Below are 144,179 nucleotides of genomic sequence, written 5' to 3'. Positions count from 1 at the left end.
TTGGGCATTTTATAACGTAGACATTCCTATGCTGTCACAAAGGTGTCCATGTCCCTTATTTTGCCCCATTCATGCTTTGGACATTTTGGTTTGTAAAATGGATTTTCATGCCAGATGTCACCAGCATATGGACATCCATTTTGCATATATTTTAGAACAGGTTGTATGTTGGTAGATCCTGTTCTAAAATACTTGAGAATTAGACAATAATATGTGATTCACCAACTTAGACATCCATATTCTGACTTGGACATCCTTTCTAAAATACCCATCTACAGGTGATAGCTTTTTAGTTCATGACCATTTACGAATTTTCACCCTTAGCATTTTCACTGTATAGAATGAGTTAATGGAGGAGCATGCGTCAGTATTTATTGACGAATTTTGGGTTTTTTTTATGCTGTCTTGGCATTCACTGATTGCAATGAATGTTTTTATAGGTATATTTGTTTCACATTGAGAGATACTTGTGAAAATATTTTGCAATAAAAGGAAGGGCCCCAAAGTCTTGTTGCCTAGAGGCTTCAGAGAATCCGAATTCATCACTGTGCATTGTTGATTAAGCATACATACTGAAAATCTTTACCATGTACATGAAAACATATCTTAGGGGGTTGTTTACTAAAGTTTAGTTCCAGGTATCTGCAGCAGGGCCCATAGAAATAAAATGGGCCCTGCTGCAGATAACTTGAGCTAAGAGTAAACAGGGGGGTTAATGTATATCTTAGTGCACAGAGCCCATAATAGCAATATTAATGACTTCCTGCTCCCATGCTGGTGGGAATCATTTTCAACTAGAAGTTCCTCTTGTTTTGTTTGGGTTTTTTACTACTAGCATCCCATTGGCTGAAGTAGCAGCTTCTGAACTTCTAAAGTTTTGAAGACAGGTTTTTAGGCTTTATGCCCTTGGGCCCCTTTTACCAAGCAGCTCTGCTCGCTAAACAGGAAGTACTGCTGGGCTACCGCAGTAGCCCGGCAATACTTCCCACCCCTAGTGCGCCATCATATCCGGCACTACCAAAATATATTTATTTTTGTAGCGCCGCCGGGTTAGCGCAGGAGCCCCTACCGCCACCTCAATGGGTGGCAGTAACGGCTCACCTGAAATGGCCACATTGCAAGTGCTTTACTTGCCGAATGGGCCATTTCCTGCAGGAAAGAAAGAATTCCCTTTTACCCACTGCAGTAAAAGGAGGCCTCGGCGCACGTGAACAACACATGCCAATGCCAGCACAGGCCCCCTTGTGCCACAGCTTGGTAAAAGGGGCCCTATCTGTTCTCTTTGTGGACTCTTGGACTTTCCCACTCTCCACACTCTTACTCATGCTTTTTCTTTACCTCGAGAATAGATTACTGCAATTCAGTGTACACAAGGATTGATAAGTACCACCTTAAGTATTTGCAAACATTACAAAATATGGAGCGTGCAGGTGTGATTCTGCGACCCTGATTTTGAGAGATCTGCACTGGCTTCCCGTTCAATATTGTATTTGGTTTAAATTTCTTTACTTAGCTCATAAAGCATATTACCTTTCTGCTTTAACAATCCCTTACACCACTACCTGTTCCCTTAGGTCACTTGCAAATGATCTCATCCTGCCATCTCCAAAACAAGCACATTATGACTCTACTAGAAATTCTGTTTTCTTTTTTATTGCTCCTAAACTTTGGAATAGTCTACCACCTTTTCTTCATAATGAACCACCTTTTCTGAAATTCAAGTCCCTTCTGAAAACCCATTATTTTCAGTTGGCTGATGCTGTTGGGGACTGCACATTCTGGATCTGATCTTTTAAAAGTTATTTTTAAGTGTGACTGTTAGGAGTTTTCTTTTAGGATTCACTTTATTTGTAACTAAAATACGATAATGCTAGGTGTGCATAAGGCTATAGTTTTGTTTAGTTTTTTTAAATCAATTAATGGTGTACTTTTCCTGTCTTTTATTGTATTGGTTGCACACTACTCTGACCTGTGTGCCAGAAGGCATAGTATTTCAAATGATAATAAACATAAACATGTTTTTTTTTTATGATTGGTGAGGCTGGACGCCTTCTTTTGCTGAAGCCAAAGCATGGCAGAGAGATGTATCCAGAAAGTATATTATGCTTAGTGTCCTGCTTTCAACTCTAGTCTAAGTTTAGCTTTTCTGGTCAACAAATAAACATAAGAACATGTCGGATAATTAATGACATTGTTCTGAACAAACATGCTTCCAGGAGTGCAGGGGAATTGCAAGTTATACAAAACTTATCAAAAATGATGCATTAGCACTACCATTTTTAATTGATGTGACAAGATGAATATTGCTACTTGCTTTAAGGACAGTCAGCTTGAATTTAATGATCTTTAGCTGTGTGAGAAAAATGACTTATTTACTCATAATGAATTGTGATGCTGCTAGAGAATAAGCCCCAGGGGCAAAAATAAAACAAAAATCAACATACACACAAAAAAAAAAAAAAAAAGGGAACATGAATTTTTGATGCCCGCAATCTGTTCAGTATGCTTGGAAAACAGTATTCATAGGAAAACATTAGGTAGTCCTACAGTAATTCAACATCTAATATAAATCTAAATTGCAGCATTGATGAGACAGGAAGCTTAAAATGATTTTTACTCTCAAGGTGCTTTAGATTATTGATAGAAACACTGCTGTATGCATGCACTAAAATTCAAAGTGGTTCTGAGATGTTTCTAAAACAGACTATTCTCAGGAAGTCCTGTAAAAAACACAATGGTAAAGTCCTATTCCAGAAGAACTGCTCAGAGATAGGAAGGTGTTCTTTACAAATGGGAGCTGATACACTATGCTGGGAGAGGACAGTGACTCAGGAAAAGTATCATATTCCTGTTCTATTCCATGATAGTGGAGCTACGCAGCACAGCTAGCATGCAGTAGCACTGGCTACCCACCACCCTGCAGTAAATGCACAAATTAACTGCTACCACACAAGTGAGGCACATTTGTTTAACAGCATATGCAAATTCACACGTTAACAGTATGTTGTGTATGTTCCTTGAGAGTCTCACCTGTGTTTTATGGGATAAATCCTTCTTATCTGTTCCCTTCTCCACTACTGCCAACTCCAGACTTCACGCCTTATGTCTCGCTGCACCCTACGCCTGGAATAAACTTCCTGAGCCCCTACGTCTTGCCCCATCCTTGGCCGCCTTTAAATCTAGACTGAAAGCCCACCTCTTTAACATTGCTTTTGACTCGTAACCACTTGTAACCACTCGCCTCCACCTACCCTCCTCTCCTCCTTCCTGTACACATTAATTGATTTGATTTGCTTACTTTATTTTTTGTCTACTAGATTGTAAGCTCTTTGAGCAAGGACTGTCTTTCTTCTATGTTTGTGCAGCGCTGCGTACGCCTTGTAGCGCTATAGAAATGCTAAATAGTAGTAGTAGTAGGGGTGGTAACTAGGCAGGCCATAAGCAGAGAATGGGCATGGAGGGCAAACTAAAGATAGTTTGTATACATAAACCATGCATTGCCTATCTGAGGGCTATGAACCAAACTTTCACTAGGCCAGGAATCATTTTGGAGGACAATACTGTCAGGCATTTTATAAGACTTCCTGCACCACTGGACACTGACATTCTAAGGGACATCTGTGGGTTTTTTTCTCTGCTGTGAAGCTGCAGGGCTGTGATTTACACAACATTGATATGTGGTAATCATGTCTGACCATCTTTTGAGGCATCAGTAGTACCAGCTCTGATAAGGAGGACCATCAGCAAGGCCATTATATCTAGGGTTACCATATGGCTCCAGAAAAAGGACACATTGATCCAGTCCAAATTTTGCTTCTATTGAAAGCAATGGAAGTAAAGCCCAGACTGGCTCAATCTGTTCTCCTTTTTCTGGAGCCATATGGTAACCCTAATTATATCATCTACACAGGCATTCCTATGCCCATCTAATGACAAGCTCAGTGATGCCAGTGGGCAAAAGCTTTACCATCCACTATCCACATGCTTACTTCTTGCTAACAGTCATTGTCTGCCCAGCCTATCAGAGAACTGTTACACACTTTATACGATGTGTACTATATGAGGGACACTGACTGAGAGACGGGGGAAGCATACCCAAAGGGAGGCAGGAGCTACACAGGCAGTTAGCCTGTTAGATTGAGAGACAGACACCTTCCTCTGATAGGTGTTATTCACTAGCCAACATGTGGAGGGGCATAATTGAACGGGGTGCCCAAGTTTTCCTGAGGGAGTCTGCACAGGACGTCCTCGGGAAGGGGCAGGGAAACCCGTATTATCGAAACAAGATGGGCGTCCATCTTTCGTTTCGATAATACGGTCAAGGACGCCCAAATCTTAACATTTAGGTCGACCTTAAAGATGGTCGTCCTTAGAGATGGTCATCCCTGGTTTTCAGCGATAATGGAAACTGAGGACGCCCATCTCAGAAACGACCAAATCCAAGCCCTTTGGTCGTGGGAGGAGCCAGCATTCGTAGTGCACTGGTCCCCCTCACATGCCAGGACACAAACTGGGCACCCTAGGGGGCACTGCAGTGGACTTCACAAATTGCTCCCAGGTGCATTGCTCCCTTACCTTCAGAGCTGAGCCCCCCAACCCCCCCCCCAAAAAAAAAACCCACTCCTCACAACTGTACACCACTACCATAGCCCTAAGGGGTGAAGGGGGCACCTAGATGTGGGTACAGTGGGTTTGTGGTGGGTTTTGAAGGGCTCACATTTACCACCACAAGTGTAACAGGTAGGGGGGGATGGGCCTGGGTCCGCCTGCCTGAAGTGCCCTGCAGTACCCACTAAAACTGCTCCAGGTACCTGCATACTGCTGTGATGGACCTGAGTATGACATCTGAGGCTGGAATAGAGGCTGGCAAAAAATATTTTTAAAGATGCTTTTTGAGGGTGGGAGGGGGTTAGTGACCACTGGGGGAGTAAGGGGAGGTCATCCCCGATTCTCTCCGGTGGTCATCTGGTCATTTCGGCCACCTTTTTGTGCCTTGGTCGTAAGAAAAACACAACCAGGTAAAGTCGTCCAAGTGCTCGTCAGGGACGCCCTTCTTTTTTCCATTATCGGCTGAGGACGCACTTGTGTTAAGCACGCCCCAGTCCCGCCTTTGCTACAGTTCCGACACGTCCCTAGGAACTTTGGTCGTACCCGCGATGGAAAGCAGTTGGGGATGTCCAAAATCGGCTTTCGATTATACCGATTTGGGCGACCCTGGGAGGATGCCCATCTTCCGATTTGTGTCGAAAGATGGGCGTCCTTCTCTTTCGAAAATAAGCCTGATAGTCTCTTTGAGTATTACTGCTCATAAAGAGAACTGAACTAAGAACATGTGCCGTACTGAGTAAGAACCAGTACTGGATAGCATCTTAGCTTCAACTAAGATGGTTCCAGAGAACAACTGTGTGTACTCCAGCTTCCTTGCTGATAGTTTCCACGATGAATACAGACTCAGTGAAGCAGGCAGCCTATCTACATGGCCTAGTCCAGGAGCCAGCTAGGAATCTTCAGCTTGGAGTCCGAGAGGGAAAGGAGAGACCTGCCACACAGAAGGAGCCACAGGACTTTTCCAGGCAACCTACAAGATAAGATTAGTTGTCCTTCCTATAGTCAGGGTGAGATAGAAAGCATTGCCATGTTCCAAGTGAATCAGAACCTTTTTGGCATGTGGTCTTAGGTTAGCAGTGGTAGTTATATCTCAGGAATAATTAATTGAATTGATATTGTTACCTTATTATATTTATATTATCAATAAATTGTAATATATTTCCGAAGTGTGGCATTCTTTTCTCATATTGCCAGCAAAACCTTTGTGAGAACACTTTTCTTTGTTTTGTGACCACTTTAGAGCAAAATCATACTCTAAACTGATGAGACAAGTCACAAACTCTAACCAAAGTAATTATTAGCTAGTTAGCTTATTAGCTAATCACCTTATTAGCCCTACTGTAGAGTCCACTTAGTTCCACATACCTCGCATTAGGGTCCACTTAGCACCTCCTAAATAGCAGGCATTAAGTGCATCCATGCTAATTGTGAGCAGAGTACCACGTACTAATGGACATTTTAATGCAAGTGAAATACTGGGCACCCTTGCCCCCCCCCCCCCCAAAGTGACCACATTAGCTTTGCACTTAAAACATGTTAATTTCTTGCATTAAAACATGTTAAGTGTCTCATTAGGAACAGTTTCAATACCTGAAAAGAAATTGTAAACTGCTTAGGTCTAGGTAGTATATAAATACTGAAAATAATAAATTTTGTTAAACTACATTTTGCAAAAAATAAATAAATAAAACAAAGATTTTTATTTGTTTGTTTTGTGAAATCAGGCCCTTGTAGCAAAGTTCAAATGTACTTATACTATGAGTTAATAGCTAATGAGCTGCTTTGCATATTTTTGCCTTATCACATCTCATTCATTTGAATAACATTGGACATGCAGTAAACTATATCCAAAATGTTATTCTTTCTGCATATGGAAAGCATGTCAAATAGCATTTCACTCAATAAAACACAAAATAATGTGTGCTATTGCTAATAATGCAGACTTATTGGTTGTTTTTAGTGCGCAAAGTGCCATTTCTGCAGTTTTCCAGGTTTTAATACAGGCCTTAAATTGAAAATTTGGCCAATTTTGCATTCTTCTTGTTGTAGTGCATTGAAATTTAACTTGGCCACCCAACCAGTTGTATTGAACTGGCCATGATGAGATATAGTAGCTGTACCCTGCAGAATCCACCATCAGTACACCTTGTGGTGACACCAAGTAATAGTTGTATCAACTGATCCAAAATGAATTATGCCGTTGCCAAACAGGAATTATCACTTCACCAGGTGTGTACCCACTCTCAATTTTTTACATTTATGATAAAAAGGAGGCGAAGCTTCAGTTGTCACTGAAATTGCTTACTAATTGATTCTGGAAGTAACTTTGTTTTCCAGTCATGTAAGCCTCCACATCATTCTATCATCGGCCAACCACCTCCTTTATTTAATTCAATCACTTTCCAATTAACTTATGATTTTCTTTTTCTTCTTTTTTTATATATTATTCAAAAAAAATTTTAATATATACTGAGGTTCCATAACTCTTCTTAAATGTACCCCGTAACATACTTCACCAAACTATGCCTTGTTATTACTGCAGGAAGAAAAGAAGCACTTAACTTAGTTAAGACCATCTCCACTACATCCTGAAAGCACATATTTTTATTTTTAGTATTGACTTAGTATTTTTATATGCTTTTCCTGGAAACTGAAGTCCTCAGGAATTAGATGCCACTTCATTCCTCCCTACCCCCTATTGCAGAATTAAGGGATGATTACTATTATTATTATTTCCATAGCACATATCAGATGTATGCAGTGGTGTGTTGGGACACATAAAAGAAGGCTCCTACTCCTTTGTATTTACAATCTAGTCAAGACAATCACAGAAAATAAAAATACAAAGAAGACTTTAAGGGCCCTGTTTACTAAGGTGTGTTAGTATTTTTAGTTCATCTACACTTAGTGCACGTGCTAACCATGTAGGCGCCTATAGGGATACTGTAGGCACGTACATGGTTAAAACACCTATAATGCTCCCCTCCGAAGGGACACCACCTTGTAGAGGTGGAGGGGCTTGTGTGTTTCAATGACTTAGAGGGCTATGCTGAAGGGTTACCCATATCAGACAGGCCTCTGAGGAGAAACCAGACAAAGAGTGTCCCAAACTGGGAGAGTGGTGAGATGGTGACCTGAAGTTCTTATGCCCAATGGCCCAGCTGCCCTCTGAAGTTTCATCTTCTTTACGTAAATTTCCTCTCTGCAATTGCAGTTAACTGAGAGGAAGGGGACAACCGGTGGTCAGCCACCGATGGCCAGCATTTTATCCCCTGAGCAGCAAGTGCGGGACCGCTGCGCGATGAACTGCCCATAGATGACTGGGTTGATGAGTCCTTTGATTAGCACCGGCGAAGGAGCGTCGATGCTCTTGGACCTGGAAAAAACAACTCCATCGCTCCCGAATTATTCAACCACCACGTCCAAAGGAGTGGAGGAGTGAGTTAGAGGTATATGCTGAAACAGAGGACGTTTACAGCAGAACCTGAATCAGCGGAACCACTCCTAAACACCTATGAGAAATCAACTTGGAGTTTTTGGCTTCTGTGGAGGTTACATTGAATCAGTGGCATTCCTAGGGGGGCTGACACCCGGGGCGGATCGCCAATGCGCCCCACCCCCCGGGTGCAGCGCCCCCCGGAACAGCGTGACGCCCCCCCACCAGCAAAAAAACCCCGATCCCCCGGCAAAAGAACCCCCCCGGGTGCACGCCGCTGGGGGGGTGCCGCGTACCTGCCGGCTCTTCGTTTTCATGCTCCCTTTGCCCCTGAACAGGAAGTAACCTGTTCCGGGGCAAAGGGAGCATGAAATCGAAGAGCCGACAGGCCCGCGGCACCCCCCCAGCGGCGTGCACCTGGGGTGGACCGCCCCCACCGCCCCCCCCCCCCTTGGTACACCACTGCACTGAATACCATCTGGAAGGCGCTTCGGGACCTAACGGTGGCAGTAAATAATTTTGTTTCAGATATAATTTTATTAGAGAGCTACATGGACAATTCAACTGAACCCTTTGAGAGTAAAAAAAATTGATATAACAAATGATTCTACATGAGCAAGAAGTGGTTATGATAATAGACCAGAAATTTTGAATAATAAAATGAACATTATTACAGATGATTAATTTCGAGATTATTGTTTTTCCCAGAGTTCCGGGTATGACTCCTAAAGTTTTCCTCAGAAATATTTCCTCAATTATTACTTTAAAAGGAGTGAAGCCTGTGAAAACTGGGATTACTTTAATCAGTGGGATTTTAATTAGAGACTTAAGTATATGTATATTACTTCTGGTTTTTAAAAGAGAAAGAACGTAATCAGATGTATTTTTCTAACTAATATTGGACAATAAGTATGTTTTTCAATGAAATGATTTGACTATACATCATATTGGCCTTGAAGAAGTCAACCAGATGATCAATGAGGAATAATGAATTAGACGAGTAATATTTGGGGATAATCAGGTTAATATCACGGTTTTTTTCTGTTTACTGTTTAATTGATCTCCTTATCTTGTTTCACTCTCCCTATTTAGTGGTCTAAGGAAGAGAATAGAATTACCTGACTGAAATAATTCCTACATATTACTTTCTCTGTATTTCCAGCAAGTTGTTTTATCGCTTGTAAAAATTTAAATGGTTATAAATAAAAAATTTTTTTAAAAACACCTATAATGCTGCTTAGTAAACATGGCCCTAAGTTAACAATGAGGAAAAGCATGAGGTGGATTTTAGATGGAAATAACTTGGGAATTGGGGGATTTTGAGTAAATCTGTAAGGACTGAGGCATTTTTAAAAAGCAAGTGGTAAAACTGGCTATGATGGGAAATAGGAGCTTTACCGTCTTACACCTTTTCCCATTGATGAACCTCCCAATACTTTCCATTGTAGCCAAATCCCAGTGGCATCTGACTTTACCTCTCTTCCACGGGGCATGCTTTGCACTCTCTTTGAATAATTTTTTGGTTAAGATCATTATTGACGCCAATGGAGCTGGTGGGGGGGGGGGGGGGGGGATGAAGAATATAAGACATACCCTACATGGAAAGGCCAGCAATGTGCCAGCAGTTATTAGCCCATGTTGTGATCAGAAAGCTGTACAACTCTGACTTTCTTCTGCTTTACTCAACTCACTTTCAACAGAAAAGTTAAACATTTTAAAGCAATTTGTTAGAAAAAAAACCCTTTACTTTAACAGAAGGTTCTCTATTCCTTTGACATTTCTTCTTGGGTTTAAAGTTGTTGACTCTAATATTGCTTTATTAACATCTTCCATCTCAATCTTCTGGCCCCATGGCCAAACCAAGATACACTGCAGTCAATTAGAGGATGATCAGTCTTCATAGAGCCCATAGTAGGATCACAAGATAAACAATCCCAGCCAAAATTATTACGTGCAGCCACATATTTTATGTCCAATCCCTGTTCCAGAAAGCTGCCTTTCAACAACAACAAAAAGATCCTTTTACATTAGTCTCTCTCCTAGGCCCCTCATCCTTGGTTAAATGAATAGAAACAGAGAAACTTGACTGCAGACAAAGGCCAAAAGGCCCATCCAGTCTGCCCATACTCTGTAACCCCTATCTCTTCCTTTTCCTAAGGGATCCCACGCAGTCTTAAATTCTGGCAGAGTCCATGACCTCCACCAGGAGGCCATTCCACACTTCTACCATCCTTTCCGTGAAATAATACTTTCTTAGATTCCACTAAACTTCATCATCTGCCCCCTCATTCTAGAGTTTTCCTTCACCCTCTTCTGCTATGCAGTCCCAGTTTCATAGCAGCTGCAAGTGCCTACATAATTATGCAAGGAGATAACAGGCCGATGCTCAGAACTTCTGCGGTAAAGCCAACAGCGCAGAACTTACACTGCCAGAACAGCGCAGAAAACTAGCTTACCAGTGCTCAAAGAAAATGGTATTCAAATTATATGCACATTGTAAAACTGAAAGCAGGGGGGAAATGTGCATAACGCATGTGCAGAAGAGTTCACGGTAAGCTCAGCTCTTGTGTGCATGTGCCAGGCAAACCTGAAAGCAAAGCACATAGTAGCACCTGTTTTCTGTGCCTCTAAATATTAGCTTTTCATTTATTTATTTTTTTAATTTGGAAGGCTTATATTTAAGTGCAGGAAACAGGCGCCAATGTGTGCTTTCACTTTCAGACTTGCACAAATTTATTGCTTAGTACTGGTGCTTACAGGCTTGCACGTGCTTTCTTCCACTTCTAAAAGAAATCAAAACCGGCAGATGTTAAACAAAGAATCGTGAGACATCCTCTCTTCAAACACTCCCTAATGCCTGCTCCGAGCTGGCGTTAGGTTTTCAGACGTAAGGGCAATTGTTTTGTGTACTGTTCTCTGAGCATTGGGAGGGAATAGGAAATGACCTCATTAACATCCCTTTGACTACATTTGCATGCTATTTGACTAATCTTTGGTGCACACATTGTCTCCCGCACTAGAGCCCTCTGAGCATTCTGTGCTCACTAATGCCGGTGCTAATCCGGTGCTAATCACCTCAAGCGCCAGTGTTACATTTTGAGCATTGGCCCTTAAGTGTATATAGGTTTAAAGTAATCCTGTTTCTTTCTGGGTAGTGAGGCCAAGATGCACAAAAGTCCTCATTAGAGCCGTTCTATACCGGAATTCCATAACGAATCGGTACGGAATGGCTATACACGAAGGATAGGGAATGCAAATGAGTTGTTCATTGCAGCTCACTTGCATTCACTAACCCTTCATTAAAAACATTGGTAATCGGCCCGTAAAGCATGCACAGAGCAGCCAAGCGTTATGCTGGCTGCTCTGTGCATGCCACAAACGTAAAAAAAAAAAAAAAAAAAGAACCCAAAAGCAAACACGTCCTTTATGGACGGCCTTGCCCCCCCCCCCCCCCCCCCCGCCCGAGGTCGCCACTGCTCCCCGCTTCCCCCTGCATAAAATTCAAAACTTTAGCAGCCTCGGGCGGGGGGGGGGGGCAAGGCCGTCCATAAAGGACGCTCCTGACGAGCGCCTTTGCCCCCTCCCGATACTTTTTTCCCCTTTTTTTAATACAGGGGGAGCGGGGAGCAGCAGTGACCTCGGACATCAATAAAGGACGCTCCTGACGCACGTTTTTGCCCCCTTCATGATTTTTTGTTTGTTTTTACATTTAAGTTTTAGCCGAGCAGCCCCAACGAGAGATACAGACCTCTCGTTAGCTTCCGGTCGTTTTCCAGCATTAGGGCAGGCGGAAAACTTTACTGCATCTCATTTCAATAGGATTTCTACACAATTTGCTCATCTGCATTCCGTTTTCATTTGCTGCTACCGTCGTCAGAAATTGGGTTTTAATGCATGCCAGGGTAGGAAAACTGATCGTTAAAGGCTCGTTAAAGCCTCGTTTAGTTTAGTGCATCCTGCCCTGAGTGTAAGCAAAGTTCCAAATAATCTTGTTTGCTACTGACAGCTGAGTTTAGAGAGGCTTTAAATAATCTTGTTTGCTGCTGTGTGTTAAATGAGCATTGCTTTGTTTGAAAGTAGTGACTTTAAATATTTTGACAGTGAAAGGGTGTGATAAAATTAGCACAGTCATTGCTCTGAGTGGCTGCTTCCTATTGTTTTTCAAAACATATGCAATTAGTATAATTGCCTTGAAATACAGATAAATTGGAAGGCAGGGGCTAGAAGAACTTCAACTTTGAGGCCAAGATGCTCAAAACCTAATGTCGGTGCTAGGAGTGTTTACCGCTGGAACTGAATTCACAAACATTTCAGTGTGTGCTAATCTGTGCACCAAAGATTAGCACAAATTGTATTTAAATACATTGAAATGGATTCAAAGCTGAGTCAACGCCTGGGCCCCTGTAGATTTGGCCCTGGACCCCCCTGCCGACGACCCTCTCGATCCCCCCTCCCACCGCCAACTCTCCCCCACTGTCGCCGTGGGCTACCTTTGCTGGCAGGGGACCCCAATCCCCGCCAGCCGAGGAGGTCCTCTTCTTCCCACGAAGGCTTCATTCTGTTTCTGACGTATAAGGATTATCTGCACATGTTGGACAAATGTTTTACATTGAAAATGCACATTTAAAAAATTGAGGGTGATCTTATGACGATTTGCGCCACAACCATTTTTTTCTCAAAAGAAGAAGGAACGCTGAGTTCCTATGGTGTGAGCTGCAGTAATATCTGATGATCCCCATAAAAAAACAGATAATCCTTGCACTAAGTTTGAGAATAGCGACATAAGATTGAGTCAATGACACTGCTGTTTAGAATCTTTATAAAATTAGCTCTGGTCAACTATTATGAGGATATAAGATTTATTATTGAAGGATTATTGTTTGGGACACCATGTAGAATATACCCATTTGAATGGAGACAGGTTGCCTGTATATATGTATGTTAGACATTGTTTATATCAGATTGCATTGCCTGTAAGTTTACAGTGCTAATCCTTTAAGAAAGGTAGGAAGTGCCTTTCTTCCTGCAGTGCTCTGTGGTAGGCTTTTCCTGGGCACATGTCTCTGTTCCCTATGCCTTATGAGACTTTTCCTATTGGTTGGCCCTTGTCCCTGTGTATGCTGGGTTGTGGCTGGCCTGCTTCTCTCTCCAGTGGGGTGGAGGGAGTCTGTTTGCATGCATGCATGCTTCTCTATGAACTGTATTTAACATTGTACCTTGCTGCATGAGCTTTTCCTAACCTATGTAACATCCTCAATTTTTCACCAGTATAAAAGTGTTTCCAACATCCACTCTCTCAGCTTGGTGCTGAGATCTTCTGGCTTCTCTGGCATACAGAGGGAGCTGGTAAAGAGACAGACTTCAATCTGCTGGGCAGAAACTCTTGTTCAACACTTCAGAAAGTAATTTCTTTGTTTTGATTTTGCATTAAAGAAGATTTGGTTCTTGAATTCAGAGTCTTCTCAGTGATGTTCTATACTCTGGTTTAATTGACAGCCAAGCTTAGTGTTTTGTGACTGCACTTCTGCAATACCCATTATTATTGAACCTTCATTGACTTTCTGTGAAATTCTGCATTATTTTTAAATTGTATGCAATAACTTTTCCTTATTCTGTATGGGTCCTCCACAGAGTGACTGATTTGGTTAATCTTACTTATAGAAATAGTGCATTGTCAGATAAGCTTCCATTATTGCTTCAATACCCTAGCTCCAAACACATAACATATAGAACAGTATTTAATGGTTTGTTTTCCTCCAAAGTGTGCTCTGCACAGAGAACCTTTTACAGAATACTAGTTTAGGGTGGATCATGCATCTAATTTTGAGCATTTACACATACTGAAAATTGGGGTAAATGATGGGCACATAAATGACCCTATTCCATAATCTCACCTAATTTCTGGGAATGCCCCAGACCCATCCATGCCCCTCCCATGGCCATGCCCCTATTGCATTGCATGCTCTAGGCACTCAGGGCCAGATGCACAAAGCTTACCTTGCTAATAACGTTTGCTTTAGACTGGTTCTAGCTCCCCCCCCCCCCCCCCCCCGTGACCCCAGAACCTTCCCTGGTGGTCCAGTGGACAATGACCCCCCTCCCGTGACACCGGAACCTTTTTATTTAAATTTTCCCTGGTGGTCCAGGGGACCAAACCCCTTCCCCTGTACAGGCACAAACCCCTCCCTCCTGCACCCAACCCACACCCCGCCCCTCCCTGTACCTTTTCAACAAGGTGGAAGCAGGACCTTATATGGTGTTTAGCCCTGCCCAGTGCATCCCAGAATGCACTGGACAGGGCCTGGGTGCCGCCATTTTTTTCGAGGCAGGCCCAAGGCAGGAGGGAGGAGCTGTTGCCTGCGCAGGGGAAGGGGTTTGGGCCACCAGGGAAAGTTTTTTTTTAAGGTTCTGGGGTCATGGGGGGGGGGGCGGTCATGATCCACTGAACCACCAGGGAAAGTTTAAAAAAAGATTGGGGGGGGGGGGGGTCAGGGTCCATTGGATCACCAGGGTAAATTTTAAAAAAAGAGGAGGAGGTCCAGTGCATTAGAGCTGTCAAATGGATTTGACAGCAGTGTCAAATCCATTTGACAGCTCGAACTCACAAACAACAAGGATGCACAAAGGGGGGTCCGTGCAGCTCATTTGCATGCAATGCCCTTTGTGCATCGCTGGCTGTTAGCGATTTTTCTGCATCGAGGCCTCATTTTTAGAGGAGGAAGCAGAGCAGATCCATACATAAACCCATAGGAGTGCCAAATAACACCAACTATTAACAACTCATTAACTAATTACTTTGTGCACAGATCTGGGATCTGCACCCAAATTTGAGCAACCTATATAGAATCTAGGGGGGGTGGAGAGGGTGCAACAGGAGTGGGTTTAAACTGGAAAAAGATGCCCATAGGACTATAATAGATGTCTTATCATTTAGTATGTGCTAATTTTTAGTGTGAACTAAATCCATTAGCACACCTTAGTAAAAGGACCCCTTAGTCACTTAAGTTTGTTTAAAAATAGGAAGCAAGTTGAGAAGTTTGATGTTTTTAAAAGTATTTGGCCCTTTAATATCACAAAGTTGATATCTTCAATGCTAGAAAGAAATTTGATGATAGCATACATCTGACAGGTAAAAAAAAGACATACATATTTACAAACATCAACAAGTGCTTTTTCAGACATTCTTTGCGAAATTAAAATCAAAAGAATGTCTTATAAACAGATCATATCTCTCTGTGACCTAGTATTTTAAATATTAGCAAGCATTGATATCCACAATACCTTATACATACCAATATTTTGGTTTGCTCTCACTATTTCATTCTGTCCAATTTCAAAATACATGTATTGTAATTAATTGTGGCTATTGTGATTTATAAGGAACAGAAATATGCCTATAATTGCCATTAGTAACCTGCCTCTATAGTAACTCCCAGTTCCCTACCTGTTCCTCTCCCCCCCCCCCCCCCCACCACTCCAGTCTGAACCATCTCACCAAGATCCAGCTCTGATATCCACTAAGTCCAGTCATAAGTTGTCAGAGATGAAAATTCATCCCCTCTTTGTCTTGGTCTTTTCTATGTTCCTACTTGCAGTTATGTTTTACTAACATAGTAAATGATAGTAAATAAAGACCTGCATGGTCCATCCCATCTGCCCAACAGTCACATTATCAATTCATGACTGAACCTACAGTCCAAGAGTATTACTAAAAACATTTTACTTGCTAAATTCCACTTTAAGATGTCTTCCTCTCCCCAACTGATATTTTATACCACATTAATATTGTATGCACTCATAGCATACAATATTAATGTGATATAAAATATGTATACTTGATCCTCATCTATCCTTGCCATTTTCAGGGCTCACACCATAAATGTTTGTCTGGCCCTGGGCTTATTTCCTAACTACTGGAGTTGCTGTCAAAGCCCACTCCAGCCCACCCTAACATAGAAACATAGAACATGACGGCAGATAAGGGCCAAATGGCCCATCCAGTCTACCCATCCTCAGTCACCACTAACTCTTCCTTTCCTAAGGGATCCCACATGCCTGTTCCATTCTTTCTTAAATTCTGACACAGTCCTCGTCTCCACGGCCTCCATCGGGAAGCCATTCCATGCATCTACCACCCTTTTGGTGAAAAAGTATTTTCTTAGATTCATCCCAAGTCTATTTCCTCTTAACTTCATTGTATTCCCCCTCATTTCAGAGTTTTCCTTCATTTTGAAAAAGGCTTGCCTCCTGTATATTGACACCACTGAGGTATTTAAACATCTGTATCATCCCCTCTCTCTCGCCTCTCTTCCAGCGTTTACATGTTAAGGTTCCTAAGCCTGTCCCTATATGCTTTATGACAGAGACTGCTTACTAATTTTGTAGCCGCACTCTGGACCAACTCCATACTGTTTTAAATCTTTCCATAGGTGCGGTCTCCAGCATTGCAAGCAGTTCTCTAAATGGGGCCACACCAGAGACTTATTCAAGGGCACTATCACCTCTTTTTTTTATTTTATTTGCATTTAAAATTTAGATACATCTATTACATAAATGTAAGCTATGGAAACAAAATTAAATCACAATTCTAACATAGGAAAAATAACCCATTATTTAGACCACTATATATGAGCAAGATACAAGGTATAATATACTATAAAAAGGAAAAAAAGAACAAATATTAAGTAGGGACAAGCGGATATCAGCAGCCGGAGTACATCGGCGTATTTTCACTCTATTGGGAGTTCTGGGAAAGTCCTTGACTACTTTCTTTGGCAATTAAGAAATCTTTCATTTTTTTGGGTTCCGTAAACATATAATTCACAGTATTCAAGGACAAAATACAACGACAAGGAAAAATTAACTTGAAGACTCCCCCTATTGCAAGAACTCTTGGCTTTAAACTCAAGAATTCTCGCCGACGGGCCTGAGTGTCCTTGTTCAAATCAGGATAAATTCTAACGGTTCCCCCAAGAAAATTATCATTCAAATGCTTAAAATACAGTTTGAAAATATTCATCTTATCCATTTCAAGTGCAAAGGAAACTATAAGGGTAGTCCTTTCCGACACTAAGTCCATAGAATTTTCCAGAAATTCTGTTAAATTCATCTCAGGTTGTTGTTGAGGACTCAGAGGATTTAATTTTCTCCCAGTTATATACAGGGTTCGTACAATAGGGGGAAACCCCTCTATTGGAACGCCTAAAATTTCTTTGAAATATTTACGAAGCATATCCAAAGCTGGGATCAATGGTGATTTAGGAAAGTTAATAAATCGTAGATTATTCTTTCTCCCCTGATTATCGAGGAACTCTAGCCTTCTTGCCAGAATTTCTCTATCCTCAACGACAACCCCAGCAAAATTCTGAAGATTAGAAAGTTCAGTCCTTAAAGATTCCATTTGAACTTCTTGACTCTGAGTTTTCTCAGTCAGTTGTTTTTGAGATTGTTTCAATTTAAACAAATCTTCAGTAAAGGAATTGGTTACCTTTGAGAGTAGAGAATTCATTCCCTGAATAACATCCCATAGATTCTCTAAAGTTACCACAGTCGGTCTTCTCACATCCAACATCACCAGAATAGAGCCCATTGGAGTGGGGGTGGATGTACCCATACCCCTCTGTTGTTCCGTTTCACTCACCGCTGGGGAGAACGCTGTGGCGTGGCCTCCTTGGGGTTGGGGGATTCTTTCCACTTCGGGCGTTCCCTCAACACCCCTCGCCAACTGCATGCTATTTCCGGGTTGTGGAGGTGCTGTGGTCGCCGGCGGGCTCAAAGAGATCGCCTCTACGCTGTGTCCCGCTGATGAAATAGCGGAACAATCCAAAGCTGGTAACTGTGTGGCCAGTGGCTGAAGCCCGAACTGCTCCAGAACCGTCTGCCGAGTAGCAGGAACATTCCCAGGGGCCAAGGAGGCCGCACACTGGTTTTTCCTTTCCGTTTCCCCATAATCACTCAGGGGTCGGAATCTGCAACACCGCCGAACGATCTGGTAAGTGCGGAGCGCTTTCAGACACGTCTGCTCTCGTCGGCCATCTTGCTCTAATCGGGCGGGCTCACCTCTTTTTTTCAGCTGGTCATCCCTCTCCTTATGCACCCAAGCATCTTTCTGACTTTGACCGTTGCCTTTTCTAGCTGTTTGGCCACCTTAAAGTCATCAGACACAATCACCCCCAAGTCCCACTCTTCTTTCACATATAGAAGCACTTCACCTTCTATACTGTACCGTTCCCTTGGATTCTTGTACCCCAAGTACATGACCCTGCATTTCTTAGCATTAAATCTAAGTTGCCAATTATTGGACCATTCTCCAAGCTTCGCTAGATCCTTCTTCATACCATCCACACCCTCCTGGGTGTCCTGATTTGTCTTGCCATATAGGGGACACAGACCATAAAAATCTGCCCAGCATTGGCCCTACTTCCCAACTGCTGGAGCTGCCGTCAAAGCATCACTTCTGCCCACCATAAACAAGCTCATAACTGTTGATGTGTTACGTTTTGTTTTGAAACCTATCTATTTAGGGATCCTTTGTGTCTCTAGGACTCATTGGCTGCAAGGGAGTTGAGTTTCTTGTAGCTCTGCCCATAACTTCTACTCACCAACCACTTGCTGGCTGTGCCTTTTGGAGGGGCACTGTCCTACGATGGGCTCTCAGGGACATAGTTTCATATCCACTACCTGCTTTACTTTTTGGCTGGGAGTACTTTTTCAATTCATCATGGGAATGATGCTTTGGTCCCTCATCTGGTTTCTAGCAGATGGTTCCACTTTTTTTTTGCCTTCAGCTGCTAGCACTAGGTAATTTCCAGATTTATTTTTCAACCAGCTTATCTGGTTTCAATTTTAGCTCATCTGTTGGATTTATCTGATCTCTTGCTGCTTCCAAATTAATGGCTCTGAGCCTAGTCCTCCATTCTTTTCAAGTGAAATATTTTTCATATCTCTACCAAACACACCTGGCACATCATATCTTTGTATTTCTCCAGGGAATAAGAAATATATTTGTAAGAGTTTAAATAAAAAGATAGTGTCTCTTATAAAGCAAGCCACCTATATATTAATGTCTTCTAACAGGGTTCAAGGGTTATTCCACATTTTAGTGATGGCTCACCACAAATCTTCCCAGCTGTTAGTTTCTTCCTTAATATAGCCTGAGTGTCTTTTAATTTTAAAATGCAACACCAAGTATTTTCCATTCTATTTATCCCAACAAGCAGCTTAATTATGTGCTTAGTCTATTAAAGGTATATGTTCATGAAAAACGAAGATACCTGTAGCAGATATTCTCCAAGGACAGCAGGCCTTATATTCTCAAACCCGAGTAACGCAGCTCCGCATTGCCCAGTCCAGAGCTTATAACAAGCTTACCAGAGTTTTGTGGAGCATGAGTCATGCTGTACCACATATGCACAAGTGCCTTCCTACCCGCCATGAGAGCATGGTTACTGCAGTTGAATACTACAGCATAAAAAATAAAAAATAGGAGACAACTTCTAGGGGAGGTGGGAGGGTTTGTGAGAACATAAGGCCTAATGTCCTCAGAGAATACCTGCTACAGTAAATATCTTCACTTTCTCTGAGGGCAAGCAGGCCATTAATTCTCACAAGTGGGGTATCCCTAGCATCTAGGCTCACAGAAAACAACAAACGTTGGTCAACTGGACCTCACAATAGTGAGGACAAAAGTCAGATTAACCTGAAATGATATATAAATTGAGTGAGAGTACAGCCTGGAACAGAATAAAACTGGCCTAGGGGAGGTGGAGTTGGATTCTAGACTCCAAACAGATTCTGCAACACTGTGCACAAACTGACTGTCGTATCGAGTATCCTGCTCAAGGCAGTAATGAGATGTGAATGTGTGGACTGAAGACCAGATTGTAGCCTTGTAAATTTCTTCAATGGAGGCTAACTGCGAGTGGGCTACTGATGCAGGCATGGCCTCTGATATTATGAGCCTTGACATGGCCCTCCAGGATCAGTCCAGCATGGGCATAAGTGAAAGAAATGCAATCTGCCAGCCAATTAGTTATTGTGCATTTCGTGATGGCGACCCTCATCCTGTTGGGATCAAAAGAAACAAAAAGTTGGGCGGACTGTCTGTGGGGCCTTGTCAGTTCCACATAATAGGCCAATGCTCGCTTATAGTTCAAGGTGTGCAAGGTGCTCTTGCCAGGATGGACATGAGGTTGGGGAAAGAATGTTGGCAAGATAGTCAACTTTTTCAGATGAAACTCGGGCACAACCATTGGTGTGAACTTAGGGTGTGTGTGGAGGACTACTACTACTACTACTTAACATTTCTAGAGCACTACTAGGGTTACACAGCGCTGTACAAATTAATAACTAAGGACGGTCCCTGCTCAGAAGAGCTTACAATCTAAAGGACGAAATGTCAAGTTGGGGTAGTCTAGATTTCCTGAGTAGAGGTGTTGTGATTAGGTGCCGAAAGCGACATTGAAGAGGTGGGCTTTGAGCAATGATTTGAAGATGGGTAGGGAGGGGGCCTGGCGTATGGGCTCAGGGAGTTTGTTCCAAGCATGGGGTGAGGCGAGGCAGAAAGGGCGGAGCCTAGAGTTGGCAATGGTGGAGAAGGGTACTGAAAGGAGGGATTTGTCTTGAGAGCGGAGGTTACGGGTAGGGACGTAAGGGGAGATGAGGGTAGAGAGGTAAGGAGGGGCTGCAGATCGAGTGCATTTGTAGGTTAGTAGGAGAAGCTTGAACTGTATGCGGTATCTGATCAGAAGCCAGTGAAGTAACTTGAGGAGAGGGGTGATATGAGTATATCGGTCAAGGCAGAAGATAAGACGTGCGGCAGAGTTCTGGATGGACTGAAGGGGGGATAGGTGGCTAAGTGGGAGGCCGGTGAGGAGTAGGTTGCAGTAGTCAAGGCGAGCGGTAATGAGAGAGTGGATGAGAGTTCGGGTGGTGTGCTCAGAGAGGAAGGGGCGAATTTTGCTAATGTTGTAGAGGAAGAAGCGACAGGTCTTGGCTATCTGCTGGATATGCGCAGAGAAGGAGAGGGAGGAGTCGAAGATGACACCAAGGTTGCGGGCAGATGAGACGGGGATGATGAGGGTGTTATCAACTGAGATAGAGAGTGAAGGGAGAGGAGAAGTGGGTTTGGGTGGGAAAACAATAAGTTCAGTCTTGGCCATGTTCAGTTTCAGGTGGCAGTTGGACATCCAGGCAGCAATGTCGGATAAGCAGGCCGATACTTTGGCCTGGGTTTCCGCAGTGATGTCTGGTGTGGAAAGATACAGCTGGGTGTCGTCAGCATAAAGATGATAGTGGAAACCATGAGATGAGATCAGGGAGCCTAAGGAAGAGGTGTAGATTGAAAAAAGGAGGGGCCCAAGGACAGATCCCTGAAGAACTCCAACAGAGAGCGGGATGGGGAGAAGGACGAACCATGAGAGTGTACTCTGAAGGTACGATGGGAGAGATAAGAGGAGAACCAGGAGAGGACAGAGCCCTGGAACCCAAAGGAGGACAGTGTGGCAAGAAGTAGGTTGTGATTGACAGTGTCAAAAGCGGCGGATAGGTCGAGGAGGATGAGGATGGAGTAGTGACCTTTGGATTTGGCGAGGAACAGGTCATTGCAGACTTTAGATAGTGCCGTTTCTGTCGAGTGTAGGGGGCGAAAGCCGGATTGAAGCGGATCGAGGATGCCATGAGAGGAGAGAAAATCAATGCAGCGGCTGTGAACGGCGCGTTCAAGTATCTTGGAGAGGAAGGGTAGGAGGGAAATGGGGCGGTAGTTGGAGGGACAGGTAGGGTCAAGAGATGGCTTTTTGAGGAGTGGTATGACCACAGCATGCTTGAAGGTGTCCGGGACAGTTGCAGTGGAGAGAGAGAGGTTGAGGATATGACAGATGGTGGGGGTGATAGTAGGAGCGATGGTGCTAAGTAGGTTGGTGGGGATGGGGTCTGAGGAACAGGTGGTGGATTTTGAGGAGGAGAGGAGATGGGCGGTTTCCTCTTCGGTGATATCAGGAAAAGAGGAGAAGGAGGCCTGGGTTGGTTGGTTGAGAGAGTGGGTTATAGGATGAAGAGGAGGAGAAGGTTTGGTGGTGAATTCGAGGTTGATCTTCTGGACCTTGTCACGGAAGTAGTCGGCCAGAGATTGAGGAGAGAGTGAGGGGGGAGTGGGAGCAGAGGGCACTTTGAGGAGGGAGTTCAGGGTGGCGAAGAGACGACGAGGGTTAGAGCTGAGGGAATTAGTCAATTGGGTGTAATAGTCCTATTTGGCGAGGAATAGGGAGGATTGGAAGGAGGATAGCATGAATTTGAAGTGAATGAAGTCAGTATGGGTGCGAGATTTCCTCCAGAGGCATTCAGCTGAATGGGCGCAGGAGCGAAGGTATCGGGTGCAAGGGGCCACTACTCTGTTGTGGCAAAACTTAGTATAAGGTGCTGTCATGGGCCTGAAGTATGGAACAGAACTGAGGGACTTTGTGATTGAATTGAGTGGTGAAGAGATCCACTGAGGGGGTGCTCCATGCTCAGAAGATCTCATAGGCATTGCCCATGTTGAGAGACTACTTGTGAAGTTGCATAACCCTGCTGATCCTGTCAGCCAGACTGTTGTTTTTGCCCGCCGGATAAGTGGCCAAAAGGAACATGCCCTGTCGGTGAGCCCAATGCCACATCCGAATAGCGTCCCCCTGCTTGTTAGTCAGGGCCGTGCCTAGGGTCTCTGGCGCCCCCCTGCAGACTATCAGTTGGCGACCCCCTGCAGACTATCAGTTGGTGGCGCCCCCCCCCGTGAAAATGATCACTCACCACTTGCCACACTGACAGGAATTGTCAGCAATATTCTTAGAAACAAATTGCTATACATTGCAAAATAAGATAGCAGATGTAAATTCTCAAAGTGGACATATTCCAAACACTAAAATGAAAATAAAATGATTTTTTTCTACCTTTGTTGTCTGGTGACTTTCTTTTTCTGATCATGCTGGCCCAGTATCTGATTCTGCTGCTATCTGTCCTCTTAACTCCGTTTCCAGGGCTTCCTTTCCATTTATTTCTTTCCTTTCCTCCTTTCTTCTTCATTTCTGGTCCTCAGCTTCTGCCTATTTTCTTCATCCATGTGCAGTTTTTCTCATCTCTTCCTTTTCCCTCATTTCATCTCCTTCATCTCTCTTTCCTCCCCTCTATGTCCAGCAATTTCTCCTCTCTCCCTGAGCCCTGCCCTCCCATCCATGCTCCTCTGTCCCCTGCCCCCTCCATTCATCCCTATCCAGCAATTCCCCTCTCCCTGAGCCCTGCCCTCCCAATCCATGCCCATCCATGCTCCTCTGTCCCCTGCCCCCTCCATTCATCCCTTTCCAGCAATTCCCCTCTCTCCCTGAGCCCTGCCCTCCAAATCCATGCCCATCTGTTCCCTCCATTCATCCCTATCCAGCAATTCCCCTCTCTCCCTGAGCCCTGCCCTCCCAATACATGCCCATCCATGCTCCTCTGTCCCCTCCATTCATCCCTATCCAGCAATTCCCCTCTCTCCCTGAGCCCTGCCCTCCCAATCCATGCCCATCCATGCTCCTCTGTCCCCTGCCCCTCCATTCATCCCTTTCCAGCAATTCCCCTCTCTCCCTGAGCCCTGCCCTCCCAATCCATGCCCATCTGTTCCCTCCATTCATCCCTATCCAGCAATTCCCCTCTCTCCCTGAGCCCTGCCCTCCCAATACATGCCCATCCATGCTCCTCTGTCCCCTGCCCCTCCATTCATCCTTTTCCAGCAATTCCCCTCGCTCCCTGAGCCCTGCCCCTCCCATCCATGCTCCTCTGTCACCCTCCATTAATCCCTATCCAGCAATTCCCCTCTCTCCCTTCCATGACCCCCCCCCCCCCTCGCATCCATGCTCCTCTCTCTCCTCTCGCTCCCATGTCCCATCATGTCCCAGTTGGCCTGGCCTGGCCTGGCCCATCCTCTTCTCCCCTCCCCCTTTCCATCCATGCTCTCGTCTCTCCCCTGCCCTCCCGCTCCCATTATTCAACTTCCCGCCCTCTTCTCCCCCCCAACATCCCTTTTCTTTTTTTTTCTTTTTAAATTTACCTCCGTGGCAGCGCAGCGTCAGTGAAGGAGGCGGCGCTCCCGACGTCTTTAGCCTTCCCTTCGCTGTGTTCCGCCTTCTTCTGACATCAAGGAAATGATGTCAGAAGAAGGCGGAACACAGCGAAGGGAAGGCTAGAGACGTCGGGAGCGCCGCCTCCTTCACTGACGCTGCGCTGCCACGGAGGTAAATTTAAAAAGAAAAAAAAAAGAAAAGGGATGTTGGGGGGGGGGGGGGAGAAGAGGACGGGAAGTTGAACAATGGGAGCGGGAGGGCGAGCGAGGTGAGCATGGTGCGGCGGCACCCCCCAGAGAGAAGCGCCCCCCTGCCATGCTTACCTCGCTTATCGTGTTGGCACGGCCCTGTTGTTAGTGTAATACATTGCAACCTGATTCTCCATTTGAATGAGCACAAATTGGTGAGACAGCCAATCTCTGAAAGCCTTTATAGTGCTGAGGAATATGGAAGAGAAGTTCTAGAGTCAAATTGGATCGAATGGTCCACCAGAGAACAAACAAGCTCTGTGGACACTCAGATAACATTGTCTAGATCACCCGTAGCTTGACACCACTGGAAGGCCAGAGTCCATTGGGCTGATCTCATGTGAAGGCATGTCATGGGCGTTACATAAACTGTGGAAGCCATGTGGCCCAACAACCTCAACATCTGCTGAGCTGTGACCTGCTGAGAGGCTCATACCTGAGAAGCCAGTGCAAGTAGAGTGTCTGCTCTCGGCTCTGGGAGAAAGGCTCGAACCTTCTGTGTAGCAAACAGAGGTCTGAAGAATTCCAGTTGCTAGACAGGGCAAAGATGGGACTTGGGGTAGTTTATAATAAATATTAGAAGTTCGAGCATCCAAATAGTCCTCCATATGGAGTTCTGAGCATCATCCTCAGACGTGCTCTTCACCAGCCAATTGTTGAAGTAAGGGAACAAATGCACCCCCAGTCTGCGTTGTGATGCTGCGAATACTGCTAGGCATTAGGTGAAAACCCTGGGCGCTGATGCGAGGCCAAAAGGCAACATGTACTGGAAGTGGTGTTCCCAACCAAAATTGAAGATACTTCCAGTGGGCTGGAAGTATCAGGATGTGAGTGTATGCATTTTTTAAATGCAGAGAGCATACCCAATCATTTTTCTGAATCATGGAGAAGGGTGCCCAGGGAAACCATCCTAAACTTCTCTTTGACCAGGACTTTATTCAGGGCCCTTAGGTCTAGGATGGGACACATCCCCCTGTTTTCTTTTGCACGAGGAAGTCCCTGGAATAGAATCTAAGCCTTTCTTCCCCTGGTGGAACGGGCTTGACCACATGGACCTTCAGAAGACTGTATATGGACATAAGCATTGAGGCCTGAAACATCTTCCTCCCAAAAGAGTCCAAAGTCCTAGCTTCTCTGCCTGGGGGTGCCAAGGCATAGTCTGTAGAACGCCTAGCTCTTTTGAAGGCAGATTCCACCACCATGGAACTGTGAGACAACTGAGGCCTATCAAAACCAGGCATGCTGTGGATCCAATGCATTATGTCGATCTTCTTGGGCAACGCAGAGACAAACAGAGGAGACTTCCAATTCTGATTGAGGACTTCCTTGCAAACCTCATGGAGAGGGATAGTCACAGCCTCCCTAGGAAGGGGATTCATAGTCCATGACCTCGATCCTCTGAAAAGTACCTTGGATCCTCTGAATGATCCTCACCTGGTATATGTTAGCAACTCCTCATGAGCCTGCCTCGACCTAGAGAATCCATGTCCTCAAGAGGGGCATCGAGGAGTCGGTTCCCGCCTCAACTCCAGCAAAACTTCATCCACCAACGTTAAGGGGGTACCAGCTTGGATGGCTGTCGACACTGGAGCTGCATGCAACACCAGCATCGGTGGCTGCACAGCAGGCTGAGGGCCAGACGGGGCCACAACGGGCAGCAGGGTAGGTGCAAGCACTCCTGATACCAATGCACACCATTGCAAAAGGCCATCCAGAAACTCAGGAAGGCCCAGATACGTTCATTGATGGCTGACACCGGGAAAGACTGGGGCGCTGGCTCCGAGACAGGCTGCAGAACTGCCAGGGCAGAGACTGGAGTCGGGTCCTGGTTGATAGAGGACCTGATGCGTTGGCACCTCATGGATAGAGGGGAAGCGGTCCTTCTGGTGCTGATGCTTCTCGGGTGCTGAATTCCTCAACATTCCAGAGCTCCTGGCACCATGTGTCGAGGAAGACTTTTGCCAATACTTCTTGGTATTCGCCCACCCGAAGCTCAGCATCAAGACTCCTCGGTGCTGATGAGGACGACGTTGACTCCTCACATCACCTTGGTTTCGGGTCTGATGCTGGATGGTTCTGGGGACCTTGCATAGCAGTCGGTGTCAAGACAGGTGGAGACCCACTCAATGCATTACTGCTCCCAGTGTCAAGAGACAGCCATGTGAACCAATGCAGATGATGTTGATGCATTGGCTCCAAAAATCTTTCCGCACTGAGCCTTTCTGGCAACATGGGTCTGCTTCTTCATCCAAAGATGGAGGACACAGCAGATCCCCAAACACTGAAGACACCAAGAATGGGTGTTCTTATCAGATATTGTCCAATTGCACCGGGTACAGCGCTTGAAGCCACTAGGAACTTGAGTGGACATGGACAGAAAAACTTCTGCAGCTAAATCAAAAGTGATGGTGGCAAAAAAGTGGCAAGGCACCAGAAAAAAGAAAGGGAAAAGCCCATCCAAAATCAAACTAAATGCAGCCTAATGACATGGAAAACAAGAATTGGGCAAAAGAAACCAAAAAGATATGGGAAGAGGAAAAAAAGGAGACCCGAACACGGGCACACAGAAATTATTCGAAAGAACACCTAAAGGAACAAAAAAGCTCTTCCAGACCAGACCATGAGGAGACACCAGAAAAAACAGCCTCTCTTCACCATGGTAGAAAAAGAACTGTGGAAACTACACTCTCATGGTGGGTGGGAAGACACTCACGCTCCACAAAGCTCTGTTAAGCTTATAAGCTCTGGACCAGGCAACATGGCACCATGTTACCCATTTGTGAGAATTAATGACCTGCTTGTCCTCGGAGAACAGGCTTATCTCTTTAGACAATGCACCTTATTATTATACTTTGGAGCAGGAGTAGGCAATTCCAGTTTTTGAGAGCTCCAGGCGGGTCAGGTTTTCAAGATATCCACAATGAATTTGCAGGAGATATTCATTATGGATATCCTGAAAACCTGACCTGCCTTTGGCTCTCAAGGACCAGAATTGCCTACCTCTGCTTTAGATAGACTTCCCCCTTTCACTTTTTTGATGCTGCTTTCAAATATAAACTCCTCATTCACCTATTTAATACCCATATTGTTTTAATGGAAACCTCCTAATCTCTTATTAGTCCTGTTTGTCTTGAATAGACTCAGAAGCTATGTCTAGCAGGGATGTCTTCTATATGTTTATGTACAATACTGGGTACAACTAGTAGTGCTACAGCAATGATTTGTAGTAGTAGAGAATTTTGTTTAAAGTTTATGTCTGCCTACAGTTCCTTATTCTACCGGTGACTACTGAATCCAGGACTTCTGGTTTCGGAGCTACCTTAGAAGGGCTGCTTGTACCATCAGCAAATCTCAAGTGTATCTTTCAGCACAAGTGTATCTGTGTCCAGTATGTAAGCCTTGACCGTCATTTTTTGGCTATTCATCGTGCTTTGAGCTAGGACATGAATTGGTTGTAGACTGATCTCATTTCCAAGTCCCACTAAAGCTCTCCTCCCTACCTGTAAAGAGGCCTTTAATATCAATGGAGAACCTATGAAAGATTCAGAGGAAATTTATTTGAAAGTTACACACAAAGAGGGTCTTTTACTAAGCTGTGGTAGCGTTTTTAGCTCACAAGAGAAATCAGCTGGTGGTAAACGTTGAGACGCTCATAGGAATATAATGGGTGTCTTGGCATTTACCGCTAGCTGATTCCTACTGTGAGCTAAAAATGCTACCATGGCTTAGTAAGACCTCCAAAGAATGGGGAAAAAGTCACTTTCAATAACGGAGTAATTCTATAACAGTACATTTAAGTGCCCCATGGCCACACGGTAGAATCCTACTCTATAACTGAACCATGGCACTTATGTTCCATTATAGAATACGGGGGTAACCCGGTATCAGTGCACCTAACATCTAGGCACCCACACTTACAAGAACTATAGAACTGATGTAAGTGCAGACACCTAAATATGTCAGCAACACACATAGCTTCCAATATTCTGTAAGTTACTTGCTTAAGTGGGAGCCTACCTATGCCCATAACAGCCACCTCTGTGGGTCCTTGAGCATCCCCAATATTGAACAAACTCCTCAACTTTGCCCCGGGAGGAGTAATTTCCACTGGGTTTAGCACTCTCAATCATTTTGAAAAGTTGACTCCTATGCCTATGTCCAACCCATGTGCACCCCCCTTTGGAAATACCCGCTATGCATGATAAGTGAATACTTTATAGAATAGGACTTAGGCAAAATATTGGCATATACACATACTTATGCTAGTATTCTACATATTTAAATATGTAATGCATGCATAAATGTTAGCACCTAGTTTAAAGAATTGCCCTTTAAGTCCCCAATTCTATAAAAAGTGCTAAAAATTGCACAAGCAAATTTGGGTGCACCCAATTTGATTGAGCTAATTAGCACCAACAATTGGCTTTTTAACAAGCAATCACTAAACAGAATTAAAATGTACACATCTACATTTAATGCACAATTCAAAAAAAAGGGGGCAGGGAAATGGGAGGGTCATGGGAAGCAGATCAGGGAGTTCCTTTCGGTTACACACATAATTGTAGAACAATGGGGGATCACGCGAGTGATCCAGCAATATTTTAAAACAAAGGTCTTTTTCAAGACCATCGCAATACAGACTGCAATTCTCCAGTATAGCTCATTCTGGATCATCATCATTGTTCTCTGTTCTAGTATTTAGACTCCTGATGTAGGCCGTTGGGCCGAAACACAACGTTATGTCGTCAATATATTGTTCAATAAACTTTGATTCATCTTTACTGAAATCCAGTCTCTAGGATTCCTGGTTTTTTGTACTCACTTCCTCTTTGTTTAGTAACTATCCATGGGACTTCTTTGAGTTCTCCACTTTTGTGTATGCCTAAATGTAGTCATGGTTCCCAGGCATAAGCACTATTCTGTAAACCACACCCAACTTTAAGTATAGTTTAGAGAACAGTGTGTCATGGGGGGTTTTTAAGGCGCCATATATAGAATTTAGTCTTAAGTGTCTCAAAAAGGCATAGTGTTTTTATGAAGCTTTATATGGAAGAAAGTCTAAGTACTCCGGTAGTTCCCCCATTGCTAATTACAAAGTATCTTAACAGATATCATGAGTGAGCTGGACAAAGTGATTGTATCCAATCAGTGGTGAATATCTAGTATTTTTGTGCTCCATATACTCATATTTCCAAATCATTTAAGCATTTTTCTTTCTAAAGTAGGTTTATTGATGTCTCTTATTTGCTGGGTGTATATTGCTTTTTTCTACCATATAATCCACTTATTTAACTGCGCATCTGTGATTTTCAGTACACAAATGGAGACAAAGAAAAATTGAGCCATTAACAGCAGCATTATCATGCACATTTATAAACAAAAATAGATGAAAGGCAAGAGAGAAACAGTAGGTAGAGGCCAGAAGAGACAGTAAGGGAAAGTGCATAAGAGGAAGTTAGATGGGGAAGAGAGACAGCACAGTTTGGTGTGATAGCTTGTATGAGGCGAGGCAGTACATAGTGCATTCTATCCCTGGAAGTAATCACCTTTTTTTTTTTTTTTTTTTTTAACTTTTTGTATTTTTTTTCAAATTTATTTTATTTAATTTATATCTCACATTACCCAATAGATCAGCTTCAATGTGGCTATCAACTTACTGTAATTAACAGTACAAAAAGTGATGTGGGATAGTATACATTAACTAGTAATAAAGTAAATGATTACTACAATATATAATAAGGAAGCAAATGTTAGATGCAAAAAAAGGTAACAATTTATAGTCATTCATGTATAACAATAGAACGGAACTGAGAAATTAGGGTTTTAAATTGATTATGATCATCCGTGAGAAATTGCTTAAACAGAGAAGCTTTTAGGTATTTCCAGAATATCAAATAATTAGGTTCCCATCTGATGAATTTTGGGATAAATTCCACCATTTGTTACAGAAGCAAGGGAATTCTGACCTGTAGATCAAACTTTTGCAACGGGGACCAGTGGCGGGTTAGATAATCTCTTGAACCAGAGACAGCGTTGCAAAAAGGGGAGCTCAAGTAAACGCTGCACCTAATCTGTGGTTAAACCAGAGTTTTGAAAACAAATGTACATGGTTTGAATGTTATTCTGGCTCTGATTGGAAGCCACTGTAACTTTATAAGCAAAGGGGCTGCACTTTCAAATCTCAAAACCTTGTAGACTAATCTTTGTTCTGTTGAATGGTTTTCTATTTTGTACAGCAGTTTTCTCCTGAAACTTTGAGCTCCAGCTCAACTAGATTACGGTGCTATGAGATTTCATCCACAAATATCAAGGGGGAGCATCCCATATTTAATCCCCTCGTCCTTCCACCACCCAAACTTACAGTGTTTGGTTAGGTAAAAGAGAGGGTACAAGAAACCAAAGCAAAACTAAAAGCACAAGTGGACCTTCAGGAACAATGTTTGGCCAGGATCACAGACCATAGATCCTTCTAGAACCTAGAAACTATGTACCCTGACTGTGGCCATTAGATTTTGCTGCTGACAGGCAGGACTTTTCCCCACAGGGGTTGCTATAGTTAAAACATTGATTCATATTATAACCTTGTCCCCACGTTGTTGGTTAGGAGACTGTCAATAACATATTGCTATTGAGTCCTAATATTTACCAGACTGGGAGTGTAAATGTGGAGGTTGTTGTGGTTGTTAAGAACTTAAGAATTTCCATACTGGACCAGACCAAAAGGTCCATCAAGTCCAGGATCTGTTTCCGGCTATGGCCAATTCAGGTCAAAAATACCTGGCAAGATCCCAAAACATAACTAGATTCCATGCAATTTCCTCCCAGGGATAAGCAGTGGGATTTCTCCAAATAATTTAGTAATGGTTTACAGACTTTGCCTCCAGGACTTGCCCAACACTTTTTAAACCCAGCTACGTTAAGTGCCTTTATTACATTCACAGACGACAAATCCAAGACCTTAATTATGCATTGAGTAAAATTTATTTTCTCCAATCTGTTTTAACAGTAATACTTAGGGGTCCTTTTAGTAAGCTGTAGGAAACATACGCCTTAGCAAGTCTTTTCCACATGTTAAGGCCATTGTTTAATACTGCGGGAGCACTTACTGACACCTATTTTGTAGGCACTAAGGGCTCCTGCATTATATGTGTGCTAACCAGTTAGTACACAGTAATGTAGATGTGCTTACTGGTTAGTGCAGGAATGCGCCCATTCTCCACCCCCAACAAAAAAATACAAAAAGAAAATTTAGCGTACGTTAGTGTGTACATTCAAAAACCACCACGTGACACTTTAGCACTTCCCGCAGTACTTCATTTTTTGCTGTGTTAGGTGTGCATTGTTGCCTAACACAGCTTAGTAAACACAGCCCCTTAGTAACTTCATTGCATGTTCACTGGTCTTTGTACTTTCTGAAGAGTAAACAACTGACTAGTGTTTACCTGTTCCAGTCCACTTATGATTTATCTACTGCTTTTCCCCAAATTTATTCAGAACACTCATAAGTTGTCCATGAAAAATGGCACTACAATTTGAAACCGACAGAACATGCATTTTCATGCAAGGTCAAGTGTAATGTCTGCCCGAAAACAAAATCTGATGAATTTTATTTGACACTGAATGCTTTATTTCAAAATGCTACAGCAATACTTATCAACTACAACAACTTTCCTTTTAAGATGTCATAGTGTAGAGCCAGTAAAATTTCAAGAAAAAAAAAAAATCACTTTTGTTGAAGCAATACTTTCTTCCCGCTTATCAATGAGATCCTGCACAATCTGAAAACTACTGAGCAGTTCTGGTTTAAAGCTGCTTTGCATCTTGAATGTCCAACATTCCTTTCCCATTATACATCTGAACTACGCAAGTTTGTTCATGCTCCACCATCCTTTGACAGGAATGACCCAGATGCAGGTAGAAAGCTTTACTCCTCAGTGTAGAAAAAAAAATGGAATTTTCAAGGACCATTGAGCAGGTACATTTAGCATCCAATAAAGGAAAGGCTTTTACAATTTGTCATCAACATCTAAACTGCACAATTTCAATAGTGCACTAAGAGGGTCGTTTACCAAATATTAGCCCATTATTTGCAGCAGAGTCCATAAGGATAAAATGGATCCTGTGGCAGACAAATATGCATCAATCTTTAATAAAAGACCCTCTAATTGAGGAACCCATATACAAAAGTACAAAAGATCAGTCTAACCACTGCTATACATGGTAAAAACAGTTGGCTTAGTGGGTTTTAAAAAAGGTTTGGGTAGCTTCCTAAAAGAAAAGTCCATAAGCCATTATTAACCCATTAGTGCCCAATGTTCCCATAATAAGCTTCCATATGGGAAACATTGGGCACTAATGGGTTAAAATGGAGTTGGGAATATCCACTGCTTATTTCTACGATAAGCAGCATCAAATGGATTGTACTGTTTTGGGATCTTGCCAGGTACCTGTGACCTGGATTGCCCAGTGATAGAAACAGGATACTGGGCTTGATGGACCTTTCGTCTGTCCCAGTATGGCAACACTTAAGTACATGCATATGTTCAGACATTTCTTTAATCCCTGAGAGAAAAGCACACCTTAGTTTTGTTTTAGCTGGCTCATTCTGCAAAAGCAATGAAAAGAGTGGAGCCAATCAGTGAACATAGGAACCAGATGATTCTTTAATGTACTCAGCTAACCTGAACCTTCATATGCTGAATTCTCATGTTTTAAATATTCAAAACAGTTTCCACCTTTTTGTGAGCAACTCATTAACATGATGGCTGGCAAATAAACTGAACATGCAAAAATATTAGTTAAATACACAAACACACACACACACACACACACACACACACACACAAAGCCAACCCCTCACACAATGATGTTTCCACCCAAGAACTTTTACAAAGATTACTTTCTTTTGCTTGTTTTTGACCCCAGGAGTTTTCTTCTGCTTCTTTGGACTTTCGGCTGAATTGTAACTGTTTCCAAAACAATCCTCCTTGACATGAGGACACAACTGGTAGGTGTCTACTGCTAATGTGTAGTACTTCTTCCTCGACTCCAGGGATGAGGTGAGGAGATCTGGCCTAGCTCTTTCACATGACAATGCACACAACTACCTATCAGCCACTGAACCAGCCTCCTTCAGGGTTACTTTGATGATGCTTTCCAGATGGAACTGGACTTATCCCAATTTTTTAAATGGCCTGTACTAATATGTTTTAAGGGCTCAGTTTTTCTATGGCCTATGTCGGAAAACATTAAACCAGGCAATATTGCCCACAAATGCAAGCTAGCAATGAGGTATGTGGAAGAACAGGTATTTTGCTCTTTGTCTGGGGTATAAGACACAAGCTACTTGCTACATACAAGAAGAGAAATAGAATCAATTAATGATTTGAACACCCTCCCCCCCCCCCAACTCATGGAGGGCCTCAACCATGTACCAACCTCTTATTAAATTTGAATATTTTAACTCATACAAAATTTGTTTACACTGAAAGGTCTACTTCATAAGAGTAAAAAACAAAAAACAACTCTCCACATGGCCATGTGATCTATCATCCAATCGCAGTACTCGGTTTATAAACGAAGCTTTGTAATGGAAAGCATTATGGACACAGACATCGAACTAAAATCAGACTGTACACAATTATTTTTGTCTTTTAAATTAGAGCATATGTTCCTCAGAATTCCTCTTCTGCATGTTTGGAACGAGATGTTTTCAGCTGCAGAAGTCTTTTAATAGTTTCAGATACAGTTAGTTCCCCGTGCACCTTGTTATCTCTTGTACGGATGTTTACCGTTCCACTGTTTTTCTCTTTCTCTCCAACAACTAAATAAAACAAAATTTAGAAGAAAAATGGATTAATCCAATGTCTGCACATTAAGTTATAAAGAATGATTTTAACAGCAATTTTCATGGAGAAAACAGTGTACTACCAGCAGACAGGGGCTTTTCTAATCTTGCCTGCTCTTTGGGCAGGTAACCAAGGGCTCTTTTTACTAAGCTGCGGTAGTGATTCCCACGCAGCAAATACGATGAAGCCCATAAGACCTGAATGGGCTTTGTTGCATTTGCTGCACCGGGAATCACTGTGGTTTTATAAAAAGGAGCTCCACATCTATTGTCCATCACTGGGGAGATGTTCCAGGAGTGGGGTTTGAAAATGAAGATACATGTTTCTGAAAATGCAAAAATGTATGTATTTCAATGCACAGACACACAGTAAACTATGCGGATGTACGTTTCTTGGGATAGCTTTCAAAGTGAAACACATGTGAATAGATTTTCACTTGTGCAGGCAGTAATAAAATTACTCTTAATAAACAGTTTTGAATGGATTGATAAGACCTCTTGATGCAGGATGGGAAATGCATTTCTTAAAAATATGTTCCATGGAATGTTCACCCAGAGAGATGAAAGAATAAATGAGGAGACAATGAAACAACCAAAATTAGAAAAAGTAGCCAGTTGGATTAAATTTATGTATTTCGTTGCGTGGATTTAATATACCACCATTCATAAAACATCACAGCGGTGCATATTGATAAAAATTAGAGTGTAAAACATTCACAGGTAAAAACAAAACAAAATCCACAATAAGAGAAGACGGGGAATGAAGTAAAACAACAAAATCAACCTAAGACAAGCAATGGCGGAACACATGAGGTAGGAACAGGTATAGATAGCAAAAGAGGGAAAATAAAGCGCCAAGAGAACTTTAAATTTAATCAAAGAGGATTCCAAACGAGTTTCAGATGGAAGCATGTTCTATAAAGCAGGAGCTACGCAGCAAAAAGCAGAGTCACAGGAAGTAGGCAAAACGAATTTTCTCAAAGAGTTTGGTATCACAAGTTGATTAGTGCATGAAGAGCACAAGGAACATTGGGGTTGATAAGCAATTAATGAAGAATGGAGATAAACAGGGTCACCAGAGAAAAATGCTTTATGGGTAAAAAAAACTATTTTAAAATGAATATGGTATTGAATGTGTATCCAGTGCTGGTCATAGATAAGTGGCATAACATGATCATATTTGTTTGCATGCGCAGGTGCCTTCCTTCTGCACTTGAGCGCAGGACCAACGGTATGGTACTAAAGCAAAGAAGACAGCTCCAAGGGGAGTTGGAAAGGATATGAAAATATACGCCTGATGTCCTTGGAGAACACCTCCCACAAGTAACTAATTTAGCTTTCTCTGAGGACAAACAGACATAATATTCTCACATGTGGGATTCACTGGCTACTAGACTCACAATATAAAAATATGTTTTGGCAACTAAGTAGAGAGTGAGCCTGGTGGAATAAAAAGGACTGGAGGGCAGAGTTGACTTAAGTAGTAAAAAGATTCTGCAGGACTGCTTGTTCAAACTAGCTATCCCTGCTAGAACGCTGCTCCAGACAGTACTGAGCAGTGAAGGTGTGGACAGAAGACCACATTGCCATCTTGCAAATTTCTTCAATGAAGGCAGAGCAGAAATGGGCTACTGAAGCTGCCATGGCTCTTACATTGTGAGCAGTGACACGGCCATGAAGGGTCAGCCCAGCCTGAGCATAAGTGTAGGAGATACAGGCAGCCAGCCACGCAAAGACATAGAGATAGTACGTTTGATGATAGGAATCACTAATGTGTTAGGGTCGAAGAATACAAAAAGCCGGGAGGACTTCATATGAAGTTTTGTATGCTCCAAATAATATGCAGGCGCACATTTGCAGTCTAAAGTAGGAAGTGCTACTTCTCCAGGCTGAGAGTATAGCTTGGGGACGAAGACAGGAAGCACATTAGACTGACTGAGGTGGAACTCTGATACCACTTTAGAGAAGAATGTGGGGTGGGTTTGGAGTACTACTCTGTCATGGTAGAACCCAGTGTAAGGTAGGTCTGCCACAAGGGTTTGAAGTTCACTGTCTCTTCTATTGGAAGTAAGTACTATTAAAAACATTACCTTATATGTAAGGAACTTCAAAGAACAGGAATGAAGTGGGTCAAATTGAGGTTTCATGAAAGCTATGAGGATAACACTAAGATCCCACACCACCGAGGTGGTTTGATAGGAGGTTTGGAATGAAATAAACCTTTCATGAATCTAATTATCAAGGGATGAATGGAAATTGGTTTATCATCAACTCTAGCATGAAAATGGCTAATGGCACTCAAGAGTACTCTGAGTTAGTTTTGAGGCCAGAATCAGAAAGACAGAGGAGGTACTCCATAAGGGTAAGAAGAGAGTACTTTAACAGGTTCAAATGCTCTGGCTGTATACCAAAGGGAAAATCTTTTCCACTTGAAGCGAACACTTGTGTGTAGGTGGTTTCCTCAAGGCTAATAATATTCCAGAGACTTCTTCTAGAAGGTTTAAAGAACGTTAAGTCTATGTCACCAAGAACCAAGCTGGCAAGGCCAAAGAGTGGGAGTCTGGATGGAGGAGAGACCTCTCACTCTGTGTTATTAGGGTTGGGACAGGATCCAACTCAATGGCTCCTTAGACAATAACTCTAGAAGAAGAGGGAACCAAATCTGATGTGGCCAGTAGGGAGCAATTAGAATCATGGTCCCCTGGTCTCAACGTAGTTTAAGAATAGTTTTTTCTTTGAGAGGCAGAGGAGGAGAGACATGTAGAAGATTCGCACCACAGTGGATTAAGATGGCATCAGGAGCTACACTATTGGGAGTCTACAGTCTGGAACAAAAATGGAGTAGCTAGTTGTTCTGAGCAGAAGAGAAGCAGGTCTATTGCTGGGGTTCTCTACTGCTGGACTATTCAACACGATACCAGCATGCTCAGGGACCATTTGTGAGGCTGAAGGAGTCTGCTCAATTTGTCTGCCACAAAATTTTGTGTGCCATCTAGCTCTTATAGAGGTGTTTTGAGAAGCTGCCCAGTTCCATATCTGGATTCCTTGTTGGCAGAGGTGGCAAGAATACCCCGTTTATTCACGTAATACATCGCAATCTGGTTGTCTGTGCAAACAAGTATTCTCTGGTCGAGTATGCGGTCTTGGAATGTTTTGAGGGCGTTCCAGACTGCTCGCAATTTCAGGAGACTGATATGATGTAGTTTCTTCTGTGGGGACCAAGAACCCTGTGTGTGGAGACCATCAAGATGAGCACCCCAACCTACCATGGAAGTCCCCGGGTGAGATTCTCGGAAACCATTCGCCACTGTAGAGAGTGTCATAGCTGTGAAATAACTCAAATAATGGTGGAGAGCAATCTTGTGGCCTGGGACCACTGAGAGAAGAATGTCCACAGAGGAATTTGGAAGTGGAGTCAAGCTAATGGTGTTACATGGACTGTTGATGCCACGTGATCTAGGAGGTGGAGCATGACAACATACCTGGGTGGATTTGGAAATCTGAGCCGAGATATATATTATGCTGTTTGCTCTCAGCTGAGGAACGCTCAACACCGAATAGTGTCCAGGAGAGCCCCCATGAACTCTAAGGTTTGAACAAATTGAAGATGTGATTTGGGGAAATTTATCACAAATCCTAGGAATTCTATAAGCCTTATGGTGACAGAATTGAAGTCTGTGCTTGGGTGCATAAGCAAAGGAATGGCCAGCAGGAAAAAGGAGGTGATGTCCCTGAATAAGACTCTGGTGAGACCTCATTTAGAATATTGTGAACAATTCTGGAGACCACACCTTCAAAAGGAGATATAAGATGGAGTCAGTCCAGAGGGTGGTTACTAAAATGGTCAGTGGTCTTCATCATAAAGCGTATGGGGTCAGACTTAAAGATCTCAATATGTATACTTTGGAAGAAAAGTGGGAGGAGAAATATGGTAGAAACATTTAAATACCCTACATGGCATAAATGCACAGGAGGCAAGTCTGTTTCAATTGAAAGGAAGATCTGGAACGAAGGGGCATAGAATGAAGGTGAAAGGGGATAGACTCAGAAGTAACCTGAGAAAATAGTTCTTCACATGAGCAATTTGGAATGGGTAGTGAATTCGTGGAACAGTTTCCCAGTGGAGGTGGTAAAGATGAAAACTGTATCAGAATTCAATAAAGCTTAGGACAAGTACATAGGATTTCTAAGGGTGTAAAGGAAGAGTAGATGGCATGGATGGGCAGACTGGACAGGCCAAATGGTCTTCATCTGCCTTCTTTTTTCTATGTTTGTGTTTGCAAAATACACCTGGATGATCCCAAAGCCTTTTAGGATAATATTCTATGGACAGATGAGTCAAAAGTGGAACTCTTTGGACAACACAGGCCCTTTTATATCTGGCATAAAGTAAATACAGCATCCACAGTAAGGACATCATACCAACAATCAAATGTTGTGGTGGTAGTGATGGTGTGGGGATGCTTTGTTGTCTCAGGACCTGGAATATTTGCCATTATTGAAGGAACCATGAATTCTGCATTGTACCAGAAAATTCTTAAAAGGAATGTCTAGTTATCTGTCTGTGAGCTGAAGCGTAACTGGGATACGCAGCGAGACAATGATTTGACTCGTTCTATCTCAACTCGATTATTGCAACTCTATTTCAAGGAATAAAATCATCCCAACTAAGAAGACTTAAGACCATTCAAAATACCTCTGTCAAACAAGTCTTTGGAGCTAAGAAATTACAGACTCATTCCATTATTATGTTCAGAACACTGGCTACAAATCTCATATCGTATCCTAGTCAAGACTCTTGTAATAGCCCACCAAGTCTTCCATTTTGGTATGTTCCGCTTTCTCTTTCATTTTCTAATTCCTTAAACCCCCCTCCCCCCCATGCTCTATTAGTTATGGCTAATTTATCTAGATTGTACCCATGAATCATATTTTAGTGTCCCAGTCCCCATATTATGGAATAACTTACCAAGTGACATTGTTAATGAAACTTCCCTTAAGAAATTCAAAGAAGTACTGAAAGCCTATACTTTACTCTTGCTTTTCCTTCCAGTAATTCATAGTAGCCCAATGCAATTTTTAGCATACTGACCTTTTTCTTTTCTATTGAGTTAGTTGCTTACCCAATAATGCAATCAATCTATTTTCTATTGGCTCATCATATATGTTAGTTATCCTTCCTTCTCATGTCTGTGTTATGAGTAAAACATTACACCACATATCTTTAAGAATTTGTTATATATTGTACTTTGGCATGCCCAAATTATATTAAAATTGTAACATAGGCCTCCCTACTGTATTTATACCCCCCCCCCCCCCATTTTAATTAACCTTTTATAAAAAGTGTTTAACTTTATTGTTCACTGCTTGTAGACAAATCACTTTATAGGCAGTATATCAAATGAAAATGAACTATGCAAAACACAAAAGCACGTCTACATCCAAATGGCTAAAGAAAACAAAATTAAAGTTTAGGATGGTCTAGTCAAAATCCTGACTGGAACCCAACAGATGCTATGGCAGGCCCTGAAATGAACTGTTCATGCATGAAAAGCCTATAAATGTGTCTGCATTAAAGCAGTTCTACAAAGGAGCATGGGCTAAAATTCTTCAACAGCGTTATAAAAGTGGTATTAAATTAAAGGAAGCGTTTGGTTGCATTTATTGCTGCTAAAGGTGGTGCAATAATTAATTTTAAAGAGCAGTTACTTTTTCATATTGGCAATATGGGTGCTGGTTAATTTCGTTCCTTGAATAAATGTCATTTAAAACTTGTGTTCTGTGTTTGCTCAGGTTCCCTTTGTCTAATACTACTTCTTGTTTAAAGATCAGAAACCATTCAGTATGACATTTATGCAATAAAAGAGGCAATCAAGTGGGAGGTAAACACTTTTACATCACTGTTGTATAACCTGGGAGATAGGAGGCCCAAATACTGTCTGATAGTGACACCCAGTGGCCATCTTAAGGATGTACATGTGCAATGGATACAAAGGAAAGCTTATGATGTCATAGCTACACTGGAGGCTGATTCTCCTTAATTTAGAAGCTCAGAGGTAAAGGAACTACTGGGCCAAAAATTTATCTGATATGGCAAGGAAACAATTAAAAACAAATCACCAAATAAAAACAAAAAGAATTGTGCAGTTCTAACAGGAAAATCTGTCTTGAAATAAACTGAATTTATAGTTACAATACTTTTCATTTGACCAAGAATAATGAAAATATGACCTAGTTTAAGAAATTTAAGAGCATAAAAGATGCTTCTTATAAGAAGTTCTCTGCATCTATAAGAGTAAGCCATGACCTTGAAAGCTTCATTTATTACAACAGATTTTTATTATTCTTAATAAGTTGAAGAAAATGCTCTGAACCCACTAAGGTACCAGAAAAACAAAATCCAGAATCTGCAAAAACGAATTGCCATTTTTAAAAGACAACTGTTACAATTGGGTGCACCTTTGTTTTTCTTTTTTCTTACCTAGAATGAAGTTGTACTGTGCCAGCTGGGCATTTCTGATCTTCTTGTTCAATGTACAGCCTGGGTCCAGATCAACATCAGTCATAAATCCATCTGCATGGAACTGTTTTCTGACCTACAGCAGACAAACATGTTTCAGCGTGCCAATATTACTCAGACTCTTGCCTTTTTCCAATTTAAATATAAGCCCTTTTCCTTGCTCTGTTATAACTCCATTCAAGTGCATGTTACCACAGTGTACCACAATACAACTGTAAACACAATTCTGCTATATGATTTTTTTTTGTGTGTGCATGTGTGTTTATGAAATGCTATAAGGAGGAATAAGACTTTTCTTGCTTTATAGTCTCCCTATGCATACGCAGAAGCTGGGATCACTAATTCACTCATCCAGGCTTGCCAAGCATGCTAATAGTCTTGTACTGCTGTGTAGTGGTTAGAGTACAATGATATGACTCAGATCAAGGTGTACCAGTGGATGTATACAACTGAAAAATAACACTGTATGTCTCCCGAACAATAATTTTCTCTAGAACTCTGTGCTTTTAGTTTTCAACAAGGACATCCATTTAAAAAAAATATCTGTTCTACAGCAGCATATGGACAGACACAGCAGGAGATGAGAGAGCAGTTAGAAATGGGCAACTTGTGGGTGGGGGCCGTTTGCAGCAAAAGTGAAGTTACTCACCTTTAGCAAGTGTTCTCTGAGGACAGCAGGCCAAGTATTCTCACATCTGGGTGACGTCATTGGCGAAGCACAGTGTGGACACTGACCAGCGTATACAGCAAGCAAAAAAATTCTAGCAGTGTCCCAATGTGCATGTGCTGGTGCCAGTAGAATAGAAGAAGGAATACAACTCCTAGGGGAGGTGGGAGAGGTATGTGAGAATACTTGGCCTGCTGTCCTTGGAGAACACCTGCTACGGGTAACTTCACCTTCTCCGAGGACAAGCAGGCCAGATGTATTCTCACAACTGGGAATCCCTAGCTACCAGGCTCACAGAAAACAGCAATGCTAGGACAATAGGGACTTGAAACTGGGCTTAGGAGGTGAAGTTGGATTCTAGACACCAAACAAATTCTGCAGAACTGGCTGTCACATCGGGTATCCTGCTCAAGGCAGTAGCGATACGTGAATATGTGGACTGAAGACCACGTTGAAGCCCTGCAAATTCCTTGATGGAGGACAGCCTCAAGCGGTCTACTAATATAGCCAAAGTTCTGACATTACGAGCCTTGACATGACCAATCTGGGCATAAGTGAAGGAGATGCATCTGCTAGCCAAATGGAAATAGTGCATTGCCGATGGTTACCCCATCCTATTTGTGTTAAAAGAAACAAAAAGCTGGGTGGACTGTCTATGAGCTTTAGTCCGCTCCAGTTAGAGGGCTAAGGCTCGCTTGCAGTGTAAGGTATGCAGTACACTTTTGCTAGAATAGGTGTGCAGCTTTGGAGAAAATATATTGGTAGAATAATTGACTGGTTAAGATGGAACTCTGACATTACCTTAGTAAGGAACTTGGGGTGTGTGCAAAGAACCACTCTGTTGTGATGAAACTTCATGTAAGGTGGATCAGCCACTAAGGCCTGAAGCTGACTGACTCTGTGAGCTGAAGTAACAGCCACCAAAAACACAAATTTCCGGGTTAAATATTTCAGACGACAGGAGTCAAGCGGCTCAAAAGGAACTCTCATTATCTGGGTTAGAACGACGTTGAGATCTCATGACACAGTAGGAGGTCTGACCAGGGACTTTGTCAACAACAAACCTCTCATGAATCAAACAACTAGAGGCTGAACAGAGATGGACTTCCCCCTTCATGAAAATGGTAAGCACTGATTGCCCTTACAGAGTTGGTTTTCAAACCAGACTCAGAGAGGTGCAGGAGGTATTCAAACATTTTTTGTGCAGGGCAAGAAAGCGCTCTCACACCAGACAGCAAACCTTCTCCATTTAAAAGAATAACACCTCTTAGTGGAATCTTTTCTGGAAGTAAGATTTTGGAGACACCCTAAGGCAGATTTAGTGAAACTCTATGCTCTTAACATCCAGGCCGTAAGGGCCAGGGACTGGAGGTTGGGAAGTAGAAGACACCCCTTGCTCTGTGTTATGATGGTGGGAAAACAATCCTATCTCCACAGTTATTCAGAGGACAACTCCAGAAGAACAGAGAACCAGATCTGTCTCGGCCAGAATGGAGTGATTAGGATCATCATTCCCCCAATCCTGCCTGAGTTTCAGCAAAGTCTTCTCTATGAGAGATATCGGAAGACACACATACCAAATGTGCCGTGTAATCTGAGCATGGAGCAGAACTGAGGGACCCTGTGGTTGGAGGGGGTGCCCCACTCTTGGAAGATCTTGTGGGATACGTTCATATTGAGAGACCACTCATGAGGTTGCATTACCCTTTTCAGTCTGTCATGCCATTGTTCTTGCCAGCCAGGTACATTGCTCATAGTACCATCAGTTGAAGAAGGGCTAACTGCCAAATCAATACTGCCTCCTGACACAAGAGGTAAAATCCCCCCCCCCCCCCCCCCCCGTTCACATAATACATTGCAACCTGATTGACAGTTTGGATGAGAACAATTTGGTTCTGCAGCTGAGTGTACCAAACAGCCCTTGGCTCCAGGAGGTTGGAAGTGAAGATCTGTCTCCTAAGCAGACCACACTCCCTGGGTGTGATAAGTACATAAGCATCGCCATGCTGGGTCCATTGAACCCAGCATACTGTCACCTACAATGGCCAAAAGAACAAGTAATTTGTCCCGCCCATCATGGAAATAGTGTATTATTCCCTCGTCCATTCAGTAACATTTTATGGCCTTTTCCTCCAGGAAGCCGTTCAACCTTGTTTTGAAGTCCACTAAGCTAACCGCCTTAACCACTTTTTCCAGCAGCGAATTCCATAGTTTAACTACGCGTTGAGTGAAGAAAAATTTCCTCCGATTCGTATTAAATTTACCACACTGCAGCTTCATCGCATGCCCCCTTGTCCTAGTGTTTTTGGAAAGCGTAAACAGAAGCTCCACATCTACCCGTTCCATTCCACTCATTATCATATCTCCCCTCAGCCGCCTTTTCTCCAAGCTGAAGAGCCCCAGCCTCTTCAGCCTTTCCTCATAGGGAAGTCGTCCCATCCCCTGTATCATCTTTGTCGCCCTTCTCTGCACCTTTTCCAATTCCACTATATCTTTTTTGAGGTGCGGCGACCAGAATTGAACACAATACTCGAGGTGCGGTCGCACCATGGAGCGATACAACGGCAGAATAATATCCTTATTTTTGTTTTCAATCCCTTTCCTAATGATAACCAACATTCTATTTGCTTTCCTAGCCGCAGCAGCACATTGAGCAGAAGTTTTCAGCGTATCATCAACGATGACACCTAGATCCGTTTCTCGGTCCATGACTCCCAACGCTGAACCTTGCATGATGTAGTTATAGTTTGGGTTCCTCTTTCCTACATGCATCACTTTGCACTTGTTCACATTAAACATCATCTGCCATTTAGATGCCCAGTCTCCCAAGGTCCTCTTGTAGTTGTTCACAATCTTCCTGCGATTTGACGACTTTAAATAACTTTGTGTCATCGGCAAATTTGATTACCTCACTAGTTACCCCCATCTCTAGGTCATTTATGAATATGTTAAAAAGCAGAGGTCTTAGCACAGATCCCTGAGGGACCCTACTAACTACCCTTCTCCATTGCGAATATTGACCTTTTAATCCTATTCTCTGTTTCCTATCTTTCAACCAGTTTTTAATCCACAGTAAGACACTCCACATAAGCCCCCCATCCCAAATTGGATGAATTCATTGTTAACACTTTTTCAGAAGGTGGAATTTGGAATGGTAGTTCCACAGTCAAATTGGACCAAACTGTCCACCAGAGGAGGGAGAAGAATTTGGATGATATCTACTAGGTTCACAACAGCCTGCGACCACTGGGAAGCCGGAGTCCACTGGGCACCTCTCAAATGGAGGCATGCCATGGGAGCAACATGTACTGGAGAGGCTATATGGCCTAATAATCTCAACATCTGCTGAGATGTGACCTGCTTGCTGCTCTGGACTTACGAAGCGAGCACTATCAAGGCATCTGCTCTTGCTAGTGGCAGAAAAGCCTGAGCTTGCACCTACTAAGCAGGGCTCCTATGTACTCCACTCATTGAGCTGGGAGAAGGTGGGACTTGGAGTAGTTTATGATGAAACCTTGAAGCTCCAGCACCTGAACAGTTCTCTGCATTGATTCTTGTGCTCCTTCCCGCAATGTGTTCTTGACCAAATAACCATTCAGGTAGGGGGAAACATATACTCTCAGTCTGCGCAGCGATGCTGCGACTACTGATAAACGCTTAGTGAATACCCTGGGAGCTGACAAGGTAAAACGTGATATTAGTAGTGGTGTTTCCCTACTCAAAACCCGAGATATTTCCAGTGGCTTTGAAATATTGAAATGTGGGTATAGGTATCCTTTAAGTCCAGAGAGCATAGCCAATCTTGTTCCTGAATTATCCTGAGCTTTTCTTTGACCAGAAATGTGTTCAGGGCCCTTAGGTCTAGGATGGGATGAAATCCCCCCCCCCCCCCCCCCCCAATCTTTTGGGCACAAGGAAGTACCTGGAATAGAATTCCTTCCTTTCTTCCATGGGTGGCACAGGCACTGGCCTGTGGAAAGGTGAAGATTCTTCTACAAGAACCCACTTGTGCTGAGAACTCTTTTCAGAAGCTCTCTGTGGACAATTTGGTGGTTTCTGATGTCAGATGTCAATTTTTACCTTTGTTGGTAAAACTTCAGCCGATGCTGACCGGTCCTGGGGTCTATCAGAGCCTGAGGTCAACGAAGGTGGAGACTTCTTCGATGCCAGTGTACACTCCCTGTGGTAGATGAAGTCTAAGCAGCCATTAAAGTTAATGCTTCCGGTGCCAATGTTGATATATCAGCCTTGAGGAGCCAAAAAGGTTCTCCTGTTGGACCTAACTCACCATCTGTGTCCTCAACTGTATTTTTAAACAGAAAGAACAAAAATTAGGCTTATGGTTAGGTCCAAGGTACCCAATGCACCAACAGTGTGGGTGCATTGAAGAGATCACATGATTGCATTGGGTGCACCTTTTGAAGCCATTGGGGGTCTTCTTGGACATCAAAAAAAAAAAATTAAATTCCTCAATCTTGAGGATCAAAAAGGGGAAAAGCTCAAATCGAGGTCAGTGCTCAAGCCTAAAAGGTGCCTACAGAGCCATGCAAAAAAGCAAGCAAGCTTGAAGAACCAAAAAACCTAATAAATAAAGGGGAAGGTACTGAAAATAAAAACTGTGAAAATAAGACAAATGGAGGAAAACCTGCACAGGAAGGTACCGAAAAAGTATCTGTCAAAGTATTGGAAAGAGACCTTGAAGAAGTGACCTCTCAGCTCTACAGAAAAAAAACACAGACCAAGGAACCTGCACTCGCGTGTCAGGCAGGAGGGCACTCACGTATATGCAGTGAGACATTGCTAAAATTTTCAAATTGCTGTATATGCTAGGCAGCATCTGCACTGGGCTCCATCAGATGCATCACCCGGATGTGAGAATACTAATGACCTGCTTATCCTTGGAGAAAATAATTTTGCCTAAACTAGGGGTTCTCAACCCAGTCCTTGGGACACATCTATCCAATTTGGTTTACAGGATACCCTCAATGAATATGCATGAGAAATTTGCATGCACTACCCACATTCAATGCAAATCTCAAGAATATTCGTTATGGGCATCTTGCAAATCTGACTGGCTGGGTGTGTCCCAAGGACTTGGTTGAAAACTCCTGGTCTAAATGCTACTGTCTATTTCAGAGAACATAGAAGGTATAGCTTTAGCTAACATTTTGACAAAGTCGACATCCTCAGTGAGTTAGGTTGCAGTCTGACAAATCTTTATTTCATAAGCTCAGAGGTTAACGGCTTATAGCACCAAGCATAATAAGGACAAATTGATTACCCCACAGTAGCCCTGCTGGGGTTATCTGTAAATCTCCAGGAGTCGGTGCTAACTGAGCCACAAGTTTTCAAACTACTACTTCACAGTATATTTTAAATAAGAAGTCTTTGAAGCAGAAGTTGCAAAACCATCTGTGTTATATCTATTGTGATACAAAAGATCCTCTAGAAAACACATTAAGTCTGCTTTATTGTGCACAAGATCTTTCTTGTAACTTTAAACACAAAGAACTTTCTTGCTTAAATATTACATTAGTTTTTCTCTATGACACTCCATCCCTAATTTAGTGGACTTTGTATTTAGAGCTGGTTGACCTTTTTTTTCTGGTAGTTATCAATTCTTACCTTTTCCTTTCCGTCTGTAGGAGTGGATTCTATTTTCCTGATTTAGCTCTAATATTTTCTTTCAAGTGGTATTATTTCTCTATGACACTCCATCCCTAATTTAGTGGACTTTGTATTTAGGGCTGGTTGACCCTTTTTTTCTGGTACTTATCAATTCTTACCCTTTCCTTCTGTAGGAGTGGATTCTATTTTCCTGATTTAGCTCTAATATTTTCTTTCAAGTGGTATTATTTCACTTGTCAATTATTATAAATTGCAAATAAAAATAAAATTTTAAAAATGTACTTTCTTCTGAGCTACTCCGGACTACAATTTTGGAAGGCCTGAGACCCAATTACTTTCCACTCTACAGTACTCGGTACATCAAACTACTTAAAGGGTGCTAGTCTACAACAAATCAGAAAATGGTTGTGAGCAGCTTAAATGGGAAACAAAACTGTAGAGAAATCAGTGTTTTAGCTGTGTCCCATATAATTACGGTTTTGTACTGAAAACCCACAACGTCCTCTGGTATTTGCTGTAATTTTCTGAAGGGTGTTTGCCACATTTTTTCCCCCAAGATTAATAGCTGAGGAGCAGTTTAGAAGTATATATGGGATTCTATAGGGTAATTAGTTGTTGAGGTCTGGTATATGTTCAACATAAACTTCATAAAAAATGCTTTTACTTTCATGAAATAAACTTTTTCCTCTAAAATAAAGATAAGGATGCTGAAGCTACCATAAAGCAAACAATGTTAGAGATTATTTTAAAAGGGATGGAGAACAAAACTGAAAATATTATACCTCTGTATATTTTCACGAGTATTATATGCAGTTCTGATCGCCCCATCCCTAAAAGGATATAGTGGAACCAGAAAAGGTTGAGAGAAGGGCAAACAAAACTTAAAGGGGATAGAATACTTCTTTTAAAAAAAAAAAAAAAAGGCTGAACAAGTTAGATTCTACAAGTTGGAAAACAGATTTTGGGGCGATACAATACAAGTTCATTATAAATTCTTAGCCTGGTAGGCTTGGTTGAGCCATCATTCACCTCTGGAAATAGGCTACTGTATAAGAAATGGATCTATTTGTTGGATCTGCTGGATACTTTTAACCCAGACCGGCAAATATTAAGAGACAGTTATGCTGGGCTCAATAAACCTTGGCTTCACTTAAGATTAGCCTGGCTTGTTCTAAGATTCAATGAAAAAAAAATGTAGAGTTCTGCTTTTGGAGTCACATTCAATAAATGGCACCCAAAGTTAGGTGTCATTAAGATCCACGCTACGTGCTGATTTTTTATTTTTTTTATTTATTTATGTTGATTTATATACCGTGTCTTGTTGCAACTGCAAAACAGAACGGTTTACATATATATAAAAAAATTGGTATATACAAATAAACAAACATAGGAATTCCATTCGTGACAGGAAAGCACAGCAATCAAGATAGACTACATAATAAATCAATACAAATTAAAAATCTAGTATACAATTAAGCTATCCCATTTTTCTTTGTCTTTTTGACCTTATCTCATTATGCCAAGTTCTGTTCTACATAGCTTATAAAGAGAAAGGTTTTCAGAAGTTTTCGGTAATGGAGATAAGATTTCTCTAGTCTGATCTCCTTTGGAAGGCTATTCCAAAGAGAGGGTGACAGGTAGAAAAAAGCCGATCTCCGTGTAGATTCCCACCTAGCCTTAGTAAGAGGGGGAATGACTAACCTGTTATCTGTTAGGGATCTGAGAGTTCGCATAGCGGTGTAGGGGATTGTTAAATTCGACAAGTAGCTGGGGTTTAATGTGTGAAAGGCTTTGTGTGTAAGGACAAGAGCCTTAAACTTTATTCTTGCTTCAACCGGGAGCCAGTGCAGATGATTGAGTAAAGGATTCCCATGCCCAACTTTGGGCTGGAATCTGGTGTAAATCCTCAGGTCCAGTTGATGGCAGTTGAATGCACAAATCTAAGCATTCTATAACATCATGCCTAATTTCTTGGAATACCCTGACCTGCCCATGTCCACACAGTTTTGAGTTGCACACCTTGAAATTTAGGAACGGATGTCACCACAGAATAGTGACTAGGGCAGATGCACGCGCACAAATCCAAATTGGTGCCAATTAAGCCCAAAAATTGATTAGTCAGTTGGGTGCTAACCATTGGTTTGCACGCACATCTGGGATCTGTGTCCAAATCTGGGCGCCCAAGTTTAGGAGACCTATATAGAATCCAAGGGTAGGTGTACAAAAATCAAAAATAGCAGTACATGACGACAGAAAAGGAACGGGAAATAAGATACTGATGTGTATGCAAAAGAAAAAAAAATCCCTCAGGGTGATAAGTGGGGATCTCAAGGGCAGTAGAATGGGCCAGAAAGATGCTTGGATATACAGGGATATAACCAGTAGGAAAAAGGAAATGACACTGCCTCTGAACAAGTCACTGGTGAGACCTCATCTGGAGTTCTGTCTCTGGTTCTGGACACAGAAAGAGTACAGAAAGTCCACTGAAGGGATTTTGTAACAGAAGAGAGAGGGTGATATGGGAAAGCTACAACTAATGCATAAGAAACAAATATTATTCAGTAGAAATGAAATTCTACAGCACAAGCTGGAATATGAGGTTCTAAAGGTATAGACTCAGGAATAACATTAGAAAATTTCTTCACAGAGAAGTTGGTGGAAACAGAGTGGTCTCCCAGTTGAAGGGAGGTAGAAACAGTAACAGAGTTCAGAGAAGAATGGGACAAGCACAGAGGGTCTCTAGCTACAAAGGAGAGAACGGAAAGCTAGAGATCATGCAAGATCTATGGTATTGTAACAGAACTGGGCAAATGTGGTAGGTTTTATGGTCTTTATGAGCCATCTTGAGTATCTGTAAAATGGGTTTTATTGGCAAGAAGGGAAATGGTATGAAATACAAATACTGACTGTGTTCAGGAGGGCATTAACACTATAAGCATGCCAGGACACACAGCAAGCATGTGCTTCATGGGCCTGGATGTTAATTGACTCCTACGAACATCAAGATATAACATGCAATAGAACATCCTGCAGCCTACAGTTAGTAAACGGAGGCACCGTTGCCCAAAAGGAGGAGTGGCCTAGTGGTTAGAGTGGTGGAATTTGGTCCTGGGGAACTGGGTTCAATTCCCACTGCAGGCACAGGCAGCTCCTTGTGACTCTGGGCAAGTCACTTAACCCTCCATTGCCCCAGGTACAAATAAGTATCCGTATATAATATGTAAGTCGCATTGAACCTGCTATGAGTGGGAAAGCGCGGAGTACAAATGTGAAAAAAAAACAAACTTGGAGATCATGTTACTCCTCTTTTGGAGAGGCTCCACTGGCTGCCAGTTGCATAGACAGTGGGATTTAAGGTGCTGTCTTTGGTTTATATATATTTGAATTGTATGGTTCCTTCCTATTACAAAAAACTTCTTCAGATCTACTCTGGAGTGCAGTCTTCATTCCTCCCAGCAGGACTTACTATCGCTTCCAGCTCCTGCTCATATTAAGTTTGTTAGTATACATATATATATTAAAAAAAAAAAAAGGGCATTTAGATTTTTTCCTGCAAAATTATGCTCTAGGTTCCTGTGGAATAGCACTCCATATTCTAGGTAATTTTCATTTTTGGAAAATTCTTCAAGCCTACTTGCCTACTTGTGCCTTTGGATGATTTGTTTACAGAGGAGTTTTAATTTTAAAATTCATATTTATTAATATATACCCCCACTACTCATAATGCTACATTGGCTCCCGATCAAGGCCAGACTATTTTTCAAAACCAGTACAATCATCTTCAAAATACTGTTTGGCATGTCACCGGACTACATGACCAAACTATCACCAAGAAATGAAAACCCAGGAACAAGAGGTTACCTACTACTTCACCTGCCCAACTGCAAAAATGTACTACATGTACTGCAAGTCCACCTACATGGCGGAATTTAGCTACTTGGGCTCAAAATAGTGGAACTCAATTCCCATAGTCATAAGAAGTATCACGAACAACCTCCAGTTCAGAAAAGACCTAAAGACCTACCTCTTCAGGAAATTCTATGAGTAAAATATGCACTAATCATTTTGGAACAATTCATAACACTACCTCTACTGTAACGCATCTTTCCATTTAAAAAATTAACTAAGACATATCTTCTCAAGAAACCAATGACTATTCCATACGAACTACTAGTTATCTTGCCAACCACTGTAAGCACAGCATCATACAACCTTGAAAACGTAATTGAATCAATGTAATCTCTAACTGTTAAATGTAAGCCACATTGAACCAAAACTCATTTTTGAATAATTGTTGGATACAAGTATGAATAAATAAATAAAATAAATGTACTGTATTCTACCTAGAGAATGACACAGGTACAAAGTCTGTCCCCATAGCGCAAGAGATTTATTTACTCCTGTAATGTGCAAAATATAAAGATGGCACATGCCAGGGATGGTGTTAGGGGAGTGCGACTAGAGCAACTGCCCTTGGCCTCTGACCAGGGAGAGCCCCAAGCCTGCTGGAATCTTAAGAAAGTGCAGCCTGGTAGTGGGCTTTGGGTTCCCTTCTGCCTTGGGTCCCAGCCATGTCCAACACTATTTCTGGCAAGATGTACATATCAAATCTGACATGCTCTAAATCACAAACTAGAAGGTAAAATTATGTATCATACCTGATAATTTTCTTTCCATTAATCATAGCTGATCAATCCATAGACTGGTGGGTTGTGTCCATCTACCAGCAGGTGGAGATAGAGAGCAATCCTTTTGCCTCCCTATATGTGGTCATGTGCTGCCGGAAACTCCTCAGTATGTCGATATCCAAGCTCCATCCGCAGGACTCAGCACTTAGAGAATTACACCCAAAAAGGGACACTCTGCCCAGCTCACCACCGCCGAAACGGGGGAGGGGAATTAACCCAGCTCATCCCCACACAAGTGGGGGAGGGGAATCCGTCCAGCTCATCCCCGCGGAGCGGGGGAGGGACACCACACCCGCCAATGCGGGGGGGATCTGGCTTATCCTGCAACCGCAACCGCGGGAGGAGCTGACTGACCCTAACACCGCCGAAGCGGGAGTGGTACAAAGCTGCCCTACTGCCGCACGAAGCGGGAGGGAGCGCCGGCAGAATTTAAGTCTCAATCCAGCCCCGTAAAACGGAGGAGAGAGGAATGCAGCAGCTCACTGTAACACAAATTCGTCTCAACTCTTGAAGAATCCATTGAAAAACTTGAACATGAAGTCCTCCTGAACAGGAACTGAAGACTAAACTTGAACCTGAAATGTAACCAGAATATAAACAATACAGATATCTGGGAGGGGCTATGGATTGATCAGCTATGATTAATGGAAAGAAAATTATCAGGTATGATACATAATTTTACCTTCCATATCATCATGCTGATCAATCCATAGACTGGTGGGATGTACCGAAGCAGTACTCACCCAGGGCGGGACATAGAAATCCCTGACCGCAACACTGAAGCTCCGAACCGGGCCTCCGCCCGAGCAGCCACAGTCAAGCAGTAATGCCTGGAGAAGGTATGGGCCGATGCCCAAGTTGCCGCCTTGCAAATCTCCTCCAAGGAGACGGACCCGGCCTCTGCCATCGAGGCCGCCTGAGCTCTAGTGGAGTGAGCCTTCAGCTGGATAGGCGGCACCTTCCCCGCGGCCACATAAGCCACTGCAATGGCTTCCTTGACCCATCTTGCCACTGTAGGCTTAGCAGCCTGCAGACCCTTACGAGGACCTGCAAACAGGACAAACAGATGATCCGACTTCCGGAAATCATTGGTCACTTCCAAGTATCTGATGATGACTCGTCTCACATCCAGATATTTGAGAGCAGAGTATTCCTCTGGGTAGTCCTCCCTACGAAAGGAAGGGAGACAGAGCTGCTGATTCACATGGAAGCGAGAAACAACCTTGGGCAGGAAGGAAGGCACTGTGCGAATAGACACTCCTGCCTCAGTGAACTGCAGAAAGGGCTCTCGACATGAGAGTGCCTGGAGCTCGGAAACTCTTCTGGCTGAAGTGATAGCCACCAAAATGACTGCTTTCAACGTCAGGTCTTTCAGAGATGCCCTTGACAAGGGTTCAAAAGGCGGCTTCTGCAAGGCTCTTAGCACCAGGTTGAGATTCCACGCAGGCACCACTGAGTGCAGAGGAGGGCGCAGGTGATTAACTCCCTTGAGAAAGCGCACCACATCTGGCTGCGAAGCCAGGGAAGCACCCTTCAGGCGGCCCCTGAAGCAAGCCAGAGCCGCTACCTGGACTTTAAGGGAACTGAGCGACAGGCCTTTCTCCAGACCTTCTTGCAGGAACGCCAACACTGAAGAAATTGGAGCAGTGAAGGGAGAAAGTGAGCCTGCTTCACACCATGCTGCAAAGGTACGCCAAACCCTGGCGTAAGCAGTAGAAGTAGAGCGCTTCCTCGCTCTTAGCATAGTGGCGATGACCTTGTCTGAGAAGCCCTTCTTTCTCAGACGCTGCCGCTCAATAGGCAGGCCGTAAGACCAAAGGGGGAGGGATCCTCCATCACCACGGGACCCTGATGCAACAGGCCCTGCTCCACTGGCAGCCGCAGAGGATCGTCCACTGAGAGCCTGATCAAGTCCGCATACCAGGGACGTCTGGGCCAGTCCGGACCCACCAGGATTATCCGGCCCGGATGCTTTGCCACCCGGTCTAGCACCCTGCCCAACATGGGCCAGGGCGGGAACACATAGAGAAGCTCCTGTGTCGGCCACTGTTGGAGAAGAGCATCTACTCCCAGGGATCGAGGGTCCCGTCCTCTGCTGAAAAAGCGCGGCACTTGGCAATTGGCCGATGACGCCATCAGATCTAGGCTCGGCTGGCCCCAGCGCTTCGTGATGTCCAAGAACGCCTGAGCAGATAGCTGCCACTCTCCGGGATCCAAGGTATGGCGACTGAGAAAGTCCGCCTTGACATTCATGACTCCGGCAATGTGGGCCGCTGACAGCTGTTCCAGGTTCGCTTCCGCCCACTGGCATAGATTCATGGCCTCCTTGGCTAGAGGGGCGCTCTTGGTACCTCCCTGGCGGTTGACATAGGCCACAGCCGTGGCAATGTCCGACATGACCCGTACTGGCTTCAACGCCAGTAACGGGAGGAACTCCAAAAGCGCCAACCGAATGGCTCTGAGTTCCAGGATGGACAAGGGAGAAGGGGCAGCGGTTTGCATAAGAAAGGCCTGATGCAGCAGCAAAATAAACTCAGGGGAGAAACCCCCCAGACTGAGCACTTCAGCAGCCTGGGCCACAGCCCTAGACGCACCCTCAACCGGCGCTCGCAAGAGCGGGGGAGAAACATGCTGCGCATCCAAGATGGCATCCGGCGTGACACTCCGAGGAGCCGCGCGGGAAGAACGGCGCTTAACTTTAGCCGCTTTTTTTGCCGTCGCCCAAATCAAGGGCGGCCATGCCATTAACGTCTCCCAGCTCAAGGGCGGCCCAAGAAGAAGCCGTCCGAGCAGAGTGGCCGGCCAAGATGGCGGAGGCGAGCAGCGGGGGATGGGCGCTTATGGCGGGAAAAACCGCCGCACCAGAGGAAGACCCGGGACACTGACCGGTCTCTGAACTGACACCCAACAAGGGCGAATCAGACTTTAAGACCCCCGCATCCCCGCTAACAGCGACACGCGGTCCGGGGAGCGATTCTTCGCGCCCTCGCCCTCCAACGCCATAGGCCACGTGGAGATCGATCGGGGAACCCCCTGCCCGCTATAAAAAGGTAAAAATTACCTGCTTCTCGCTCCGAGCTGTAACGACCTGGTGTCCCAGTGAGTAGCTGCAATAAACGTTTAAATAAACGTCGAAATAAACGCCTTTAAGGATGTCAAAAATTTTTTTTTTTTTTTTTTAACGGAGCCAGCGGGAGGGGGGAGAAAAGGAGGGACCTGGCGCCACCAGGTTTGCACTTGCTCAAGAAGAGCCCTCAACCCCAGGCACTCAACAAAACCTAAAAATTAGGCTTGGAGGCCTAGCCAGAGCTGCTGCTGTGTGTGACCACCACCTGCTGAGATAGAGAACATACTGAGGAGTTTCCGGCAGCACATGACCACATATAGGGAGGCAAAAGGATTGCTCTCTATCTCCACCTGCTGGTAGATGGACACAACCCACCAGTCTATGGATTGATCAGCATGATGATATGGAAAATAAAATTATTTTTCTACCTTTTGTCGTCTGGTCATTTTATTTTTACAATCATGTTGGTCTCATGTTCTGGGTTCTGCTTCCCTCTGTGTTCTCTTAACTCACTCACCACTGGTTCTCCTCTCCATTTGACATCTCTTCTCTCTCCATATCTACCATCCATCTTCCATTTATGTGTCCCCATCGTCCCCCACGTTCAGCATCTTCCTTCTGTGTCCCTATACTTCCCTGTCCAGTATCTCCTCTGTGCTCAAATCCCTGCATCCATCATCACCTCTCTATCCTATCCCCCTGTGCTGAACATCTCCTTTCTATGTCTGGCATTGTCCCTGTGTCCAGACACCATCCCCACGCAGCATCAGCCTTTGTGTCCCTGTCTGTGTGCCCCCCATGCACATCATTCTCCTCTGTTTCCTGTGTCCAGTTCCTTCCCTCGCTTCCTGTTCCACACTAGTGTGTCTCTCCAACCCAGCTTCTCTCTCTCTCTCTCTACCCCCAACCTTTCTAGCATCTAGCTCACTGCCTGCTCTTTTTCCTTTTCTCCTTCCTGTGGTGGGTTCAGTATTTGACACCTTCTTCCTTCATTCCCTTGGTCTGGTATTTTTTTCCCTTCCGTCTAGCTTCCCCCCCCCCCCCCCAACCTCCTCCCATGGGTCCACACAAAACCTCTCTTCTTTCCCTCCATCCCCCCTCCTCCCCCCATGGGTTCAGCCAGCACCTCTCTCCTCCTCTCATGGGTCCAGCCAGCACCTCTCTACTTTCCTTCCAGCCCCCCTCCTCCTCCCATGGATCTAGCCAGCACCTCTCATCTGTTTAGCGTCAAAACAGGAATTTGTAGTACAGAGGGTAGGACGCAGCAGGAGGAAGGCAAAGAGCCAGCCTGTGAATCACTGCAGAAAAATGTAAGTGACACCTACTGGGAGAACGATGGGAAGAGAGGAAAGGATTTTTTTTTACCATGGGAACAAGGCTTTTTACCATTCCCGTGAGATAGTCCCACATCCATGGCATTTCCAGTTAGAATGTTGTCATTACTACGGATTTACCGTGGTATATAAGCAGTAACAGTAACCGTGCCATTCTCTAATTCTGCCTTAGATTATTATTGATATTTCCATACTCCTCTCAACATAGTTACCTGTATATTCATAATTCTAGTTCAGGTATTGCTTGAAGGTGGCATAGTTATACTCGTAAATTTGGAATAGAGGAGCAGCCTCCTGGTTAGAGCACCATGCTGATAACCAAGGAACTCAAGGTTCATATCACACCTCTGACACATGTTATGATTTTAGTAAGTCACATCACCTTCTACTGCCTCAAGTACAAAATGAGATTCCAAGCCCTCTAGGGCAGGGGTTATCTACTGTACCAAACTATAACTTTATTTGCCTTTCCAAATCCAAACTCAGAGCATCACATCAAAAATCTAAATTTAAGCAACCTTTTTACACTAGCATGTCACATGAAGAGAACAATTTTAATGGACGGCAAACAAACATATCAATTAGCTTTTTGGATAAAATTAACAAACCAACAATGATTACCTTTTCAGCATATTCATCACAAGTAGGTCCAACTGGCACAACCATCACTTGCTGAGGAGATAGCCAGAGAGGCCTTAGGGGAAAAAAAAATACATGTATCAGCAAATTAACATTTCTTTACTTTCAAATATTAATTTAATTTTAAATATGTAGTCACAATAATACTCGAAAATCGTTATTCATGAGACTTTCAGCTTCAGTCACAATTCCAGAGGTTTTCTAGTACCTGCTTCTATTCTCTACATTTGGCCTTGGCACTCTTTCCTCTCTCTTGGTACACAGCTATTAGAAAGCTGAGCCCCAAGGAGAACAGGACTGAGGCTGGGCACAGACTAGATCACTAAATATAAGGGAAGGAGAGGGGGAAAAGTCAGCATTACCGCAAAGGCAGCTACCACAAAATGCTTTTTTCCAAATACAGTGCTTTGTAAAATCTTCACATCCTTGTACATTTTTCACATTACGTGTTGGTGGAAGCCTCTTTGGCAGAAACAGCAGCCATGAGTCACTTAGGATAAGTGCCTACCAATTTTGCATATTGGAATGCTGCAGTTTAATCCACTCTTTTTGGCAGAAGAGTTCAAGTTCTTTCACGATGGCTGGGTTTCATCTGGTCTTCAGATTTTCTATTGTATTCAGGTCTAAGCTTTGACTGGGCCACTTAACGACATTCACTTTCTTCTTGCTGAGCCACTCTGTTATTGCATTTGCTTTGTGCATAAGGTCATTTTCTTGCTGAAAGATGAATTTAATCCCCCATGGCAGCTTGGAACAGGTTTTCCTCCAGTATCTGCCTGTACCATCCCATCTTTCCCTCAAACCTCACAGCTCTCCCTGTTCCCACTGCTGCAAAGCATCCTCATAACGTAGCAGTAGGAATAAGCTAGCAGGGTGCTTACTCCATTACGCATTACACATCACATAGCTTTAGGTCTAAAAAGTTCACTTTCGTCTCTACTCCCAGATGTGTACACTGTCTCCTTTTTTTTTTTTTTAAACACTTTATTGATTTTAACATATTAAAGAAAATGAATACATTCAGAGTGAATGATTTTCCATATAATACATGAAATGTAGCAAGCTTCTGTTTGACAGCTAAGTATGATGCAAATAAGATTCCAATTGTGTCCAACATTTGGAAGAAAAGTGAATCAGGATGAACAACAGCTATCATTTGTTGTTCAAACGTATAAATCTGACTGGACAAGAGGGCTGTATTCTTCCAATTACCACATATCATTTGCAATGCCATGGCAATCAACAAACCTAACAGACTTAATTGCACATCATTTAGCATATTCCCTAAACTTAAGGATCTAAATAATGTCTAGCATTAGTCGGAGATTAATCTTGAAAGGTCTTTGAATTTCCATCCATATCGCAGTGGAGGAACACCGCAAAAGCGGAATACAGTGTAGCACTACATCAAAGAAGGCTAAGGTAAGGAGTAGTGTGATCAGCAGAGCTCTTCCATAAAAACAGCAGGACGAGGGATATAATTGAAAAACAATCTTTATTCTTCAGGGCCCGATACAGAACTGTGTTTTGGCAGCAAGCCTACGTCAGGGGTCTATGTTCAAAATCTCTGGAGGATATATAGCACAATGTGATCACTGGAAAACAAAGACATGATCCAGGAGCATTCAAAAATCAAAGAGAATCCCAGGGTGTGTACCACAATGTCAACATTTGTTCGAGGCACATAGACCAGCTCCCCACATTTTCGGTAGAGTCCAAAGGGCTCTGTGTGCACTAAAAAAAGAGAGCACATAACATGCTGACCACATCAAGCAATTCACTCTCATGTAGCAGTGACTCCAGTTAAAGGAATTAGTGAGAAGATGGATGTCTTTTGTTCCCACTGAAATTTTCATGTGCTTAGTACACTCTGCTGTCCCATTGTAGAAGGAGCCGTACAACCCTGAGCTCCCTTGGTAACCACTGCAGTAAGCACAACATGTTCCACTGGTGCCTCTGCACCAAACGTCTATGTGATCACAGTCACAAGCAAGCTTGCTACACTACAAAGGAAGATGCATCAGTGCTGCTTGACGCCCTGCTTTCACCACTGATCCACAGCTTTACTCTCCCAGTGCCTGAATGACCTGACACACACTCTCTTTTCTTTATAACCCTACAGCCTCTAAACATTCGCTCAGGAGATCAACCTTTGGAAGCCTCTCCTCAATCCTTCACCAAGCTCTTTAAAAAGAGTTCCACTGCAGAACTGTGTGTGTGTGTGTGTGGGGGGGGGGGGGGGGGGGGGTGCAGAAATATCCAACAGAAGAATAGAAAGAAAAATAATGAAAGGGAGACAGCGAAAACGAAGGGATATGGACTCTTCTTGGTATTCCCTTAGGGGCCAGCCAGAGAAAGCTTGAAGCTCCCTACCTGGCTCAGACTCAACTGGGTGACTTGCTTTCCAACCAACTTCAGAAGCATGCTGCGGGCTTATGACTACCATTTGCTGGAGACAGAGAATGCTGAGGTGTTAGCGGCTGAACCATGCCCTATATTGGATGGGAGTTCACAAACCTTTGTTCTGTCTCCATCTGATGGTAGATGGCATAACCCATAAGTTCTGGACTGTCTAAGCACATAAGGAATTTGGGTTTGCTACAACAAAGGATGTAAAGACTTATGCAATTGATATTTTTTGATTTCTTAATTACTTTTTGAACATTTATATAATCATTCTTTCACACTGAAAATATACAATACATTGGGCCGATCTGTGAAACAAACTTACACTTTAATGTACGCACTTTTTTACATTCCGCAGTATAAAACAAGGGTGTGAAGACCTTTAGAAAGCACAGTACTTATATCAAATAAACATTTATGGATCTTAGAGATCTCTTGTTAACATGATGCAGTAATGTTTACTGGATACTGAACGTAGTAATATGCAGAAAGAAAACTTGCAGCAGAGGATACACAAAAGGAGCAGTATTTGAGTTTTTAGCAGACTATAGCCTACCAAGCAGCATGGCACTAACACACATTAAAAATGCATTAACATGAATCATTGCTAATGTTTGAAACTGAAAACATGGGCATATGCAAGGAAAACACAACTGCATGAAAACGTAGCTCATTAGTATTAAAAATGCTTAATTCCAAAAACAATTCACCTCACAATCCACAATAAGCCAAGGAAAGATGGCTGCACTTCAAAAGGTGTAGTTAGCCTTCCTTGAGAACACTACCACTGCTCTTCGGCCCATAATCTTGTATCTGATCCACAATCCTGTATCCGCTAAGGTGCTGCTATCCATGAATAAAAAAAAATCATTCTTACCAAAGGAGGGGGTCTCCCCACTACATTTCACTAACCCTTGGAGGGGGAAGGGGAGGAAACAAAAGTGTAAAACGGATGCTCCTGCTGCACATCTACCAGTATATCCCTCAGATCTAGAAATCCTTCTTACCAGTGAACAGAAAATAGCCCTGTGTCCCTGCCTTGCAGATCAAAACCTTGTTCCACAACTGGAAGAGCCTCCCCAAATAGGTAGAAAGGGTGCTTGTAGGTATATAATACACCCCATATACCAATGGTCTAGCTTCTAAAAATGAATAAGCATGGGTTGGCCTAGGGGTAGTCTTGTGCACCATAGAAGCCAGCACTGTGCGTATCAATGGGTGCTGAACACCCCCAGAATTGAGCAAGTTCTTGCAATGTGTCCAGGGAGGGTTAATGTATCATGCACGAGTCTTGGCTTTGATATTCAGGCCAGCCAGTAGAGGAGTAGCCTAATAGAACAGTGGGCTGAGAACAAGGAAAGTCAGAGTTCAAATCCCATTGCTGCTCTTTGAAATCTTGGGAGAATCAAATAACCCCCCCCCCCCAATTGTTTCACCCATAAACTTAGATTCTGAGTCTTTGGACATAGCAAAGATACTTACCTATAGCAGGTATTATCTGAGGACAGCAGGCTGATTGTTCTCACATGTGGGTCGACGTCCGCATTGGCCCAAAAAAAGTAACAAATTTTGAAGCAAAAATAAAAAGTTTTTTGCCTAGAGTCTTCTGGCGCATGAATCACGCACACCGCGTATGCGCAGACGACTTCCCACCCGTTGCACGAGCCTGCCCCTTAGTTAAATCAAAAAGCATAGAACAAACTAGTAACAACTCCAAAGGGGAGGAGGGTGGGTTTGTGAGAACAAATCAGCATGCTGTCCTTGGAGAATACCTGCTACAGGTAAGTATCTTTGCTTTCTCCGTGGACAAGCAGGCTGCTTGTTCTCACATGTGGGGTATCCCTAGCAATCAGGCTCACTTAAAACAATGAACATTGGTCAATTTGGCCTCGCAATGGCGAGGGCATAACATAGATTGACATAAAACTATAAACAACTAACAGAGTGCAGCCTGGAACAGAACAAAAATGGGTCTAAGGGGGTGAAGTTGGATTCTAAACCCCAAACAGATTCTGCAGCACCGACTGCCCAAACCGACTGTCGCGTCGGGTATCCTGCTGAAGGCAGTAGTGAGATGTGAATGTGTGGACTGATGACCACGTTGCAGCCTTGCAAATCTCTTCAATGGAGGCTGACTTTAAGTGAGCCACTGACGCAGCCATGGCTCTAAAATTATGAGCCATGACATGACCCTCTAGAGTCACCCCAGCTTGGGCATAAGTGAAGGAAATGCAATCTGCTAGCCAATTGGAGATTTTGCGTTTTCCGATGGCGACTCCTCTCCAGTTGGGTTCGAAAGAAGCAAACAACTGGGCGGACTGTCTGAAGGTCTTTGTCCGCTCTACGTAAAAGGCCAATGCTCTCTTGCAGTCCAGTATGCAAACTGCTTTCGCCAGGGCGGGTATGAGGATGGGGAAAGAATGTTGGCAAGACAACGGACTGGTTCAGATGGAACTCCGACACCACCTTCGGCAGGAACTTAGGGTGCGTGCGGAGGACTACTTTGTTATGATGGAACTTAATATAAGGTGCATGCACTACCAGGGCCTGAAGCTCACTGACCCTATGAGCTGAAGTAACAGCCACCAAGAAAATGACCTTCCAGGGTCAAGTACTTCAGATGGCAGGAATTCAGTGCTCAAAAGGAGCTTTCATCAGCTGGGTAAGAACATCATTGAGATCCTATGACACTGGTGGAGGTTTGACTGGGGGCTTTGACAAAAGCAAACCTTTCATGAAGCGAACAACTAAAGGCTGTTCAGAGATAGGCTTAACCTCTACACGGTGATGATAAGTACTAATGTGAACTCTTACAGAGTTGGTCTTGAGACCAGACTCTGACAAGTGTAGAAGGTATTCAAGCAGGGTTCGTGTAGGACAAGAAAGAGTATCTAGGGCCTTGCTGTCACACCAGACGGCAAACCTCCTCCATTTGAAAGAGTAACACCTCTTCGTGGAATCTTTCCTGGAAGCAAGCAAGACTCGGGAGACACCCTCTGAAAGACCCAAGGAGGCGAATTCTAAGCTCTCAACATCCAGGCCGTGAGAGCTAGAGACTGGAGGTTGAGATGCAGAAGCGACCCCTCGTTCTGGGTGATGAGGGTTGGAAAACACTCCAATCTCCACGGTTCCTCGGAGGACAACTTCTGAAGAAGGAGGAACCAAATCTGACGCGGCCAGAAGGGAGCAATCAGAATCATGGTTCCGCAGTCTTGCTTGAGTTTCAGCAAAGTCTTCCCTACTAGAGGTATGGGAGGATACGCATACAGGATGCCTGTTCCCCAATGGAGGAGAAAGGCATCTGACGCTAGTCAGTTGTGGGCCTGAAGCCTGGAACAGAACTGAGGGACCCTGTGATTGATCTGAGTGGCAAAAAGATCCACCGAGGGGGTGTCCCACGCTTGGAAGTTCCTGCGGGCGACACCCATGTCCAGTGACCACTCGTGAGGTTGCATTATCCTGCTCAGCCTGTCGGCCAGACTGTTGTTTACGCCTGCCAGATAAGTGGCTTGCAGAAACATGCCGTGACAGCGCGCCCGAAGCCACATCTAGACAGCTTCCTGACACAGAGGGCGAGATCTGGTGCCCCCCTGCTTGTTGGTGTAATACATGGCAACCTGATTGTCTGTCTGAATCAATATGATTTGGTTGGACAGCCAGTCTCTGAAAGCCTTTAGAGCGTTCCAGATCGCTTGCAATTCCAGGAGATTGATCTGAAGACCTTTTTCCTGAAAGGACAAAGCTCCTTGAGTGTGAAGCCTATCTACGAGCTCCCCACCCCAGGAGGGATGCATCCGTCGTCAGCACTTTTTGTGGCTGAGGAATTTGGAATAGACATCCCAAGGTCAAACTGGATCGAGTCGTCCACCACTGCAGAGAATTCCGGAAGTTGGTAGACAGTTGGATTACATCCTCTAGACTCCCCGCAGCTTGATACCACTGGGAAGCTAGGGACCATTGAGCTGATCTCATGTGTAGGTGTGCCATGGGAGTCACATGAACTGTGGAGGCCATGTGCCCCAGAAGTCACAACATCTGCCGAGCCGTGATCTGTTGAGACGTTCGAACTATAGACACCAGGGATAGGAGGTTGTCTGCCCTTGCCTCGGGAAGATAAGCTCGAGCTGTCTTTGTGTTCAATGGAGCTCCAATGAATTTCAACTTTTGAACTGGGGTGAGATGGGACTTGGAGTAACTGATCACGAATCCCAGTAGTTCTAGCACCTGAATAGTCATTCGCATGGACTCTAGAGCGCCTGACTTCGAGGTGCTCTTCACCAGCCAATCGTCAAGATAAGGGAACACATGCACTCCCAGTCTGCGTAGCGATGCTGCGACTACCACTAGGCACTTTGTGAACACTCTGGGTGCAGACGCCAGACCAAAGGGCAGTACACAGTACTGAAAGTGCTGAGCTCCCAGCCAAAACTGAAGATACTTCCTGTGAGCTGGGAGTATCAAAATGTGTGTGTAAGCATCCTTTAAGTACAGAGAGCATAGCCAATCGTTTTCTTGAATCTTTTATTTATTTGTTACATTTGTATCCCATATTTTCCCACCTATTTGTAGGCTCAATGTGGCTTACATAATACCGGAGAGGCATTAGCAGACTCCGGTGTTAATAAATACAAGGTGATGTAGTGGTAAGATAAAGTTAATGTGGCACAGCCACATTAGGGAATCGAAAAGTGGAAGAGTTATGTCCATTACGTACTTTGGTTATGATGGGAAGAAGGGTGCCCAGGGAAATCATTCTGAACTTTTCTCGGAGAAGAAATTTGTTCAGGGCCCTCAGGTCTAGGATGGGACGCATCCCCCCAGTCTTTTTCTGCACAAGGAAGTACCTGGAATAGAATCCCAGCCCTTCTTCCCCTGGTGGAACGGGTTCGACCACTTGAGCCTTCAGAAGGGCGGAGAGTTACTCTGCAAGTACCTGTTTGTGCTGGGAACTGTAAGAATGAGCTTCCAGTGGGCAATTTGGGGGTTTGGATTCCAGATTGAGGGTGTATCCTGACCAGACTATTTGAAGGACCCACCTGTCGGAGGTTATGAGAGGCCACCTTTGGTGAAAAAACATTATACTCCCTTCAACTGGCAAGCGTCCGGTATGGACACTTTTACTGTGGCTATGCTTAACTGGAGCCAGTCAAAAGCCCGTTCCCTGCTTTTGCTGGGGAGCAGCACAGGCCTTAGTCGCACGCTGTTGACGAGAATGAGCGCGCTGGGGCTAAGCCTGGGAAGGCTCTCGAGAAGCAGGAGTGTACCTATGTCTAGGATAGGAATAGGGAGCACTCCTCTTCCCCCCAAAATACCTCCTAGATGAGGAGGTAATAGCAGAAGACGCCCGGTGGGAGAGAGAATCCATAGCATCATTATGCTTCTTGATCTGATCAACAAGATCCTCTACTTTTTCACCAAAAAGGTTGCTCCCCCCAGCAAGGAACATCCGCCATTCACTGCTGGACCGAACGATCCAGGTCAGAGACACGCAGCCATGAGAGTCTACGCATCACTATACCTTCAGCAGCGATCCTGGATGCTACATCAAAAGTGTCGAACGTACCCCCTGGTCAGGAATTTTTGACACGCCTTCTGCTGCCTGACCACCTGGCGAAAAGGCTCGGAGGGAGTGCATCAACCAAGCTAGACAATTGCCTTATCGAGTCCCTCAAGTGAACACTCGTGAAGAGCTGGTACGATTGGATCTTGGCAGCGAGCATAGCGGCCTGATATGTCTTCCTCTCAAAAGAATCAAGAGTCCTAGCTTCTCTGCCTGGGGGCAACGAAACATAGTCTCTAGTACTCCTGGCTCTCTTGAGGGTGGAATCCACCACCATAGAATTCTGGGGTAACTGAGACCTCATCAATCTAGGTTCACCGTGGATCCGGTACTGGCATTCAGCTTTCTTCAGAACCACGGGGCCAGACAGAGGGGCTGACCAGTTTCACAAAAGGACTTCCTTCAGTACCTTATGCAGAGGGACTGTCACAGCCTCTTTAGGTGGAGAAGAATAGTCCAGGACTTCGAGCATCTCAGTCCTGGGCTCATTCTCAACCTCCACAGGGAAGGGAATAGCCGTAGCCATTTCCCGGACAAAAGAGGAAAAGGAAAGTAGTGTCTTCTCTGGTGGAGGGGAAGGTTCAGAGGGAATCCCACAGGACTCATCAGAAGAAAAGTACCTGGGATCTTCTTCTGACTCCCACAAACACTCCTGCTCAGTATCTGATAAGACCTCTGTTAAGGTACTTCAAACACTGAACCTGCCTCGACACCGAGGAACGATGTCCTCAATGGCGATGTTGAGAGGCCACACCCGGTCTGACTGCGGCAAAGCTCTCTCCACCGATGTCGAACGGGAGTCGACCTGGGTGGCAGCCAATGCCGATGCCGCAGGCGGCATCGCGGTCAGGGACCTCACCGCAGGAGAAGGACCAGACACCGCTGCAGCACAAGCACAAGCACCCCTGACACCGAGTCTGACTGTCGTAGCAGTCCGTCCAGAAGTTCTGGAAACAAGGCCCGGATGCGCTCGAGAGCTGCCATCGGAGAAGGCTGCGGGGTCAGTGGAACGGGCGGTGTCAGAATCCATGGAGGCTCGAGAGCAGGTACCGGGCTGCTAGGAGACCGACGCATCAGCACCTTCTGTATCGAGGGGGAGCAATCCTTTTGGCGCCGACGCTTCTCAGTTGTCCAACTCTCGACGCCCCAGAGCTCCCGGTACCGTGTGTCAAAGGAGAACGATGACCGTGCTTCTTCGCCTTCGCTCGACGCCCGTCATCGAGACTCCTCGGTACCGACAAGGAGGATGTGGAATCCTCACGTCTCCTCAGGGCCGGGTCCGACGAAGGTCGGTCCCAGGGGGCCTCCATAACAGGAGGCCTCAAGGCTGGTGGAGACCCACTCGACGCTTCACTGGTCCCAGCGCGAGTTGGTCTCTCAGCAGCCATTACCTCTCTTCCCTACGTCGATGCTACTTTCAATGTAGACACTGAAGACCTCGGTACTGAAGTCAATGCCGAAGGACCGGACCGAGCCCCAAAAAGCTTCTCTCGTTGGGCTTCTCGAGACGCTTGGGTCCGTTTCTTCATACGAAGACACAGACTACAAGCGGCTGGGCTATGGTTGGGCCCAAGGCACTGGATACACCAGGCGTGGGTATCGGTACCTGAGATGGTCCGGTTGCACCGAGTACAACGTTTGAAGCCGCTGGGTGTCTTCGATGACGTGGAAGGGAAAACTGCTTCGGAGAAATTAAAAGACACGATTGTGCCTGATAGAAAAAAAGGGCACAAAAATAAGGGAATAATCCGGCCGCGACAAAAAACAAAGGAAACTTGAAAGGGGAGAGAAAATAAAAAGTATACTACGGGAACTTGTTTTTTTTTTTTTTTAACGACAATAATAATAAAACAAAGAAAAATTAGGAGAAAAAAGTAAAAACTCGAAGACTCTTTCCTGGGCCTGAGAGGAGCGCAGAAAAAAAACTATCGCACCTCAACACGGAGAAAAGAAAACTAAGGGGTAAGCTCGCGCAACGGGCGGCAAGTCGGCTGCGCATGCGCGGTGCGTGTGATTCACACACCAGAAGACTCTAGGCAAACATTTTTTATTTTTGCTTCAAAATTTGTTCCATTTCCTGGGCCGACGCGGACGTCAACCCACATGTGAGAACAAGCAGCCTGTTTGTCCTCGGTGAAAAAGAAATACCTACCATACCTAAATGTGGCGCACCTCTAGCTACTACTGAAGAGGTGTGAGCTAAATCCAAAATCCTCTTGGAATGCTGGGGACCTAGTGTTCACAGACCCTGGAAGGAGGTAATCACTCAACTGTAATACCTAGAAACTGGACTTAGGATTTATTTACCGCTCTTTTGAAGGGATTCACTGTAATAAATAAATTCTTATAACAGGGAGCCTAAAAACCCTTGAAAATGCATTTTTCCTGCTTATTTTATACAGGCCACATAGGTACCCATATACCTTTGTAAAATAAGTACCCAGAAGGTACATAAATGCACATGCACAAATTTATGCTTGCTCTAGGGCAGAATAAATTTATGTATGTACATGTGTAGAAAGTTCATGCACACATTAAACTCTGTTCCCCACAATGCTTATGAGCAGCTCTGTGAAAGTTATTGAATCATGTGGTCTTAGAAACAGCTTCTTTTCCTCCTTTGTAGAAAATTATTTCTAAATGGGAGTCACCAAAGATGGACAACGTTGGGAGATGAATATATAAACACAGGTTAAAAAGCTGGCATGCTGAGCATGAAGGGGTGCATAGAAAGCTCAAAGAAGAAGGATATTAAAAACAAAAAGAAAAAAGTAGATGGGAATAATTTAACAAGTATACTTTCTCTGACTTTACCATTTTCCTCCATAGTTTTCAGTCAGAATAGCAATCATTCGTTCCACAGATCCCAGAATGGCACGGTGAATAATAACTGGTCTCCTGTTGTCATCACCATCATGACTAACAGAAAGAAAATAATGACATATCACTTTTAGGATTTTTTTTAAAAACTAAAGTTCATAGATTTTCTTCATTCTGGGGTCCTTTTACAAGGTGTGCTAAAAAGAAGTGTGCGCTACACGCTAGAGATGCCCACATATTCATATGAGTGTCTAGTGTTTAGCGTACCCTAAAAATGCTATCACAACTTTATAAAAGACCCCCTCTATTTGATAAAAAGATTCGACTAGAGTGTGACTTTACTATTATTATTAACAACATCAAATAGCTGGCAGTTTTATAGAAACAAATAAAAAAAATTATCTAAAGTTCAAATTAGATGAGTATCGGGTCAGTAGCAATTCTTTTGTTTTTAATGACCTGCAAAAAACAGCAAAGAAAACCATCGTTTGAAAAATATACAAAATAAATCTACTATTTCTGTGGTAACATGCTAAACTGTGCTGATATACCTCCAACAGTAGACATGGCAACTGAAAATGCTATTGTATTTATTGTTCTGCTGGAAGGCAGCAAGGTGAATACAGTTGAGTAGATTATCACTGTTAACCAGGACAGCAATGGAGGAACAAATGAGAAAATGCTACTATGCAGCTGAGACAGCAATTAGAGAAACAAAAAGAACAAAAGCTCATATTAAAAATATGAATAGCTATTACAGAAAGATATATCATAAGTTTGGATATACACAATATTAGATGATTCACTAATGTATAGTAACCTGCAATAACCATTAATGTATACTGCACTTTACCATTCATTAGCGCAACATGTAATTTTTCATTTAAAAATGCTTAGAATGTAAGAAACATGAGAAATGCAGAATTTCACAAGAACTGAGAAAATGGAATAAATTGAAAACAAAGAACAATCATGTATCTGCACCCTTCTCCTCCACTGCTAACTCCAGACTCCATTCCTTTTATCTTGCTGCACCATATGCCTGGAATAGACTTCCTGAGCCGGTACGTCAAGCTCCATCTCTGGCCGTCTTCAAATCTAAGCTAAAAGCCCACCTTTTTGATGCTGCTTTTAACTCCTAACCCTTATTCACTTGTTCAGAACCCTTATCTTATCACCCTCACTTTAATATTCCCTTATCTCTTGTTTGTCTGTCCTAATTAGATTGTAAGCTCTGTCCAGCAGGGACTGTCTCTTCATGTTCAAGTGTACAGCGTTGCATATGTCTAGTAGTGCTTCAGAAATGATAAGTAGAAGTAGTAGTAATATGGTGTGGAGTCATTTCACAAATAATTCAAGAATAATGCCACAAAGAAATAATCAATTTAAGTAAGCATAAATACAAAACTGCAAAAGTAAATACAAATAAAATAAAAATGCAAATAATTCAAAGTGGGCAGGAATATGTTAATCTAATGGAAACCAGATATGTGTTTTGGTCTGAGTCCTGTCTCAAGGGTGATAGGAGAGATACATATTTTTTGATAGCTCCTTTATTTTCAGGCTTTAGTTTCTACCTACGGTATATGTAATCTTCTCCTTTCCTTTGGGTTAACTGAAATAAACATGTCAAGACTCAAGGTCTGCAAAGAACTATTAATACATGTGGCCCTTATTTCAAAACTATCCCCATGTATAAAACAGCAACTTTTAGACATACAGATTGGCAAACATGTGTAAATGCCATTATAGAAAGTGGAAGGGGAGGTTTCTCCTTAACCCCCGAAGCAGTCAGACGAAACTCATGAGCCAGGCTCTGGGGACTGCACGTTTTGAGTGCATTCACGATTACAGCTGACTGAAAAATACGTTTTTGCTGGTGCTTTGTTACAGAATGTCTACCATCCACCTGGGGTTAACCCTGTGGCCATTTAGAGGGCCTGCCCTCAGCACTGCTCTACACTAGCACCCTCCTCCCACCAACTGGGTCCCACAACTGCCTCTGGGAAAGTCTCCTGCTCTCATGTTATTCCCTGGTGATTTCTAGGACACTGCTGCCACACACCCAGGGGTCCCACAGTTCCTAGAAAGCACCCACAGACCCAACACATAAACCACCAGGACTCCTAGTCAGTCCAGGACAACAGAGCTCTGTTTTTGTCACACCTCCCCCCTTTAAGAGAGACTCAGAGACCCCAGACTGCGGCCTCTTCAGTCCACTGGTCGGGTCTTCACAGTCCAGGTTCTTCTTTTCTGGAGAGTCCATCAACATTGCCATATTCACTGCCTTTTCGGTGCTGCATGGTGAAGTAGTATATCTGCAGGGACAGGCTCCACCGGTATAGCTTCCCATTCTTTCCTGAGACGCTTAAGCCAGACCAATGGATTATGATCTGTGGTGACAGTAAAGTCACAACTATACAGGTATGGTTGCAGTTTCTTAAGGGCCCACAGTAAAACCAACATTCTTTCTCAATAGTGGCATATGCTACCTCTCTGTCAAGAAGCTTGCGACTCAGGGGTGTCCTCCCCTTTGCTATTCACTTCATTGAGTACAGCCCCAATGCCATAGGTCGAGGCATTAGATCTGTACCACAAACCTTTGTTGGTAATCAGATGCAACAAGTACTGGAATTGTAGTCAAAGTAGTCTTTAATGCTTGGAAGGCCGCTTCACACTGACAACCAGGTAATGATTCAGGACAGTCTTTTTAGTCAGATCAGTCAGGGGCTTGGCTATGGTGCTATAGTGAGGCTGTCCCAAGGAAGGCCAATACTTGCTTTTTGGTTTGGGGAGTGGGCCAATTTTGTATAGATTCCACCTTAGCTGGCTCAGGCTTTAGCTGTCCACCTCCCATTCTGTGCCCTAAGTATTGCACTCCTGCCATCCCATCTGACTGTACACAGCAATGTCATCAAGATAAGCCCTAGCATGCTCCTGGAGTCCATCTAACAGACAATTCACCAAGGACTGAACTGTACCTGGGGCATTTTTCTTTCTAAAATGCATCACAGTAAATTCATACAGACCAACTGGGGTAGTAAATGCTGATCGCTCCTGAGCAGCAGCTATTAGGGGAATCTGCCAGTACCCTCAGCTAAGGTCCATTGTAGTCAGATACTAGGCCTCAGCTAAGTGGTCTAGCAACTCGTCCATTCAGGGCACTGGATATACATCAGATACAGTACATTCATTAAGCCTCCAGTAATCCACACAGAAGTGGGTTGTGTCATGAACAAGAACTACAGGAGAAGCCCAGGGACTATGAGACTTCTTTCTAACACCTAAGGCTAGCATCTCATCAATCTCCTGCTTCATTTGCTTCTCCACTTCAGCAGATATTCGATAGGCACTCTGCTTCAGGGGTTTAGAATCACCAGTGTCTACATTGTGATTAGTCAAATGAGTAATTTCTGGTTTAGTAGAAAACACATCAACATACTCTTGCAAAACTTCTTCTAGCTGCTCTTTCTGAGTGGGGATTAACTGCTCTCCTACTACATGTTGTGTAGATCCCTCTGGTAATGTCTCTACTAGGAGGCCAGGTATGGATTCACTATCCTGACACTCTTTTGGTGGGCTACACACAGCTAACATCATGACTGTGCGATACATATAGGCTTTTAACATATTTACATGAAAGGTACGCTGCTTTCTGTCTTGAGAGTCCATAGATATAACATAGTTTCTATCATTTAGGCACCTTATGACCTTGTAAGACTGAAGTGTATTCTGACATACTGGGACTAAAACAAGTACTAATACGTGTAAAGTGAAAATAACATGAGTAGCTGAAGGATGGATTCAGAAAGATTTTTGTTTTACAAATGTAAGTTAAAGGTGCATCCCTCATACCCATTAAAGGTGCATTTACATAAAGGCATAATAAATAAAATACATTAAGCCAAAACAGAAAGGAGATGCATGAATAACAGATGATTCCTTCCTGTAAAAGAATCAATGCAAGAAAAAAAGTAAAGCATTAAGCTTAACATACACGGAAAGATATTCACAGAATGTATACATTCCTACCTCACATAGGTAAGGTTGAATCTGATTGGTAGCTGAAAGTCTAGCTGGATTGTAGCGCACTGGTGGTATCGGCCAATGGCATCCTTGATCTGAATGTCAATCTGAAAAAAAAAAAGCCTTGTAAGCACAAAAATACCATTATCTACTGCATCAGAGTTAACCCTGAACATGGTACACAATTTATGTACTTTTATACACAAATCTTACTTTTGGTGAAATAATTTTACCATATTTGTCATCCTAGGCTATGATCAATATAATTATAGTTTTTTTTATTTGTTTTTGATTATTGTAATGCATTGCTGCTGGGATTGCCAAAAACTCTGATAAGACACATACAAATGGTACAGAATGCAGTAGCAAGATTCTTGCTGCGTAGGCCAAACCATTTAAGTGTCTCCTCTGTTGAAGGAGTTGCATTGGCTCCCAAATGCATGTAAAGTTTAACATCTTATTATTGCCCTTTAAAGCCTTACAAAACTTTGAACTTTATAGACTAGATTGAGGAGATTATGTGCCGAAATGGACTCTGCGTTTTAGTCAAGATTTAATGGTGAAAGTACCCTCTGTAAGAGAAATCAAAAATGAACAATTCAGGTCAAGGATTTTTTCTGTGATGGCATCCACTTGGTGGAATGCTTACCAAGAGTGCTAAAATTGGAATCTGATGTATATCAATTCAAAAGAAAGTTGAAAGGCACTGTTTTTTTTAAGGAATGCTTTTATTGAAATCAGTATAAGACATGAAGGCTTAAAGTAAGGAATGGGGCTTTAAGATCTTGGTTTTGGAGTGAGAAGTGTTTTTAATATTCTTAAGTATGGTTTTGATAATGTGCGAGTTATTTTATGTATGGTTTTGTTTTAGAATTTATGAATATATTTTTGTAAACTGCTTTGAACTGACATTAGTTAGTATTAGCAGTATAGGAATTAATAAAAGAGCTAAGGATAAAAGGATGACGACAAAGACAACCAATAGTGTTCCATGAGTTCAAGGATTCTTTCTGCTCGCTCGAAAAGACGGCCAGCTTCCAGAGCCACCTGACAGCTCCTGGTGCCACTCTTTCTGATTATATACACTACTGCCATAGTGTTGTCCAACATCACTTGAACTGCTATGCTACAAAATGCTTATGCACAAGCCTGAGCACCCTGGTCTCAAAGCAGCTTATAGTCCAACACACCACCTCCTACCTCCATCAACCTTGAACAACCTGGTTCAGACAGTGGGTTCTTCAGCCTTTCAAGCTTGCATCAGTGCTGAGAAACTTTCAGGAGGAAAATCTACTCCTCCCTGTAGGTTGATGACGATCGAGACAGATCTCATGGTAAGCCCTGTATAGAAATTCTGGCTTCATAATATTGGGACTGAGGACCAACCAGACAGCAATGTCCTCTGGAGAGGACTTGTGCACCCTATGCTGTGGTATTAACCCAGCGCTACCGCCATGGAACTTAGCTCCTGCAAACAGTCCCTTGTGTGTAGGCTCACAAAACACAAAAGCGCATTGACTTGGAACTAACTTGCAGATTCTATCCAGAGTCATATACTGTTCATTAGGTACCTGGGAGGGATCAGTTTCTGAGAAGCCAAATTGCTTCTAGAAAAATTTGGTTCAGGTAAGTATGGACCATTACAGAAGCATGCTGCCACCACTACCACCACCACCTCTTTAGTGATGTGGCTAACTGGAAAGGTAATAACAAGTTGACCTGGAACTGAAGAGCTTCAGAAACTAATAGTGATATTCTCAAATGGGAATATGAAGGTACACCTCAGTGAGATACGGTAAGGAAATCTCCCTTTTGTACCACCACAAATACTGATCTTAAGGTTTCCATATGGAAATAAGGTACATGCTGATGTGTTTTCGTTCTAGGAACTGGGAAAAATGGGTCTTTTCTTAGGCATCACAAAATAAAAACTGAATAATGCCCTGTTTCCTTCCCCCAATTGGGAAGGTGCAGAGTGAATCAAACAGAGCAAGACAATGCAAACTGGCATGAACTTCCACCCTCATGGCCAGCAAGTAACAGGCTGCAACACAAAGGCATCATGAACTGGGAAGGTAAGTTCATTGGATAGCCTTCCCGTATGACTCTGAGTAATCAGCAATCTAAGGTGATTATTTTTGAAATTTGGTATACTGCCATTTGAAAGTACATCATAGCTGTGAACAATAAGCATAATATAAACAGTACACAGACGAGCATGGCCAGGCAGGTAATGGAGAAGCACAGAAAAAATCCAATACACCTTAGTTACAGCAAGACATGAGAGGAAAGAAACACTGTCAGTCAAAATCATGTCAATCTCCCAAAGGAAGAGGCTTAAAGTCAATCTAATGAATGAGGTCTGGAAAGGTGTGATGAAAAAGCCAGATTTAAGAATAAGTTTGAATTTCTTTACTGATCGTTCACTCCAAATATCAAGTGGGAGGTGGTTCCAAAGAGTAGGTGAAGTCTTGTGTAGAAGCAAGTATCCGTTCACGAAGGGGAGGGATAATCAAACAATTTGAGGTATTTTGATTTTTGATAAACGTTCTGTAGCCGAAAACCTGTGTGTGGAACCAAGAATGGATTTGCACACCTTTATTGGGGAGAACGTGCACTACTGGGGACCCCAAGACCTCTCTCTCTTAGGCTCACTTGCAAGTACCTTGGGCTTTACCTGGCCTATACCTTTTGGGCTCTCAAAGCCTAGACAGGCCTGAGGGAAATATGAGGAACTTCTTGTACTGTTTTTAAAAAAAGCTCTAATCTCGGACTCCCTTTAAGTCCTTGAACAACTTCTCTAGATTCTTGCTGAAGAGTATCCCCCACCTCCTTTAAAGGTGAGCCTGCTCAGGCAGGCCTTGGAAGCAGCATCTACCCAGCGACGGCTCCTTTTGTCTTCTCCTGGTCATTACCACTGTACCTATATTCTTTATATGCCCTTATCAGATCCTACTACTACTACTACTTGACATTTCTAAAGCGCTACTAGGGTTACGCAGCGCTGTACAATTTAACATAGAAGGACAGTCCCTGCTCAAAGAAGCTTACAATCTAAAGGACAAATGTACACTCAGTCAAATAGGGGCAGTCTAGATTTCCTAGGCTGTATCTACCAGGAAGGCTATCCTCCTCTCCAAACTTGACATTTCCGCATTCCCTAAGTAGAAGTTCACAGAAACTGTGCCCTATAGGAAGCCAATGAAGTAACTTGAGGAGAGGGCTAATATGAGCATAGCGACACTGGCAGAATATAAAGCCATGCCGCAGAATTTTGAACAGATTGAAGGGGAGAGAAATGGCTTAGTGGGAGACCTGTGAGAAGCAAGTAGCAATAGTCTAAGTGAGAGGTGATAAGAGTAAGGATAAGGGTTCTGGTAGTGCGCTCAAGAAGGAAAAAATACATTTTGGTGATATTGTAGAGAAAGAAACGACTAGTTTTAGCAGTCTGTTGAATATGTGCAGAGAAGGAGACAGAGGAGTCGAAGATGACCCCAAAGTTACGAGTTGATGAGACAGGGAGGATGAGAGTGTTATCCACAGAGACAGAGAATGGGGGAAGAGGAGAGGTTGGTTTAGGGGGAAAGATAAGAAGCTCAGTCTTGGTCATGTTTAGTTTCAGATGGCGGTGAGACATCCAGGCAGCAATGTCAGGCAGGCAGGCTGATACTTTGGCCTGGATTCCTGCTGAAATTTCTGGTGTGGAGAAGTACACCTGGGAGTCATCAGCACAAAAGTGATACTAAAAACCATGTGACCAGATAGAGATTACCCTCTCCAAATAGGATAGGCAATTTTTACAAATCTTTCCACCCATGTAATAACTTTGGACAATCGCCCTGCAAATGGGCTCCAACAATGAAGAAATCATTTTAATATTTAAATCCAAATGAAAGGCAAAACAGACTAATACAACTTATAATTCTCTCTTCCCATCCTGCGCTTAAGTGCACATCACAACAGTGAGCATGCCTATCACTAAAGGTCAGTCCGTCTGTCTTATCTTCATGCACTAAAACTTGAAATGCTGGAGAAACAGGGGTACTTTTGATTTAAATCTGGGTGTTTAAAATTAGGTGCACTCTACAGGCTTTGTTTATTAAGACGCACTAGCATTTTTAGCATGTGCCTAAAATTAGTGTGTGCTAAATGCTAGAGACACCCATATAGTCCTATCAGTGTCTTTAGTGTTTAGCACGTGCTAATGTTTAGTGTGTGCTAAAAATGCTAGCGCACCTATAGCACAGCTTAAAAAGGGCCCTATGTCTCGAAGCAGATACTTTGAAACTGTCCCCTTTAACATGGATGCTTGTATTGCTTGTGCTGGACTAGGGATTAAAAAGGAGAGCTTTGACTTCTGTATAAATCATGCCACTGACAAAAAAAAAAAACTTAACACATAAAAAAGGTGGGAGACGTATTTAATCTAAAAGTTCATTACCACCTAATGATTTCTGTTTACAAGTACATAAGTACATAAGTAATGCCATACTGGGAAAAGACCAAGGGTCCATCGAGCCCAGCATCCTGTCCACAACAGCGGCCAATCCAGGCTAGCGGTTTATGGACTTGTCCTTTAGGAAACCGTCCAACCCCTTTTTAAACTCTGCTAAGCTAACCGCCTTCACCACTTTCTCCGGCAACGAATTCCAGAGTTTAATTATACGTTGGGTGAAGAAACATTTTCTCCGATTTGTTTTAAATTTACTACACTGTAGTTTCATCGCATGCCCCCTAGTCCTAGTATTTTTGGAAAGCGTGAACAAATGCTTCACATCCACCTGTTCCACTCCACTCATTATTTTATATACCTCTATCATGTCTCCCCTCAGCCGTCTCTTCTCCAAGCTGAATAGCCCTAACCTCCTTAATCTTTCTTCATAGGGAAGTCGTCCCATCCCCGCTATCATTTTAGTCGCCCTTCGCTGCACCTTTTCCAATTCTACTATATCTTTCTTGAGATGCGGCGACCAGAATTGAACACAATACTCAAGGTGCGGTCGCACCATGGAGCGATACAACGGCATTATAACATCCTCACACCTGTTTTCCATACCTTTCCTAATAATACCCAACATTCTATTCGCTTTCCTAGCCGCAGCAGCACACTGAGCAGAAGGTTTCAGTGTATTATCGACGACGACACCCAGATCCCTTTCTTGGTCCGTAACTCCTAACGTGGAACCTTGCATGACGTAGCTATAATTCGGGTTCTTTTTTCCCACATGCTTCACCTTGCACTTGCTCACATTAAACGTCATCTGCCATTTAGCCGCCCAGTCTCCCAGTCTCGTAAGGTCCTCTTGTAATTTTTCACAATCCTGTCGCGATTTAACAACTTTGAATAACTTTGTGTCATCAGCAAATTTAATTACCTCACTAGTTACTCCCATCTCTAAATCATTTATAAATATATTAAAAAGTGTAACATAGACATTAGACTAAGGGCAGGAAGGCCTGTGACCGCCACAGACTCTTAATATAAATTTACTAACCTTGGGTCCATAAAAAGCACCATCACCAGGGTTTAACTCCCACTTCTCACCAAATTCATTAAGGCTGTTTTCAAGTTGCTGAAAGAGAGAAGAGATTACAGTTAAAAATATATATATTTTTATCAATTGCATTGGGAAGACAACTTTTAGTTTGATATATACTTACATTTATTTTTTATTTATTGGGATTTACTAACTGCCTTTATGAACATACATACAATTTTGTTAACAGTATAACAATTATTATAACATTTATGCTGTAATTGCTTTTTCTTTCTCCTTTGAGGTATACAATTTTAATACTGGACATACAGCAAAAATAAAATAAAGATTGTTTTAAAAAACTGTAAACTGATAAAAATTTTAGTTACAGGATGTGATGCTGTCGTGCCCAAGTTTGAAACCAGACCTCCTTCAAATAAGAAGGCTTCTGTGGGCTAATACGTATATAACAAAAACATTTGGATAACTCTTAGGCTGACAATGTTATCACAGAGTACTACTGTACTCAGAATAAATGTACAACAGCTGAATGCTAATTTAATTTCTCATCTACCACCTGTAAGCTATCAAAATGGTATACATTCGGGTACGGTGGGAATTTTTTTCTGTCCGAGGGCTCACAATCTAAGTTTGTACTTGAGGCAATGGAGGGTTAAGTGACTTGCCCAAGATCATAAGGATCTGCAGTGGAATTTGAAGCAGACTCCCCTGTTTCTCAGCCTGAAGTTCTAACCATTACGCTACTCCTTCGCTCATATTTCTAATCTGCCTTTCCTTAAACAGGAAAAAGATCACATTTTCCCACACATTTTCCCCTTTGTTCTTGTCTTTTAGTGTTGATTTTTTGTTTCATTATTTTTCTTTGTGCTTTTCATAGCTCTCCCTTCCTTCTCCTCCAGGTATTCTCCCAGCCTAGAACAATGCTCTTCTTCCTTGCAGTCCATTGCAGCTTTGTACCCTGGGCTCCATGATTTCCTCATGCCAGAACCTGCTGCTGACACCCTCACAACTCCCTCAGGTCTAAGCAGCCTCCGTAATTCTCAGCCTGGGTTCCAGCATCTCTATCAACTACCAAGCCTCAAATTTTAGGTACCTGGACATCCCGGTGCTTGGGATTTTTCTAGCCCCAATCATTCTGGGCTACCTTTGATATGAAGATTGCACCATTGTTGAAACCAGCTATCTTGTCAGGGTTCAGCTCAGTCTTAGGCAGCATTGGGGTGACTGTTCCACATCTTTTTTGCTTCAGATCTTCTGAGGGAGGCCAATACAGACAGGCCAGAAATACTAGTCCTGAAGTACCTCCTTGCCAGTCAAGTTTTCAGGATATCCACAATGAGTATGCATGAGATTGATTGGCATACCCTGTCACCCTTGTATGCAAATCAATCTCATGCATATTCATTGTGGATATCCTGAAAATCTGACTGGCAAGGGGGTACTCGAGAACAGACTTGGAAAACACTGTTAGGTCACCCACTTACCTTTTCTGCTTCATTCCACACTTCAACATCTCCCAGAAATTTCTCAGGGCGGGTAGAGAGATTCAGTTTGAAGGAAAATCCAAAAACGTCATAAACTGCACGTAAGAAATTCAAGCAGCTTTTTATCTCCCCTTCTATCTAGATATAAAATGCACAAAAAATGCATTATTTCTCTTGTATCTTTTGTATGTTGAGCAACTGATAGAATGTTTTTTTTTACCTGAAGGCCCTACCTGTTCCATAGTACAGAATATGTGAGCATCATCCTGCTGGAATCGCCGAACCCTGGTGAGTCCTGTGAGAGCACCCGACAGCTCGTTCCGATGCAGTACCCCAAAATCAGCTAGTCGCAGAGGCAACTCACGCCAGGATCTTGGCCGGTGATCAAACATAAGGCTGATCCAAGAAATACAATGATTAGCATACACAAGATCTTAGAAATTTATAGAAGCATGTAATTATCACTAGTTATTCTCAAGAACAGGCAAAATTAAGATTCTTAATAGCAGCAGCTTACAAATTAAACCAAGTAGGGGGCATATCCTTTAACAATTCCATAAAGTAAATCAAGATTTCTAAATTTTCCTAAATATCTATTAGTATCCCCCAGTGACATGTTATGATGGTATGGAAAGAATCAAGGATTCCTCTAAAATTGTTTATCTTCATTACAGACGCCTTCAATCTCCCTAATGGAAAATCGGGGCAGAATCAGAGAGGCATTTTGGAAGGAATATCTGAAGTTTGTAATGATAGTTTGGATGCTACCATATTACTCAAAATCTCACAGATGGAAAAGTACTTGAGTACACCTCTGATAATGTGTGTGTTAAAGAGGAGAAGAAAAGGAAGAGATGGCCAGAAAGGGATAAAGATGTCAACAGCAGCCATACTACTGGAACTAGGTAACTGATATGAACTGACACAGCTGTGTTTCAGCATATGCCTTTGTCAGGGGTCCTAAATGTACTATGCCCAGTATTGTAGGAGCCTGCCAAGTCCTGGATTCTCAAGATATTTCCTTGTTTTAGAGATGTTAGTTTCTTGGGTGTGAGAATTTATTTCCCAACATATCAAGGGCTACTCAGACAAGACAGAAGTTATTCTTATATAAGAAGTATGATATTATTTCTTTAGATCAGTGGTTCTCAACCTTTTTTCAGTCGGGACACACCTGATGGAGGATGCTCGTATCTGTGACACCCTGCTTACTTGACCCTCATGAACCTTTGCTCTGATACAATATGTCAGTTCATATGTACTACGTGCAGTGCTTTTTTTGTGCCGGTACACACCAGTACAGTGTACCGGCACCTTTTTTTTTTTACCTCCAGAGTCCCTTTGCTCTCACTGCCTGCTTGAGAGTCCGGGCTCCCGATCAACCAGTACAAGGCCCAGAACCAGCACACTCAGCCTTCGAGCCTATCCGCTCATGGAGGCCCTGTTGGTACCACCCCCTATATTATAAAGTGTTACAATTTTAGGTAAACAATACTCAACCATATCGTAATTGTGAGCTCTAGGCTTCATACCCAGAAAGTACCGTAAGGCCCTCTTCCCTACTGCCAGACTCACTCTATTACAAAAACTAGACTCCCCCTTATCCGGCCTCACCTAAGAGTATTATGTCCCTCCGCACTACAACAGAGTGAAAACTCAACAATAACAGATCTTGACAGAGTAAACTGGGCTGCTTACCGCCACCCCCAAAATAATTCCTAAGTGAGATGATGGTGTAAAAGAGTCTTATTTTAAAAGTGCTACTGCTAACTTCATTTTCCTTTTGTAAAGGAGTTGCCTGATTTAACTCAACTAACATCTTTTGCCTGTTCTCAGTCTTACTTACTGTATCTTAGGGGTTTTACAGCTTTAATACCCCGGTTTTACTACCAGAATGATGACCTTATGTAAATATGCAATCTAGGCCTCCTTGTGTAAATGTCTGTGTCGCCTTCAAATTTTTTGAATTTTAAATTTTTACTGTAAACCACTTGATCTACAGCCTGCTTAGTGATCGATCAAAGTGGAAAAGTTGTAAAGTTTATTTCTTTCAGGTGTTGAAGGCCCCTTTGAATCCCAAATGAAAACGAATGCGAGCTGAACTTGTATGGTCCGAGTCCCACATATAGCGATCCAGTTTAGAATGGGCTAGAGAGAGCTTTGACGGAAACTCCAGTTGTTTGGAATGCAAAAACAGTGCCAGGCTGACTTTTGTGGTCTGTGTCCCACGGATAACAGGGCGGATTCGGATGGGCTGGAGTGAGATTTGACGGTAACTCCGGTAGTTGGAACATAAAGGCAGAGCTGGGTGGACCCCCATGGTCTATGTCCCAGAAACACCAACGAAAGTACACAATCAAGTATATAATATCACGTTTATTGTTGATTTAATTTAATTTAAATCTATAGGGGAGGCGGGAGTGATTATATAGAAAATATCCCACTATCTTCCTCCTTACTTCTGATCTCATGCCCTACCCAAACTCAAAAACAACCGCCTACCCATTTCTGTATCTCACCACACCTAGACTCAGAAAACATCAAAATACAGAAGCAAACTCCTGGGTAGTTGCAAATAGAAAGTTATGGTGAGAGAATCCCAGGTTTTTATTTGACTGACTTGGAAGACGACAAAGAAATGGAGGAACCATTAGGCTATAAAGAAAAAAGAAGATAAGCTTTGCATCTCAATTGATTGTTTCATTAGAATCTTTAGGGCAAGTGCCACAAGGTAACCATCTGTCTTTCCATATAACTCAGAACATCTTACTCAGAGGGGTATTGCGAAATACTCACAGGACTTCACAAGAAAAATAAAAACTGCCACTTACAGCTTATTCAATCCAACAGTTAGCTATTACTGTACTTCAGATTTGGAATTACTACACATACCAGTGTCCTGGACAGTTCATGGGTTTCAGAGCAAAGATTTCCTTCTCCACCTCAAAGGAAAACATGTTTTCACTGTAGTGCTGCCAGTGGCCAGAGGTCTGCCACAGTTTGCTGTTGTAAATGTTTGGAGTGATAACCTCCTGGAAACCTCGATTTCTGTATTCACTCTGGAAGAAAATATTAGCAAAAGCCCACATAATAAGATCAGGCAAAGCAATAAGTAGGCTGCAGTTTTACAAAATAGCAACACATAGCAAAATAACACAGAACTACACATCCTGTAAGACTTGTTTCAAAGAACTTACAATTTAATTACAATTGTAAATGCTTAAAAAATTTTTTTTAAAAGAGTCAGCAATGGTACCTAGCTGCCTGCCACATTCAATATTTCTCCAAAGCCAAAACAGGAGTCACCAGCTACCATCACACAGCACGAAGCAGTGCCAGCTTTGCCACCACCATTGTCTGACAGATGAAGAAAGCTGCAGTCACATAGCAAAAGGAAGAGAAGCCACAGCTACTGTGGTTGTCATGCAACAGAAGAAAAAGAACTGCAACTCCTCAGCCAAAACAGAAAGTAGCAGCTGACTGGACTGGAAAAGGAGGAAGCCTCGGAAATTGGACGAAGGTATGCTGGGGTGAGTGATTGTTACCACCACCACCACAGGCTTTGCAGAAAAGGGTTCTTATAAACTAGTGCATAGGTATATGCATGTAAAATGTAGATGCACTGTGGTAATGTGGCCAAGGGTGTGGCTAGGATTGGGCACAAACTCAGTTAGACACATAGGGTTTTCAAGAAAAAGGGAAAACATTTTATTATTTCACTCAACATGTGCACCCCTGTTACTTCACAGGTTTTAGTTCAGCACAATTATAGTCTGTTTTCTCTATGGTTCCTCAGATATTACTGTCAGCACTCTCTCTCTAGGGCTGGTTCCCAGCCTATCCTAACACAGCGTCTATTAACCACTTCCTGGGTTCCTTCTGGACATGCATGAAAACAAGTTCTTTCTGCATAGAATTCAAGGTTCTCCCCTACCTTGGTAGTCTCCCCACATACACTCTGGAGGGTTAAGCTTGAGCCACACTGCTTCACTGACCCTCTCCTAGGGCACTGCAGCTTAGCTTCAAGTGGAGTCCTTTCCTCTCCCGGAAACCTCTGTAGCAGGGCCTTCCTGGTCTGTTCAGACTCAGGGCTTTTAACTTCCCCCTGGCCTGAGCCCCGCCCCTCTGCCTCAGCAACCTAGCAACACCCATTGCAAGGAGGCTGAACTGCGTCAACCTCAACCTCTGCAGACTAGCGCCATCTGCCAAAAAGGGGTTGAACTGCACCAGTGAGAGTGTTTCCTATCCGCCACTCACTCTTCTCAAATGCACAAAAAGATGTCTATATTTAGGTGGCCCACACTTAGGAATTCCCTGAAGCTGGAGTTGTAATAAAAGTGTGCGTTATGTAAAATACGTCCACAGTACAATTTTACACTTACTTAGGAGCAAGTGAAAATTAATGCACAATGGGACTCACTGTAACCAGTCTATTTAATAGGTCTTTATAAAACAGGCACCTTTTAGGACTTTTCACACAGACACCCCATGATAAAATTATTTTACTACTAAAAAAAAATTGGTCTAAGTTATTTCTAATAAACCTGAGATTCCCGCACCTTATGAATTTGCATAACCTAAAAATGCATGAATAAAATTAGTACTATTTACCCGGATGAATTCGATGAGTTGGTTATAGATGTAAGCTCCTTTAGGAAAGAAAAAGCAGCTTCCAGGGCTGAGCTCATGGAAAAAATACAGCTCCTGGTCCTGTGGAAAAATCAATACATTTACCTATACTTTGTAGTGCAGAGTGAAAGTAGTTTTCTTGGTCCTGAAGGAAGCTGGATTCTTTGCAGATTGACAATTCTTAGTCAATTTTAAGAATTACCCAAAGATCTCATATCTAAGAGGTCTTAACAGTTGATTTACATGACTATCTTTAGGCATTTCTTATTTGGTACACCAGGGGCGTAGCCAGAAAACAGATTTTGGGTGGGCCTAGGCAAGAAGTGGGTATGCACCAAGTGTTCTCCTCCCCACCCAACCACCAGCAAAAAAAAAAATCTCAGCTGGCAGGAAAATGCTTCTTTCCACCTTGGCAGTCTGCAGAACGCATGCGCTGAAAACTAAGCATGTGCAGGTGCTGGTATCGTGGAAAGTAGCATTTTCGTTACCATCAGGGGGAAGTCTTCAGCTGATGGAGCTTGGGATCCCCACCAGCTACCGCTAAAAGTGTGCTACTGTTGAGTGGGCCTGAGCCCTAATTGAGTGGGCCCTGGCCCACCCAGGCCCACCTGTGGCTACGCCACTGTGGTACACTAAGAAGAAATATCAGTTTGCAAAGAATCTACTTTTCTTGGCATGTATGTACATTGTTTACTCTCTAGCTCTAAAACCATGAATCAAACAGAACTCTGAGAGGAATACCTTTCAATTTTCCAAACAATCCTGCAGCCATGTGTACAAGTCAAAGGCCAGCTATAATTCAGAATGACAACAAACAATCAGTTCTTTCACTAAGAGATCAGGTTTGTCTTTTTGAGAGGTCAGGAGAAAATAGTTATTTGCTTGCTTGGTGTCCATAGCTTTTCAGTTATTAAAGCTCAACAATTACTCAGATTTTGAATTATCTTGTACATCTCAATACAGTCTAGTGCAAAATTATAGGACTTTTCCTTTGAAGGAGTTCCTTATGCTTTGATTGTTTCCACTTTTAAGGAGGAGAGCTGGCTACGGAACCACATGGTTTACATATACCAAGCTCCCTCTGCTTATATTGTTGTAGTGGTGTTGAGTGCAATGTTTTTAGTGCTCGTTTCTGTTTTTCTTTCGTTTGTTCTGATTTGCATTTATTGCTTACTTATGCCTTTATTAGGAACCAGTATTGAGGTGTCTCATTGGTTCAAATTAGATCACAATGGTACAAAGATTGCTGCTGGCTGTATCATAGTAACATAGTAAATGACTGCAGATAAAGACCTATACAGTCCATCCAGTCTGCCCAACTCATTTACATGGTATGTGATACTTTATATGTCTACCTGAAGTTTGATTTGTCCTTGCCTTTCTCTGGGCACAGACTGTAGAAGTCTACCCAGCACTGTTCTTGTACTAAGTTCTGGACCTAACGTTGAAGCCCCTTAAAATTTACACTCCAGCCCATCCATATCTATTCACTCACAATCAGGGAATAGACCGTAAAAGTCTGCCCAGCTCCCATTTTGTTTCCCAATTACCGGTGTCGATCGAGCGTTGATTTCATAGTAAAATACTAAATGACGACAGATAAAGACCTGAATGGTCCACCCAGTCTGCCAACAGTCATACCATTAAATCATGTTTATACCAACAATGAATGTGATTATAAAATACTTGATCAATGCTTCTCTCTGGCATTTCTAGGACATGTCCTTAGGTTCCAACTATTTAAGTTGCCACTGAAGCCCACGCCAACCTATCCAAATCCATGTCATCATCTGCAGAAAACACACCGTAAAAGTCTGCCTGGCCCTGTCCTCACATTCCAAATTACTGGAGTTTCCAACAAAGCCCCCTCCAACCCATCTTAAACCAGTTTGCCATATACAGGACCCAGACCTTACAAGCTTACCAGCACCAGGCTTAGTTCTTCACATCCAGAATCACCATCAAAGCGCCACTCGACATACAAATACATATACAACCATTTAAGTTTTGTTTTTTATACCATTTGTTTTCTAATTTGAGATCCTCTGTGTTCACCTCATGCCTTTTTGAATTCCGTCACAGTTTTTTTTCTTCACCACCTCACTCGGGAGGGCACTGCAGGCATCACCCACCCTCTCCATGAAAAAGAATTTCCTGACATTACTCCAAAACATACCACCCCTCAATCTCAATTGATGTCCTCTAGTTTTACCATTTTCCCTTCTCTGGAAATATTTGTTTCTATATTAATGCCTTTCAAGTATTTAATTTTTTCAATGTACTTCTTATGGTTTTTTGCATTTTATCCTTAAACTGTCATGATATCTATCACTCTATCAAATGGGCAAAACTTTTGCAAGATTTAAAAAGAAAAAGAAAAAAGGAAAACAACAACAAAAAAACAGCATGCAGACTCAGTTTTCCTATAGAAGGCTCACCTATGTGATCTAGAATCTGCAAAATTTATGGAAGATATGGAAGGGAATAGGGTCTTATTCCCCAGCCGTTCAGAAGAAAAATGGAGTGATTATACTAATCAGGTCTACATTAAATACCACTATACTTGGTCAGCAGAATGATCTTGCTGGCGGGTGGCTAATATGTGCTGTACTTCTAGGGCAAGATAGAGTTAAACTTTGCAATATGTATGCTTCAGTCACAGATGAGCCAAAAATCTTCCAACTCCTCTCAGAATATTTGTTGCAGTACTCAAATATGCCTTTAATACTGAGTGATGACATGAACGTGCCCCTAGACTAGTGTTTTTCAACTGGTGTTGTGCAGTTGCTCCCCAGGTAGGCCACAGGAGTTCAGGAATCCCCATGACACTGCCTGATATTTTGTTGTTGTTGTTTGCAGCAGTGTCTTTTTTTCTTTCCTCCTCTCATGCTGCAATTCTCTCTCCCTCCTCCCCGAGTGCGAGTCTGCTTCCCCTCCCCTCCCATGGGTCCAAATACCTCTCCTGCTTCTTCCCATGCTTATGGCACTTCAAACATGTCCCTTGCTGCAGCAGCGATCAACACACTCTGTCTGCAGCTGGCCCTGGAATCTTTCCTCTGCATATCCAGACCCCTCTGCTGATGTAATTTCCTGTTTGCATAGGCATGGGAGGAAGCGGGAGAAGCATTGGGCCCACAGCTGGGGGGGGGGGAGCGTGTCAGGAGAGCTGCTGACTCACTCTCGGAGAGGAGAGAGCAAGGAGACAAGTTTGAAGTGCCACAGGGCTGGGCAGGGGTACAGCTGCAACATTCGCAGGGTGAGGGCAGGAGAGCTGTTGGGGGGGGGGGGCAGGGGGCAAAAGAAAATTCCAGATTTTCTTTTGCCTGTGGGAGGGGGGAGGAGAGGACTGAGGAGGGGAGACGTCAACCTACCTACCACAGGGGTTGTGATAAACTACCTGGGGGCGACTGGGCAGAGAGGGGAGATGCCAAACTACCCAGAGGGATCCAAATAGAGAGGGGGGGAAAGATGAGATGAGATGTCATAGTGGGGAGAAATGTGGGAGATGGAAGGAAGGAGGGGGGATATTGGACTCACAGGGATAGAAACACACGTTGCACTGGGTATTTGGAGAGGGAATGTGAGAGAGAGATATACTGTCCTGTGGTGAGATGGAGGGAAGGATAGGGAGAGATGCTGGACACAGATTAAAGGATGGAGAGAAGACAAAGAGATAGTGGACCATGTGGGAAGAATGGGAAAGATGCTGGGCCATGTTGGGCAGGGAGGGTGGAGAGAAAGAAGAAGCTGGACATGGGGATGATTAGGGACACAGAAGAGAATAGGGACATGAACAGAAGGTAAATGCTGGATAGAGTGAGGGTAGGGATACAGAGGACCAATGCGGAACTGGGGGGGAGGGACAAAAAAGTGAAATACTAGACTTGGGGGAGCCTATGGTCAGGGAAAAGTGTGGTATTGGATATGGGGGGATTGGGACACAGAGGGGTGATGCTGAACAAGGGGGGTAGGGATACAGAATGGAGATGTTAGGCAATGTTTAAAATGTTTATCATGTAATGTGTTTACATTGTAAATAGTATACTATGCCATACTTTGTATTGCTATTTGAATATTTTTACTGCTGTAATTGTCCATTGCTTATGTTTGATTTATTCTTACCGTACACTGCCTTAAGTGAATTCCTTAAAAAAGGCAGTAAATAAATCCTAATAAATAAATAAGGGAAGTGAGATGCTGAAATGGGGGGGGGGGGGGGGGGCAGGACAGGGACATAGTGGGAAGATGGATAGTAAATATGGAAGAGAAGAGGGGAGTCAGGCTGAACATACAGGGAAGAGAAAAGGGGAAACCGGCTGCACATCAATGGAAAAGAAGAGGGAAGACAAGATAGATTTGAGAAGGAGGCAGAGAAATTGAAGAAAGATTAACATGAAAGATCAGTACCAAAACAGGCATAGGAAAGGAGGTGAGAAAAGAAATTGCAAATGGAAACAGAGTTAAGTGCACAGAGGAAAGAGGAACCAAAGATTGAGAACAAGATGATTCTAATAAAATCACCAGACTACAAAGGAAAAATGATTTTATTTTCAGTTTACAGATTGAAATATGTCAGTGTTGAGAATTTATATCTGTCAGATTTAATTTTGCACTGTACAGCAGGACATGCATTTCTGTCTATTTCTCTGGTGTTGCATGACATGCAGCGTCCTGTATCTCAGTTTTTGTCTGCATGTTTTTTGTAGTTCCATATTTTGTAACAGGTGAGAGTCATGTTTGGCACCTGCAATTGAAGTAAAACATTCTGCAGGCATGTGCAGTGTAGGAATCTGTAACAGTCAATCTTGTTCCAGTTTCCCAGCAGAAGGTACACTGCTGCTCTAGTGTACTTCAATAGCATATTTAAAGTAAATAACTATTTCTGAAGGTTACAGGTATAGGTGGGGATGGAACAGGTTTTAGTGGGGACGGGTGGGTATGAGTTAGATTCCAGTGGTGTGCCTCGACATTGTTTGTAACTTGTTTGTGCCATGAGAAGAAAATCACTGCCCTAGATCCAACAGTCAAAATGCAGACCTTCAACTTTTTGTGCCCAACCTGGGCTGGTTGACGTTTGATGGATTTTGAAATTGGATGCAAAGGACATTTTTTTACTTATTTCCACACTTGACATATCAGGATTGACTATATTCAGCTCTCCAAGGGAATAGTGTTTATGGTTTCTGAAGCATGTTATTTAACCATGAGGCAGCAGGCATATTCATTTCTAGGTGGCAGACTGGAGGTCATTCACCGTAGTGGAGAAGACTCAACAGTGATCTGCTGATGGACAGGATTATATTGTAAAACTGAAGCATTTAACTGTGATTTATCTCCAGCCACCATTTGGGAAGCCTATAAAGGTCAACATCAGAGGAGAAATTATAAATTACTAGTAAAAAAGGCCCGTTTCTGAAGGCAAGGAAACGGGCCCTAGACAGGCAATTCCTCCCCCCCCCCCCCCCGCGCTACGGCCCCCTCCCCCCCCCTTCGGAGAACCTGTCGCCCCCCCCCCGGACCGCCGAAAACCGCCCCCCGCCGCCGTTGTGTACTACCTATGCTGACAGGGGACCGAAACCCCCGACAGCCGAAGTGTTGTTGTGCCCTTCGCGTTCCTTCCTCATCTTCTCTGTAAGTTCCTCTGCGTGCGTGCATCTGACGTCAGACACACGCAATCAGACGCACGCAGAGGAACTTCCAGAGAAGATGAGGAAGGAACGCGAAGGGCACAACAACACTTCGGCTGTCGGGGGTTTCGGTCCCCTGTCAGCATAGGTAGTACACAAAGGCGGCGGGGGGCGGTTTTCGGCGGTCCGGGGGGGGGGGGGGCCACAGGTTCGCGGAGGGGGGGGGGTCGAGGGGGCCATAGCGCAGGGGGTGACAGATGATTCTGAGGCAGGGGGAGGAGTGAATCAGCTGTCATAACGTCAGTGCGTGTCTGCCTAGCAGACCACCTCCAGCCTAGGGAGCTACAGTCCCAGGCACAGAACATTGGAGGTGAGAATTATTATATAGGATGTAACATTAACAAAATCAGCCCGCGTTAAAATGTGCACCGACATAGAAAAGAAAATAGAAACTACTATACTACTACTATAAATCACTTCTATAGCGCTACTAGTCGTACACAGCGCTTTACAACTGAACAAGAAGAAAGACAGTCCCTGCTCAAAAGAGCTTACAATCTAAATCAGGACAAACAGACAGGATCAATAAGGATAAGGGAAGGACAGACAGAAGGACACAAGGATAAGATAAAAGTGACAAGTCAGGAGTCGAAAGCAGCATCAAACAGGTAGGCCTTTAGCCCGGATTTGAAGGCAGCCAGGGATGAAGCTAGACGTAATGGCTCAGGAAGCCTATTCCAGGCATAAGGTGCGGCGAGATAGAAGGAGCGGAGTCTGGAGTTAGCGATGGAGGAGAAGGGTGCAACTAGGAGAGATTTGCCTAGTGAACGGAGTTCTAGGGAAGGAGTATAGGGAGAGATGAGGGTGGAGAGGTAGTGAGGGGCTGCAGAGTGAATGCACTTATAGGTCAATAAGAGGAGCTTGAATTGATATGGAAACGGGTAGGGAGCCAGTGAAGTGATTTCAGGAGAGGGCTGATATGGGCATAACGACTTTGGTGAAATATTAGTCGTGTGGCAGAGTTTTGAACAGACTGAAGAGGCGAGATATGGCTGAGCGGAAGACCTGTGAGAAGCAAGTTGCAGTAGTCTAAGCGAGAGGTGATGAGAGTGTGGATGAGGGTTCTGATAGTGTATTCAGAAAGGAAAGGGCGAATTCTGGCGATGTTATAAAGGAAGAAACGACAGGTTTTAGCAATCTGTTGAATATGGGCAGAGAAGGAGAGGGAGGAGTCGAAGATGACTCCAAGGTTGCGAGCAGACGAGACAGGAAGAATGAGCGTGCTGTCACCCTGAGACAGCCTACATGTCCCATGCCAATCCTAGTGTTTTTCATAAGCTCTAACAGGCTAAATATGAAAACAATTATCTCCTTAGTAAGCAAGCTGGACAATAGGTTTTCCTTCAGATTGCCCACTATTATACTTCAGCCATTAAAACTGGCAGACTTTGGCAAAATGCGTGAAGGCCAAACACATTTGACGGTGCACTGTTGGTGTTAAAGATGCCCAGGGTGCAATTTATACAACTGATTCTGCTATAGCAGATCAATTTGTTCAGTTTTATTCGCATTTGTACTCTTTGGAATATTCTGACATGTCCGCTCAGTGCACAGCTTTTCTAGAGAAGCTACAATGCTCTACTCTGAGGCACAAAGATAAGGACTACCTGCTCCTATTACCATCCCAGAGGCCATGTCAGGCATTAAAAGTCCATCTGTCAGGAAAGCACCTGGATCCGATGATCTGCCTGTTAAATTTTACAGATCTCTTATGCAGTTGCTCAGTCCCAGGCTTCTCGACTAGGGCCATTTTAATGGAGCACTAATCACCATTTTGGAAAAACCTGGCTGGGATGCCTCTTCAATTGCTAATTACCATCCTGTATCACTCTTGAATGCAAAGTACAACATTTTTGCCAAGATTCTTGCTGACAGATCTGTGATGGGCATTCTCGTCCATCCAAATCAGGTGGGATTAGTTAAAGGATGCTACATTTCTGACCATGCCAGACTCTTTCAAAACTTGTTAGTAGTGGCACAACAAGTCACTCCTCAAGCAACTTTATCAAATCGATGCTGAAAAAGTCTTCAACCGCCTAGAATGGCAATATTTATTTAAAGTACTACATTGGTTTGGATGTGGAACAACTTTGGTTCAATTTGTCTCAGTGCTCTACAAGAACTGTCATCCTATACTGTGATAAATAGCTTGTGTTCCAAGGCTTTCTCATTGCATCGTGGAACGTGACGAGGCTGCCCATTGTCACCCCTTTGTTTAATCTCACTTTGGAGCCATTATTGTTAGCTATCTAGCAGGCACCGGGAATAGAAGGTGCCTGCTATGCAGGTATAGACTGTAAGTTGACTGCTTACGCTGATAGCACACTTCTATTTTTATCGCAGCCATCATTCTCTCTTCTAGCTCTGAACCTGTTGATCTCCGAATATGTGGAGTTTTTGGGCTACAAGATCAACTGGTCTAAATCTGACCTTAAGCCTCTTAACAAGTGGTATAAAGCATCAGATTTTGGCCAGTTTGACTAAGTGGGCAGCTGATGGTATAAAATATTTGGAAATCCAGCTTACATTGAAGAGATCAAATGGAGACACATGGCCAAAGTCTATTTCAACCCAAGCCTGCATGGATTAGTTAGTTTTGCATCAAAATAGTTAGACCCCATCAAAATGGTGCTGGTCACTCAGGATATAAATAACCTGTGGATGTCTCCTTTTCTATAATCAAACTAGTTTCTATGGCAAATTTGAGAGCACCCTCCTTCATTTTTTGTGGGCTGACAAACCACTAAAAATAGCAAAAAGAAGCTGATAAGAGTTCATGAACGTGGTGTCAGCTTTCCCAATTTTTACTCCTACCACCTTGTCTTTCACTACGATACGGCTTGCAACGGCTGACGATGCAACTACAGATAAAATATCGCCCTGGTTTCTGTCTAAAGCTGTCTCCATACAACCCATTACACTAAAACACCCTTGGGTCATGTGTTTGTCAAAACTTCCTTTGGACCACTATGTTTTGAAAATTACCACCACAGCACTGAAAGTGATCAATAGTCTGCAAAAGTTTCCATGGTTTAAGAGTTTGTCAGCTCCATTATGGTACAATCCAAAGATAATGGGAAACCAATCCACTGGAAATATGGTCAGATAGGGGAATCTGGTTTGCTTTCCTTCCCTAACCTCCAGGCTACCTTCTTGCTCCCCATTTAAAAGTTATTGTCAGCGGCTTTGGCTGCATCATTACATACATTCTTCAGTATATGTTGGAGCCTCGATCCATGATAGTCCCTCACTGGTCAAGGTTGTCACTAAAAGCAAGGCTTTTGGCCATAGATATCTCAGTATCTTGTAACAAAGATGATGCAACACATTCCAACCCTCTAGGTATTCAATATCAGTGGATAGATGAGACACAGCTCTCCAGCAAAGGATGCAGTCTGGGCACACTTTTGGACCTCCGCGAAAAGCCCAACTTTATCTGGAAGCTTCATGCAATCTTTTCTTATTGATTCATAGATCCTTAGACACATTAAAATGCAGAGGGCTGGCTTACAGTTGATAGCAGTTTGCTGGCACACTGCTTCACATGCTCTTTGATTGCTCTAGGGATCATACATTTTAGCAAGACATCTGGACAATGATTGGGCAACTCTTTCCTGGTCTGCCAATAATAGTCTTTCGTTCCACACTCACAATATTGTGATTATTGCCTAAAGGAAGATTGCATGACATTCTAATCTCTACAGCTCTGCAACAGATTCTGGGTGGTGGGAAGAGTTCTGGAGAACTTAGTGCCATTTTCTGGTGGCATACAGTCTTATTATACTATAGATCAGCTTCACGTAAATTGAATCTGCAATCTGTGGAAAAGATATGTGTGCCTTTGTATCTAAGCTCTGGGGGATTGATGGCGTCCCACCCCACACTTCTGTTTGATGACTATCGAGTGGTGGGTTGGCGAAACAGGGGGATGCTTGCGTTTCTTCGCCGAGCATCAATAATGGGGAAAAAGACTGTACTATCCGTTTGGTTACTAGCGGACCAGCCCGCACTACAGATGTGGCGGTCTCGGATGACATCCCTAAGGATGTGGAAAACCTGGCCTCACAGAAGGGAGACCGCTTGTTTCAGTGCTGGTCTCCCTTTTGGGATACCTTAACACCGACAGCCCGCAGCCAGATTTTGAATGGGTAGCGTCCACAAGGGAGGGCCGGGGAAGGGAGGGGGGGGTATAGGAGTAGGGAAGGGATCTGAGTAGCAGACTGAAGTAATTAGGGGATGTTATAACAAAAGAAAATGTTGGAAAATGTTACAAATGTTTATTGTTCACTGTAATCCTCTCTTGTATAAATAAAGATTTAAAAGAAAAATTTAGCAGCTGCATCTTCCTCTAACTGTACTTGTTGCCTTTTTTATCTTGAACTTTGAAGTGATTTAGGTGGTTTCACAGTGAACAAAGTAATCTGTGTGAGATTCTTCCCTACTGTATTATCAGATGTGCTTGTTTGTTTTTTTGCACCAAATTCTGGCTCCCACTTAGTTGATCCCTTTTACACTGGTTGTTGAGAAACCAATAAAAGATATTGAACTAAAAAACAAGCAAGACCATTAATCAAAACATCTAGCATCCCCATGTTCATTGAAGTTTGAATTTTAACTATGGTCACTCCAGGTAAGCCTCCACAGTGCTACCTGGGAAGCCCAGTGCAGTCATATGGACCTGTTAGGGTCACACTATATTAGAGAAACCAAAGAACATTGCTGCTTCAACTCACCCTTCCAATTTTCCGGTGATCTCTGTTTTTGGCCTCCTCCTGAAATTTCTCCCATTCTTTTAGCATTTTTGGGTCAGGAAATGAAATTCCATAAAGCCTCTGGAGGGTTTCCATATCTGCTTTACCTTCCCAGTATGTGGAAGAATTCTGGAAAAATAGAATAGCTGTAAATTAGAAATTCACAAACTGCTAGCACACAACACACAACACAGAGCCCAGAGACAGATAGTGAACAATATGGAGCCAGTAAATAAAGCTAGCTCTCAACTGGAAGTCTACTAATAAAGTCCTCTAATCAGAGCTGGAATTTGAGGTTGAAATACTAGTAGAATCTGTCTCAGAGAAAGCACCTCCTGTTTTCCAAAGAACAGAACAAGCATGCCAAAGCAAAATAGTCCAGGAATAACATCCCTCATGACTCCTACAGAGTAATGAAAGAACTAAAAAATGAAACTGCAGATTTATGCTTAGTAATATGTAACCTATCACTTAAAGTTGTCTATGGTACCTGAAGATTTGAGGGTGTCAACCTAATGCCTATTTTTAAAAAGGATTCCAGGGGTTATCCAGGAAACTATAGACTGGTAAGTCTGATGTCAGTGCCAAGCAAAATGGTTGAAAAACTATTATAAAGAACAAAATTAGTGAACACATAGACATATATGGATAAACAGGATAGAGTCAACATGGATTTAACCAAGGAAGCTCTGCTCATAGCAGAGAAACTAGCCTCATATAGATAAGGCTTTTCGAGAAAGGAAGAAGTGGAAGAACAGGTCACAGTTTCAAACACTGGAGGACTTGAGGGTACGCTTGTCAACCATCCGCCCTCAGACAAGGGACATCGTGAAACATCACCAAGCACAGATTTCTCACTGATATATATATATATATATTTTTTTTTTTAAGATAAGAGGGTGGCGGGTGGGTGGATTCTCTTTAAAATTGTTGTTTTTTAATGCATGTTATTTGTGGCTATAAAGATAACACAGCATTTAAAATTTTAATTATTGAACTTTAAACACAATCTTAATACTCATTTGTTAAATGATAAATCCTTAAAAATCTGTGGTGTGCATTTTTGCGCTTTGTAAGTGTGCAAAGAGATGAAAAAGGGTCGAAAATCACTGCTATATAGAGAGAGGCTGGGGCTCTTCAGTTTGGAGAAGAAATGGCTTTGGGGAATATGACAAAAGTCTATAGAAACCTGAGTGGAGTGGAATAGGTAAACACACATCAATTGTTTATTTTTGCAGTACATTTAAAATAGGAGAAAACAGTTTTTACTCAACGTATAATTAAAGTTTGGAATTCACTGCTAAGAATGCCAGATTACATGACCCCTACCTAGTCTGACCCAATATGGCTATTCTTATGTTCTTACCCTTAAGTTCTCCTGTGAAGGACTTATTGTAACTTAATATTTGTAATGCTATAAATTGTCTTAAGCACTATTTGGAAAAAGGTAAAAAAAAAAAAAAAACCTTTCATCTCATTGGTATCACAGTGAAGCCCTCTATGATGTGCATACCAAATCCATTATTCTCTGCTATAATTGGTAATTGGGAAGCAAAACTGGTGCTGGGCAGACTTCTACGGTCTATGCCCTGATCGTGGCTGAATAGACATGGATGGGCTTGAATGTAAATTTTAAAGGGCTTCGACGTTAGCTTCAGAACTTTTAGCACAAGAACAGTGCTGGGCAGACTTCTATGGTCTGTGCCCTGAGAATGGAAAGGACAAATCAAACTCGGGTATACATATAAAGTATCGCATACCGTGTAAAATGAGTTGGGCAGACTGGATGAACCGTACAGGTCTTTATCTGCCGTCATTTACTATGTTACTATATAATATGTATATCTATTAGTTAGGTAGTAACATGGTCCTTTTATACTGAACATATGGTTCTAGATTCAGGAAATGGCGCTCAAATTTAGATGCTGGGAAAAATCTGCCCTAAGAGCTATTCCATAAAGGGCACTCTGGACTGAGCACCTTTTAGAACAGAACAGCGTAGATTCCCCCACCAAACTTCAGGTATGAGAACTTGTATAAATCCTGCCACACAAGTTGGGTATGTAACCCCAATATTCTACAACACTGTGCCTAAATTTTGGGAATGTCCCTGACCCAAGCATTCCCCTCCCATGGCCGCACCCCCTTCTGGGTTGTGTGCAAGACCATTTAAGCATGCAGGGTTATAGAATAGTGCGCAGGTAGATCCATGCGCAAATCCAAATTAGTGTCAACATTGTTGACAAATTAGTGCTGTTTGTGGTCAGATCCCCTCCTCTTCCTTGCTGTCACAACCATTCAATGTCTCTGTTCAAACCACGAGGCTGAATAGTATCCTAGATGCAAATGAAGCACTGCTCCTTACGAATCAATATACCACCCAAGGGTCCACCTCTGTCCAGAACCACCTGTAACAGTACTGTATACCATAACTCGGTTACTGCATGATGACACTTTTGCCAATGGGTCGACAAAGGTGCAAAGGTTTGTAATGACCCATCATTGGGGCAACAGCTGTAGTAGAATTTAGGCATTGAGCATTGTGTACTGCTTAAGATTTGTAGAGCTTTGCACTATTATAATTTTTGTTTGTACATAGTGGTTTTGAAAATGTCTAAAATGTTACAATGTATTAGTGGGATACGAGTATTAACACAGTTAGTGTATTATCCTGCCTGAGGAGGTAACAGCATGTACATACCTGGTTTTGGGATCGGAACGCCTAATGTGCAATGATGGTTCCATCTATGATTCTGCCACATCTGTGATTCTCCCAATGTGGGAGAGAGGTTCTGGAAGCCAAATTTAGGCTCTTAGGTAGAAAGCTCAAATCCAGATCCTCTAGGGTAGCATTTTCTGAAATGCTACCCGTTCCACGTACAGGACCCAAGAGACAGGCAGAGCTCCGGAGTCTCAATGCATGGATGAGACGATGATGCAGGGAGGAGGGTTTTAGATTTGTTAGAAACTGGGCAACATCCTGGGGAAGCGGGAGCCTATTCTGAAAGGATGGGCTCCACCTTAACCAGGGTGGGACCAGACTGCTGGCATCGGCATTTAAAAAGGAGATAGAGCAGCTTTTAAACTAGAAAAGCCGACAGTCGCTCAAAAGCGCATGGTTCGGGATAAGGTATCTTTCAAAGATATCACCAAAACAGGGAAGATAGGGTATCCCGATACTGAGGTTACAGAGACCGTAGTAGATAAGGTGTCCTTAAATAAAAATCAGACAAAAGATTGCAAATTAATACTGTCAAGTACTGAGCATGATGTAAATAGGAACAACAAACATAGTTTGAAATGTCTATATGCGAATGCCAGGAGCCTAAGAAATAAGATAGGAGAGTTAGAATATATTGCACTAAATTAAAAATTAGATAAAATAGGCATCTCTGAGACCTGGTGGAAGGAGGATAACCAGTGGGACACTGTCATACTGGGGTACAAATTATATCATAGTGATAAGGTGGATCGAATTGGTGGAGAGGCAGCATAGCGAAAGCTACATACCTGTAGAAGGTATTCTCCAAGGACAGCAGGCTGATTGTTCTCACATGTGAGTGACGTCCAACGGCAGCCCCAGGACCGGAGAATCTCCCTAGCAACAAAAGTTTGCTAGCCTCCCGATTCCGTGCGCACTGCGCATGACCGTCTTCCCGCTCGAACGTGAGCGTGATCGTCAGTCCAGTAAAAAGCAAAGAAAGGGAAGACACAACTCCAAAGGGGAGGTGGGCGGGTTTGTGAGAACAATCAGCCTGCTGTCCTTGGAGAATACCTGCTACAGGTTATGTAGCTTTCGCTTTCTCCAAGGACAAGCAGGCTGCTTGTTCTCACAGTGTGCTGCTGCGGCTAAGAAAGCAAATAGAATGTTAGGTATTATTAGGAAAGGAATGGAAAACAAAAATGAGGATGTTATAATGCCTTTGTATCGCTCCATGGTGCAACCGCACCTCGAATATTGTGTTCAATTCTGGTCGCCGCATCTCAAAAAAGATATAGTGGAATTAGAAAAGGTGCAGAGAAGGGCGACGAAAATGATAAAGGGGATGGGACGACTTCCCTATGAGGAAAGGCTAAAGCGGCTAGGGTTCTTCAGCTTGGAGAAAAAGCGGCTGAGGGGAGATATGATAGACGTCTATAAAATAATGAGTGGAGTTGAACGGGTAGATATGAAGCGTCTGTTTACGCTTACCAAAAATACTAGGACTAGAGGGCATGCGACTAAGCTACAATGTAGTAAATTTAAAACGAATCGGAGAAAATTTTTCAACGTGTAATTAAACTCTGGAATTTATTGCCAGAGAATGTGGCAAAGGCGGTTAGCTTAGCGGAGTTTTAAAAAGGTTTGGGCGGCTTTCTAAAGGAAAAGTCCATAGACCATTATTAAATGGACTTGGGGAAGATCCACTATTTCTAAGGTAAGAAGTATAAAAATGTTTTGTACTTTTTTGGGATCTTGCCAAGTATTTGTGATCTGGATTGGCCTTTCCCAGTATGGCAATACTTATGTACTTCCCTTGGGGATGTAATGGAAGGAATGGATTTGAACTGAGCACATTAATATCACTATTATTTAGTATTATTTGTATATGTTTATATTAGGTTAAATACTGAGTATTATTTGGAAGCCAGTTAAACATTCATGCCAAGAAGTGCAGAGTGATGCACTTGGGGTGCTGAAATCCTAAAGAGAGTTACAGGAAAGAAGGAGAGAGATTAGTAAGCTCGACTCAGGAGAGGGACCTTGGGGTGATGGTGTCCAAGGATCTGAAGGTGAAGAAACAATGCGACATGGCGGTGGCTGTGGCCAGAAGGATGCTAGGCTGCATCGAGAGGGGTATAAACCAGCAGAAGAAAGGAGGTGTTGACACCCCTGTACAAATCATTGGTGAGGCCCCACATGGAGTATTGTGTTCAGTTTTAGAGGCCGTATCTTATCAAGGATGTAAAAAGACTTGAGACGGTGCAAAGGAGAGCTACAAAAATGTCATGGGATTTGCATTACAAGACGTATGAGGAGAGACTTGCTGAGCTGAACATGCATACCGTAAAGAAAAGGAGAAACAGGGGTGACATGATACAGATGTTCCAATATTTGGAAGATATTAATCCACAAACAAACCTCTTCCAAAGACGTGAAGGTGGTAGAACTAGAGGACATGAATTAAGGTTGAAGGGGGGCAGACCCAGGAATAATGTCAGGAAGTATTTTTACACTGAAACTTTCTGCTCCGTGTGCTGCTGCGGCTAGGAAAGCGAATAGAATGTAGGAAAGGTATGGAAAACAGGTGTGAGGATGTTATAATGTCGTTGTATCGCTCCATGGTGCGACCGCACCTTGAGTATTGTGTTCAATTCTGGTCACCGCATTTCAAGAAAGATATAGTAGAATTGGAAAAGGGTGCAGCGTAGGGAGACTAAAATGATAGCGGGGATGGGACGACTTCCCTATGAAGAAAGACTAAGGAGGCTAGGGCTTTTCAGCTTGGAGAAGAGACGGCTGAGGGGAGACATGATAGAGGTATATAAAATGAGTGTAGTGGAACAGGTGGCTATGAAGCGTCTGATCACGTTTCCAAAAATACTAGGACTAGGGGGCATGCGATGAAACTACAGTGTAGTAAATTTAAAACAAATCGGAGAAAATTTTTCTTCACCCAACGCATAATCTGGAATTCGTTGCCTGAGAACATGGTGAAGGCGGTTAGCTTAGCAGAGTTTAAAAAGGGGTTAGACGGTTTCCTAAAGGACAAGTCCATAAACCACTACTAAATGGACTTGGGAAAAATCCACAATTCCAGAAATAACATGTATAGAATGTTTGTACATATGGGAAGCTTGCCAGTGCCCTTGGCCTGGATAGGCCGCTGTCGTGGACAGGATACTGGGCTCGATGGACCCTTGGTCTTTTCCCAGTGTGGCATTACTTATGTACTTATGATGCTTGGAATTCCCTCCCGTGGTTGGTGGTGGACATGAAAACGGTAACGAAATTCAAAAATGCGTGGGATAAGAGAAAAGGAATCCTGTTTAGAAGGAATGGATCCACGGAATCTTAAACTGAGAATGGGCGGCAAAACCAGTAACTGGGAAGAAAAGCCAGTGCTGGGCTGACTTGCAGTCTGTGGCCTGGTCATGACTAAATAGATATGAATGGGCTGGAGTTTAACTGTTAAGGGATTTCAATGTTAACGTCAGAAATTTTAGTACAATAACAGTGCTGGGCAGACTTCTACAGTCTGTGCCCTGAAAATGGCAAGGTCAGATCAAGATAGATATACATATGAAGCATTATATACCATGTGTAATAAGTTTATCATGTTGGGTAGACTGGACAGACCACACAGGTCTTTATCTGCCATCATAGACTATGTTACTGTGTCACATAGACTATGTTGTGCCTGCTTAAACTGGGAAGGCACAACAGAGAAGGTATTTTCTCTGAGGGTTTTCATTTTAGCAAAGCACTGTAATATATACTTTACCAATGCCAAGACTATCTGTGTTGACATACTATACAGAGACAGAATATTTTAGTTGCCACACCTTCACATAGGCTTAAGTACATTCTAATTTTTTATTTTTTTTTACTGAAACAATAAGCGTGTAATAACATACCTTATGAATTTTTAAAGCCTTTATCTTGCCTGTATGCCTGACATGAGGTCCTCTACACAAATCTATCAAAGGACCACACCTAAAAAGAGACATTTATTTAAACAGTCATTTAAATACAGCTCAATTCATACTTGTAGCCAATTTTATTACATAAAATTTGAAATACATATGTGGGCTCAGAAATATTTGAATAAAATACTGACAGCGCATTATGGGAAATGCATTAATACTCAGTGACTGCAATTATTATGATCATGATTATTGATTATGAATTTGCTATACTGCCTTTTTCTGTCAAGCACGTCATAGCAGTTCATATAATAAAGTTAACTAGAAAATGATTCCTAAGATAGGAAAGACACACAATCATTCTACAGCAGTGTTTTTCAACCAGTATATCGTGGCTGTTCCCCAGGTGTGCCACAAGAGTTTGGGAATCCCCGTGACACTGCCTCAACACCAACCGGAGGGTACCACAGCAGGAACACTACTTAAATGCCTCCATGGGAGTCACCATTCACCCCGACTGTCACAAGCACAGTACAATGTGTCCCAAGCAGTGAGTCTGGATCCCTCCCTTGCAACCTCCAAGCAGTTCTGAGTCAAACTTTAGTCGGACTTACCACTGCTAGCTACTTTCCCCAAGCTCACAGACTCCATAAGTCTTACCACAAATGAGAAAGGCTCAGAATCGATACTCTGTCCCACACTCCAGTTGACCAACTGGACCAGGAGCAAAACACTTAAAACCAGAGGCTGAAATGTGTATCCATTCACCTGCTGGAGATAGAAAATACTGAGGAGCTGGGCTGAATGCCAAGAGAAATACGTCTCAGCTCAGTTTTCTATCTCCACCTGCTGGTTGATGGACACAACTATCCCACAGGTTTTGGAATAGTGGGAAGCTACATAATGAAAAGTAATGACGATACTTCTCCAAATAGGGCATACAAAGTAATGATTATATATTACTGATCATTTACAGCATTGAATAATACTTCTTTAGAAAAGCACAAGGATACTAAAGTTGTAATTACCACAGATCAGATTACCTCCGAGTAATACTTCTTACACAGCCAGGTTTTTAATGAGTACCAAACTGCATATACATTTGTTTCTTTTCTTAAGGTTAGAGGTAGTGAGCGACATTTTAAAAACGACATCCAACCCAGAATATGGACGCCTGTTTCTCATGTATTTTACAACAGAATCTAGCCTTTTCTAAAATACATGAGAAATGGATGTCTGTGTGCTGGTGAAGCCCAGCATGAACATTCATTTTACAAACTGAAATATTCAAACCATGAACAGGGCAAAACAAGGGATATGGGTGTCTTTGTGGCAGCACAGGAACATGTTCTTATAGGAATAAAGTTGGTGGGGAAATGGGCTTATGTGTGTAGGTGCAGTGAGTTGCCTTGAACAGCCACAACTGGAATGGAGATCTTCAATCAAAAGGAGGAAGAGGAGCTGATGAAGGGTACAGAGAAGCAAAGCTGTGATGACAGTAACGAGGATGATATGCTCTATGGGGGAGTGGAGTGGCGATGGTTGGATGAGAAAAGGAAATCACTGAAGTGTAAGAACAGCAGACAAGACAGAAAACAGATGGCTAGGGAACGGGCCTACTGGTCAGGTGAGGGACGTAAATGCCCTGGTGGCTTATAGTCTCCTCAGTGCGCACACCCAAGGCAACTGGGAGAAATATGCCTAGAAGTTGCAACTTACCCAGCATCTCACTATCATCTTAGTTAGATAGTATAGTTTCTATGTATTTATACAATGGAGCTTTATTGGCACAAAGAAGATCAAGTATCACAAAACAGAATTAACGACAGCTTTCTAAGAATATTTCTGTACTAGATTTTTTTTTTTTTTTTTACTAATCTACATTTGCAATAATTTACCTGTATATTGTAGTAGTAGGGGTGTTGACCTTTTCATTCAGGATGCGACACTTGAATTTATTATACTAAGAAAAACAAAATAAAAAATAAGTGAGACCACTTTTTCATATCAAATTGCATTAGTCAAGAATAGAATGAACTTTATGGTGAAATGTACACTTTTTTGGTGACCTGTACCTTGTATTTTATTTGCTTGAATTATGAATATTTGGGGCACAGTAACTTTTGTGCACCTTATTCATTTGCATTTCCTGGAATAAGAAATACAAAATTAGGGATGCTAAGAAAACCAAAAATCATCATAGATACCACTTATATTAGTTACACTTACCCCAGCTAGTTCCTCTTGTTAAAAATTATGGATTATTTGTAGCAAATCAAGTTTCTTTAATTTCAATTCAGTTTGTATAATGAAAGTGAACTGAAAAACAAGGCAGCTAAGCACAAGAGCAGTCCAGAAAGTTGGGGGGGGGGGGGGGGGGAGACCTCCTGTATGCATTTTTATTGTATGGGTTTCTGGAAGATCATGTACACTATTCTCAGGGCAATGGATGCTTTTCTCCAACTCTGGTTTGTTCTGGTCATTTGTCTCCTGGGTTGAGATCCACGTTTCAACTTCTATGTCATTTTCAGGACCGGTACAGAGAAACTCTGCACAAGGCTCAGGCCGCAGGTCAATGCCCGGCAGGTCAATGCTGAAAAGGGCAAACCATAGGGGTTTGCAAACCTCCCGAGGAAGTCCTTGCCAGGGGTGAGGCTTTGGGTGCAATTAACTGCTGAATGGCTTATACTCTCCATCATTATCTCTATGCTCAGGTTAATATAATTCTCAAAACATAAGAGTAGCCATACTGGGTCAGACCAATGGTCCATCTAGCCCAGTATCCTGTTTTCCAAACAGTGGCCAAGCCAGATCACAAGCACCTTGGAAACCCAAATTGTGGCAACACTCCATACTACAAATCCAGTTGCTTCCCATGTCTTTCTCAATAGTAGGATATGGACTTTTCCTTCAGGAATGTGTCCAAACCTTTTTTTTTAAACCAGATACACTAACCGTAGTTACCACATCCTCCGGCAAAGAGTTCCAGAGCTTAACTATTTGTCTCCAGGAAAGGAATTGCTTTAATACCCCAGCCCAGGATAAGAAAAAGAGGAGTGGTAGGAGTTCTTTAAAAGGTCCATGTATATATTTTAAAAACAGTATGTTAACAGCCAGTTGGAACTGAATAAAGTTTTAGCAAAGTACCAGAGACACTGAGCACTAATACTGAAGATTTACAACAAGTGTACTACTTTTAGACTGCCCTCGTTTTCATAATATAGGTGATAAATTCAGTAGTCACGCTATCGGATCTAGCTCTTCCAGGTAAATGATAGAATAAATGCAGGTCACATCAAAAACCTTTTGTTTGGCTCTTAAGTGACTACCTGGCTCAACCCTTTACAAGATCTGATCATTTTATGATAGGGATACAAATTTTTAAAAAGGCATCCAGTGATGTAAAAATCCAATTTTAAAGGAAAAAAAGTCACAGCTTAGGGGTAAAATAGATTACATAGTTCTTGTTGAGAACCCAAATATACTATTTCAGCAACCATTGGTTGGATCAGTTGAAACCTTAGTGCCCAATATTCAAAAAAGCATGGGAGGTCAATATTCAAAGCGATTTAACTGGCCAGAAACGGATCCCAGCTAGTTAAATCACTTGTTTGGGCTAACCAGTCATTTTCAGTGGTACTTAACCAGTTAGTGCCCATCTCAAAACCAGCTATTTTGGGGGCATTCCGGGGCGGAATCAGCAAACACCAAGGTAACCACATAAATAGGGCCATGTAAAAAAAAAGTCAGTCTTATCTTTATGTGGTGCCCCACAGCCAATTAAGTTCTGAATACCTCACTTACCCAGCTATGGCTTAGCCAGTTCTGGAAACCCTCAAAACCAGCTATTCTGGGGGCGTTCCTGGGCAGAATCAGCACTTAAATGGCCAAGGTAACCACATAAATAGGGCCATATAAAAAAGAAAAGTCATGTGGTGCCCCACAGCCAATTAAGTTCTGAATATCTCACTTACCCAGCTGTGGTTTAACTGGCTCCAGAAACCTGGAAATTCAATGCTGAAGCCCAGATGTGGCCCTGCATTGAAATTCCGGACATAACACCGGTGGTGGTCAGCAAAACACTGAGCATCGTTGGCTGAATATTGACCTCCAACTTTCTAAAATTGTGTCCTATTTTCAGACAAACTTAGGAGCCTAAGTTTTCAGATGAAAATTCATCTTAATGTAGGAGCTTAAAACCTATGCTTATAAATTTAGGCCTGTCATTCATTTGCCTATATTATGAGCCTACTTTATGATCCTAGGGGGCAATTCTATATAAGGTGCTGCAAGTTAAGTGCCAAAAACATGAGCACTATGCTAGTATTCTATAATGGCAAAGTTGCGCACCAAAGCCATTACAGAATACCAATATAAGTGGGCATTGATGCACCTAAATTTAAGCATGACCACTAGGGCAGGCATAAATGTTCATGACTAAAAGCAGTACCCGTGCATGCAGCTGATAAGTGTTGTATAAAAGCACATTTTGGCACACAACTACCATTGTAGTGTGGAAGGTATGCATGGAATCAGCACCTTTCAGCGTAAAATACAGAATTAGGGGGCTAGTACTGAAAATCAGTGCTAAGCTCTTAAATTTTTTCCGCACCCTAGAACTACCTTTGTTGTCACACACTATGCTCCTAAATTTAATGCTTCAGTAAAATTTTGGAGTATAAATTTAAGCATTTAGCCCTATTAAATTGTCAGAGAGGCCAACTTAGGAGCATAACTTTCACCAAATGAGTTACACAGCATTACATCTTTGTTGTACTTCAGAAAGCAGTGAAAGATTTTTCCATTTGCACAGGCGATTGATTAAGAACATTCTTTGTTTCTGACCTATCAGCAGCTGTTAGCTTTAATGTTGTATTGCTTATTGTATGATTTGTGTTATTCTGTTTTATTATGTATGTTTTTTGTACCCTGCTTAGAACAGTGAGATAGAGCAGGTAATAAATAGTTTAAATAAAGTTAGGAAAATAAATCCTGTGAATATCGCTGGCACTTAGTTAACCACTAGGATGAAAATCTGATCTGAAGCAGACTTTTGATAAATTATTAAAAAACAAAACAAAACATAACAACAGGAGGCAAAAAAGACCTTGCCTCAAACCTTTTCATGCTTTGAAATCACCCTGTCAAGCAAGCTTTAGAAAGACATGGCAGAAAAATGAACAGAGAAACTGACAATCTTCTCTAGAAGGCAATTTTAGAGTACAAAAACTAATACATGGCCTGTTTCTGTTCATTTAGGTGATGGTTCTCTTGAGGTTAAGGAAGCGATGAAGCTGCTAGGGGTGATTTTAGATAGCAGACACAATATGAAAAGACAAATTTGCAATATTGTACAAACATCTTTTATGTATTTACATCTTTTGCATAACGTAAGACCTATGTTATCACTGTAAGACTTTAGAACTGTTGTTCAGAGCTTGGTTTTGTCGCAGCAGGACTATTGCAATGCCTTGTACCTCGGACTAGTTGTTTTGCATGTCAGGGCATTGCAAGTGGTCCACAATGTGGTTGCAAGATTAATAGTGGGTGTGTCAAAGTTTGTCCACATGACTCCAATTCTTAAACAGCTACATGGTTACCGATATTTCAAAGGATTCGGTTTAAGGTGTTGGTACTTGTACGTCAGACTCTTTATTCTAGTGCACCATTTTATTGCAAACAGGTTTCGAATGTATATGAAGTTCTCTGAGATTCGAGATCGTTATGCACCTTTCTACAGATGCTGCTGTGAAAATACAATTTTATGTTGAGATCAGAGTGGCTGCTTTCTCTGTGGCTGGGAAAGCTATCATAGGCAACATTTAAATCTGTTTCACTTAACATTCTTTATCCTCAACTTTATAAGGACTAGTTCTCTGATTAATTACCAAATAAGGATTCCTGGCATTCTTCTTTATAAGTAAAATAAAACTCCACAATTAGAGTGTGTAAATGTTGTAGAGCTGGAAAGATGATCAATGGCAAGATTAGTCAGTTGTGGTCAAGAGGGCTGTAGGAGCAGGCAGACACGGATAGTTTTGAGGGAGATCAATATGGATTAAATAAGATTCAGACCAAAACAATTAAATGTATATTTTTAATCCATGTCCCTCTTGGCTGTCTGCTGACTAATATTGTCAATTCTTCTTTTAGGGATGGTTTGCAGTTATTTGCCCTCAAAAATAAAATAAAAAACAAACAAAAAAACACAAACACACACAAAAGTTATAAGTCAATTTCTAACTTGCCATTTCTAGTTATAGTCATATCATATTTAGCAGTCTGTTTACCTAGATTAGGAAAGGAGACCCTCCGGCCAGCAAGGCTTTTCCATCTATATTGTGGCAATCCAGCTGAACAGAGCAGGAATGAAAGTCAATTCCACTGCTGCTGTAACTCCAGAAACAATGCTGTCATTTTCCCGTGCATCTCCCCAATCAACAAAAATCAGTAATTTTTCTTTCTACTAATCCAAGTCAAACCAGAGTCAGGATAAAAATATCAAATGTTTCACTCTCTTAAAAGCGTACCTTATTATACTGGAGAGGTCCCCTCTACTAACCCTACTCCAGACTCCTCCAACTCCTCCTTACCACTGTTCCCTCTAAGATGCACGGCAGCACACCTTTTGGTAAGAGGCCGCGCAGCCAGCACACCGGGACCTACTTTTTCCTATGTCCTTCACTATCGCTGCTTCCTCAAATCACCTTTCTACAGCCCTGAGCGCTTGAGAGACCTTCCTGTACATAACTGCGACTGCCAGTCCACCCCCCTTCAACATTGCTTATTGTTCGGGGGCAGAGCCGGCAGCCACAGGTATGTACGGAAAAGAGGCGGAAAGCTATAGGCAGAGACAGTGAAAAGAGGAAAATTGAGGACTGGATAGTAAGAATAGATTTAAATCTAGACAGAGGCAGAAAATAAATTGAAGAAAGCTGTAAGGAAAAGGAAGAGAGAAAAATGACAAATGACACAAAATCCTGGCAAGAGAGTTAAGACAAGGCAAGCAGAAACCATAAACTGGGACCAACACAATTAAAAAAGCAAAGGCAGACTTTTAAGATAAAGTACTGTGGTAGCTGTGTTAAATATAAACAAAAAATGGAAACAAGGTGTTATGTTTTTATTGGACTCATTTTAATACCTTTTTGACTAACTTTCAGAGACCAAAACCTCCTTCCTCAGGTCAGAACAGATACCATAACAGCGGTATACTGTCCTGACCTGAGGAAGGGTGTTTCGCCTCTGAAAGTGAATTGAAAAACATATTTAGTCCAATAAAATTGTATCATATTTTCCATTTTTTGTTTTACTTGTATTTGTTAATTTGTAATGTGGTGAGTGATTGGAATATGTCAGTTTATATATTTTGCAAAGTACAGGCAGCATGCATCACAGTTTCTCTTTCTCTAGTGTTGCACTGTATGCAGAGCCTAGCTTCTTGGGAGTTCAGTTTAATTTTTATTTCTATTTTTAGTTGGTGGTTACTTATTCTATACTGGGTGAGGGTCTGTGTTCTGCATGTATGAAAGAGATATGGTTTTCTTTTAGCATTGACTGCAGGATCAATCTATACTAATCTGGCTTGTTTAGTTTTCCAATCGGTGTATTGATGTTCTGATCAGACTCAGAAATGTATGCTTCAGTATCATGTAGTGTTCCCCTTCATGAAGGGCTGCAAGAATCCCCACCCCTCATCTAGATGGTCGCCAATCTCAATTCATACTTTATTACATTAGAGATAGTGCTCAGCACAGCAATGTATGGTCTCACCTTGGATAGGGTTGGCTTGTATTTTCTGGCAATGTTAGACCTCTCAGCCATCTTTGACTTGGACGAGTAAAATATTATGACTTACCATCTCTTAACAAAAGGCATCCGAGATGCAGTGGCAAACTGGTTTGTGTCTTTTCTTTGGAATAGACCCCAGCCAATGCAAATCATGAGAAGCAATATTGTCAGCTGAAAACTAGCAACTAACTTAAAGTCCAATTTACAGTGTTATTCCCCATAGACACTGAACAGGCCTAACCTTTGGTGCTTAGTGGGTTGTTTTTTTTTTTTACTATAGGCTTCAGAAAGATACTATAGGTGCAGTCTAGGAGGAAACCTTTGAAGAGAATGCTTAAAGATAAGTTCCTCAGCCTATCAGCTCATTAGGGTGGCAATTTTCATCTCTCTCAGTCTACATTTATCTTCTTCCTGAAAAATAAGACTTATTCAGTACAACACAGCATAAAACTCTAAGCAGTTGAAAAATGAAGCATCAATAATAGAAGAGATTTACCTTAAACATTTCGAGCAAAGTCTCCTTCTTTACTTCTAATCTTTCAAACTGCTGCTTCTCCTTCATGATCTTCTTGCACAAATTTTCCACAGTAGTGAAGTCATTACTAGATACACCTCTACAAATAAGAGTAAATATTTTTAAATTTCCTTCAAATTATCCCATTTACTTTTCACAGGTATGGATCAAAATGCTTAATATGGTATTATATGCAGTTCCAATGTTTCAGTGAACACCTGCACAGTATTGCTTGTGTTCATCTGGAAGATAAAAACTAGAAGTACATAAGTATTGCCATGCTGGGACAGACCAAAGGTCCATCAAGCCCAGCATCCTGTTTCCAACAGTGGCCAATCCAGGTCACAAATACCTGGTAAGCCCCCAAAAAAGTACAAAACATTTTACGCTGCTTATCCCAGAAAGAGTGGATTTTCCCCAAGTCTAATTTAATAATGGGTCTATGGACTTTTCCTTTAGGAAGTCGTCCAAATCTTTTTTAAACTCTGCTAAGCTAACCACCTTTACCACATTTTCTGGCAACGAATGTTTAAAGTCACAGCATGATTTAATGACTTCAAAGAAGCTAGATGCTTGCTTTCAACAAGACAAAGATAAGTCAATTGCTTCTGTACTAGATTAAGCTCAGTACACCAGGGCTGCAGTTTGTCTGCAGCCCAGAATTTAAGCGACAGTGCACTATAAAAATACAAAAAAATATATAATGAATTGTTGCACAGACAAGTTTATACACTAAAGGACATTAACAGCAAGCAAGTTGAGTGCACTATCGGAGGCTGGGGGCAGTCTATGATTATAAAAAGAGTAACAAAAGCAGAGGCTTAAGAGAGGTATGATATAGAATGCCAATGTGACGGTATGAGACGTCCCCTTAGTAAACAGTACAAGGTGTATTAAGTTATAGCTGCTCCTCCTGCAGTCTGTTGTGTATTTTTCAATTATAATAAGGTGGAGCACTGCCATTTTTGTGTTATTTTTTGATTATCCTAGAAATAAGCAGTAGATTTTCTCCAAGTCCATGGACTTTTCCTTTAGGAAGTCATCCAAACCTTTTTTTAAATTCCACTAAGCTAACTGTTTTTATTACATTGTCTGGCAAAGAATTTCAGAGTTAAATTACACATTCAGTGAAGAAAAATTTTCTCCGATTTGTTTTAAATTTACTACTTTGTAGCTTCATTGCACGCCCCCTAGTCCTAGTATTTTTGGAAAGCATAAACAGACGCTTCACGTCTACTCGTTCCACTCCACTCATTATTTTATAGACCTCTATTATATCTCCCCTCAGCTGTCTTTTCTCCAAGCTGAAGTGCCCCAGCCGCTTTAGCCTTTCCTCATAGGGAAATCGTCCCATCCCCTTTATCATTTTCGTCGCCCTTCTCTGCACCTTTTCTAATTCCACTATATCTTTTTTGAGATGCAGCGACCAGAATTGAATACAACAGAAGAAAGGTTCAGAGTATGATGTGCAATTCTGGACACCACACTTTCAAAAAGATAAACAGGATGGAGTCGATCCAGAGGGCGACTACTAAAATGGTCAACAATCTTTACCATAAAGCATATAGGGACAGAGTTAAAAACTAAATATGTATAGTTAAGAAGAAAGGTGAGAGGGGGGAGATATGATGGAGACATTAAATATATACATGGTATAAATGTACAGGAGGAAGGCCTCTTTCAATTCAAAGGAAACTCTGGATCAAGGGATCATATGAAGAGAGTGAAAGATTTTTCTTGAGTCTGCCTCCTATGGAAGTATTTCTTTAGTAGTTGGTGCAGATGTGAAGACTGAGTAGGTCATATGGTGTTCATTATGCCATCATTTTCTATGTTTCTACAGAAAGTTGAACGAAAAAAAATACTTCAACGTTGTCAACTCAAGAGTTGGCAAGCTTTCAAATACCCACAAAAACTTATAGTACTAAAATAAAAAATTGGGGGGCAGTAAGTGGCATTTAAATGTAGGCGTGCCTACTGTTATAGAATAGTAGCGCATCAAAACTTAGATGCCACAGTTTACACTAGATCAATGGCAGGCACAAGCTGCAATGCGCTATACTATTGTATAACACGTGTGAACTGTTAGGCAGAATGCCAATGCTCTGTTCACTGGTACAGCCCATTTGCTGTTATGCACTATTTTATTTAGATTTTGCTCACACCTTTTTCAGTAGTAGCTCAAGGTGAGTTACATTCAGGTACACTGGATATTTCTTTGTCCCAGGAGGGCTCACAATCTAAGTTTGTACCTGAGGCAATGGAGGGTTACGTGACTTGCCCAAGATCACAAGGAGCAGCAGCGGGATTTGAACCAGCCACCTCTGGATTGCAAGACCGGTGCTCTAACCACTAGGCCACTCCTCCACTCCATGCTACTAGCGCATCAATGTCACAGAACAGAGCTTAGTGCATACGTATTTAAATGTGAATTTATGCACTTGAATGATGTCAGAAGTGTGTCTGTTCTATAAAACAGTTCTCAAAAAGAGGGAAACCATGTCAGATGAAAAGAGTGTTTGTCTTTGTATGCTCCCTAGCTACCTCCAAAGCCTATGCGGGAGCTGATGTAGACTACACAGCACCCTTGATGAGCTCCTCAACTACAGGAAGAACCATTAAGAAAAGAACAGAGGTTCTTTTGGTAAGCACCAAGTCTCACAGAAGCAGAGAACAAAATTAAAAGTAAGCATTTGGCACTATACTGAAGCATTAGGGAAGAATCAGAGCTTCTCCAGTGTTCTATAGGTGAAATTTGTCTCCTGACTCTTCATATTCTTTCCATTTCTGCACACAAGATGGTCCTGACACCTCTGTGTGCATGATGGTTCACCCAACAGCAACAAATAATAAATTTGGATTTTTACCCTGCCTTTTCAAATGAGCAAGGTAGCTGACAGAATTACTAGTAATTCAGGTGCCATCAGTCCCCGCCCAAAAGAGTTCATAATCTAAGTGAGTGGTGATGATAGCATTAATTGGGAGCAAATTATGTTCCCTCCCCAGGGAAACCTAGCTAAAATAAAGTTGACTAAAGCAACCAGTTTTGCAGGTCAGATCAGTTTTGATGTTTTCACCAAGTATTTGATTTTCTTTTCATTTTCAAAATGCCCAAATCTTGAATGAAAATATAGAAGTAATATAATTTCAATTCATTTTCAAAGATTTTCTATCTGCTTTTGTCAATCTCCTACTCATATCGTGCTTCAAAGCAAGTGCTAATCCTTAGGAAACAGCATCCTTCACTTCAAATGGGAATAGCAATTCCTGTGCGGCAAATGAAAGGAAGCACATTCAATTCCTATGGGCTTCCTCTCATTTATCGCACAGGAATCGCTAGTGCGGCTTTGTAAAAGAAGCCCAAAATGAAGGAAAAGCTGCCTAAATGTAAAAAAAAAACCCCACATACGTTTAGGGGTCATTTCCCTTACATGGGTCTTTCCTCTGCACTAAGGCCATTTTTAAAGCAGCCAGAAAATGGCCGATTTTCAATTTTCCAAATTAATGGCCACGTGCACAGCCATTACCAAAAATTAGTGCATGAACCCTTACTGCCACTTATTTTATAGGCAGTAAGGGTTCAAACGCTAGTCCCATGTTACTCAGTTAACACATGACAATGTAGATGCACTAACTGATTAGCAAAGAAACAACCCCCCCCACCCCCCCCCCCCCAGACATACCCCCTCTCCCTGAAACTTTTAGTGCATGGTTTGCATGTGCATATTTGGAACTTACCATGGGGTACCTCAGCACATCCCGCAGTAAGCCCTTTTAAGCTGCAGTAAGCATGCGCTAGTGCTTCCCGCAGCTTAGTAAAAGGAGCCCTTAAGTAAGGGAAAATTAGCAGGACCAGTCTTTTGCATACTACATTTACTCGATATTTCCTTGAATGCTGCCCGAAGGGGGGAGGTTGAAGTTGGAGAAGGAGACTTTGCAACTTGAAAAACCATAAGCTTGAAGCTCTCTTGAGCTTACCCATCGTCAAAGTGCATGTCGTAATAAAAGCCATTCTCTATTGGTGGACCATAGCATAAGCAACCTCCATAGATGCGCTCCATGGCTTCACCCATTATGTGTGCACTCGAGTGCCAGTAAACCTGTACCAATACAATGAGAAAAATCAACAGCTCAGCTTCACGACAGGTTTTCTGTTCTGACAATCCATCACTAATAATCTATTTTCTAAACAAAAAGGTTACTTCTCAAGTGGGTAGCCCCAAAGTATCTTATTTTCTTTTCATATGAAAATCAAATCTAATTCATTCAAGAAAACAGAGGTGCTTTAATTCATAATTTCATGTTTTCAGACATATTAATATTAGGCATGCTGGCTAGCTTCATGACTCAGGAACAGTGATGTGTACTTCAATGCATGATAACTGCATTCAGTTTGTAAGCCTAGCTTCTGCTTTACAGGTTAGTTGGTGCCGTAAATGCTACAAAGACAACATTTACAAGGAAGAAGGGAAGGATTCCTTATCAGTCAACAGGGACATTTATGGACCACAAAGAATGTGTATAGACAGGATCAGAGGGAAGGAGAAGGAAATAATGGGAAAAACTCTGAGATAGCAAATAAAAGCTCATGGTACTCTAGTCTCAATGGAAACCAGTTTCATGACAGCCGGGAGCCCAAAATGCTGCAAGAAAAAACTGATTGCCCAAAACAAACTAAAAAAAATAGACCACACTTCACAGTCAAAAGAACAAAAGGTTCAGCTGGTCCACACAGTCCTCCGCTCTGATATTAGAGGACTCCACTCGATATATGGATTTCTCTCTCCCTCACCCACCAAGATCCCTTTGTATCTATCCCATGTAAGCTTCAATGCTGCCACGAAAATCACTGTTCATGCCATTGTCACCCACCCAGTCTCAGACCCATTATCAGCAAGCTAAGCGAGTTAAGCATAGTGACTGAACCAGTTAGAACTCCAACTGTGGCAGTATGCAAGTTTCTGAAAGGGAAATGGAAGGGAAATGGGACTTGATATACCGCCTTTCCGTGGTATTTTTGCAACTACATTCAAAGCGGTTTACATATATACAGGTACTTATTTTGTACCTGGGGCAATGGAGGATTAAGTGACTTGCCCACAGCTGTAGTGGGAATCGAACCCAGTTCCCCAGGATCAAAGTCCGCTGCACTAACCACTAGGCTACTCCTCCAATCAATTCAGCAATTAATTTAAAAAGCTTGTTTTGTGGGTCGGAGCTTGGAGTGGGTCGTGCTTGTTCTAACGTATTAAGGAGTCAACAGTATACTGTGATCCTACTCAGATGAGGAATGGTCTCTAAAATCTTAACATCTTTCCCCCACCTCCCCCCCCCCCCAAAAAAAAAAAAAAACACCACACTTGAATGCAAAAATCAAGATAATTTGGAAGCTAAATTGAATTTTCAGTGCCCCTAGTGCCAAAACAAGAGTATATAAGTGTGTGTCAAAATTCCCTTTTGCAAGTACACCCAAAAATCTAATCAGCACTTACCGCTTGAGCCTCATCATCGTCGAACTTGAGCAGCTCTAAGGTGCAGTCCTCCTCTAGTGGTCGGTCAAGGTCCCAAACCACTTTGTTAACTTTAGCCACGACAGTGTTATCAGCCAGACCCTGACTGTGATTTAAAACAAATTTTGATTAAACTGCTCCCACCGTGTTTAACAAACAGCTCATTTAATGCAGAATTAAACTTCTTCCCTGTGATGAGGCCATGGGAAGCTACAGCCACACTTTTGGCCCATTCCTTTCATGCCAGAAAGGGGCATAAATAGCTATGCACTCTCTAGCTGTTAAGGCAAGGGTTCTTATCCAGTGATGCCTGGACCCACAAGAGGTGCAGAAAAAGGTCAAACGGGATGTAGAGAAGGGATCTAAAATCAGAGGAAGTGTATTCAAACTTTCTACACAGAGTGAAGGTAGTTATTAGGACATTTATTGGCAGGGGCATAGGCAGAAGTCCATTTTGGTGGGGAGGGGCACACATTTCCTCTTATCTCTTATTTCCCTCCCCCAGCAACTGTTAAATCCTGCCTTTACTGGTTGGGTGCCTAAGCCCCGCCAGCTGAAGTTTGCTGCCTGAGCCCCATCCTGTGCTGCCTGAGAAGTGAAGAGGTCGGCGGCATACTTCAGCCACTGAACCGGCTGAAATGAACATGGGTGGGGATTCCAGCTGATACATGCCGCCTACTTCTTTGCTACTTAGGGCGCATGGTGGGGGGTGGGAGCTTGGGCAGTAGACCAGCCATTCCATGGGTGTCACCATTTTGGAGAGGGCCTGAGACTGAAGTAAGAGGGCCCCTCCATGGATATGTCACTGTTTATTGGTCGTATAACTGTGAACTACTGTAATTTTAGCAATATTTAGCTGTTAGCATTCTTAGCAACTAACAGTGATATATGAAAATGTCAGTGGTCACTAGCAGGCACATGGTTTTGGAAGGGAGTGTGAGAGTTTCACTTATCAGTTAAAGGGGTGCTGGGACAAAAGAAGCCCTATGTTAAGGTCTAGATTGTAAATCCATGCCAGATTCCTAAGTGCTGGAAACAAGGCTGAGAAGAAAAAAATATATATATGGCAACTGACCACTTATCCCCACATTCATCACCCTGCTCTCTTGCACTATCAGTCTCTCTTCTAAGTCAGCCTATCCCTCCCTCCCCTCCCAACAAACCATCCCGTCCTTCCCAAACCTCAACTAAACCAGCCAACTCTTCCCAAACCTGTCAAGCACCCTGTCTCTTCCTTCTCAAAGAGATAAATCAGCCCACTGTCCTTCAAGCAGCCACTCAGCTTGCACCCTACACTCCCCAGGAGACAGCTAATTCATTCCCCACCCAAGCAGTCAGACGATTCCACCTCCCCTCCCAACTTGTCAACCTAAAGCAGACTGCTAGTCACTTCCAACTAGCTCTACACCTGCAGTCCTCCTCCACTACCCTGAACAGTTGATAGGTTCTGGCACCACATGGATCTTGCTGCGCTTGAGAAACATGGTGCCAAAGTATCAGCTGTTTTGGGAAGTTGCATTAAGGCTTACGTTAGAGTGATGTGCCAATGGCTTAAAACATGGCTTCTAGCACAAGCTTAACGCACAATTTTTGCTCACTGATGCAGTATGCAGATTATATGCAAATAGGACCTGTACAAAACTTGTGTGCTAATCAGGGATAGCACACAGAACTCATGCACACAAGGCTCTGTGCTAGTGTTGTGTGCACCTCTGGACAGAAAAATATATTAGAATAGCATTCCAGCACGTATGCAGATATGTGCTGTGTATAATATTTGTGCAGATACACAGATGTGTGCTGATGATTTCCTTCTGCTCAGAGTTGTGCACAGCTGTAGCACATACTTTGTTGATGAGTCCAGTGTGTCTAATTGGATTTCTCTTTTGTTTTTATTTTTGAACACAACTTGTAACCTAGTCCTTTCTGTGCCTTTCTCCCAACTCAGTCTATCCCGCACTTTCTTTGATTGTACACAGCATAGATGGAAAAAATAATTCTTACTATTAGTCCCAACAGATCAATCCAGAGACTTGTGGGTTGTGTCCGTCTACCAGCAGGTGGAGATAGAGAGAACCTCCGAGGTTTGCTAATTGTGGACCTGTGCAGCCAAGTAAACCTCTCAGTATGAACGATACCAAAGCAGTGGAATGGAAACAATAGAAAACTTTCCTGACATTGTCAGACCAAATGCCCAACACCACTTCCAAATGTATTTGTTTTTATTATTTAATCAAACAAAGGAACATTCAGAACAACGAAACCCGAAAAAAACAACCGAAACAAAACCGCAGACAGTAAATCCAGGGGAGGCCTCTGGATTGATCTGTTGGGACTAATGGAAAGAAAGTTATCAGGTAAGAATTAATTTTTCCTTCCATAGCGTCCCACAGATCAATCCAGAGACATGTGGGATGTACCCAAGCAGTCCTCAAGTAGGGTGGGACAACCCCAACCCGGCAGAAATCACAGACGAGCCAAACACTGCATCCTGCTGAGCTGCCACATCCACCCGATAATGACGAGTGAATGTGTGGACTGAAGTCCATGTAGCGGCTCTGCAGATATCTCCAGAGAAACCAAATGGGACTCTGCATAGGAGGAAGCTTGAGCTCGCGTAGAATGAGCACGAATTTGCACAGGGGCTTGCTTGCCCAATGCCACGTAGGCCGAAGTGATGGGTTCCCGCACCCAATGGGCTATGGTGGCCTTGAAAGCCATATGACCCTTCTTACTGCCTCCAAAAAGGACGAAGAGATGGTCAGAAAGACGAAATTCATTCGTCACCTCCAAATACCTGAGAAGAGCCCATCTCACGTTGAGGCAGCGAAGAGCCCGGAATTGCTCGGGGTAATCTTCCTGGTGAAAAGTCGGCAAATGAAGAGACTGCCCCAAATGGAAATGAGAAACCACCTTGGGCAAAAACAAAGAAACTGTCCTAATCGATACCCCTGCCTCCGTAAAACGCAGGAAGGGGTCTCTGCAAGAAAGAGCCTGCAACTCTGAAATTCTCCGAGCTGAAGTAATGGCTACTAGGAAAATCACCTTCAAGGTAAGATCCTTAACAGTAATCCCCGATAAGGGTTCGAAAGGAGGACGCTGAAGCACATTGAGAACTAGATTAAGGTTCCAGGATGGCAGAACTGGCACGTGCGGAGGACGCAACCAAATTATGCCCCTCAAAAAAACGAACCACATCCGGGTGGGAGGCGGACGCCCCCTGAAGCCGGCCTCTAAAGCATGTCAGAGCTGCCACCTGCACCTTAACAGAACTCAACAAGAGTGATTTCTGTACACCCTCCTGAAGAAACGCGAGGATAACAGATACCGAAGCCGCTGACAATCCCGAACTCACACACCACGAATCGAAGGTACGCCACACCCTAGCATAATCTATCGAGGTGGATCTTTCCAAGCCTGAAACATCGTAGAGATAACCGCATCCGGATACCCTTTCCTTCTCAACTTCGCCCTTTCAAGGGCCAGGCCGTAAGAACAAAGGGGGAGGGATCCTCCATTATGACTGGTCCCTGCAGCAAGAGACCATCCCACACCTGGAGCCGGAGACAACGATCGAACAGGAGTCTGACCATATCTGCGTACCAGGGACATCTGGGCCAATCCAGGGCCACTCGACCAGGATGACTGACCATATCTGCGTACCAGGGACATCTGGGCCACCAGGATCACTCGACCAGGATGACTGGCAATGCGAGTCAGTAACCTGCCCACCATAGGCCACAGGGGAAAGGCATATAGAGCAGGCTCCTGGGCCAAGGTTGTAGAAGAGCATTGATGCCTTCTGAGCCCAGCTCTCTTCCCCTGCTGAAGAAACGGGGAACCTTCGCATTGAATGCGGTGGCCATTAAGTGCATCACCGGCAGCCCCCAACAGGCAGCTATCTGATCGAAGGCCAGGGGGAGAGTGTCCACTCCCCGGCTCCAACTGGTGGCGACTGAGAAAGTCCGCTTACACATTGTGACCCCACTATATGAACCACCATCAAGACAGAAAGAGATGAGTCTCTGCCCAACGGCAGATCGGGGCCACCTCGCACGCTAGTGGTGCACTCCTAGTGCCCCCGACAGTTCACATAGGCGACTGCTGTCGCACTGTCTGAGAGAACTCGAACTGGGCAACCACGAAGAAGATACAGAAACTCCCGAAGGGCCAGATGAATCGCCTGCAACTCCAAGCGGTTGATGGAACAAGACACATCCATCGAGGTCCAAATGCCCTGGGTCGTCTGCTGGAGGCAATAAGCCCCCCCAACCAGACAGCAACACATCCGTGGTCACGATCTTCCATTCCGGAGTTTGCAGAGGAATGCCCGACACCAGATTCTTTTGAATGAACCACCAGTGCATGATTGTGTGCAGACGGGTCGAACATGGCACCCGAACCTCGTAATCCTCCGAGAGAGGAGACCAACGGGCTCAGAAGGTGCCACTACAGGGGGCGCATGTGAGCTCTGGTCCACTTTACGACGTCCAAGGTGGAGGCCATGGAACCCAGAACTTATACATAGTCCCAAACCCTGCAACTGCGGTGCTCGAGCCGACAGAAGAGAAACTATCCCTGTTCGGGTATCGAAGCACACTCCCAAGTATTCCAGCGTCTTGGAGGGCATAAGGCTGCACTTTGGGAAGTTGATCACCCAACCAAGCGATTGAAGCAACCCGACCACTCTATCGGTTGCCCGTTGACTCTCCTCGAAAGAAGACACCTGCACAAGCCAGTCGTCTAGATAAAGATGGACTTGAATCCCTTCCTTTCTGAGACAGGCTGCCACTACGACAAGGACCTTGAAAAAAGTCCGAGGTGCTGTGGCTAGGCCGAAGGGCATTGCTTTGAATTGAAAATGACGGCCGAGCACTGCAAAGTGAAGAAAACGCCTGTGGGGAGGCCAAATTGGAATGTGTAAATAAGCCTCTGAGATCGAGAGACGTCAAAAACTTCCCTGGCTGTACAGCTGCGATCACCAAGCGGAGGGTTTCTATGCGGAAATGCTGGACCTGTAAGAACCTGTTGACACACTTGAGATCTAGGACGGGTCGCCAAGAGCTGCCATTTTTGGCACCACAAAATAAATTGAGTATTGACTGCACCCTCTTTCTGCTGGGAGTACAGGCTGGACAGCTCCCAGTCGTTGTAAGTTGAGGAGGGTGTGACGAACTGCCCGCACCTTGGCGGGATATTTGCAAGATTTCAGAAACGAGTCTACTACTGGACGAGCCAATTCCAACTTGTAGCTGTCTCTGATAACCTCCAAGACCCATCCGTCGGATGTTACCCTGGTCCACTTCACCAGGAATAGGGACAGCCTGCCCCCAATAACTGGCTGGAGATGGACCAGGGCCCCATCATTGGGCGGACCTGGCTGCGGGTTGGTTTCTCTTATCGGAAAGGAAGGCCTGCCTGTCACCATGAAAGGGCTGAGGTCTCTGAGAAGACCTTGCCCTCTGAAAAGAGGCCCCGCGACCTGGACGGTAATAACGTGTATCCCTAAACTTAGGTCTAGGTCCCGCCAGTCGCACAAATTTGGACCTATCCTCCGGGAGGCGCTGGCCCTTACAGTCACTGAGGTCCTTCACAATCTGTTCTAGGTCTGTCCCAAACAAAAGCTTTCCCCTAAAAGGAAGCCTTGCCAGCCGTGACTTAGAGGCCATGTCTGCAGCCCAATGTCGCAACCACAGCCAGCAACGCGCGGTGACCACTAGGGAAACCTCCTTCGCCGAAGCCCTCAAAAGATCATAAAGAAGATCCGCAAGGAAGGCTAAACCGGACTCTAAGGTCGGCAAAACAGCCATGAGGTCCTCCGGAGAGGAGGCTTTCTGTACCCACGATAAGCATGCCCGTGCCGCACAGGAGCCACAAACTGAAGCTTGCAGGGAAAGGGCCGCTACTACAAAGGACAGCTTCAAGCAAGTCTTCAACTTACGATCCTGAGGGTCCTTGAGTGCCATGCCACCCTTCACAGGGAGAGTGGTTTTCTTAGTGACCGCTGTGATTAATGAATCCACCGTAGGAACCTTCAGCAAGTCTAAGTCAGCAGCAGGCAGCGCGTAAAGACGCAACATAGCTCTAGCAACCTTAAGCCCACTGTCCTGCGTATCCCATTGCGCCGAAATAAGGATTTTCATGGCCTCATGCACATAAAAAAAACGAGGTGGGCATTTGGTGCCAGACATAATAGAGGGCACCGGACCTGTTCCCCCTGACGATTCAGCGGGTGAAATGGCCAAAACGTCAAAAGCCCTAATAATCAGGGAAGGAAGCTCTTCCCTGCGAAAAAGGCGGGCAGCCGTCGGGTCATCCCCTTCCCTCAGAAGGCAGGGTGACCTCATCTGCCAAATCCAATGATTCTGAGGGACAGCCCAAAGACAAAACCAGGCCATCTGTGTCAGATAGCTCCTCGGGATCCAAAATCGCCCCCGGAGACGTTTTGGTAGGAAAGACTGAAAGGCTGCAGCAACCTAAGTTTGCTGAGGAACAGACAGAGCTGTCTAAAGAGAAGTTCCTGACTTTTTCAGAAGAAAGCATTGTGCATTAATAAAACAAAATCCGGGGAAAAAGGAACTGAAAGGGACTCCCCTGCTCCCTCTAAATTGCTTTCCTCCATCGGAGCCTGTGCTACAGAGGAGCGCTGTGCCTCCTGTCAACTGCCACATGCCGAGCTGGTTGTGCCTGAGAGGAAAAAATGGCGCCAACCGACGCGAGCTGTACTAATTGCCCCGAGGAAACCGCCGAAACTATCCCTCGTACTTCCGACTCACCGGACGCCTGAGGGGAACCCCCGTCGCGCTGAACACCCGCTGTGGGCTGACGGTGGCACAACATATTCCCCCAACCCTGCTCTCCGGCCCCCAAACCGGGAGCAGCACTTAGCTGCATCAGAAAGCACTGACAAGCTCCACAAACACCTGCCCCTCAAACAGACTCGGCAGCCCGTCTAGCTTCTCCATATGATTAAACAAAAACGAAGTCTCTTAAAGAGACGCTTAGTTTTTTTTTTTTTAATATACTCGGGAGAGAAAAGCAACACCCGATCAGGCCCACAGCCCTGGGCGACGGAGGAAAGGTTGGGGGAGACCGGGAGGGACCTGGCACCACCAGGTGTACACCAGAAGCTACAAACAGCCACTCAACCCCTGACTGAGTCAAACTAGGCCCAAAGGACACCAGTAGCCAGATCAAACCAGAGCTGCACAGAGATGTCCCTCCACCTGCTAGATAGAGAGAATACTGAGGTTTACTTGGCTGCACATGTCCACATACAGCAAACATCGGAGGTTCTATCTCCACCTGCTGGTAGAGGGACACAACCCACAAGTCTCTGGATTGATCTGTGGGACGCTATGGGAAATACTGTTTAAAGGCAATATATCAAATCCACTAGACCATAGACCAACTGAACCTTCTCTCTATACTGATATACTTTCCTTCAGCCGTGGAGGACTAGCTGTGAGTGGTAAAGATCTATTCCATGAGCTATTGCTCATCATGGATTCTGGGCTGTGTTTCTGCAAGTGTCTTCGTGTGATGCCAGTCTTGATCTGCCACGCAGGTGTGGTCCCTGCTGCATTCCCTCTTTTTGGTGCACGTTCTCTGTATTAACTGTCACACAGTGCCTGTTTTCTTCTGTGCCTTGTTTCTCTTCTGTGCTTGGGTACAGTCTTATGTTGCCTGCACTGGAAAGTCATGTGCTGTTTGTGTTCCCCAATTACTGGTCTATTTTGCTACTGGACTGTTTCTTTTGGCTGTATGACCTCTGTGTTCCTTACTAAGTGGTTCTGCATTCCTTCCTTTTACACTGAGAAGCATGAAGAAAGTTTCCCATAGGACAGTGGTTTCCAAACCTTTTAAAGAAAAAAGGAATGATTTTTTTTTTTTTTTTTTGGGGGGGCGGGGGGGGGGGGGGGGGGAGATATGATTCTGACATTTGGTGTAAAAACAAAGGGGTGATGATGATGCCTTTTTGTTGGATGCTACACGTGAAACAATCATTGCATCCTCAAGTTCATAAACAACTGTCCTTTTCTCTCAGTCTCATATGGAAATTCTGATGCTCCACTCCAGGGAACAGGAATACAGTAGGGGGCCTAGAGACCAAGGCCAGATCCCAGCTTCCATCAAGGGCCCTTTGCCTGAACCTTTGTTAACTCCAAGAAACAGCAAAAAAAAAAAAAAAAAAAAAGTTCTTTCTGGTCTTTTTGGCTCACTTTCGGGCTTCCGACCAAGAACTCAACACGCAGTACAGTACCACTATGAGTGTTAGTTTGGCAGATACATAAGCATTTTTCCCCTATTGAATATGCCCCTCCCAGTCAATGGTGTGACTGTCCTCAGTCAGAGGCCATGCATCAGACCTTTCTTCTGGAACCATAGGCCTCTAAAAACTCAGTCACCCCTACCGTTAAGCAAGGATTGTAAATGCTACCTCTGCAGCATCTCCAGCCCATCCTACACCAACATCAAACTTAGGATTAACCTGTTCTGTTTTCTCTCCAAATAAAGAAATGCTGTTAAACTTCTGATGTCCACTATGTTTGTGATAGGCCTATTAGAGTGTTATGTGTGTCTCCCTCTAAGCACAGAAGTTTGGGTGTGTAGAGGGTAGGCCCCAACAGTTTACTTGAAAGACACTGAGAAATGCATTCCCTGACCGCATATTTTCATGGTGAAGTCAGAAGATCTTTCTAGACCAACACTTCAATGTCCTTGGTGGCATACTCTCAATACCCAAGTTTTGCTACACGCACTCTGCTACTAAACTCCTGAGGCAGGCACAATCAGCTCAAACACAGTGTCGTGTCAAGTCTTTAAGCTACCATCAATAAAGAGAGAGTTTACCCAACTCTTGAGTGTCTCTTCATCCAATTTCGAAGAGCCATTATCCATTTCCCACTTCCTCCTTTCAAACCTTTTTTAAACCCAGATACAGTAACTGCTGATACTACATCCTCCGGCAACGAGTCAGAACCTAATTATTCGCTGAGTGAAAAATATTTCCTCCTGTTCATTTTAAAAGTAGTATCATGTAACTTCATTGTGTCCCCTAGTCTTTGTACTTTCTGAAAGAGTAAAAAAAAAAAAAATCAATTTGTGCTTACCTATTCTATACCATTCAATAATTTGTCGACCTCTATAATATCCACCCTCAGCCATCTCTTTTCCAAACTGATGAGTTCTAACCTTTTTAGCCCTTCCTTGTATGAGAAGAGTTCCATTCCCTTTATCACTTTGGCCGCCCTTCTTTGAACCTTTTCTAATTCTGCTATATCTTTTTTTAAGATACGGTGACTAAATTGGCACACAATACTCACGGTGTGGTCGCACCATGGCGCGATACAGAAGCATTACAATATTCTTTGTCTTATTTTCTATCCCTTTCCTAGCATTCTATTTGCTTTTTTGGCTGTCGATACACACTGGGCAGAAGATTTCAGTGTATTTTCCACAATGACACCTAGATCTTTTTCTTGGGTGCTGATTCCTAGGGTAGAACCTAGCATCAAATAACTATGATTTGGATTATTCTTCCCAATCTGCATGACTTTGCATTTTTCCACTAGGAGTGGCCTAGTGGTTAGAGTGGTGGACTTTGGTCCTGGGGAACTGGGTTCGATTCCCACTGCAGGCACAAGCAGCTCCTTGTGACTCTGGGCAAGTCACTTAACCCTCCATTGCCCCAGGTACAAATAAGTACCTAAGCCGCATTGAGCCTGCCATGAGGGGGTACAAATAAAAATAAAAAAAAATCTGTCATTTGGATGCCCAGTCTTCCAGTTTCTTAAGGTCATCCTGCAATTTTTCACAATCTGCATGTGTTTTAACAACTTTGATTAGTTTTGCGTCGTCTGCAAATTTAATCACTTTGCTCGTCTTTCCCATTTCCAGATCATTAAAAACAAGTTGAACAGCCCTGGTCCCAATACAGATCCCTGGGGCACTCCACTATTCACCCTCCTCCACTGAGAGAATTGGCCATTTAACCTTACCCTCTGTTTTCTATCCATCAACCAGTTCCTAATCCAAAACAGAATATTGCCTCCTATCTCATAACTAATTTTTTCAGGAGTCTCTCATGAGGAACTTTGTCAAACGCTTTCTGAAAATCTAGATATAATAGACCAACTGTCTCACCTTTATCCACATGTTTTTCACACATACAAAGGAATGAAGCCAATTGGTGAGGCAAGACTTCTCTTGGCCGAATTCATGTTGCCTCTATCCCATTAAACCCATGTTTGTCTGCATGTTCAGTGATTTTATTCTTTATAATCGTTTCCACTTTTGGCCTGGCACAAACGACAGACTTGCCCCTCTGTAATTTTGCGGATTACACCTGGATCCCTTTTTAAAAATAGGAGTTACACTGGCTACACTCTAATCTTCAGGTACTACTGGCAATTTTGTTGACAGGTTGCAGATCACTAACAGCAGATCTGCAATTTCAAAATTTGAATTTTTTTCAGCGTATACCATCCGGTGTAATTTCGCGGATTACACCTGGATCCCTTTTTAAAAATAGGAGTTGTTGACAGGTTGCAGATCACTAACAGCAGATCTGCAATTTCAAAATTTGAGTTTTTTTTTTAGCATATACCATCCGGTCCAAGTGATTTACTACTCTTTAATCTGTTGATTTGGCCCAGTACATCTTGCACGTTTACAGAGATTTCTTTCAGTTCCTCTGCATCATCAGCCTTGAAAACCATCTCTGGTACAAGTATATCTCTTACATTCTCTTCAGTAAAGGCCATGGTAAAGAATTCATTCAGCCTCTTTGCTATGGCCCTGTCCTCCCTGAATGTCCCTTTTACTCCTTGATCATCTAACGGTCCCACAGATTCCCCCACAGGCTTTCTGCATGGAAATCGTTTTGCTTGGGAGAGCCAAATAAATTGAGCATTGCTCCCCTATTTCCCTAGTTGCTTATGCTGTGTGGAACAAAAACTTGGTAGGGTCATTGCCCCCTGTGGCCCACCCCATTCCACAGCCTGTGGTGTGGAAGAAAGAGATGCCTCGGACATGGGACTAATGGTTTCTCTGCTGCTGATGTGCCTCTTAGCAACAATTCACCAGGACCAGGGCAGTTCAGAAAGCAGGATGTATGCACCGTTCCTTCTAAGCTGAGAAGAAGTCCTCCAACTGTATTACTGCCAGTGGGTGTGGGTGTGTGTGTGGGGGGGGGGGTGCTTCAGTACTGTGTTTTCAATCGCTAGGGACAGACACCTAGAGCCCTGGAACAGTGGATGTGTGGCTGTCCTGCAGTACTGCTTTTTTTCTCTCCCTCAACCCTTTGCCCTGTATGTCCTTTGCCCTGTATCCCCACCTTAGTAATTCCCTTCTTATTTGTCCTGTTTGTCTGTCCTAATTAGATTGTAAGCTCTGTTGAGCAGAGACTGTCTCTTCATGTTCAAGTGTACAGTGTTGCGTTCGTCTAGTAGCACTATAGAAATGATAAGTAGTAGTAGTAGTAGCTATATCTGAAAAAGATATTACTATGAGTTTTTGCCTCCAAGGCAAGTTTCTCTTCATTTTCTCTTTTGGCCTTCTTTATCAATGCTTTGCACCTAACTCGACAGTCCTTATACGTTTCTTCATTTGGAACTTTTTTCCCGAATTCTAAAAAATATTCTTTTGGCTCTAATAGAGACTCTTTCATGTCTACTTTTAGCCATGCTAGCTGTTTGCTCTTCTTTCCACCTTTGTTAATACATGGAATACAACTGGTCTGGGTTTCCACAATGGTATTTTTAAATAATGCCCATGCCCAATTTAAAGTCTTCAGCTTTTTTTAAAACATGTTTCTCATTTTAACAGCTGAAATGGGATAGAAAAAAACGAAAAGTAATCTGGTGGGGCAGATTCCCAGGCTCTTCAGTGGTAGGATAAAAGAAAACCAATTCATTTTTTCTCCACTAGGAAGGAATGGAGGGTGTTTAAAACAACAAGATGTCTGAATTTATTCCTAGCTTGAGCCAGAATAAATTTACTTGGGCTACAGGTACTTTAGTGAGCTGAATTAAACCTATGTATATAGTAAGTATCTATCTTATGTCCGCTTAGTAAGTTTATTGTTGCTGTTTTGTAACCCAAATTTTATTCCATGTTGAAATAAGTGGGATATAAATGCTGGGAATAGAACAGTGGTTTCCAAACCTTGTCCTGGAGGCACCTCAGTCAGTCAGGTTTTCAGGATATCCACAATGAATATTCATGACAAAGATTTGTACGCAGTAGCAACAGTGCATGCAAATCTCTCTCATCAGTATTCATTGTGGATATCATGAAAAGCTGACTAGCTGGGGTGCCTCTAGAACCAGGTTTGGGAACCACTGGAACAGAAGCAGAGCCAAAAGTAGCTTCACCCGATAATAGAGAATATGGCCAATGCTGAAAATAATCTCCTTTGAGGCCAGGGGTTTTCAACCCAGTCCTCCGGCACACACGCAACCAGTCAGGATTTTCCAAGCAGTCCCATGACTAAGTGGTTTTTAATACTGGGTGACTCCTACGGGATAAACATATTTGAAACAAAGGTACTATCTGAAGTAAAAGTTGATCCTACCTGATTCCGCAAGCAATCTGATACGGTGTGGTCTTCCAGGACTCGGCATCGATCTGCTTACCATCGGGCAAAATCACTTTAATAGCTTTGCTCTCTTTTGCAGCTCTCTCTGCCAGAAGGTCATCATGTTCTGCTTTCAGCTTATTGTAAATCTCTAGACGCTCTGCAATATATGCAGGCCAAGGATTTAACTGTGGAACAGATTAAGGTGGACAAGATTTTTTTTTTTGTATGCATAATTTAAATTACATCATGAAAAAAAAATCTACTCTACCAAAAGGAGGTGGTATTTTAGTCTATATCCCAGGGTGTGTGTGGCATCAGCTGAAGAAAGAGATTTATTCTGTTTTGGAGAAAAATAACTATTCAAATCATTCAGATTAACCATTTCCCCCCACCCTCCACACACAAACCCTACTGAAACACAATCATATTTACATTGTAATAATCATTAAAGCACTGAAGATGCCTGGAACGCTGAAGTATCTTTGTTCTACAGCACCCGAAAGTTCAAAAACTTTAGTTTTTTTGGGGGGTTTTTTTTTTAGTTTTAACTAAAAAACTAAAGTTTGAACTTCAAGGTGCTGTAATCCAAAAACAAAAAAAGTACATCCAAGGCACAATACTACCAGAAATAAATTTGGTGGCCACTTAGCTGGGTAAGTAAACAAAGTCTTTCTTCTTATCCAAGGAAAGTACAGAAAATCACTCTGAGCTCCAACTGGTTGATGTACATGGTTTGTTCTTGGGGTGTCCACCGTTCTTGTGTCTGAAGGCTGAGCAGGGGAGTGCCCCAGCAGAAGCATCTTTGATTATGGCAAATCAAAGTGGTGGAGACTGAAATGGACACCCCTTGCTGAGATTGTAGGGTTGATGCCACCACTGCAGAAGTGTTTGAGAGGCTCTGCGAGAGGGATTGTTTTAAAAAGAGGTTGGAGCTTCTAGTTCCAGTGGCATTTGAGGTACCAGTGTTCTCCCCAAGACTTTCAGAATGGGCACACCAACTGGCTAATTTTACTGACCTCCCATCTAATTTAACAGAAAATTTTATAATACTGCACAGTACTCCCCTGCCCCCATCCAACTACTCCTTCATGCCACCTGGATGGCAAAAACTTATGAGAACACTGAGGTGCCACTGCAACAGTTGCATGTGCGGAGAGGCATTTTTGATTTGACATCTAAGTTTGACTTTGGACATTTTGCTCAAAACATCCAGAATCCGAATAGCAAATACAGCCATTTTCAAAACAGCAGTCCTTCTTTTTGAAAATGGCCACTTGCTAAATGTTTTTGTGCTCTGTGTGTTTAACTTTTTGGTCCATTTCAAAAAAAAAAAGTCCAAGTGAAAAACGCACAAAATCAAGCCACTAGAATGTAGGAGCCGCCAACATTCTTAGTAGACTGGCCACACAGACATCCCAGAAGAGCAGTGGGGCACACTAGGGGGCACTACAGTGGACTTCACCTAAAGACTCCCAGTTACACATCTCACCGTTGCTTCCTTATATTGTACAGTGAGCCCTCCAAAACCCACCAAAAACCTACTATACCCAACTGTACACCACTACTATAGCCCTTATGGCTGCAGATGTCATCAATACAACAGTACAGTAGTAGGTACAGTAGGTTTTTGGTGTGGCTTTTTTTTTTTTTTTACATTTGTACCCCGCGCTTTCCCACTCATGGCAGGCTCAATGCGGCTTACATGGGGCAATGGAGGGTTAAGTGACTTGCCCAGAGTCACAAGGAGCTGCCTGTGCCGGGAATCGAACTCAGTTCCTCAGTTCCCCAGGACCAAAGTCCACCACCCTAACCACTAGGCCACTCACTTTTGGAGGGCTCACTTTCCACCACAAATTTAACTGTTAGAATGGATTATGGGCCTGGGTTCATTCTCCATAGTGCACTACAGCAGGGACCTACTTGCTGCTTTAATAGGCCTGGCTATAACATCTGACACTGTCATAGAGGCTGATATGTACTGTTTCTTTTACATCATTGAGGGTGGGAGGGGGTCAGTGACTACTGGGGAAGTAAGGGGGGGTCATTCCTTTATTCCTTCAGTGGTCATCTGGCCATTTAGGGCACTTTTTGTGGCTTAGTCGTTATTAAAACAGGCCTAGCACAAACTGTCTTAGTTTTAGTCACGGACATTTTTTGGGGGGGGGGGGGGGGGAATCATTCCTTTATTCCTTCAGTGGTCATCTGGTTATTTAGGGCTCTTTTTTGTGACTTAGTCCTTATTAAAACAGGCCTAGCACAAAATGTCTTAGTTTTAGTCCTGACGTTTTTGTTTTGTTCCATTATGGCTGAAAATCGTCCAGGTCTTAGGAACGCCCAAATACCACCCTTAGCACACCCCCAACCTGCCCTCTTAAGATTGGGACACACTATGGACGAATTGCATAGAAAATGTCTGGAAAATGGGTTTCAAAAATACCGATTTGGACATTTTGGTGAAAAAAAACGTCCAAATGCTGCTTTATGCCACTTTTTAGACATGTTTCTCTTTCGAAAATGAGCCCTATAGTCTCGAATAAGGGACTATGTGGATGGTGGCTGCCATATGACCTAGTAGACAGAGGACACTTGTGTGCCAATATGTGGCATACTGCACAGAGGCAGTCGCATAATGCATGAAGAGCTTGGATCCTGTACCACATTTTGGCTTTCAGTGTGTCTATGTGAAACCCTATGAACAGGAGGGGCTGAGTTGGTGTTGCACTGGACTTGTCCTTGATCCAAGAGACTGTAGAAGATCTGACATGGTCTCCAAGCACCAGATTGAGATCCCAGTCAGGGCAGGGAGCCCGGAAGGGCGGTCGAAGATGACCCACTCCTTTCAGAAAACAGACCACATCCAGGTGAGCCGCCAGCGAATTGCGCAACCGCCCTCGGAAACAGGCCAAGGCCGCTACCTGGACCTTCAAGGACCCCAGCAAGAAGCCCTTATGCACCCCCTGCATCAAGGATGCTGCCCACCGAAGCGTTAAAGGGATCCAAACCCCTTTCCACGCACCAATCTTCAAATATATGCCAGCCACGGGCATAGGACAAAGAAGTAGACCACTTGCGAGCCTGAAGCAGGATAGTAATAACCGAATCCGAATAGCCCTCTCAAGGGCCAGGCCGTAAGACCAAAGTGGGAGAGATCTTCCATGGCTACCGGTCCCTGCCGGAGAAGACCCCTCTCCTGCGGAAGCCGCAGTGGCTGGCCATCCAGAAGACTGATGTCGGCATACCAAGGACGCCTGGGCCAGTCCGGAGCCACCAAAATCACTCTGCCGCAATGAGTCGCTACTCTTCTCAGCAGACGGCCCAACATCAGCCAAGGAGGCAAGACATACCGGCCACGGTTGAAGTAGGGCATCCAGACCTAACGAATCCTGCTCCCTGCGACAACTGAAGAACTGTGGAACCCTGGCATTGTCCTTCGTGGCCATCAGGTCTACTACTACTACTACTACTATTTAGCATTTCTATAGCGCTACAAGGAGTACGCAGCGCTGCACAAACATAGAAGAAAGAAAGGTCCATGCAAGGAAGGCCCCAATGCCGCACCACTAGTTGGAAAGCCGCTGCAGACAGCTCCCACTCACCGGGATCCAAAACATGACGACTGAGAAAGTCGGCTTCTACGTTGAGGACCCCAGCAATGTGGGTGGCTCAGAGGTAAGACAGGTGCCGCTCTGCCCAGACCATCAAGAGGCCGGATTCCCTGGCCAGACGGCTGCTGCTGCAGAATTCTAGCCGGTAACTGTCGCGCAGGATGTCCAGCACCCACTGATCTGAGGTGATAGAGGCCCACGCGTCCTGGAACACCTGAAGACGTCCCCCTATCGGACTGAACGTGTGGATCAACGCACCATCATTGCGACTGGCGGGCAGGAGGACCTGTCCGACCTGACTTGCCGGTCCCCTTCCTGTCCCCCCGAAAGGACGACTGACGGGGCTGAAACTTAGGCAGTTGCCCAAAGGCCGGGCGACCTGGTCTGTATTTCTTACTGTCCTGAAACCGAGGACGAGAGAACCCGGACTGCTGACCAGACGACCTAGACCGGTCCTTGGGCAGCCGCTGAGGTCTAGACTCTCCGAGCGCTTCACCACCTCTGATGGGACCGACATGCCGCCACGCCAAAAAACACCCGATCAGAGGCCCGACTCGCAAGAGCGCACTGCAAGCCCGCTAACTTGCTCTCTCCTCCTTTTTTTTTTACTTTTGGCGCTAGTGTTTAACAGAAAAAAGGCGCGCCGTGGGAACCGCATGACCGTTACCACGGCCCGCTAACAGATCCCCAACTCACCACCTGGATCCTGAAACAGGGTGTGCACCCCTCAAACTCTCCAACCTACTCACATCCCCAGCCAGAACTGACACTGGTGGACTGGAGCCATACTGATATGGCCAGAAGAAACGTGGCTCTTTTTGTCTTTTTGTTGGTTGCTGCACAGACACTGCCACAAGAGAGGCTAAGGGGCGAAATAAAGGAAAGAAAGCCTCCAGGCGGGAGCAAGACAGGGACCCAGCACCACCAGGTATGTCTAAATTTCCTCAGGTGTGACTCAACTGGGAACCAGTCACCAACCGGACCAGGAGAAACCAACTGGAACACAGAGAGAAACGAAGTATGTCCATCCACCTGCCGGAGAAAGAAGATACTGAGGAACTGGGTGGCAAGCATGTGGTTAGGTAGTAGTGCTCAGTTCTGGATTTTTCTATCTCCACCTGCTGGTCGATGGACATAACTACCCACTTGTCCTGGAATAGTGGGATAGAACGTAATGGAAAACAAATTTACTAAGATTATGTGCTAGTATGGCAAAATCTTTTCCAGAATTCCAAGACAATGCACATGCTTACTATCAAAATTCAATAGTGCATTCTTTCTGAGTATACATTTCTATCAGAATGTCAATTGAAATGTTATTTCCTTTAGGGGTGGGGAACTTGTCTATACTATCGTACCATGCAATACAAATGCGTGTATTAGAACTGTATTTAAATAATACAACTACTAACAGGCATATCGATGTTAATCTCTTCTAGGAATTAATGTTTATTTGTTATAGTGGCCCTGAAAATGGCCGTTTGAAAAGTTTGGGGTTTTAATACTTAATTGGCAAGCCTCTGTTCTTTTTTTAATCTGTTTGCATCTCTCTGGCAGGGAGCGCATCAGCTTCAGGAGTTGTTCCTGAATGACGACACAGTTCCAGGCAGCAACAGGAGACTCAATAAGTTCCTTTTTGTTCAATGGCTGTCTCTTAGCTACTTCCAGTGATACCTCATGCCATAAATTCTCAATTGGATTGAGCTCTGAAGACTGTCCTGGCCATTAGCTTTTCTTTGCCTGGTTCTCTCTCTTTCAGTTTGACACTGTTTTTGCTCAATGATATGGAGCATTATCATCCTGGAAGAAGCAACCCAGGAAGCAGCTGGTGCCACCAAGCAACCCAGGTGGTGGGTGCAGTTTGCAAGGTGGCCGGTGCAGTTTGCAACCCAGGTGGTCAACTGCAATACAGGGCTGCAAACCACAGGAAGATATAATAAAAGTTGTACACTCACTACATGTGGAATTGCACCACAGCTTAATGGCTCAGTTGCCCAATTGTACAGTGCTTCCAACTCCGAATCATCACTGGCTACCAAAAACTTCTTTGGCTGCATTGTTTCTGTAACTCATGTTGAAGGAGATTGTGCTCATCTAATTTGGTAGAACACAGCCAACAGCTGAATTGTACGTCTTTGACCAGATAGGAAATGTAAGCAGAATGGAAAAATAGCCACACTACTATCTTAAAAAGTGCCAACTGGGGCAGCTCTATGCATAGCTGTACAATACCGTTCACAAGACATTTTTTTTCTTTTTTTTTTTTTTCAGTGAGTAGGAAATGTCTCTAGGACAGAAAATAGAAAAAAAATGGATCCCTTTTCCCTTGCTGAAACCGAGATTACTTTCTCAAGTAAAACTATAGACAACTTCATAGTATCAGAAAATATATGATTGATTCTTGTGGGAAATACAGCGGAGGTCCTAAGCCAAGAGCAACAGTAAGCTCTAGTACATACATATAGAGATCTTATGCTATGAAGAATAAGACTACATAAGGAGCAACATACAAATGAACGGCAATTGGCTGACCTGAGGAAAAGAATAAAATGGAGATACTCTGGGGAAGAGGTACTTAATGCTTGCCTTTTTTTTTTTTATGTGAAATGAAGACCTAATAAAATGTCTGGACTTGCCTACTCTGAGTCAAACAGCCAGGAAAGTCAGTCAGCCTGAATACTTGAAAAAAAAAAATAAAAGAAAAACAAAACATCAGCTGACAAACAGAAAAAGAATTCTGACCCGGGGGGGGGGGGGGACCCCTAACAGCATGGCTTACACTGCAAAAATTTAAACAACACAGAAGTAGGAGTAGATATAAAGAAAAAGCTAGTCCTCCACATAGAGAGTCACAGAAAAATATTAGCTGCTTAAAGAAACCAAAATATCAAGGCTTCCTGTCTGCAACATTTGGGGGGGGGGGGGGGGGGGGGGGGGAGGAAGTAGGGATTTCACAGACTTCTGAGATATACCTCAATTCCATAGAAAAGCTGTCTTTCTTTGTTTGCTTTTAACAGGAGCAGAAGTCCCCCCCCAACTGAAATCCATTTATTAAACTGGGTGAGGAGAACAAGTCCAGGAGGGCACTCCCAACTTGACTGAAACCAGGTCAGAAGCTGGGCTGTTAGCCTGTCATCTGTTTAGGAGACAGAGAAATACTGAACATTCTGTGCTGCATGATACACTTAAGGGGCGATTCACTTGAGAACTATTTTCTTACTCTGTCTCCTTTCTAATTTTAATTTATTAATGATCTTTGTAAGCCAAGTAGGTATAGCATATCAAGTTCAAACATAAACATAACTTATCTGTACAAAGCTTTTCCTGCTATTTCTACAAACAGACAAAAAATCTATATAGATAATGGCTCAATATTACTGATAGCTGTGTAACTTCCCCTTCCCCCAAATACCCCTGGCGCCTACTCAGTTGTACAGAAATATTTTGACTTTATAACTGACTCGCAATATTAAACAAATAAGCTACATATACAATAACACGCTCTATAATGTAAATTACTGATCAGTCAAGATAAAGATACTACAGATTCCATTGATACCACAGATTGCATTATCATTCAAGATATTTACCTCAGCTGCACCCCCATCACCAGATCCTTCCTTGTTTTTCTTCTTTCCACCTTCTTTTCTCTTCTCTTCCATACTGCCCATCTAAGAGAAGAAACCAATATGAAACTTCTATCAACCACAGAAAACAGGTTGCGCTAATGTAGGTGTCTACATTCCCTTATAGGATAGGCTCCAACCAGGTGTCCTCCATACACCTAACTGTAAGCATCCCGTACAAAATTGCCCCAAAGAGTGTAATTCTATAACGAGGTGCCAAGATTCAGGCATTAAGTATGTAAATGTCTAAAATACCAACATTTATATGCATTCTTGGCATCTCAACCTAGGCAGCTCCTTATGGAATTATCCCCAAATGGGGTAATTTTATAAAGCTTTTTATGTGTGTAAAGCCTGTTCCCTTGTCATCATCAGCAGATGAATCCAGAGTCTTGTGGGTTATAAGCATCTACCAGCAGGTAGAGATAGAGAGTAGCAAACTGAACTCTGCCACAAAGGATGGTATGCTCCTTGTTTAGTCTGTATTCTTTATCTCCAGCAGGCAGTGGATGGTCTGTTACAAGCTCCTGGGTTCTCCTGCTTTTGTGACTCCTGTTCCAGGTTCCCTGGTTCAGTCGAGCTTGGGGGTGTGTTAAGATGGTAGAGATGCCTGACCTGGAGTGCACCTGTTGGTGCTAGGTCCCCCCCCCCCCCCCCCTCCTGCAACTTCCTCCCTCCTCCTCACAAAAACTTTGAAAAAACAAATAATGCCGGAAGAGAGTAGGTTTCTGCTTATGTCACATTCTGGAGGAGAGGGGGTGTCTCTGCACTCCTGCAACTGCCTGGATTCAGCCACCTGATTGGAGTCAGGTCTACGGGTACCAGCAAGGCTGGCAAAATTGCAAGTATAAACTTTCATTCTTTCCCTGTCGGGTTTGTGCTGTTCAGGTTAATGCAGCTGCAGTAGTACAGTACTTCTTTTTAAGCAGTCTTATTATGTCGTCCAGATAAAACACACACCTATTACTAAAATGCTCTCTGACACTGTCAGGACCCTCACAGCAGTGCCTACTCTATGATCGACCTGCCCTCAGAGACTCATTAGCACCCTGCTCTCAGAGACTGATTAGCACCCAGACCTCGGTGACATTTTTCTTAGAAAAAAAAACTCAAATTACAGTCCTACCTACCCCCTGACCTACTTGAGCCTTTGTCAATGTCCATAGTATGTTTTCACCCTGTAGGCCTACAGTCCCAGTGTTTGTATGACTGACATAAAGCAATGTTTCTATAGCCTTACAATTGGTCTGCGCTACAACAACTCCGTATGAGTCGTTTCCGACGACACTAAACATTTGCAAGGATTGAATTTGCCTTTTTTTGAGGCAATGATCTCTGGCAGTTTGCTACAGGGGATAGTTCCTTCTATATGGAAAACTGCTATAGTTTGTCCACATCAAAAATATCCTCATTTACCAGCGGATCAGCTGGCCAACTATCATTCTATTATTAACTTGCTAGTTACCTCAAAAATCGTAGAACGCCTTGTACTTGAGTAGTTGTCCAACTTCAAGGAGTCACATGCACTACACCCAAATCAGAAAGGTTTCCGCTGCCATTATAATACCAAGACAGCTATCATTGGTCTGCTTACTACTGTTTAGACCTCCTTGTCCCATGATAAATATAAATATAAGTGCTGCCATCCTGGGACAAATCTTGCTTGACCCTGAAACCTCTGGGTGTGTTGATGCGGGAGTGGGGTGGGCTATGGGCACCTTTTGGTCCCACATGAACAGCTGAAACAGAAGCGAAAGAAAAGGCTGACGGAAGCGGCGTCCCTGCGTGCAGGAGGTAAAAACCTTTAAGCAGACAGCTCTTACGAAGGGGAGGGCCAGACAGGTGGGGAGTGGGAGGGGGGTCCTGAAACGACAGAGGAGGGGAAGGGGGTCCTGAAACAATACAGGGGGGAGAGGATTACTGGAAATCCACTGGAAGGGGAGGGGCGGTTCCTGGAACTCGAGAGGGGGGGGAGAGGCGGAGCGGGAAGGGAAGGGGGAATGGGAAGAAGTGGGAGGGGGTTCTAGAACTCGGACAGGGGGGGAAGGGGGGGAAGGGGAGGGGGGTTCTGCAAACTCTCGGTCTCATACACTCTCGGTCTCACAAAGAGTCTGTGTATCGCACACATACTCTCACACTCGCTCTCTCTCACACACACTGTATCTGTGTGAAACACACTCTCTCTCTCTGTGTCTCACATATGCACTCGCACACACTGTCATTCTCACACACACTCTCTCTCACAGACACACTCGCACCCAGTCTCACTCTCTCTCTGTCATACACACACACTCTCTAAGACATACACACTCAGAGGAAAACCTCGCTAGCGCCCATTTCATTTGTGTCAGAAACGGGCCTTTTTTACTAGTATTCTATAAAGGCCGCTCCGCACTTAGTGCGAATCATCCTAGTGCCTAAATCTGAGCAACCTATACAGAATTCCCTCGGAAGCTTCTTATGAAGCATTAATTGCTATAGGAAAAAAATACATAAACAAAATAAAACTTGCCATCAAAAATCTGCTGAGTGGCACATAAATGATGGTGGTAATGTATCTATATTTGGCCTAAACAGTCTAAGCACATCCTTCAAGATTGCTGCCACTCCAATTTCTTGCCTCCGGACCACCCTCCCTACATATGCTTCTGCACTTACCTCCTTCCTAGCAAGGAAGTTTTGGAGGTGGCTCCTAGACTTGAAGATTTGACCAGGCCTAAGTGTACTTAACAGCTAAAGTAATTATGATGCCCACCCCAGCTGTCCACAGCCATAAGTACTCTGACTCTTTGCAGAATAGACAGAATCAATTTTAAAATCCAACATTCTTTTTATTATGAAGTCATACAATGTCAAGGTTTAGGCCACAATGTAACTTATTTTCACCAGGTCTGAGCCAGGAGAACTAGAGAAAAGGCGGTGATGGCATGATGTCACAAGGCTGAAGCTGGTCTCCGCCCAGGGCCATCTTGGTACACCCAAAATGAAATTGCTAAGGCGACAAGCTCTGCCTACTGGCTTCAACCCACATAACGGGCCAGATAGTTTCATGCCGTCTCCTGTTATCAAACCTCCTTGGTGACAGCGACTGCGGGGAAAGAGAAGGGAGAAGAAAAAAAATAACATACACACACAAAACAGACTCTCTCTTCTGGCTCCTATAAACTGTTGGTGGTGCATATGTTTTCAAAAAGAAGTTTTCAACTCCTGCTCATAAACACAGGATTTCAGAAACCATCCAGAGTCACTTCTGGGAAAGAAATCTGGCTGTCAGTTTTGATTCCTGGGAGGTTTCAAAAGGGAGGAGAGAATACTAATAATAGTGCTTCTCCTAACCCACCTGTAATTGAACAATGACACACAAGGCAACTTAGAGGAGGAGGTCACCCTGACATGCAGTACAACAGGATTTAAATTAATTAATCCCACAAATTCTACTAACAGTAAAATTGTCTTAGCTAGCTAACATTACCTGCATGCAAGGTTAATCTTTTACAGGTCTCACTGCCCATTCACCATGGGCAGAAAATATAAAATGAAGAGGGATCTCCATTCATAACCTGCCTTACATCAGTATGCACTAAGACCACAGAGTAAAAACACCTAACGACTACAGAACCTTAATAACCACAACAGGAAAGCCAATAGATAGGGAAGGCTAAACTAAATAACCAAATTTTAAGGGCACCATGGAATGAGTTGGAATCATAACAGCAGCATAAAGGACCTCAAAAAGGCAACAAATGGGGTAGCGCAGAGGAGCTGTTTCACAAGCCAGATAACCAAAAGAGAATCTTTTGTGGAGCCTGCAAGAAGAAATCACCAGGACAAACAATTTAAATTACATAGGGGTTGATATACAAAGTGATTTAAATGGACAGGAGAGGCCCCTGGCCATTTAAATCACTTGTCTGGGGCTAAACGGGTATATTCCGTGGCACAACTGGATAGTGCCATGAAATATACCCGATTAGCACCCAAGTCAAAATCAGCTATTTTGTGAGTGGTCCAGGGGTGGCGTTGGCACTTATATGGTTATGTACCAATAGTCTGCACTCAACCGAATAAGTTAACCAGATAACTAGGACTGCATACAATAGTCCTATCTTTATTCGGTTTACCTTACCCGATGTAAGTTCTGAATATTGCACTTAACCGGATAAATGTTATCGGACTATGTAAACCACGTATTTAATGCCGATGCCCAGACATGGCCTGGCATTGAATATCCAGGGATACTGCCAGCGGCAGCCGAAAAAAATGCTAATATTAAACCCCTAGTTCATAAGAAAGAGCATTGTACATCCAAATTGATAGGAGGGAGACTTCTCAGTAATATCAGGAAATACTTTTTAAAAGAGTGGGTGACAAATGCCTATAATATTCTCCCAGGAGGTGGTGAGAACAAAAACAGGGCAGAATTCAAACACAGAGAGGATCCCAATGCAGAAAAAGAGGATGGAATCAAAGTAAATGACCTGCACACTAGAAACAAAGCTTAGAGGAAGTAACCTGCATAGAGCGGCAGGTACAATTCCAACTACCTTATTGGGAAGACAGGACAGACCATACAGGTCTTTATCTGCTGTCACTTACTATGTAAGGAAAAATTAATTCTTACCTGATAATTTTCTTTCCATTAGTCCCAACAGATCAATCCAGTGTTTCAAATTCTAAATAAACCATAAACCTGGCCTACCTGTCCAGATTTAAAATGTAGGCAGGGCCAGAGAGCAGCAGGGAGGAGAGATTTCTTCCCCAAAGATCAGAAATCTAAGTTAGGTGGAATCAGGTTCCTGTTTAGTCCAGATATTTGCTGCCTTCAAAATTTGCCAACCGGGGACGTTTTGGCAGGAAAGACTGAGAGGCTGCAGCAACCCAAGTTTGCTGAGGAAGAGACAGGGCAGCCTGAAGAGACGCTCCTGACTTCTTCAGAAGAAAGGCATTGTGCATTAATAAAACAAAATCCGGGGAAAAAGGAACTGAATGAGAATGTCCGGTTATCTGTCCATAAGCTGTAGCTGAAGCATTACTGATCCAAAACACAAAAGCAAGTCTACATCTGACTGGCTGAGAAAAAACAAAATTGATTGGAACAATCAAAAACTTTAAGTCCTAATTTGAAGCCAATAGAGATGCTGTGGCAGGACCTGAAACAAGCAGTTTATATACAAAAACCTACAGATGTGAATTCAAGCAGTTCTGCAAAAGTGGGCTAAGATTAACAGTGATGTAAAAGAATGATATGAAATTATAGTAAGTGTTTGGTTGCAATTATTGATGCTAAAAGTGATGCAACTAGATACGAAGTTTTAAGGGGCAGTTACTTTTTCACATGTTTGATATGGGTGTTGGTTAACTTTGTTCCTTGAATAAAATAAAATAACTTTAAAAAAAAACTGTTATGTGTTTACTCAGGTTCCTTTTGTCCAATATTACATTTTGTTTACAGATGAGAAACCATTCTGTATGACATATATGCAATAATAGGGATATCGGGGGGAGGGGTACTTTTTCACATCACTATAGAAACACTGACATAGTAGTGTACTCAGAAAAGCAAGGAGGTTGATCAGGTAGTGTGGATGATGCAATTCCTAGAAAGAAAATAAAACACAACCAAGGTTGGACAGGTGTAGCCTAGGGGATAATGCACAAGGTCAATAGCTAAGATTCCAATTCTGCTCCTTTCACTGACCCTCCTTGTGACCACTGGGCAAGCTACAAGGAGAGTCCATCAAGTCTTGGTTTGGAAAAGTGGAACTGAGGATCCGTGGGAGGAGCGGGCCAGCCCAAAGCAACAGGAGAGGGACTGTTCTCTTCTCTCCTCCAGGTTCACCACCTCCATATAGGCTGTTTAAAAGGGAGAGGCTGAAGCAGAACACCCCTGCTGCTCTAGCATCTGAATAGTAGTGGCAGAAACTGCATTCTGGGCGGTTTCCCCAGAAATTAAGCCCTGAATCAAACCCTATTTAAGGACAAAGTAATAATTGTGATTATACCTCTAACTGCATATGCATTAGCATCACCATTGGGGAACTAGGTGATAATATACATATGCAAATAATGTTCATTAATACCTGCAAAGCTTAATGCAAGCACTGGCACCCGTAAGTATTCATGATACAAAATACCTTGGTGAAAGTCAACTGATATGGCTGCAGTTAATGAATTATAGTTCACTGATAATCAGGACTGGGTAGCAAGCATCCTGGATTAATTCAAAAAGGACAAGAGACATAGCAGATGAGAGAGCATTTCACAATGCCTAGTTTCCTTCTCCGAGAGTGAAATTTTCATATGGCAGGACAGCTTTCAAAATGCTTGATGGCATCATAATGTTCTCTGCACTACCTATTAGATTGTAAGCTCTTTGAGCAGGGACTGTCTCTCTTTGTTAAATTGTACAGCGCTGCGTAACCCTAGTAGCGCTCTAGAAATGTTAAGTAGTAGTAGTAGTACCTGAGATTTTAACTAAACCGGTCTGTTTCCCTACAGGAAATCTGGCAAATGGATTTTGCTCCTGGTGACTAATTCTGAAAGAATTGAAGTATCCCTGCTCAGATGCAAAAGGGAAGAATCATTATTATTAGAAAAAGAGAAGTTATATTACCTCTGTACAGATCTCTCACAAGATCCTACTTAAGTATTGTGTTTAGCTCTGGAGACCGCATATTCAAAAAGACAATGTGAAAATGGTGCAGTCCGATACTGTAAGAACAATCCCCCCAATTCTATATTTGGCACCAGGTAGTTACCTCATTACAGGATTTACCCACGGAACAAACTCTACAAGAAGATAAATTAAGTTATATTTATGAAATAAAGTACTTCAATAGCCATAAGAAATCCTTACTGAACCACTCTTAGCCAATTTGCCAGTTCTTTACCATAAAGAAGTGTGTGCATTCGTATTACATTTAATGCCACTGTTACCAAAATGTCAATAACTCTCTTTTGGGAGTCAGACCTGTAATTAAAATGAATCCCTTCCTTGTAACTAAGAGTACATCCTGCTTGTGATTGATTTTTAGTCTCTTCCATTCCCTTGGAAAATCAAGATGCGAACACCTACCTCACTTTGGAAACTAACTTTGACACCTTCAATACTGCTCATCGAACTCATAACCATCATACATATGTAACATTTTCTTTACCATCTAAAAATCATTACTAAAATAATAAAAGTGCATACGGACAAGATTCAGCTCTTCTGCTACTCTAATCCGTTTCTTATGCTATCCTTTAATCCCCAGTGCAAATAACTAAGATGACACACAACGCTGACATTACTCACGCAATAGAATGAATGATTTAGAACAGAACAAGCAGTTCTTTAAGTATTCTTACAAACATAAAAAAGAAGAAAAATTAAATACATAAATGCATAGAGCCAAAAGATTAGAACATAAGCGTAGAGCCATACTGGGTTAGACCAATGGTCCATCTAGCCCAGTATCCTGTTTTCCAAACAGTGGCCAAGCCAGGTCACAAGTACTTGGCAGAAACCCAAGATCAGCGGGTAAGACAGTATAGCATCCAGAAGACACCAACCACTTCTATATAGAACTACTACAGTATGGGGTAATTGGTTTCGATATATCACCTTTCTGTGATACAATCAAAGCAGTTTACAATTAATTAGATACAGGTACTTTCTCTGTTCCTAGTGGGCTCACAATCTAAAGGCCCTGTTTACTAAGCCACGCTATAGGCGTGCTAACATTTTAGCACATACTAATTTTAGGTGTGCGTCTTAGTAAGTAAACATGGCACTCAGTATAATACCTAAAACGACAGAAGATTAAAAAAGCAACTTGCCCCGAGTCAGAAGGAGCAGGCTCATCAGGTTCTCAGGCTACTACCGCATTAACCACTAGACTAGTGTATATACTGAAAACCACAGCAGCACTGTAGATACCCTGAGTGATGTAGTACAGGTAAAAGTGAATCAATTTTTCACTCTTTCAAAACGCACAAAGACCACGGAGCATGCAATTAAATTACATAGAAATACTCAACAGGAGGAAATATTTTTTTTAATTCAATGAATAGTTAAGCTCTGGAACTCTTGCTGGAGGATGTGGGTTTAAAAAAAAGATCTGGAAAAGTTCCTGGAGAAAAAGTCTATAATCTATTATTAAGATGGATATGGGGGAAAGCCACCGCTTGCCCAGGGATTAGTAGCATGGAATGTTGCTACTAGTTGGGTTTCTATCAGGAACTTGTGACCTGGCAACTGCTGGAAGCAGGATACTGGGCTACATGAACCACTGGTCTGATCCAGTATGACTATTCTTATGTTCTAATATAACATACTCAAAGATACCAAGCAACACGTACTCAGCTGCGGTCACAGTCTCCCACGCCACCTTCCCCTCCGTATGATCTGCCATTTCTCCCTGTATCTTCCACTCTCCTCCTGGCTTGTCCGCGACTCGGCACCTTTCCCTCAAACATCCCCCCTTCCCCGATCAAAATTCATACCTGAGTTCGCCCACTAACAATCCCACAGCTTTCCTTCTCCGGTGCCTCGTCCCCTTATGAATGATACACTATAGACTACACATCATCACACTTCTCTCCCTCTAGACTACGTCCCGCCTTGCCGGAAACAGGAAGTCAAATTGCGTCAGAGAGCGCGGGCGAGTTGTCGGAAGGTGGAGTGTGTGAGTCATTCAAAGAGGTTGGCTTGGCTGGCTGAGCTCCTTGTCCTTGGAGTCGATTGACGACGAGGCAGGCAGCATTGATGGGGAGTTAGTGCTGCGTAAAAGTACGCGAGAATACCCCATATGGTTTCTTTACAAATCTCTGTAGGGTAAGCAGTGTGAAGATGCGCTTTTGTACTAGCCATAGTCCGAAGACGATGAGCTGTGCCATGAGGAATCTGCATTTTCATAGTAGAAAAAGATAATACAAGCCGCTATCTATTGCGACAAAGTTTGTTTCTGTGACCGGTTGAGGCTGATGCCGCTCCCGTAGTGAAAGAAATAACAGATTGGCGGCCTGGTTATGTTGTGCGAGTTAAATGGTAAATGCTCGCGCACAATCTGAAGTTTGCAGTCGACTTTGGTGAGCAGATGGACAGAATGCTGGAAGTATTATGGGTTGAATTTAAATAAAATGGAGACACCGCCTTGGAAAAAAAATGTGGGTGTGGTCGGAGTATCTTATGCAATATTTGCGTATATGGCCTCATAGTGTACCAGCGCTTGAAACTCATCAATGGAATTATTATGGATTAATTTAAATAAAATGGAGACACACCTCAGGAAGAAATTTTGGGTGTGATCGAAAGAGTATTTTCTTATGCAATATTTTGAGTATATGGCCTCATAGTGTACCAGCGTTTGAAACTCACCAATACGGCGTCCTGATGTGATCAAAAAGAGCTTTTTACATGTGACTATATTCAGCGCAGCTGCATTTGCTTTCTTCCGGGGCTGATGCAGCCAGGCTTATACCAAGGAGCCTTATGATGGATGACAAGGCACACTCTGACACATCCCTGTGCCAGCCCAGCAGCATCAGAGAGATTACCTGATCCATTGGCGCATGCGTGTGGCGATCTCCACGTGGGTTGCCACACCCATGCGCCGGTCGTTGGTACTTACATGCTGTTTGGGTAGAGAGTGCAAATGTGGCTGGGCTGAAGCGAAGACCGGGAGAGCTTGTTGCACTGTGCTGTTTCTGTTTGCTACCAAAGCCGTAAATGTTAAATAATGCACCGGGAGGTTTTTTTTTTAATTATTTAATTTGCGCTGGTTAGGTAGTTAAGGGCCATCGCAGGTTACAGAGCATTTTTTTGTGTATGGTGTTCAGCGCTGCGTATGTCTTGTAGCGCTATAGAAGTGATAAGTAGTAGTACTACGCGGTTTTAAATATAACTCAAGCCAACTAAATAAAAGGTCCATCTTATATGCATGAATGGTGACAAAGTTACTTCTTATGTGGATTGTTAGTTTGATTTTAAAAGTATCACTTTATTCTTTATATATTTTACCGTCTGTTTCCATACTTTAAAATAGATTGGCAAGGAATCCCATCACTTTATCCATGTATAATGAGTGTAGCAATTTAAATGAATGGAACCACTGAGTATGAGCATAAAGTGGTGTAGAAAGAAGTAACTTATAAAATAAATTTATAAAGGTGAAGACAGTGTCAGGTTCTGTTGGTAGTAGTTATTTTTCCTGCTCTGATTATAGTTCTATCCTGGTGGCAGGAGCTCATGCTAACTGCAGTGTTATGGCCTTAATGCGCATTAAGGGAATTAGCGTGTTCTAAAAGCCCATAAGCTGCAT

General features: G+C 43.2%; 1 protein-coding gene across 2 annotated transcripts; it reads right to left on the bottom strand.

The window, feature by feature from the left end:
- Positions 1 to 33,007: 33,007 nt before the first annotated feature.
- TARS1 (threonyl-tRNA synthetase 1) lies at positions 33,008 to 143,670 on the bottom strand. 2 transcript variants are annotated; one of them, XM_030193010.1, is made up of 19 exons: positions 143,237 to 143,670; positions 133,840 to 133,920; positions 126,639 to 126,829; positions 114,044 to 114,167; positions 112,530 to 112,651; positions 108,534 to 108,651; positions 102,145 to 102,209; positions 100,238 to 100,316; positions 93,602 to 93,748; positions 83,164 to 83,262; positions 81,445 to 81,611; positions 78,786 to 78,948; positions 78,553 to 78,690; positions 77,066 to 77,143; positions 71,577 to 71,677; positions 67,539 to 67,643; positions 56,741 to 56,813; positions 40,697 to 40,811; positions 33,008 to 34,191 (listed from the first exon to the last, which is right to left on the bottom strand). In XM_030193010.1, exons 2-19 carry the CDS (start codon positions 133,918 to 133,920, stop codon positions 34,043 to 34,045), a joined length of 2,115 nt encoding a protein of 704 aa, XP_030048870.1. In that variant the 5' UTR covers positions 143,237 to 143,670; the 3' UTR covers positions 33,008 to 34,042. The 2 variants fall into 2 exon arrangements, with proteins under 2 accessions (XP_030048870.1, XP_030048869.1); XM_030193009.1 differs by lacking the exon at positions 143,237 to 143,670 and adding an exon at positions 142,363 to 142,473.
- Positions 143,671 to 144,179: the final 509 nt, after the last annotated feature.

The sequence above is a fragment of the Microcaecilia unicolor genome, chromosome 2 (assembly GCF_901765095.1).
Source record: "Microcaecilia unicolor chromosome 2, aMicUni1.1, whole genome shotgun sequence".
NCBI classification, from domain to species: Eukaryota; Metazoa; Chordata; class Amphibia; order Gymnophiona; family Siphonopidae; genus Microcaecilia; species Microcaecilia unicolor.
Note: the sequence above shows the minus strand (reverse complement) of the source record. Positions and strands in the feature narration are given on the sequence as shown.

Bases quoted from the DNA above. Each gene is read 5' to 3' on its own strand.
- TARS1 (XM_030193010.1), bottom strand. From the start codon at position 133,920: ATGGGCAGTATGGAAGAGAAGAGAAAAGAAGGTGGAAAGAAGAAAAAC. The intron at 114,168-126,638 runs GTAGGATCAACT...TTTAAATCACAG, and splicing joins CAGATTGCTTGCGGAATCAG to TCAGGGTCTGGCTGATAACA. The intron at 100,317-102,144 runs GTAAATTATTGC...GTCTCTTTTTAG, and splicing joins CCTACTACTACAATATACAG to GTGTGGTCCTTTGATAGATT.